The sequence below is a fragment of the Anabrus simplex genome, chromosome 1 (assembly GCF_040414725.1).
Source record: "Anabrus simplex isolate iqAnaSimp1 chromosome 1, ASM4041472v1, whole genome shotgun sequence".
In the NCBI taxonomy this organism is placed as follows: Eukaryota; Metazoa; Arthropoda; class Insecta; order Orthoptera; family Tettigoniidae; genus Anabrus; species Anabrus simplex.
In genome coordinates, this window is record NC_090265.1 from 311,692,358 (window position 1) to 311,799,001 (window position 106,644).

Here is a 106,644-nt window from a genome sequence, read left to right on the forward strand (position 1 = left end):
CCATCGACTATCACACTCATCGCCTACTTCTGTCCATTATCTTCACTGACTCTCTTCTCATCTTTCCTTTTGCTTGCCGTAAAATCTAATTTCCATGGCAGTGATCTAACTCAGATGTTAGTCGCGTAGTGCTAGACTCTTCGTACCATATAGAGTAATCGGGACCACGACTGTGCTGTTTTCATGTTTATCTCAGTCTTTCCTTCTATAGTATTATTCATTAAGCTGATACTGCTTTCTTAGTTACATTTATAACTTCTTGCTAAATATTTTATATATCAAGGTGTACTTCGTGTATGCTCTATTTGGAGACAGCAATTTGCATTTATTTTATCAATCAATCAATCAATCAATCAATTAATCAATCAATCAATCAATAAATCAATCAATCAATCAATCAATCAATCAATCAATCAATCAATCAATCAATCAATCAATCAATCAATCAATCAATCAATCAATCAATCAATCAATCAATCAATCAATCAATCAATCAATCAATCAATCAATCAATCAATCAATCAATCAATCAATCAATCAATCAATCAATCAATCAATCAATCAATCAATCAATCAATCAATCAATCAATCAATCAATCAATCAATCAATCAATCAATATTATTATTATTATTATTATTATTATTATTATTATTATTATTATTACCGCTGTCCTCGTATTCTTCGATGCGCTGTAATATTTTTAACTATACTAGCCCTCCTGCCAATCCTAAATATCTAGCACCGAGCTCGATAGCTGCAGTCGCTTAAGTGCGGCCAGTATCCAGTATTCGGGAGATAGTAGGTTCGAACCCCACTGTCGGCAGCCCTGAAAATGGTTTTCCGTGGTTTCCCATTTTCACACCAGGCAAATGCTGGGGCTGTACCTTAATTAAGGCCACGGCCGCTTCCTTCCCACTCCTAGCCCGTCCCTGTCCCATCGTCGCCATGAGACCTATCTGTGTCGGTGCGACGTAAAGCAACTAGCAAAAAAAAAAAAAAAAAACAAACAAAAAAACAAATCTAGCATTACCGGGAATTGAACCCAGATCTCCGAGAACACTAATTGTTGCACTACGGATTATTAATAGTTCCCTCTCTGCATCAGTGGCAGAGTACAAGTTAAAACCCGGAAGAGGTAGTCGGATTTTTGATGGTTGGGGAAAGGTCAATTCGGCACTCCGTATCGTATGATGTCGGTTTGTAAAATACCTCTAGTGACACACTTGATGTTTATTCAATGAAAATAACTTAAAAAAACTCAGACATTGCTCGCTCAACATACATACACTTCTCTGCCGCATGGCAAATTTTAACGGAACGTCGAAATCGGCACACTGATAGATTTATCGAAAGAATGAAAAGGAGAAAAACAAAGCCAACCTTCCTGATACTAACAAAATAAAAGTGGTTCATCTAATAGGTGAAGTCATGGTATTGCGAATGTCTGATATTATTATATCATGAACGTCTTTGAGTTGTACCTGGATATTATGTGGACAGTATAATCCAAAATAATATCCTCACTAAACTTGAATGAAACGTAGAAATCAGACACCCAAATGAATGGAACTAACGTTAGTTGTATCATCAGCTGTAAGTAACATTTCTTGCATATTATGGCAATAGGCACATCATGCTGAATGCAGTGGTCTCTGGTTCATAGGGCACCGGATTCGATCACCGTCTTAGTCAGTGTGTTTTGCGACGCTTGGTTAATTTATCTAACTAGGGGGCTGATTGTGTGTGATCCTTTTAATACGTATATTCGTTTATATACAAAACACAACTCTAAAAACCATCACCCAATAGTGAATACACCCTTTCATATAAAGATGGCGTCAGAAAGGGCAACTGGCCGTAAAACTGGGCATAATCTATATTAGTATCGACCCCAGATAATAAGTAAAAATGCCAGTAAATAGAAGGTAAGATAGGGCAATGTCCTAGTCCACTAAATTGTTATAAACATGGAGGTTATGCTCCGTGCTCTTCCACTATTCAGGAAGTTAATGATTACACCATGTCTTGTCCAGTTTTACTCTCTGAGCAAATTCTAGGGTAGAGGAATTCTGTTTACAACCTTCTATCAGAGCCAGTAGGGTTCACCAAGATCAAATTGATAAATAAATAAATAAATAAATAAATAAATAAATAAATAAATAAATAAATAAATAAATAAATAAATAAATAAATAAATAACAGTACCGCGGAGCTTAGTCGATTATTTTACACGGTAAGCTGTTTTCTGGCATTTGCTACAATTTTTACTGTATTTATCTTCTACATCAGTTTTCCGCTTTAATTCTTTAATTTCGCGCCCCTTCCGTGCCTCTTTAGGACTGAGTAAGAGCACCATAAGTCATCTTCTCATCTCTTTATCTAAAAGTCCTTGCGCCTAAAGTTTTCCTCTGTTACCGCCTTCTTATATCCGTAACTCATATCTTCTCAGTTAATAATAATAATAATTTCGTGTGGCTATTTCTAGCCGAGTGCAGCCCTTGTAAGGCAGACGCTCCGATGAGGGTGGGCGGCATCTGCCTTTTGTAGGTAACTGCGTGTTATTGTGGTGGAGGATAGTGTTATGTGTGGTGTGTGAGTTGCAGGGATGTTGGAGTCAGCACAAACACCCAGCCCGCGGGCCACTGGAATTAACCAATGAAGGTTAAAATCCCCGACCCGGCCGGGAATCGAACCTGGGATCCTCTGAACCGAAGGCCAGTACGCTGACCATTCAGCCAACGAGTCGGACATCTTCTCAATTTAGTGACGGACATTTCATTTTCCAATACAGCCACTTGGTATTTACATATTTGTCCTATCCAGCTGTCCTCAGTCATATTCCCATTTTCTATTATTTTCAAATTTCAATTTTATTTATTGTGCTTTTACGGCCGCATTGGACCACTGTAGTCAATTTGTGTCTGGTCTACTACGGTTTTATGGTTTTTTCTTTTCTGTTCTTCCAGTATTTCTTCATTATATCTGATCTTCGTTGTCGTTCTTCTTCTGAAAATACCCTTTTTGTTGTTTCTCTTTTATCACATTTTGGCAGGAATCTAATTTTACTATTCTTCAATTTATTTACTTCGTTTAATTTATTCTTTAAATCCTCCAGTGTTATGTTTAATTCCTTCATGTCTTCTTTTATTTCTTTTATCCAGACAGGTTGTCGTATTTGTTTTCCAAAGCTTTTTCATAATTCTGCGTATTAATCTGCCTGGAGGTGTTCTCAACAGATGACCAAAAAAATGATATTCTCTTCTTTCTTATGAAATCCGTTATAGGTTCTATTTCCTGATATATTGCTACATTTCGAATGATACGCCATTCTCCTTCGTTTTTGGTACTTCTTTACTGTATTACTTTCTTCCCTAGTTACTTGGTATGCATGCGAGTGCTAATCCCGCAACCTGGGTACTCTTTCCTGTGAGGAATAATTCCATGCTGTTCAAATGTAGGCTATAACGTTTTGGCCCCAGAAAATATCGAGATGTGGAGGCAATTTTAATGACTTTTGCAGACCTGCGTTTCAGGGCAATTGCTGGATAAACAGTAGGTCGTATCACAGGACAGGATACACAATCGCCGTTCAATTTTTGGAGATCTTCAATTTGGGCTTATGGCCTTTTGTCGTATCTTGATTCTTTATACGTTAGATGGCGCTGCATTTCTCGATTATAATCAAATCTCTCCAACTGGACTGTGAATGTCATTAGGAAAATGGGCCTTTTTTACAATGAAAACTCTCCATTTCTATTTTGAATGACAGTTAGCAAGTTGGCCTGCCTTTATAGTAGGAACTCCCGAAGTCGATTGTGAATGGCAGTAGGTAATGTGGCCTGCCACTGTCATCAAAACTTCTCCAGTATCTCCTTTACGTCGAAAACAACGTATGGCGTCCTCCCTGCTTTGTGTCTCGGACAGCCTTTAGAGACATGCCATTTAATATATCTTACTCACTGCGCGTACAGTAATTTACGAACAAATCCGTATACATGGTAGAATACCGTAGCGAAGCACGGGTACATCTGCTAATTAGTAGTAAATTGCATTGAACAGTGGTTAATTAGGTGCGAAGTAACAGACTGAATAAATTACAATGCCATTTGTTTTGTCGTATGTTGACTACATTGTTTTGAAAAGAAGCGCAACTGGGATACCACCCTATCGCAACACTAACTGGAGAGAAAATGGGATGGTGGTGGTGGTGATTATTGTTTTAAGAGGAAGTACAACTTGGCAACCATCCTCTATATAACACTAATCAGAGGGAAATATGTAAGGGATCCGACACTTCAAAAAATGAAGATATCGGCCAAAGAAAGACAAGGGCCACGAAGGGCGTGAAAATGAAAGACTCCCTAGCCCTCGCAAACCTAATAGCGTCGGGGTCGGAAAAGAACAAGAGTTGACCAAGAGAGGTCGGATAGGAGAGATCAAAGTGAGGAGCCTGGCACAAGTAAGTGGAAACAATGCTAGGACTCAGCTAAGGGCCACGTGGTCGCCAACCCGCGCTCCAAAGTTCAGAGCCCCTGGGGCCTCCTTTAGTCGCCTCTTACGACAGGCAGAGGATACCGTGGGTGTTATTCTACCGCCCCCACCCACAGGGGGAGGAAAATAGGAGAGGTTCGATTCTGTCGAGGAATGAAGGCCTCAACAAAAGAAGGGAAAGGCCACAAAGGCGTGAAGGGCTCCTTAGATCTTACAAACCTAACATTGCCGGGGTTGGAAGTGAGCAAGAGTTGATAAAGGGAGATTGGCTAAGAAATAAGAAGGTGAGAAGACTGGCACAAGTAAGTAGAAGCAAAGGCAGAACGTGAGTACAGCTGATATCTGCAATGGTGAAAGGTGAAAGAAAAAGCCCGGTTTCCTTAACACGTTATGAAAACCAATAACGTGTGTCACATTATAGACACGTGCTCATATTTATTTCGATTGCTAACTTTATCTCATTACTCCAGTTTTATTTGTGGAACGATGTTCATAAAAATGTTAACAAGCATTGTTCCCAACGAACGATAACTTACAGTTGATTAAAAAGTGGTGAAGGTCCACGTGCCTGCCCCCGTAGTGTAGGGGTAGCGTGCCTGCCCCTCGCCCGGAGGCCGCGGGTTCGAATCCAGGCCAGATCAGGGACTTTTCTCTCGACTTGAGGGCTGGTTCGAGGTTCACTCAGCCTACGTGATTAGAACTGAGGAGCTATCTGACGATGAGATGGCGGCCCCGGTCTCGAAAGCCCAAAATAACGGCCGAGAAGATGCGTCGTGCTGACCACACGGCCCCTCGTAATCTGCAGGCCTTCGGGCTGAGCAGCGGTCGCTGGGCAGGCCAGAGCCCTTTCAAGGGCGTTGAGTGCCGTGGGGTTTTGGGGTTTGGAAGGTCCACGTGCTCTACTGGTAAACGAGTTTTGTTCAGTTCTGATGTATTTCAATTCAAGGCTTACTTTTTACACTTGTGGATGAAATGTTTCAATTTGAAAGATTATTCATCATCATCATCATCTGTTTACCCTCCAGGGTCGGCTTTTCCCTCGGACACAGCGAGGGATCCCACCTCTACCGCCTCAAGGGCAGTGTCCTGGAGCTGCAGACTCTTGGTCGGGGATACAAATGGGGAGAAAGACCAGTACCTCGCCCAGGCGGCCTCACCTGCTATGCTGAACAGGGGTCTTGTGGAGGGATGGGACGATTGGAAGGGATAGGCAAGGAAGAGGGAAGGAAGCGGCCGTGGCCTTATGTTAGGTACCATCCCGGCATTCGCCTGGAGGAGAAGTGGGAAACCACGGAAAACCACTTCCAGGATGGCTGAGGTGGGAATCGATCCCACCTCTACTCAGTTGACCTCCCGAGGCTGAGTAGACCCCGTTCCAGCCCTCATACCACTTTTCAAATTTCGTGGCAGAGCCCGGAATAGAACCCGGGCCTCCGGAGGTGGCAGCTATGAAAGATTATTAATTTGTTAATATCACTCCCTTGGAAACAGAACAGTCAGCAACTTGAGTCTTTTGTCTCTTACATAATTTGTTTAATAGCAGTTTGATGTATGCAGTGCAGTCGAGTGAACAGAATCTCACCCATGTGGTAACAGTGTTTTATTTTTGTAATGGAACGTTACAACTCCTCTTCCCAGACCAATAAAAAAGAGCACTTATCTGGTTCTATAGGTCATTCCATGTTAAGAAAACAGTATTGCTCCTTGACAAGGTTGTCACATCGAACGGCTCGGATCAACAGTATCACGGGAAAACGGTGGCACATATATTGGTGAAACTCAGTATTTAATTTCAAGATAAAAGGGAAAGAAACTAAGCTCAAAATTTTTTTAGGAATTCAATTTGCTTTAAGTCGCACCGACACAGGTAGGTCTTATGGTGACGATCAGATAGGAAAGGCCCAGGAGTCGGAAGGAGGCAGCCGTGGCCTTAATTAAGGTACAGCCCCAGCATTTGCCTGGTGTGAAAATGAGAAACCACCAAAAAATATCTTCTGGGCTGCCGACAGTGGGGTTCGAACCAAATATCTCCCGGATGCAAGCTCACAGCTGCGCGCCCGTAATCGCACAGCCAACTCGCCCGGTTTAGGAATTCAAGGGTACGGGGGTTCAGAGGGAGCTCGCTTTCATTTTCACAGCAGTACGACAAAATTGTGGAACGTAACTTTGTGAATCTCAGCACTTAAGTTCATGATAAAGGAAGGAAGAAATTAAGCTAAAAAAATTAAAATTTCGTGTGGCTATTTCTAGCCGAGTGCAGCCCTTGTAAGGCAGACCCTACGATGAGGGTGGGCGGCATCTGCCATTTGTAGGTAACTGCGTGTTATTGTGGTGGAGGATAGTGTTATGTGTGGTGTGTGAGTTGCAGGGATGTTGGGGACAGCACAAACACCCAGCCCCCGGACCATAGGAATTAACCAATTAAGGTTAAAATCCCCGACCCGGCCGAGAATCGAACCCGGGACGCTCTGAACCGAAGGCCAGTACGCTGACCATTCGGCCAACGAGTCGGACAGCTGAAAATTATACTTATGAAATATAAAGCGTAAACTACTGCACATACAAAAGGTCAGTATTGAAGTTCAAGGAAAAGAGGGGTGGGGGTGGGGGGAAATTGTTATAGCCTCGGGGGACGTGGGATGCAGTTAATTGCATTTAACAAATTTGTCCAAGTAAAGCCAGGTACTACCGTCACGTCGTATCGTCTCACGAAAAGAATGGCAACAATGAAATGCGCTTAAGAAACGACGGGTAAATAACAAAACCAAACTTAAGTGCGGCCGGTATCCAGTATTCGGGAGATAGTGGGTTCGAACCCCACTGTCGGCATCCCTGAAGATGGTTTTCCGTGGTTTCCCATTTTCACACCAGACAAATGTTGGGGCTGGACCTTAATTAAGGCCACGGACGCTTCCTCCCCATTCCTAGGCCTTTCCTGTCCCATCGTCGCCATAAGATATATCTGTGTCGGTGCGACGTAAAGCAAATAGCAAAAGAAAAAAAAAGCACTGAAAAAAAACATAGCGAATTTCATTATTAGTACCAGTCATGCCGTGATGTACCGCTACACACTTCTTCTTCTTCTTAATCTGCTTACCCTCCAGGGTTGGTTTATCCCTCGGACTCAGTGAGGGATCCCACGTCTACCGCCTCAAGAGCAATGTGCTGGAGCTTCAGACTCTGGGTCGGGGGATACAACTGGTGAGGATGACCAATACCTCGCCCAGGCGGCCTCACCTGCTATGCTGAACATGGGCCTTGGTAGGGGAGGGATGTTTGGAAGGGATAGGCAAGGAATAGGGAAGGAAGCGGCCGCGGCCTTAAGTTAGGTACTGCCCCCTTCTTACCGGGCTTGCTCAGCCGGAGAACGAGAGTTGTCTGGCTTTGCTTATTTTTGAAGGCAGGGAAGGAGACAAGGACTAGCGACAATAATACCAAAATTATCAAACAACAGGTTTTTGACATTTATTATAAACTAGCACTTAACAATAACAAATTAAATTAAACAAATCTGGATGGTTAATTATTTTCTCTTCTCCGTCAGTTCATTGAATACAGCATTTAATTTCTCCAATATCCTTGACGTCATTAATTCTGCAAATATACAGATGGTTATTAGCCTACTTCTGGGTCAACGAAACACACAAAAAAATTTTCATGGGGGGACCTCCTCTCAATAATGTCGTTATTATTTGCAAGTTGAAAGAAAATAAAACAGACTGTCTGATTCATATTTGTCTTGAACGTCTAAATATCAGATCTATTTATGTCAACATTCTTTATCTCAAAGGAAAACTTTACTCCTCTAACGTACTGAATTAAACATTATCTCAATTAAATTAAAAAAAAAGTAAAGAAACCAAAATTCTATCGGAAATGTTACTCAAAAATGTCTCCATCGGACTTAATTTCACAAAACGTGCTTGTACAATAATTATTACTCTGAAACTTTCTCTAATATTCGATCAAACAAACGTGATGTCAATCTTTAGTATCTGACACTTTTAGGAAAATATTTAGCATCGTAGGCTTTACAAAAAAGAAATGGTGAACCTCGTCCACTGAAATAATTCTTTCTTATTCATTACTGTATGATACTCTGAACCTTTCTCTACTTCAATTCAAAATAAAATTCACTAAAGGTTTAACTCTCAAAAAGTTAGATCAACTCAAACAACGATGCTGATAACCAGGATCCAACGTAACGAACACGTGGCCGGGTCAAAACTATAGTCAAAGCAAAATATCACAATTCACTGAAATAATTATCAATCACACACACAGCATTCACACTAAGGCACACGGGAATTATTTACATTATTTACAACGAATTCTAGTCTTTGAATATTATATTTGATTTTTATTCTAGATATTTGAAATTTCTCGATGACGGTATCGGGTAGAGAAAAATTCATTTACGTCCCTCAGAAATGTGATGAAGTCTGGATGATCACTTAGTTAAAGAAGATGAAATTTACAACCTTGGTCATGATAATATCGGCGGTTGATATCTGGAAAAATTGTCGTCTACAGAAACACACATATTACAGGTCAAATATTAGCATTCGCTTTCATGGTTCATGAGTCACGACGTTATTATTACTGAACTTCACGTCTATCAATTAACACGTGCCCCACTTGAAGAAATTACGTCCAACAACACGTATTCTTCAAATAAAAACTCAATAAATGGATTCACAAGTCAATAACACACAGTAAATGATCCATTCTCAAGACAATAAAATACAATAAATGATCCGTCGAGATTCTGCCATATTCCAGGCTCATATTCATCCCAATTGAGCACACATTAACATCTTACACACAAGATCAAGCAATATTTAAACTCATGACCCTTATTCATTTATTTAACCCGAGATGAAAATTTATTATTATTATTATTATTATTATTATTATTATTATTATTATTATTACTATTAGGTGTGCTAGATCTCAAATTCGCGTAAACTAGGGTTCGACAATATGCCAGATGACACTAACACGCCTTAAATCATACAGGAAGAAAATTTTATATAGAAATCCGGCGTGACAAAACATGCCGTATACTGTCCCACACGACTTCCAAAAAAATTATCAAAATTGAATTATAAATTATCGGTGAGGACACTGATTTTTAAATCACACTGGACTATTAAATGGGACAGCTAGAATAATCGTAGAAGACACACGCACGTTCTAGCTATTCTAATAGAGACCAATAATCACTCACACACAAATGACAATACTACAATATCCCATGTGAAAGAAGGGTGAAAATATTCAAAACTACTTCAAGACTAGAAGAAATATTACCGCTAATGAATAAGTAAGCATTATTTCTACAAAGATGAACAGATAAACATTAGAAAAGAGTACTTAAATGAATGATGAAACTGGATCTCTGCCGATGATCTGGAACATGTGATGGGTTATCTGCCTCCGGTCGCTATCTCCCCGTGTCAGAGATCGCCTACATTTTAGCACACCATTGTAGCCGTGATGCTCAAAGTAGGGTTGTGGTAGGCTTCCTCTTCACAGTGTAGCCACATCTTGAATTACTCGATCCAACATGTGGCGATTCTATTCCTTCTTCTCGTACAGTAGAAGCTGAAACTGACAAGCAATTCTAGGATGAATTTTAAAGATGAATAACACGTAACTTTGCCCGTAAAAATCTGCCAGACTCGTCGATCCAAATATTAATGAAGGGTAATTGATTTGTACCGCCGAATAATTAATCCAAGGAGCGTCTGCGTAGTGAATGTAAGAGTATCGGAGTATAAAATATAAAGAGAGCGTTTCTTCTGGAAACTGGGGTATTAAAGCGCATTCAGAACGAGGGTGTGTCTTCATAATGGTCCGTAATTGGCCGACGTCTAGCGTCTGATAGGCTATTACAATTCTCGAAAGTACTTCCATTTGAGACTTGGACATGCGTGATTCAAATCGAGGCGACCTTGGCTCCTCTCAGTGGGTCACGTGGGGACAGCTGACTGCTCGATAAAAATTAGTACTTCGCTCCCCTCGCCAGCATGACCGGTTCCGTACAGACGAGAACGTCTCTGTAATACAGGGTCGGAAAATATCGCCCGTGCTAATGGAATAATAATCTTGCACTCGCAGACACAAGAAATACTTATTGTAGGCCAAATTTGAAGGGGACAGTACCATGCATGAATTTGACTGGAGAAGAAGTGGGAACTCACGTAAACCACTTCGAGGATGGCTGAGGTGGGAATCGAACCCACCTCCACTCAGTTGACCCCCCGAGGCTGAGTGGACCCCGTTCCAGCCCTCGTACCACTTTTCAAATTTCGTGTCAGAGCCGGGAATCGAACCTGGGCCTCCGGGGGTGGCAGCTAATCGCACTAACCACTACACTACAGAGGCGCACTACCGCTGCACACTACAGTATCAATATCTCCAGTAACAACGGCTGTACAGTACGAGAATGTATTTTTATTGCTAATTGCTTTACGTCGCACCGACAGAAATAGGTCTTATGGCGATGATGGGATAGGAAAGGCCTAGGAATGGGAAGGAAGCGGCCGTGGCATTAATTAAGGTACATCCTCAGCATTTGTCTGGTGTGAAAACGGGAAACCACGGAAAACCATCTTCAGGGCTGCCGACAGTGGGGTTCGAACCCAGTACCACCCGGATGCGAGCTCACAGCTGCGCGCCCCTAACCGCACGGCCAACTTGCCTGGTACGAGAATGTTAGAACACACAAATAAATAGATGACATCTCTTCAACAGTGATAATCTGCCGGTGGTTACGCGTTAGTAGGCCTACCAGAGCAACTCAGAAGGAAAATGAAGGAAGGCAACAAAGCTATGGCTGTTTCTGCCTTTGGTCTTTCTCTCTGCGAATGCATTTATGAAATAGAAAATGCTAAGCATTTATTTTAATAACTCACGGGTAAAAAGTGCCTCATCCACTTTCTTTCTTTCATAATACAATATAAAATACATTATAATATTCCCTTTAATGACCAGGAACTATGTGTGTCTAAGAGGGGGTGTGTTCAATCCTTGTAGGTCCATTAAGAGCAATGCTGTTTTCTTAACATGGAATAATCTATAGCAGTTCCCTTGCACTGATTGGCTGCCTACATTTACCCTTTGTTCGTATCAAGTGCATAGAAGTTGCAGTCTAACGAGCTGAAGGATCAAGTAATAAAAATCTTATGTATCTTTGTTTAGTTATTTGAGCAGTGGTTTGCTAGAAAATGAGTTGAAAGTGAATATTTCAATCCCTTCCACGTAGTGCGAAATTATTATTGCTGCGTTTGCTTTTCGTTAGGATGATACCGGTTGAACATTAAAGTATAACATGAAATAATTTGGACACGTTATATTCTTTTATACGACTGAAAATTCAAGTAATTTCAATGTATTTTCACTGAATGTATTTATATCGAAATTATTACAGTACCTTAGAAACGGATTGCTCAGATTTCCTCATTCCTCAAAAGTGGGTAACTTTTCCTACCTCAACACACAGTTGATACACGGCGTAGCATTGTCATTTCCACTACAGCATTCCTGTATACCACCCATTACTTAAATGGATGCGTAGAATTTGTTTGCTGACTCCCTGTTTTTTATGTACGAGAATTTAATTTATTATCGTTCTTAAAAATAAAATTGATGAACACTGACAAATAAATTACGTTTAACAAGAAATGTCTAGAACTGAAGCTCATTCGCAAGTACATACCCATAAAAGCTAAACCCACAATGACTTCGGCTAGAATACCAACATCCCAATCGCACTTGTTATAGATTAGAAAGGAAATTAAATTCGCATTTAGATATAAAGAAACAGGAAATCAACAAACAAATATTACGCATCCATTCAAAACTAAGCACCTTTCGGCATCCCACTCAATGGACAATCTAAACTAATTTTTTAAACGATTCTTTATAAAGGAACAATCAGGAAGCACGATCATTGACAAGGATGCCGTATCGAGCGGCTCTGATCAACAGTATCACGGGAAATCGGCGGCACATATTTTGGTAAACCTTAGTATTTAATTTCAAGATAAAAGGCGAAGAAACTAAGCTCAAAATTATTTTTCGGAATTCAAAGTGACAGGGGTTTTAGAGGGGTAAAATTGATTTTCACAGCAATACAGGAAAACGGTGGAACATACATTTGTAAAACTCAGCATTTAAGTTCATTATAAAGGAAGAAAGAAATTAATCTGAAAATTATATTTATGAAATGTGACACTGGTGTAAAATATATTGGAAGTGGAAAGTGCTTATACTGTAGAAGATATTATTTGTAAACCTTGTAAGTAGTACTTACTGTATGATCTAGAGCATTGTGCTAAAATATTTTATTTGTATTCCATATAATGACCTAACGTGTACAGTGTAAATATTTTGGTAACATATGGTATTTGTAACAACTAGATTTCATTTCAATATATACGGGAACTGTCCAGAAAGTTGTGACATGAATTTTGGAACAGGGTGTGTTGGCCTTCGTTAGTTATGTATTCTAGAAAGTATGTTCTGACTGTTCTGGAAATGGAAGATTCGCGATCGTTGTATTCGAGAAAGTTAACATCGCGACTGAAGTAAGTGTTGTGATTGGTGAAGCTATGTGGCGATAGGCGGGCTCCTGTATTCTGATTGGCTACTCCAAGGCCAGGGTTCCCTTTTTAAGGAGAGCGAGGCAGCATTTCGCGGTCTGTCTGTCCACACATTCTGGTCTGCCTGTCGATCTTCTATATCTTGACTGTCCTATGTTTTGACGTCGTCAGCGATGCCTCGCTACCGAGATGGGCCATTTTGGGGTAAGCACTCTTGATTTCTGTTCCACCTTAAATTTCATTTAATGTTCGCTTGCTTTTCATATAGGAGTTTGCCTTAACCTCACCCAGACTCGCCACTCAATTATTTCTGATGCCTTAGCTTTTCAGCTGGGCCTGCCTGTTTGCTTTCGAGGCGTTCCCCTTTCCTTGTTTCGCTAAACATGTAAATTGTTCAAAAAATTGTTTTATGTATTTACCTTGGGGTTTTGCCTCTAGTAGTTCCGGGTCACTTGACGCACGCTAGTTTTCCATTGCCCCGCATCAGAAGTGTTTTTGGTGTGTTACCAAGTTGAACTGGCCTCTGTGCCAAGTTTAGATATTTCTGATTTTACCCTTTTTCAATTATGTTGTTCAGAGATTTTGAAAGGTATGTTTTAACTTCACTCTAAATTGTAAAACATATTACGACTTGGGCTGTAACTAGATGTATGGTATTTGCTTGACTCTTTGAACTTGTAGGAAGCTATTGTCAAGGAACGTCCAATTTGTGTGTCTCAAGGAGCATTTAATTTGTACTTTACAACCTGTGTATCGGTACTTTTCTTGTGGCTGAATTTGTTCGGAATTCTTTTGTAAAATCCGTTTGTAAATAATATTTTTGAAAATCAAGGATCACAGTTGATTTTTTCCGGAAACTGCAACCTAAGCCATCTCCAAGCCCTTGGTAGGTTCCCAGCCACTTTCCACGTTCCTGGTTTATCATCATCAAGTTGGCCTACTGATATTTACCAGTGTTGTTATCGGCGGAGTTCCGCGTGTTTCATCAGATGTTTTATTGTGTGTGCAGTGTCGTAGGTACTGTGTAATTGCACTTACTTTCCTCCCTTTACTGTGTTTGGTGTAGCCGCTGAAGTAACGGTTACAAAATGAAAAGAAAAAATGAAAACCTACAACCTGTTTTCCAGTCATTCACCGGGTCAGGGATGTAATGAATTGAGCAGATATAGGCTGTTAGTACGATGGGGTCACCACTCCCAAAGTGATTTATTAATGAATGATAGATGCTATGAAATGAGAATGGAGAATGTTGCTGGAATGAAAGATGCCAGGAAAAATCGGAGTACCCGGAGAAAAACCTGTCCCGCCTCCGCTTTGTCCAGCACAAATCTCACATGGAGTGACCGGGGTTTGAACCACGGTATCCAGCGGTGAGAGGCCGACTCGCTGCCGTCTGAGCCACGGAAGATACAAGTATGAAATATAAAGCGTAAACTACTGCACATACAAAACTTCAGCATTGAAGTTCAAGGGAAATTCTGGAAGAAAATACACAACAGATAATCGTTATAGCCTCGGGGGATGGGGATGCAGTTAATTGTATTTCATAAATTTCTCCGGGTAACGCCAGGTACTACTGTGACGTCGTATCGCCCCTCTAAAATAACGGTAACAATGAAATGATCTTGAGGAACAACAGATAAATAAGAAAACCAAGCACAGATAAAAATCATAGCGAATTTCAGTATCAGTACGAGTCATGCTGTGATGTACCGCTGCACGAAACAGTATCAAAATCTTCAGTAACAACTGTTGTACACTACGAGAATGTTAGAACACACACAAATACACTGACTGACAGAGCAAATGCAACACCAAGAAGGAGTGGTCAGAACTTTATGCCAATTGCAGGGTAGACTGACGTCACTGAGGTATGCTCATGATGTGAAATGCGCCGCTGTGCTGCGCACGTAGCGAACGATAAATGGGACACGGCGTTGGCGAATGGCCCACTTCGTACCGTGATTTCTCAGCCGACAGTCATTGTGAAACGTGTTGTCGTGTGCCACAGGACACGTGTATAGCTAGGAATGCCAGGCCGTCGTCAACGGAGGCATTTCCAGCAGACAGACGACTTTACGAGGGGTATGGTGATCGGGCTGAGAAGGGCAGGTTGGTCGCTTCGTCAAATCGCAGCCGATACCCATAGGGATGTGTCCACGGTGCAGCGCCTGTGGCGAAGATGGTTGGCGCAGGGACATGTGGCACGTGCGAGGGGTCCAGGCGCAGCCCGAGTGACGTCAGCACGCGAGGATCGGCGCATCCGCCGCCAAGCGGTGGCAGCCCAGCTGTTGTCATCTTGAAAAACTACGGTAACAATAGCATAGGCCTATTCATCATGCAGATTTCGACTGAAAGGCAACACCTGATCATCCAGAATGTTTAAATAAAAATATTGGTTCATGTTAGTGGTCACCTGAGTGAGTAGTCCCAATCAATGATACGAAAAACGTCCTCAAAACTTCACAGACCCACCTCCGGCTTGAACCTGACTTTGCACACATCCAGGATGAAATGCTTCACTTGGCCTTCGGTGCACTGGACGACGTGCGTTATTGGAATACAGGCAAAAAGTGATTATTCAGACCACATTACGTTCCGCCAGTCAGCTACTGTCCACCTTCGATGATTTCTAGCCCGTTGAATACGCGCAGCTTTGTAAACCTGTGTGAGCAATGGCCTCGACTCAAAATGTTCATTTCATGCAGTTCCCGTCGCAATATTCTGTCGATAACAGGTTGGAATGGACCTTCATTCACTGACTGCGGCAATTCCTGTCGAGTTTGGAAGCGATTTTGATTCACAAGCCGTGAAACGCGTCTCCGGTCCCTCTCAGTCAGGATCGTGTTCTGACCAAAATTCTGACCTCGTGTTTCTTAGCAGCGTGTAGTACACCACTGCATGTAGACCGCTGCGCAACACCAACAAATCCAGCAACTTCACGCACCGTATTGCTATGGACACGGCCGAATATGATTGTCCCTTTTGCCACTCTGTCAGATCCTTACACCTACCCGTGTTGACGAGCCCTGTCCCCTTGAAACACCAGTATCTCACAGATCGCTACTGCCTTATGCGCACGAAGCGTCATTGCGCGTGGGAAGGGTTCACTCCGCCATCTGTACTGGTTTAACCCTTAAAGCAGGGCCTCTCAAACGCTCAAAATCTCACGCGTGCATATTGAGGCGCAGAGACTCCGTGCACTGTGCATCGTTCCGACTCGACTCAACTCGGCTTGACTCGGATAGCGTAGTGCGCTGAAAGCGACGAAGCGTTCGGTGATATACGGCTTGTTTATCAGTGAAATAGATAAGCGCAAGACAACAACATAATAATGGAGCAACCTGTTTCAAAGAAAGCAAAAACTTCCGAAAGTCCATTTCAATCGAACTGGGAACTTTCGTATTTCTTTGTCAGTCGTGACGATAAAGCCAAATGCTTAATCCGTGGGACAATAATTATGTGATACGTTAATCAAAAAGATCTATTTTCCAATACAAAGGCTTTGCTCAAATTCTACGAGAATTTTTCGAAGGAAGATTTTCCTAAGCTGCATCGAGAAGTAGCTAAGATTATTTCTATGTTTGGTTCCACATGCATATATGAAAGGTATTTTTTCCTCCTTTTACTTGTACGAAAATTAAATTGCGTGCGAGTAGGCCTATTTCTGATTGGAATTTAAAACTCTCAAATTGCTCTCAGCCGGTCCCTTGTTGCAGGCATAACTGGTATCATTGCAAAGATAAATTGTCTGCTCAAACCAAATTGAAAGAAGAGTGTTTTAACACCGGTAATGTTGTCCCATACAACATTGTCACCGCTCACCGCACATAAACATTTCCCAGTGAGGGGAGGATCAGCGGGGAAGGTGGAGAAGGCGAAGACAGGCAGAACGGGTGAGACAGGTGTACGGGAAGTGGAGTGGGAGTTTGCACTCTTGTCAACCTAGTGAAGTCGTCTCCTGCACCTTGCGCCCGTGCACTGCACGGCGCATGCACCCTGAGAGGCCCTGCCTTAAAGAGTCGCGCGCGGGGTGTTGGCAACACCCCCACGTTCATTTTTTAGGCTAAATTTTGCGATCGAGTTCATTTAGCTTGCTATAATCACTTATACCTCTCTAAGTGACCTTAACCATGAAGTGTTGAGCGAGTGCTTATAATTAGAATTGCTATGATAGGCGTTAGAGCTCTTTCTTCACACGTGGGGTGTCGTTATACCCCCGCGCGACCACTATCGTACATTTCCGGCTAAGTACTCAGTTCTCGCTTGAGTGGTGAAAGTCTCATTTTCAGTGAAAATTTGTTGCTATAAACGGCAGGAGGCTAGAATACGCGAACTTTTAGAAGAAGATGAAAGTTTTAAAAAAAGATTCCGATTAGTCAGATCCACAAGAAAGCGACAATTGTGAAGAACTTATCCAAGACAGTGATACAGAGATTGATATTGAAGAAGATAATGGCGGACAGCGATAATGATTCAGTTCACATGAAGGAGGAAATCGGTACTTGTTTAAAGGTAAATAGACTAAGTGGTAGAAAGATCCCCCTCCAAGGAACGTTAGTGCGCGTCAATAAAACATAGTGTTACATCTCTCTGTTGTCAAGGTCCATACTAAAAGTGCTAAGTCAGTGCTTGACTGCTTTTCGCTATTTGTGGATGATGTGTTTATCAGAACTATTACTAATTGTGCAAACATTTACTTAGACACTATTGACGGAAATTATTCCGGAGATCACGATGTTAAGCATACCGATGAATCCGAAATAAAGTGTGTGATTGGTATTCTGACACTAGCAGGTGTTTATCATCCTGGGCATCAAGTAAGACGACAAACGTCCGAGAACGAGCTCCGAAACAATCACGGTGCAAATTATGCCCTAGAAACAAAGGTTTAAAGACTAACTCGTACTGTGATCGCTGTTGTAACAGTGATGTGTCTGAAACGTATGAGGGATGTGTGGAAAATTTTACCAACGTTCAGGTGAACCACAAAGTGATACAGACTAACTTTCTGACCCGTCTTTACTTCAATCTGGTAACAGAAGCATTGAATGTAATTCAAAAATATTCTTGTATCAATTTGTTTTGTACTGAAATGCAGAAATTGAGTAATAATTTCAATATTTTCGTATGCTTGGATTTTTGTAGGAGAATATTTCGCATTTTATGATTTTCATATGATAGTCTCGTTTGTAGATCTATATTGCACATGATAAAATATATTTTTGGAAAAATGTCTTTATGTAGGTTGTACTGTGAAATGATATTTGGGGTGTTGTCAACACCCTGCGCGACTACTAACGTTTCAAATGAGTGAGCAACTCCGTGAGGGTTAACCATCCATCTGCGCGTACACAATGGGGTAACTAATCTTTTTTCCGGTGAATTTAGATTGCATTAAAGGATCTTCTGCAGTTAAATTGATGATAGGTTTTATTGAGGGAGCCCAATTTTGTTTCCAGCAGATGGGCCCGTATCATATTAGGTACGCCTCTGGAGATAAAATGAAATGTCCTATGGCTTTTAGTGCCGGGATATCCCAGGACGGGTTCGGCTCACCAGGTGCAGGTCTTTCTATTTGACACCCGTAGGTGGCCTGCGCGTCGTGATGAGGATGAAATGATGATGAAGACAACACATACAACCCTGCCCCCGTGTCATTGGAATTAACAAAATTAAGGTTAAAATCTCAGACCCGACCGGGAATCGAACCCGGGATCCTCTGGACCGAAGGCCAGTACGCAGATCGTTCAGCCAACGAGTCAGACGCCTCTGGAAATGATTCTGCTCTATACAAAAATAGCAATCAAGTTCTTAGGGATATATACTGTTTGGGACACATGGCCCTTCTTTTAATGTCTAATGTCGAGCTCCATGTTTAAATGGTTAGCGTGCTGGCCATTGGTCATAGGGGTCCCGGATTCGATTCCCAACAGGGTCGTGAATAATAACCATAATTGGTTAATTTCGCTGGCACGGGGCCTGTGGGTATGTGACGTCTTCATCATCATGTCATCCTCATCACGACGCGCAGGTCGCCTACGGGAGTCAAATCAAAAGGCCTACGTTTGGCGAGCCTAACTTGTCCTCGTACACTCACGGCACTAAAGGCCATACGCCATTCATTTTCATTTACTGTCTAATAATACTTGAATTATAAAGGTTTTATTGCTCTTATAGTTAGATGACACATTTCACTTTATGAATAATTACACAGATAAATGTCAGTCTAATTTACATTTATTATCTCTTTACTTGTACAATATGTCATAGAAGCAGAATTCAATTATAGACCCAGTTATGTTTGAAGTAATGGAGGTATAGCAAATCCAAATCTTCTTCGCTCTGTAGATTAGTCATCTGCATGGCCTAAAAAAATACATAGTTACTATCTTAATATTTATTTTTCACTTTTCTTCTGTTCGTTAAAAGTAATATAATGAGAAAAGCCATACCGCACATATAACTAAGGGTTTATAATATTGTCTCACAAGCAGCATAATTAATGGTAGTGAAACATGGACATCCAGAAAACGAGGAATGAAATGAACACACTGTTTAGAAATGAGGCCTTTAACATAACATTTCTGAGTGAGGGTGATATATGGGATAATACTTTCCCACCTTATAAAAATTAACGATATAGGAAGTCGATAATTTATTAACGATACTTAATGTATGCTTCAATGTGTACTTTTAATCAGTGGTATCCGTGAAGAAGTGCTTAAGGTACATGTAAGCGCATTTCTGCACAAAAAAAAATATGCTCCTATATCATTCCCCATTCCTTCCTGAATTCAGTCATATGTAAGAAGTACATATTATTGTTTTCGACCCTTTACAGCCCTATTCTTAAGTGCTTGCAGAACACTGCCACACCCCTTCAAATGTCAGATGTAATCAACCTTCATAACCTTCACAATATTTCCTAACTAAGATATTTTGGTGCAGTAAAGGTAATTGCCTAAGCAGAAATGGTAAATGGTATTTGTAGAGGAGGTTAGGCACTGGACTGGGGAAGCTGAAAAAAGACCTAGAAAGTCAGAAGTTCTGTGATGGGAAGTACCTGAGTGCAAGGGACAAATGTCCCACTACAGAAATATTATGGACTGGTCATTTGGAGGAAGGAGGGAAACCTAGTAGCTATGAGAAAATCTGTATGGGCTAGTCTTATACACAAATCATCAACTCATGAACATCCCTGCCATGTTCTTTCCCCAACAGGTCTTGATTAATGGTGCAAGTTCCAGAAAGCAAAGGCAAGTGGTGCTGAATATGAGCATAAGCATTCCTTGCCTTATTCTGTTGAGGAAATAAAGCCTTTTTTCAGGGATCTAAGCAATCCAAAATTACTGGAGAATTGCCTTCATGGAAGGACTCAAAATACCAACGAGTGATTCAATCATTGTATCTGGGGAAGTGTTCCTAAAACAGTTTTTTTGGGTGTACAGACACTAAAAAGAGGAGATTTAGATGCTGTGATATGCTTTAAGGAAGGGGCGTCATACAGATGTATGGTTTTGGAGCTGCGAGGCATGGAATCAGGGTACAACATGAAGCATGCACTCTATTGACAGAAGAAGAGTTTTCGCGGCAGAAATAATGTACAAGGAGAGTTCCAAGGAGGCAAGAACCATAAAAAGAAATTAAAAACAGGAAGAATGAGGATGAAGAGCTTCTGAACCAAGATTATTATGGGGATGGAATGCATTAAACACATCAGGTTATGCCACAACCTTAGGTAAAAGCAATGTCCAAATTCAAGTCCATTTCCCTGCCATTTTAGTTTTCAGATAACTTACATTTAATTTAATAGATAAATAACTAATTGAGATACATAGCTGAAATTTTGTACATCCATTCAATATGGTGATTGAAGGAAAGTAGGCTACAAACAAATAAGCACATGACTTTAGTTACGCCCATCAAAAATTTCGTATAATTTAAAGCAAAGTTTTTAATTAATGCTGTTAATACATTTATTTCTAGATGTTCTCCATAATAGTCTACTTAATGCGCACACAAATTCTCTGTATACTTTTAGAATTTTAATGGATTAAGTTTACAAGATATGGGTGCCTAAAAAACCCTTTGCACTTCTAAAAAGTAAATTCCTAATGAATGGAAAAGTAGGCTAAATATTGAAATATTTGACACACTAATTTTTCATTGTTATTTTATTTTTATTTTTTATTTTTTTTGCTAGGGGCTTTACGTCGCACCGACACAGATAGGTCTTATGGCGACGATGGGATAGGAAAGACCTAGGAGTTGGAAGGAAGCGGCCGTGGCCTTAATTAAGGTACAGCCCCAGCATTTGCCTGGTGTGAAAATGGGAAACAACAGAAAACCATCTTCAGGGCTGCCGATAGTGGGATTCGAACCTACTATCTCCCGGATGCAAGCTCACAGTCGCGCGCCTCTACGCGCACGGCCAACTCGCCCGGTCCACAGTTTCTCAAGTCTACTGCGGCACATTTAGTATAATTTCAAGATTCTATGAATGCGCAGGAAAACAAGTTCCACTTGCAGGTAAAAATCTAGTTATTCATAAACACGCAAGTGCACTGTGCAGGATTACCATACAAATTAGACTGCTCTACTTGATAATAGTACTAACACACAATTAATTTATATCAACATAATGTACATTTTATTGAAAAACAATAAACTGACTCAACAAAAGAGGATCACTGTATAATCTAACTTACCAATAGCCATTACCAAATTTTGACCTCCTTCTAACAAGTCCAAGAGTCAAGAAACCACCTACTCGATGAAAGATTTACAAGATCTCTAGTTGCTCACGCATAAACATCTGCAGGAGACTGCTATAAATGATAATACTACGAGATGATAGACATAGCTCTTTTGGGATTAGAGAGTAGATTTCATAACCCAGACCGCCTATCGACGGAAAATGTGTTACTAACGGGCAGAAACTTCGATGGTCTCAGGCTGTATTCGAAGACTGACACATCGTCTTTAGATTTAGAGTTGAACTTGTTCCTGAAAAACTATGTTCATCTTCATAATTTCAACAACTTCCAGGCGAGGAATACTTATCTTCCTCACAATCCTTACAAATTCTGAATCCCTGGCATCTTTATTATTGCAAGTAGATAGCCTAACACCGAGCGAGTTGGGCGTGCGGTTAGGGGCGCGCAGCTGTGAGCTTGCATTAGGGGAGATAGCGGGTTCGAACCCCACCGTCGGCAGCCCTGAATATGGTATCCGTGATTTCCCATTTTCACACCAAGGAAATTCTCGGGCTGTACCTTAGTTAAGGTCACGGCCACTTCCTTCCTATTCCTAGCCCTTTGCTATTCCATCGTCGCCATAATACCTATCTGCGTTGGTGCGATGTAAAAGAAATAAAAGAAAGTCTAACTTTCCACTAAACTCTTCGGCTTCTGATAGTTACTGAAATTTTAGTGACTGCTCTTCACTCCATTTGATTCTTTGCACATACTTCAAGATTTTAGCCCTTTAAAATGTTTACTCGCACAACACTTTTAAGTAGAAATCGGGCGCGGTCCGTATGTACTCGCTTTGCACAACCAGAGGTAACTGGACTCGTATCACCTGTTGCGAGAAGCGAGCGGGCAATGCGAGTTCTCTATCTACGAGTACGCTCGACCTGCCTTGAGGTTCTGTGGCCACAGCTTTTTTTCATCTAATGCAATTCTCCTGAGCTCTCCACCATGTTCTAAATAGATGAGTTGCCTCATACTGGCTCATAACTTGGGGCCGGAAGTTGGAGACATATACCTTGCCTAAAAAGACCTGTAGAAATACCTAAAAGTATCCAAAAAAAAACGGACCTAAAACTGGCAAGGACATAAAATTGCGATCCAAATTCATTCATAATTTTTGCTTTAATTACATATTTAATGAAGGAATATGATATTTTAAAGTGAAAAATTCTGGTGGTGTGTAACAAGGTAAGGGTATATTCTACCCGAAGGCAAGCCCGAACCTCGGCAGAGGTGTGCCTGAGCCGGAGTTTACGTACGGTAGGGTGGCCAGTTCTTTTCCGCTCCTCCAATGCCATACCCCCCACCAACAGCGCGTGGTAACCCACCCAAATTTTGACCACGCCCAATGTTGCTTAACTTCGGGGATCTCATGGGATCCGGTGTTTCAATACGGCTGCGGCGGTTGGCGGTGTGCAACATTCAGTGCAAAACTAAATGAGCAAAATACTTCTTCTTTCAGACATATTTTTTAGATTAACATAATTAAAAATAATTCCGCGTTTGTTAAAAAGATACTTGCAGAATTTAGAATGATGTTTTTCACCTAGGATGAATTCAGTGAACCGGTAATGAACATTCTGGGAAAAGAAATTGAAATTGGTATAACTGGGATCATATTTGGCTCAAGCACACTAGGGTTACATAGTAGTCATCTCCATATTCTTACGTGTAAAGGATCGTCAGGTTTCAGACAGCACGTTCGAAAACATTGAGGAACTTTTCTCCACATCGACGGATGTTAAAGGCTCATACTTGAAGCAAGATAGATCTTCCTCTTCATAAATACTCGCGTCGAAATGTTCTCCTTTCAATATTTCACTTGTCTTGGACATAATTTGATACCCCTGGTTTCTTTCAAGCATTGCTTCCTTATTTTCATTTCATTATATTTTCCCTCCTACTACAGAAAATATGTTTAAGAGCTGATGGATGAAGTAATCATGATTCGAATTGAGAATGGCCAGTACATATGCAAGTCGAAAGTAAGTGAAGTTGTACAAAAAAGCCGTTAAGACATAAAATAAGGCCAAGAAGGGCCCTATAAACCAAAAAAGGCGGAAATGAGGAATAAAACCCACCATTTTTGGCCTATAGACCCAGAATGAAGAAATATTATGTTGGGCCTCGTCTTCGGACACTCAAGAGAAAAGAACTTCCCGAGTCCTACTCATAACACACTGTGATATGGAAGTCATCTGTAGTATACTTCTGTGTATAAAGCTCCAAATATAAGCAGCATATCCACAAACTCGACATTCATTGCTTAGCACTTCACTAGGCCACATGTTTACGTCGCAGAGCTGTTTTAACCCTGCACAATGCAAGGAGCCTTCATGCGGTGTTTCAGCAAACGAAGTTCCCCATCAGTCTGTAGCTCCTACAACATTTGGCATCTTCTGGGACTTTGTGTGTTGTCGTTTCGTGCACCACTGTGAAAGGTCTTACAGAGGTCCAAGTAAACCAAACATTCTACTGCGGAGCGTGTATCTGAACTATCTGGTTCATCAATTGTCTTCAACAATGTCCTTCAAATGATGTTGATGATGATGCTTGTTGTTTTAAGGGGCCTAACATCGAAGGTCATCGGCTCCCAATGGAACGAGATGAACGACATGAGATATGAAGTTAAAATTATAGAAAAATATCCACTGACTAGAGTTTAAAAAATGGTGATGAAGAAAAATGAGGGTGAGATTAAAACAATCAGTGGATCTAATACGCAATGTCTTATTTTATAATAAAATAAGAGAAAATACAGGAAAACTAAGGAATAAGGCATTGTCTGGTAGTACAGATATATACACATAATTCACGTTAGACGTTAACACATTAAAATACGCAACACAAACTAAAATGAAGTCAATGGGATAAAAGCGCAAGTAACACAAAAAACACTAGGACAAAGGGCATTATGACACACGATAAAACAGACCGCTATCCCTCATAAAGCGGATGACGATGTCTGCTGACTGCTCGTCATCTCAAAAGATAAGGGAGATTGTACTTGGAAGATTAAGACTACGGCGCAGATCGACCAGGTCCACACACTCCGTAAGGATGTGTACCACGGTAAGATGGTCACCGCAGGTACACACCGGAGGGGGGTCTCCTTTCAGTAGATGGGAGTTCGTCAAGATACCGTGGCTGATCCGAAGGCGACATAATACCACGGTTTACCTCCGCGAAGCCCGAAGGGAAGTCCTCCATACCTTCGTTGTTCATTTTATCGCTCTCAGCTTATTGGGAAGTGGAATGGCCTGCCACTCCATCTCCCAATGGGACATAACCAGATGTCTCAGCTGAGAGCGAATATCACTTGCTGGAACCTTGAAAGGCAATGGGGGCAGTGTAACTACCTCCTACAATGTCCTTCAGAACGCCACATATTTGCTTATTTGCCATTTAACTTCTCTCATTATTGATAATTCATATTTGTTCTTTATTTGTTTATTTATTTCACTGTAAAGTGATTCATTAGTGATTAGTTGATTAAGCAGAAAATTCACTCTTTTTTATAGACCATCCGAGAATATGAATTCGCACTGTGTGTAGCATATTCACGAATTCTCATAGATATTCTCTTTCTTATAAACATCTCAGTTCTTTAAGGGAATTAGTGCGAATGTGGCAGTGTAACAGATCGTGCACATATGTTCATATTTTATCTTTTGCATCTATATCCTTCACAGATTTTGAGCAGATTGCCAGTTTCCCTTAATTTAACTTCGATTCGTGTCATATCAAGAAGAAAGTACATATGATAATGACTACTGAATTATCTCAAATACGTCAACCTTATTAGTTTCAAGTGAGAAGATGACAAGATGTGTTTAATTCCCTACGGTCTCAAAGAGTGTGAAAATGGAGGAACCTTTTATTCTATACTAACTGAAGACAACCCGCTTCACTGGTTTTTTTGTACATCCGTGCGGTTTTCTTGATATAGCACAGAAGACGTGCATTAAAAGACCACTCTTATTCGGTTTATTCTTTTTTCCGGGGTGCGTAACTATCTTACATACTAAGTTACTTCATAAAACTACATTCTTCATCAACATCGTCATCGATTTTCCCCTCCAGCAAGCCGAGCGCGGGTGTTTACGAGCCGCGTCCAGTTCGTCCTGTCCATCCACAGCTGATGTTCTATCTTTTGCTGCGAATTTACATCACGTTTGGCAAGGACTTTGAAAATTTGCTTTCTTCCAACTCTCAAGAGGCCTCCCTCTGAGCCTCTTGCCAAACACATTCCTTTCCTGTCCTAATTGGAGTCGCCCTTCTCATATATCCATACCATCGTAATATGCTTAATTCTAAGGTTTCCAACAGGCTCCTGTCCAATCCAAGTTGTTGCCGAATACTTTCATCCTTATTTTGTCTCTCCTTGTCTTTTGGAGGCATGACCGAAGGAACTTCATGTCAGTGGCCTGTAGGCGACTTTGTGCAGATCTATTCAACGTTGCTCCTTCTAGTCCGTATTTTAGATTTTGTACAAGATATGTTCTGTACAGCATGAGATTGCAAGCTTGGGGGAATGAGTCATCCAAAAGTAATTGACGAATGGAGTGGTAGAATTTTGATGCAGCTTGTATTCTATTGCCTATTTCTTGGTTTATGGTATTGTCAGAAGAAACGAAACTCCTTAAATATTTTAAGGTATTGATAATGTCTACTTCATCATTTTGTACTCGCAGGTGGACTGCTTCAGGATTTCGACTCATCACTAAACCAACGGTTTTAGTTCAGCTGATGATCATTCCCATTCTTTCAAATTCTTTTTGCCGAACATGTAGTTCAGCCTGAACTTCTGCTTCTGTCTCACCCCATAACATAACATCATCAGCAAATACAAGTGCATTTGTTGCCTGATCCTTCATTTTCACTGCTTTTATAACGTCATTCATTATAGTTGAAGAGAAGTGGTGCTAGACAACTTCCTTTTTGGACACCGCTCTTGTTTTCGAAACGGTTTGACCTGCTTCCTTGGATTTGCACATAGCTCTTTGTCTCTCGGTATAGTTGTTTTACTCGAGCTACAATCTCATCTGGCACTTCTTTACATCTCAGACATTCCCATATGTGCTCACATGGTACATGATCATACGCCTTCTCAGTATGCAAGAGTACAACTATAACCGTTCTATTGTTATCCCAGTATTTTTCTAAGAGCATTCATGTCGAAAAAATGAGGTCTAGCGTTGATCTGTTCGCTCGAAATCCATGTTGTTCTTCCTCAAGTTCAACATCTTTCTAATTTTTCTCTCCAGGATGGTCTCATAATTTAACCCATGAGATAGAAGGGTTATACCTCTATCGTTGTTACACTTCTTTCGGTCACCTTTCTTAAATAGTGGAATAATCACTCCTTGCCTCCAATCAGTGGGTATTTCATTTTCTTCCCAAATTTTATTTAGTACTATGTACAACCATTGTATCCCAGGTCCTCCAAGCGCTTTGATCATGTCCACACTGAACTCATCCAATCCTGCAGACTTGCTGTTTTTCATTTTACATATTGCTGTTTCCACTTCCAGCCAGGTCAAAATTTCTACATTATAATTTATAAGTGTTAGAGGGTCATCTCGTGTGTCCGACTCGTTGGCTGAATGGTCAGCGTACTAGCCTTCGGTTAAAGGGTCCCGGGTTCGATTCCCGGCCGGGTCGGGGATTGCAATCGCTTATGATTAATTCTTCTGGCTCGGGGACTGGACGTTTGTGTCCCTCCCAACACTCTAATCTTCATATGCACACAACACACTACACTACCAATCATCACAGAAACGTGCAATAGGGTTGGTGTCAGGAAGGACATCCGGCCGTAAAACAGGACCAAATCCACATGCGCGACGCAGTTCGCACCCGCGACCCCACAGGTGTGGGGAAAGCGGTAGGAAAAGAAGAAGAGGATCATCTTGTATGTCGTCAGTTGTATTAGAGTTCAGTAAGAGATTGAAATATCTACCGAACTCCTGTAATATTTCATTTTCATTTCTAGTTACCTTTCCGTTTGGAAGCTCTACTGTGTTGATAGTAATATTATCATTTCTTTTACTTTTAACAGTGCTATACAGGAGCTTCTTGTGCTTGTCTTGCCCTGTTCTATTGGAAAAATCTTCTTTGCATTTCCGTTTCTCAGTGTCAACTATTCTTTTGACCTGTAATTTTTTTTCTCTGTAAAATGATAGTTTATCCTCGATTTAACTTGGATTTCCTCGCATTCTGACACGGTACAAAGCTCTTCTTGCGCCAGTTATAGCTTTGACAGCAGTTTTTATATCATCATTCCACCATGCGGTTTCTTTGGATTTACTTATTTGGTTCTGCCTTCCACATACTCTCTCAGCTGTCTATCCTCAGGTTATCCCATTCCTGATTTGCATATCCCAGATCTTCTTTTGGTAACATCTTCCCAACATATTCTGAAACATTTCTTTCAGACTTTGTTCAGAAAGTCTCCATTTTTTATTTTTGGTGCTCTTTTGTTTTAGACCTTATGGGATCTTCTCTTTGTGATATCCAGCAGGCTGTGGTCCATTCAAATTTTCACTAGGAATTATCTTGACATCATTTAGAATCTTCCAAACTTCTTGTTTGGCAAGTATATAATCAATCACAGTTCCATATTGATCGTCCCAAATATTTCTTGTTATCTTGTGCCCCTTTTCTTGAACCAAGTGTAACTTACAACCATATTGACCCTCATACAAAGATCTAGAAGATGTTTGCCCTCTGGCAACCTATTCTCCATTCCATGAGGTCTCAGGGAGGATTTAAAGTGAACTCTGTTTGATCCAACCTCAGCATTAAAATCACCCATTACTACCAAATTATCACAATCCATATGTTGTTCCAAGTTGAACAGGATGGCTTCCTTTCCTTCATTTGAACATCCTGATTATGGAGTATAGACCTGATTATACCGATGTTATTTGTCTCCTTTCCAGTTTTTTGACACTTTAATTATTCTATCACTGACAAATTCAATCTGGCTACAAACATCAATATCTTTATAAAGTATAAAGCCCACTCCATTTCTTGACTCCAAGTTATTTCCAGACCAGTATAGTGTATAGCCTCAACGGAGGTGTCTTATTCCTGTTGCCTTCCATTTGGTTTCACTCATCTCCATGGTAAGAATTTTCCTTCGTTTCCATCATATCAACAATTTCTTCAGTTTTATCTGTCAGTGTTAGAATATTCAAGGTTCCAATTCGGCAACTGGACCTTGATTTAGGTTTCGTAGCTTGTGAAGCTTCAGGCTGAAAGCCGTCATACGCGCATCCAGCTGTTGTCGTTGTCTTGAGACTTTCGATCCGAGGCACGTATTTTTCTAGAAAGCGATTTAAATTATTCTCCAACTAACTTGTTGGGCCTAATGTTAGAGAAGATTTTCTGTCAGCGTTATCTCCCTTAGCCATTAGCAGTCCCCTGCCACATCTGAAATGCAGCAGCTTCCTGTTGAATTCATGTGTCATTTCCTACACAAAGGCTTCTAAAAGCCACCTAAGTGTGAACTCCTCTGCCCATAGCCATTGGTTCTCCCTTAGTTTGTCAAGTTTGGTAACGGCCGCCCAACCCTCGGCCAGACAGTCGCAGGCAGTACCGTCCATTGTCGCATACGGTAGCAGAATATACCTGATCTGACTTGTTAAAAAAATACATTCTTATAAACTACATTAGATGTCTTGTTTTCTGGCGTATACACAAACAGATTTATCTCCTCTATATTCAGGAATTGCATAAAATACTCACAGATGTACCCAAACAGCAAACTGTTATTGCTCTGAAATGGGTGGCATACAGGAATGCTATAGTTACGACACCAAGGGAATGCATAAAGATGTGAAAAAGCGAACATCTTGGTGGAATGATGAAGTGAGAGAAGCTTGTAGACGTAAAAAGGAGGCTTATCAGAAATGGCTCCAAACAAGGGTTGATGCAGACAGGGAACTATACATAGATGAAATAAACAGAGCGAAACAAATAGTTGCCAAATCCAAATATAAGTCGTGGGAAGATTTTGGTAATAACCCGGAAAGGCTAGGTCAAGCAGCAGGGAAACCTTTCTGGACAGTAATAAAGAATCTTAGGATTAAATGAAGAAGGGAAATGAATAATCGTTTGTGTAATTCAGGTGAACTCGTAATATATCCCAGGGAATATTTTGAAAATCTTCTGAACGTAAAAATTAATCTTCATGGTGGTGTTGCGAAAAACGGAGCTCATGAGGAAAAGTAAAACGATGTTGGCAAAATTACGCTTGAGGAATTGGAAAGAATGGTAAATAAACTCCATTATCATAAAGCAGCAGAATAGATGAAATTAAACCTGAAATGGTGAAGTACAGTGGGAAGGCAGGGATGAAATAGCTTCATAGAGTAGTAAAATTAGCATGGAGTGTTGGTAAGGTGCCTTCAGATTGGACAAAAGCAGTAATTGCACCTATCTATAAGCAAGGTAGCAGGAAGGATTGCAACAACTATCGAGGTATCTCACTGTTTAGTATACCAGGCAAGGTATTCACCGGCATCTTGGAAGGGAGTGTGCGATCAGTCGTTGAGAGGAAGTTGGATGAAAACCAGTGTGGTTTCAGACCACAGAGGGGCTGTCATGATCTAATTTTCAGTATGCGCCAGGTAATTGAAAATCCCAAGAGAGGAATAGACACTTGTGTTTATGTTTCGTAGATCTAGAGAAAGCATATGCCAGGCTACCGGGGGTAAACATGTTCACCATACTGGGGGACTATGGAATTAAGGGTAGATTATTAAAATCAATCAAAGGCATTTATGTTGACAATTGGGCTGCAGTGAGAATCGATGGTAGAATGATTTCTTGATTCAGGGTACTTACAGGGAGTAGGCAAGGCTGTAATCTTTCACCTTTTTGTTCGCAGTTTACTTGAATCATCTGCTGAAAGGTATAAAGTGGCAGGGAGGGATTCAGTATGGTGGAAATGTAGTAAGCAGTCTGGCCTATGCTGACGACTTGGCCTTAATGGCAGATTGTGGCGAAAGCCTGCAATCTAATATCTTGGAATTTGAAAATAGGTGCAATGAGTATTGTATGAAAATTATCTTTCGAAGACTAAGCTGATATCAGTAGGTAAGGAGTTCAACAGAAATGAATGTCATATTGGTGATACAAACCAGGAACACGTAGGTAATTTCAAGTATTTAGGAAGTGTGTTCTCCCAAGGTGGTAATATAGGCAGTGAGATCGAATCAAGGTGCAGGAAAGATAATGCAGTGAGCTCGCAGCTGCGATCAACAGTATTCTGTAAGAAGGAAATCAGCTCCCGAACAAAAATATCTTTACACCAGTCTGTTTTCAGACCAAGTTTGCTTTACGGGAGTGAAATCTGGGTGGGCTCAGGATATCGTATTCATAAGTTAGAAGTAACAGACATGAAAGTAGCGAGAATGATTGATGGTACAAACAGGTGGGAACAATGGTAGGAGTGTGCTCGGAATGAGGAGATAAAGGCTGTTAGGAATGAGCTCGATGGATGAAGCTGTACGCATAAACCGACTTCGGTGGTGGGGTCATGTGAGGTGAATGGAGGAGGATAGGCTACCTAGGAGGATACCGGACTATGTTATGGAGGGTAAGAGAAGTAGAGAGTGACCAAGGCGACGATGGTTAGACTCAGTTTCTAACGATTTAAAGCTAAGAGGTATAGAACCAAATGAGGCCACAGCACTAGTTGCAAATAGAAGGGTGTGGCGACATTTAGTAAATTCACAGAGGCTTGCAGACTGAACACTGAAAGGCTTAATGGCTTATAATGATGTATGCCTCTACGCATGTAAACGGATAGCTGTACGAAACTTTCGCCAAAATTGTCATGGTACAAACACACGGCGGTTACGATTTTCTTTATATGAATACAAAGAATCTGCTCCACGTACAACACCGTTTGGGCTATGTCCGCTGGACTTCGCCTCCAAAAATAGCCCGTTCATTATACCACCCTTATTAATCCTCCTGTCGATAAATTCACATGAGAAAAAGGTTTTAGAACTGAATTTACATCAAGGTTGGTTGATTTCCATCCAGGTTGGTCTGGCATATTTTGTCGGAGAGTAAAATCACTGTTTCGTTCGCTATAAACCCCCACTTCATTCCAGTATTTTGAAATGATATGGACCTTAAAACATATGTTTGGACAGGTGGATGCTAAGTATGTAGTTTGGTTGAAATATTTCCAGTAGTTTTGCAGTCATAAGAATTATGCTTTACACATATCCACTTTTAGGCTAAGTCCGCTCGAACTTAGAGCAGAAAACGATCCGTTAATGATATCTCTCTTATTAATCCTCGTATCGAATTGATGCACATGAGAAAAAAGTTTTAGAAATTGACTTCCATTAAGTTTGGTTGTGTATATTTTGTGGGAGTTCAAAATCAATGTTTCGGTTTCGTACAAAACCCGCAGTCAATTCAGGGATTTAGAAACAATATTGGTCCTAAAACCTTCCCAAGGACAGGTGGAATCCAGGTATGAATTTTGGTAGAAATATATCCAGTAGTTTTCTAGTTTTAACTCAGACAAGCACACAGACGAACAGACACCAAAGCTAAGAAATATGTAGATTATATATATATTTCAAACTTAATCAAATCGTACAGATTCCGCGTCTTACCTGGAAGAGAGTCACATTTCTCACGAGGGCAAGATAACCCACGGCCAAATAGAGTATCCACACAGGTGCAAGTAACACAGCCCCGCTTGTATGTTTGTCCTTTTTCACAATCTTCTGGCACAAACTCTGAAACATAATGGCAGTGTTTTATTAAATTATAGCGTAGCGTAAGAATATTGCGAAGAATGGAAGATTTCTTCAACAACATTGTAATCTTCCATGCAATTGCGAAGTGCCACTTGAATTTCTCTTTACTTAGTAACTAATTTCTTACGAAAATCAATGATTCTTCCCTTCATTGATTGTACAGATCAGGAGTATTCATAGCATTTGCTTGCATAAACTTGAACTGTCCATCTTCCAACATTCAAAGATTACAAGCTATTTACTACAGTAATTCGTCCCGCAGGCAACAAGTATTTCCATTACATTACTGGGGGCGGAGAGTTAGAATGCAAATTTAAGGTGAGGAAAAGGAAACAACCCACCCTTAACAAGTATCATAGGAAAATATAAAGAGGCCTGAAACTTTGAAGAACGAACGCATCATCAAATTAAAGGAATGGACTACGAAAAATGTTAAAAATAAGAGGAATCCTTAGGTCTGGTGAACCTAATAGCATTAGATTCAGAACAGAACTATTGCTCATCAAGTGAAATAGGATATAAAATACAAAAAGAGACAGCGTAAAAAGTAAGCAGAAATCGTGAGAAACACGTACTGTCCCCACTCCCACGATATAGTCATTCAACACACTTGCAAGTTACGGGCATGCGGATGATAAAGACGTAAAATTCCTAACGCTTACCACAGGCAGAAAGTTCAATATATTCTGCATTGCATCGGAGGGGAAGTATTTCTTAATTGATCATATTTGTTTGAAGTAATCTGCATCCTACATTATGAAGGAGGAAATGCAGTATATATGAGAGACTGTATTTCTTAACTGAAGCATACAGATTTAAAATATGCTACATCCGATACTATGTATGAGAGAAATTATTTCTTAATTTATATATGTTTATAGTACCATATTTTCTCATGAGTAGTATAGGATAGAACGTATTTCTTAACTGATATCATAGGTTTAAAATACGTTACATTCTACATTGTATAAAAATAAATGATTACATTATTGATCGCATAGATTTCAGAGATGTATAACATCCCACATTATACAGGATATAAAGTAATTCGTAATTGATCATGTTAGTCTAAAATATGTAGTTTACCATTATTGGGAGAGAGAGGTACTTGTTTTGATTTCTTCATGTGCACGAATTCAGTTCATTAATGAACTAATTCATTCATTCATTCATTCATTCATTCATTCATTCATTCATTCATTCATTCATCCATATTGGAATGTTCTCTCCTTAGCCTCTGGGGTTCCACAGATGTAGGCTGAGAGCATTAAATTCATTCAAGCATTCAATAATGAATTATCGCTCCCCAGTCGGTGGTTATGTTTGACGGGGAGGGAGGAGTGTTTAGTCATTCATGTATGCATGAATACAATTCAATCATGCAATAATTAATTCAGGCAGCCATTCGGTTCATTCATAATATCTATTGCAAGTCGATAACTCTGTACAGACTTGTGACATAAATTAATACTTACATTAATACATTTTAATAAGGGTAAGATACAGTGTTAACTTCTAAAAATAAATGTAATTATGAAAACTGCAATTTTTGAGGCTGGGTGTAAATAGCGATTAGGCTTAACGGTAATGTTATGTAATAACAGATAAACTAATTGCAACAACGAAAATCATGCACGTAACAAAAAAGCAATTTGGAATACTCTAAATTATTACTGTCTCCCCAGTTCCACGAGATCCGAAACTAGGGCATGGTAGTATTCTATTCTAAAGTATATTTAATTCTGTATTGAAAAAGCTAGAAAGTATTTCTCAATTGATCACGTAGGTTTAAAATATACCACGTCCTGCATTACACAGGACAGGAAGTATATTAATTGATCACACAGGTATAAAGTACTGTATATTACATCCTACATTGCACAGGATAGAAATATTTCCTTAATTTATCACATAAGCTTAAAACAAGCATTTCATTGATGGAAACTATTTCGTAATCCATTACGTCGGGAGAAAGCTTTTTATATATCACTGCTGATCGCCTCCAAGATCTACAAGAAATCATTCCTAATAAATCACAACATCTACATTCTTAAATGTGTAACCTGAAAAGTAAATTTAGCAGTTCCTCTGTCGAAAGGATGGACTACATCGTTCATGACTTAAATTAAAATGGTATTTCATAATTCCCTCAAGAGTTAAAAGTCACGGACACTTTCGTCGTATTTCCTAATTAAAGGTTTACTTTATGGAGTATAGAAGGTATATTACAACGAAAAACGCCCAGTAAGAAGTATCCTAGATTTTAATAGTATACGTGCGAAGGTTCAGCCCAGTTAATCACTTAAGCAAAACCTGCATTCTCCATCTTTTACATTAGAAGGCATATTCTAAAAGAAAATTTACAACAGGGAAATGTAACTTAAATTCTTTTGTATATAGTACTGTTCAGGAGGTATTTCCCGTTGCTAAAATAGGCTGAAACAAACCTAATTTTCTTAATATATGCGTTGGAAGGCATTTTCCAAGTCTTTACATATACCTTCCAAATCGTATTGATTAGCTCAATATTTGGAATAAAAGTATCCTACGTTCACTGTCGTGTAAGTTATGTGTTTCGAATTATGACGAAGTTTGAACTTACGTCTCCTTCACTGTACATGTTGGAAAACATCTTCTACCACAAGTAACTTCAATTCAACCATGTAGATTGGAAGATATTTTTAAATTGTATACTTCGGCACAAGTATCCTATATTCACAATCATGGATTAGAATGTATTTCATTATTCGTATTCAACCCTTTGGTCCACACTGAAGGATACCTACCTTCCTTACCTATCAGCAAAAGTTCATGAGATCTGTCTCTTGCGTTGTATCGGGTTCTTCGTCACTTGCTGAGGTAAAGGTAGGGTTCAGTAATTCTAATCTATCTACTCAAACGAAAGGTCTGTTAAAAAATATTCCTATTTATTCAAGTAATCTCTGAAGAGTTAATCATTTATCATCGGTAAGGTTGGGACCCAATCGTGTCCACTGGACACCACCATCATTTTTACACTGAAGGTCAGAACACTGGTGTGAGCCTTTGAAATAACTGCCTGATGGGCATCCTTATTAGAAACCATTGTCTCAATTATTAATTAATAAGAAAGTCTGGAAATCCTTAGATTCGGCTTCCATGTGAGACTACATGTACCATCATAGTGATTCTTTATGGTCCAGTCCTCGTAACACGAACTCTGGACTCTGGGGATAATTAAGGCAGTCCAATCGGTGTGTGCCACACAGTGGTTATACGGCATGGACCCTTAATTGAATCGGTGTGACCTTCGACTATGTCATGGACCGACATCTGAACTTCTAAGTTACTTTAAAGTCATTGTGGATGATGACCGCAAGGAAAATGATGCTACGGTGGCATATGGCCCTACTCTAAGTCACTGAGGTTGATGACCCCATGACCATCCAAGTTTCTAAGCTGAAAGCTAAACACAATAAAGTTACATCGGTTGATGACCAAAGTTTCCACTTTACTAACCCCAGCACATTTACGGCTCAATCAATCAAAGTTAAATAATGCAACAACAACAACAATGCTCACAATATTTTGTGGCAGTAAAATCTATTACCTTCGGATATGTCCCCTAAATCGTTACGTTAACATTTACATATTCCCCAGAAAACAAACTAAGATTTCCAGAATGCATCTCCAAGTTATTCGCTTGATTTAAAGTTGTTTCAAAATACGTTTCCACTGAATTTAATAATTAAATAAATTTAAATGATTTAATGAAATCTTAATGAACAACAAATTCTATCTCCGCGGACGAATGGTTTCTTTCACATGTCCCTACCTAATATCTTGACGTAATTCATTTTTAATCATGTTGGATGGATATCGTCGGTAACTGGAAAAATTTACATCACTTATTTCCAGTATTCATCTTGTTTCGTAACATCACACTTTAATTTAATCTAATACTAACCATTATTACTACTTGGATAACCCTGATAATTAAGTGCAAAACCATAAGTAACTCGCCGTACAAGGTAAACCGATTACGATGCCATATCTTGTCGTAAAATTTCCGTGAAGCTTTGTGCGCCCCTTCACAAACAAAACAATCATCATTACCATCACTCTATACTTTGGACAACCCTGAAATTGGCTAACCTTACTCATTGTTCTCTAAGTTCGTGGTCTCAAATGTACATTACCATCTCAACTAAACAAATTTACAGTATCTAATAACACATACGTTATTTCCGGATGAAAATTTCAACTAGATCCAACATTTAACGTTATCCCCTGCAAAGAAATGCAATCTCTTGTCAATGCGTAACACACTCTGCACTGTCCGTTATTCGAGCTGCGAACTCCTATCAGCTGACGGCATTAAGCCCTGACTTCCGCTCTGCAGTACTATGAGACATCTGTTCGTCTTGCCTGACTGGCCTCTCTGAATCAAACCTTTAGCTTCGCCGACAATTAAACAAATTCGGTATTTCTGACCAGCAAAGTGCACATACATTATACTTCAAAATTTCCTACAATAATTGTACACGTCGCAAATTAATACCGGCATGGATTCTCGCATTCCACTTTCCGACCCAAACATTACACAAAATCTTCCTCGGGCTTATACATATCCCGGAACATTTATAGGCTTCCAGTCACCTGATTCACAAATCCCATCTCAACTCATACGACACTCTGAACTCTCGTCTCCACTGGACGGCTCTCACTGACAACAAGACTGGAATAAAAATATTTGGAATCCACATTCCCATAATGATCTCGTATTTTCCAAAACTGGATTTCACAAAATGACTGTCAAAATTCGACTATTTTTTATTGTCAGTCATACACAGTTTAAATGGACATAGAATAACGTTTCACTCCGTGACAAAATTCACCACTGTATATTCTCAACCCGACAGCGCGCTTCCACTCGATTGAAAATGGGTAACCATGGATTTCTTACATTATTTACGTCAAAATTCAAACAGAAAAAAATTACGTCTGATAAAATTATCTCAATTAACATCACAAAAGTATAGGCAATAAATTCACGGAAATTGACGATCTACTCTGGACATTATATCACTTCGAAGCCCTCACTAATAACTTTTACATGTCACACGGCACTCACAATATTTTAAATTAATCCAAGCAGAAAATAAAACAAATGACCTTTCGTCATATTTTGACATTCGAAAAAAAGAAAAACATAGGGGTGACCAACCGCGTCATAAAAACCCATTTCAAATGCACATAAGTTTGACATCACAAAACAAGATATAGTAGGTGGTAAGATGGCAAGGCACCTACCTTAAATCGACGCCGGATTCCATCCTTCGGATCACCAGTGACCTTCCGTCACTTTATCTAGCCATTTTACATTTCTGTCTGTACATCATAATATTTATTTCCTGAAAATAAGCATTTAAAAAGAAATACCCTTCACACGTGTCTCCGTTGATCGCACTGGACTGATGGTAGTTACTGCCCGCACACGAATTACTTTTTACAACACAAAAATATTTTACAGCTTTATACTTCTTCTGCAATATCTTGACCGTCCTGTTTATAAGACTACCTTTGCTCAACCAAAATCCATTTGGATTCAAGACCCCAGCCCCATCGGCCAAAATCTGTTCGTCGGACTTAGTGTACTTTAGTCGCTTGATTTACAGAACAGTCTAACTCTCTCGCGCAAGATTCAATAACACAACGCAGGGGTTTCATCATGGTGTCCCTTCTATATTTATAGCCATTACCCCCTCTCTCCAGGCATTTTCCCTTTGCCGCCAAGAAAATTTGCGTAATCTTTCTGACTTAAATGAACCGTATTTAAAAGAGTTTTGGATGTAACCATATATTTGTTAACTCACTAGCAGTAGTGATCCTGAACATTTAAAATTTATATTTATTAATTTGACTGGTTAGATGACCTCATTTGATAGGCACTACTTTTCTGTCGACTTCGCGTGGGGACGCTATACACGCGCGCCCTTCTGAAATAATCCACCGAAATGGCTTAGCAGTCTCAAACTTTCTTCTGTATCCTTCCACGTACGACACGTGCGGATGACGTCACGTGTCCCAGAGCGTGGGACCGAAAGTAGCTACTCCCTTGCCACGTGTCACTCCCGTGATATCAAGACATATTCAGAAATGTAGTAACTTTTCATACTTAAAATTCTTAGGGCACAAAGGTAATGGGTTCAGTATACGGGCTGAAAGTGGAAAGTTTACAATATACAGTGAATGATATCACTTGAGTTTTCAAGACAGTTTTCAATTCATAAATTGAAATTTGTGGGACAAGAATAATTTAAATACTTCTTTTGCTAGCTCGAATAACTGAGAATCTTCTCGTTTTTGCTTGGTTCCTAATTCGTGCATGTCCCGATCCTTCTTTGATCAGTAAGACCATTGCTCATACAAGCAGTTCTGGTGGTACTGGAGTGAGGAATGCTGTTAAGGTAATTCTATGTATATATTTCAGTGTTCCAGTCAGGCTGTGATGTTAATAACACTTTCTGATCAGTGACAAAATGAACTTAAATCACGTTTCCCCCGATTTCTCTAGTGCTTCCTTTTCACAGGTGATTTTATATACACGAGTCTGTTTGAATTATCTGGAGTATTGACAGGATGTGGTAGAACCGAACCAAGATTGTTTTTGGTTGAGAAGCTGATGCTTATATTTCTCTTTTTGAGGTCTCTGACTGTTCGGTATGATGTTATTCCAATGAATGGTATCCTGTGATACTACATGCCCTGTTTTAGGTGTTTAATTTCTTGCATTGGTTTTTCCGCTGTTTTTATCGATGTTTCTATGCTTTCATCTATTATATGTGGATTGTATCAATTTTTTGTGGAAATTTGCTTTATCAATGGAGTAACGTTGGTTCTAGATTCTATATGTGTGGTTGTAGTGATCCCTGTTGCTTTTCTGTCAGTTATGAATTTGAACAAACCAAGCTGCTCTTCTTTGGATATTTTTTCTATTTCTTGAATCAAGTAATCCTGGTGAGAGTCCCATACATTGGAACCATATTCTAGCTGGGGTTTTACCAGAGACTTACATTCCCTCTCATGCACATCCTTACTACAACCTTTAAATACCATCATAACCCCCCACCCTAATTTTAGGAATGACCATTTTGAAAAGCTGAAATGAACTAAAATTCCTTCCATCGAAGGAGTAAATTAGGCATAAACAAACATTCTATATCACTCCTCGAGATACACGAGGTCTTTACGCAAATATGAACGTGTAAATTTACGGGTAAAGTTGCTTTGCCTGAACATATTTGAAATGATAAAAAGACATTATTACTGATATAAAATATATTTGCCATGAAAATTAACAAGTAGGCCTATGTATTTCATTAATCTGAATTTGCAATAGGCTCGATTCCCTGTAGATCGAAAGACTCGTTGTCTCATGCATCACTAGAATCCTCTCCTCAATTACTTAGAAATTCGTCACACTCCACGTCTAACACACTTTTCACACGTGGTCCCTTTTTACTCGGATGTTAACAAGGCCGGTGGTGGAAAATTTATTTTCGTGAATTGTAAACACTTGAAACATACACACCGGCGAACACTGATTTTAGTTTTGCGATACAGTAAAATCGCGTTAATTCGAACTCATTGGGACGCAAAAATATGACTTCGAATGGCGTGATTTAGAATTAACTGCCAACTCGTGCTTCAGAAATGCCAACCCTTGCCGCATCACAAAATATTCAAGGCTAGTTACTGCATGCAACTAATATTGATTCACAGTTTAAACCTTTAAAATTCCATGGAAAAATATTTCCAAAAAGTATCCAACAAGATATATTTACAATATTCAAATAATGCACTTGGATAACTTGGATATCACTCCTTGGATAACCTCACGCAACGAAATAAAATACACGATTGAAAGACGGGGACAAATTATGCTGGCTCCTCTGTGCAAGTGCTTTATTGTTTGGATTACTGTACTGTTTGCATTTTGAGATACCTTGTGCTTGCACGGAAGGTACCCGTCGCTCTTAAAATATCGTGGCTTATCGAGCTTTCCTATGACGAGGGTAGGATTTCTTTCGGTTCCGTCTGCATTGCAACACAGTACGGTGATTCCATCTCCTTTAAAAACGTCCGTTTTGGCTAGGCATAAAAGAACAATGCAGATTCATTGGCATCGACAGTACTGTTCGGTGCGTACGAACTGGTTGTAATTATGAGGCACGATTTTTCGTCAACTATCTGAATCGGCAGTGTTCGCGGATTCTGTTTCTCCGCACACTGCCTGTTACGTTATATTGTGGCGTACCTTAAGACGCTGAATACAAGAGAATTACGATTTCGCTCGAACACAGCAAGTATGAAACACACTGTCGACAAACCGAACTGAAAGAAAGTGCGGAAAGCTACCCCTGCACGTTCAGGAAGACGGAGAAATTTTGAATTAAAATTACTCTGTAAATTACCATTTAAAATTGTAGATGCAGTTTTAAATGAAAAGTCTAAATGGTTTTCCTTTTAAATATGACATCTGGGGGCAGTTTTCTTCCATCTGCTGTTACACAAAGCGTAACTGTACATCCAACATCGAAAACTTGCCAACCTTGACGCAAATAAAACCCGTACCCTAATTTCGTTCTTCAATTCTTTTAAATATGCGGGAATTATTCGAGTAAATATGGTATTTACAGTCCCATTTATGTGATTACTCCAATGAAGATCTTTCTTTTTTTTAACACCTAGGTATTTACAATGATCTCCGAAAAGAACTTTCACCCCATCAACGCAGTAATCAAAACTGAGAGGACTTTCCCTATTTGTGAAACTCACAACCTGACTTTTAACCCTGTTTATCATCATAACATTACCTACTGTCCATCTCACAACATTATCGAGGTCATTTTGCAGTTTCTGACAATTTTGTAACTTATTTATAACTCTATACAGAATGACATCATCCGAAAAAAGCCTTATCTCTGATTCTACTTCTTTACTCATATCATTTACGTTGTTGTTTGAGTCATCAGTCCGTAGACTGGTTTGATGCATGCCATCCTATCCTGTGCTAACGTTTTCATTTCTATTTAACTATACATTCTACATCTCTTCTAATCTGCCTGCCATATTCATACCTTGGTCTACCCCTACATTTCTTACCGCCTACACTTCTCTCAAAAAGCAACTGCACAAGTCCTGGGTGTCTTAAGATGTGTCCTATCATTCTATCTCTTCTTCACGTCAAATTTAGCCATATCGATTGCCTCTCACCAGTTCGATCCAGTATCTCCTCATTCGTGATTCAATCTGGCAACCTCGCCTTCAACATTCTTCTCTACCACCACATTTCAAAAGCTTTTATCCCCATTCTTCCGTGCTAGTTATCGTCCATGTTTCACTTCCATACAGTGCCACCCTCCAGACGAAAGTCTTCAAAAACATCCTTCAAATTCCATTTATCAATCTACTTCCTTTAACACTTTCAACCAAAGACCAAACTCCAAGGCACTTAACGCCCTTGAGAGGCCTTGGCCTGCCCAGCGACCGCTGTTCATCCCGAAGGTCTGCAGATTACGAGGGCTCGTGCGGGCAGCACGACGCATCCTTACTACAACCCCTAAACACCCTCATATCCATGTACAGATATTTATACCCTTTATTTACATTCTCCAATGAATATCTTTCCTTATATTAACACATAGGTACTTACAGTGATCCCCATAAGTAATTTTCACCCCATCGTCGCAGTAATTAAAACTGAGAGGACTTTTCCTATTCGAGAAACTCATACTTTTAACCCCGTTTATCATCATACTATTGCCTGCTGTCCATATCACAACATTATCGAGGTCATTTTGCAGTTTCTCACAATCTTGTAACATATCCACGTAACGTCATCCCAAGGAGCCTTATCTCTGATTCCACTTATATTCTCATATCATTTATATAAATATAAAAGAAAAGGTCCAATACATAATACTGCCTTGAGGAATTCCCTGCTTAATTATTACAGGGTCAGATAAAGCTTCGCCTGCTCTAATTCTCTGGAAATATAGCAACCCATTCAGTCACTCTTTTGTCTAGTCCGACTGCACTCATTTTTGCCAGTAGTCTCCCATGGTCCACCCTATCAAATGCTTTCGACAGGTCAATCGTGATACAGTCCATTTGACCTCCTGAATCCAAGATATCTGCTGTATCGCGCTGGAATCCTACAAGTTGAGCTTCAGTGGAATCAATTTTCCTAAACCCGAACTGCCTTCTATCGAAACAGTTATTTATTTCGCAAACATGTCCAGTATAATCAGAAAGAATGCTTTCTATAAACTTATCCATCCCAGAGTCTGTTTACATTTTTATTTATCGTTTTCCACCGATCATAGTTACTTTTTAATAACTCCCTCGTGCCTAATTTACCAGATATATGGCACTGCCTAATAGTTCTACTTTTACGACCTTCTTTTCTATCAAATTTATTTTTAACTACGACCAAATCAGCTTCATGATCACTAAAACCATCTATGTTATTACTTCGGTTTCTCATCAGGTTTTACCAGCACTACATCTGGGATAATCATCCGTCTTGTTGGTTCCATCACTTTCTGTATCAACTGTCCTTCCCATATTAACTTATTTGCCATTTGTTGGTGATGCCTCCTGTCATTTGCATTACCTTCCGAATTGACGTTTGTTAAATTCAGATCTCCCGGTACAATCACATTCCTTTCCATATCACTTCGCGCATAGCTGATTATCTTATTAAATAATTCTGAATCACCGCCAGCGCTTCCCTTTCCCGTTCTGTACACTCCAAAGACCTCAAGTTGCCTATTATCTTTAGAAATGAGCCTTACACCTATAATTTCATGTTTGTCATATTTCAATTTTTCATTGCTTACAAATTCTTCTTTCACCAGAATGAATACTCCCCCTTCGATCTTTCTTATCCTTTCTCTACGATACACACTCCAGTTCCGTGAGAAAACGTCTGCGTCCATTGTATCATTTCTGAGCCGTATTTTAACTCCTACTACAATATCTGGTAAGTATACGTCTATTAAATTAATTATATTCCTTTCTTTACAAGTCTTCCTCTTCCTCTGCTTCTGACTTACATTCCTCCCTCCATCAGGCTGGTGCACCAGTTACAAGATCTCAGTAAGTGATCTACGAATCTATTCATTCTACTTTCTAACCTTTTTGTAGGCTGATATTTTTATTTGAACTTTTTTGCACATCTTCATTACTTACCTTACGGGTCCACGGTATTTTTAGAACGCGGCGCCAGCTCTACATTTCAAAGGCCTGGATTTTCTTTTTATCCCTGACTGTAAGAGTCTAGCTTTCTGACCCATGTAGTCAAACACTCTATACAAATGTTTTTATGTGTAAGGGACAGCCAAATGTAAACCGAACACCCACCATAACACACATTCCGCACGAAAGGTGCCAGCACTGTTCTTACGTATCGATACTGCCATCGCTGTGGTTGAAGAATTGCGTAGTGACAACGTCGCTGAGGTGAGTCACTCTAGCGTGAAGATTAGCACCCTATGTCCTTGTGTGTTTCCTATATATCCCGCGCGTTACATGAGTAATTCTATTACAAACGGTTGTACACGTGCTACGTTTACTAGTGAACTATTTCGTGTGCTTTGGAACAATTTTTTATATCAATTCACTCTCTGCGTACCTCAATTTGCAAGTCCTTGTCCATCAAACAATTTTAAGAATATTATTTGTATACAAATTTATAGCAGTTTGATGTGATCGTAGCAATCGTACGATTCTTTATAAGTGTTGTACCTGGGTGACGTAACAAGCCCACAACCATTTCAAGGAGAAGAAGAAGAAGACAATTTTCAGGTGCACGCAGTTGTTGGTTATAGCTGTGCGGAGCGGAGCAGTTGTTGTGACGTCATCACCCGGTTGTACCGAGTGAATGTAATGGGGCGGCACGTTTAAATAAGTTATTGGTATGGCAACGTAAATTCAGTGCCCTTTTCTCACAACATAGGCCCTAACTGTTTTGCTTAATACAGCAAAGTTGTTTTCTGCTGCAGAAGCCGACCTGCTCATTTCATCCTTGTGATGCCTCTTGATATGATCCCACAAATTTGATACGTCACCACCCGTCGCGTAAATGCGGCCGCAAAATTTGCATTTTGCTGATTTTTATCATCAGTAATTTCAAATAACTGCCATGCATCAGACGGTTTTCGTGGCATTTGTGGTACAAATTTCTGTAAATATTTATTCAGTTCCTTATATGTTCTAGAACGGTAATCGTATCGTAATATGTTTACCCTCCAGGGTCGGTTTTTCCCTCGGACTCAGCGAGGGATCCCACCTCTACCGCCTCAAGAGCAGTGTCCTGGAGTTTCAGACTCTGGGTCGGGGGCTACAACTGGGGAGGATGACCAGTACCTCGCCCAGGCAGCCTCACCTGCAATGCCGAACAGGGGCCTTGCGGGGGGGGGGGGAATGGGAAGATTGGAAGGGATATACAAGGAAGAGGGAAGGAATCGGCCGTGGCCTTAAGTTAGGTACTATCCCGGCATTTGCCTGGAGGAGAAGTGGGGAAACCACGGAAAATCACTTCCAGGTTGGCTGAGGTGGGGATCGATCTCACCTCTACTCAGTTGACTTCCCGAGGGTGAGTTGACCCCGTTCCAGCCCTCGTACCACTTTTCAAATTTCGTGGCAGAGCCGGGAATCGAACCCTGGCCTCCGGGGGTGGCAGCTAATCACACTAACCACTACACAATAGAGGCGGACTCTAGAACATTAATACAATGTAAAAATGGGATTAAATAGCAAACTATTACCACAATTATTTTCTAATATACTTTGCATTATCTACAAAACACAACAAGAGGAGGAAATATAGACGCAAATTAAGAAGCACAGACTGAATACAAGTACAATGCTCTTACAAGGGGAGTATCGTCAAACATTGTACACATTTAGTAGTCCGTTAGGACAAAATAAGTGCAAGTAGTAAGGAGTACTACTAAAGCGTTCTCGAGAAAATCGCAGATAAGTTTTCGCGTCGAATACAGTATGTACCGGTGCGTTGCGATCATGAGCACGAAACGGCAGTGGTCGAGTGGTTAGCGTTCAAGCTGTGTAATCGCTGGTTCTCTGGATAGAATCTCACTTGTCGTTTTGCTTTTGATTTTCAAGGTGTATTTGCATGAACTTTTATTTGGCTCTTTCTTTCTTTCTTTCTTTTTAAATCTGTTTATCCTCCAGGGTTGGTTTTTCCCTCGGACTCAGCGAGGGATTCCACTTCTACTGCTACCAGGGCAGTGTCCTGGAGTATGAGACTTTGGGTCGGGGATACAACTGCGGAGGATGACCAGTACCTCGTCCAGGCGGCCTCACCTACTGTGCTGAACAGATGCCTTGTCGGGGGATGGGAATATTGGAAGGGATAGACAAGGAAGAGGGAAGGATGTGGCCGTGGCCTTAAGTTAGCCACCATCCCGGCATTTGGCTGGATGAGAAGTGGGAAACCACGGAAAACCATTTCCAGGATGGCTGAGGAGGGAATCGAACCCCTCTCTACTCAGTTGACCTCCCTAGGCTGTGTGTACCCCGTTTCAGCCCACGTACCACTTTTCAAATTTCGTGCCAGAGCCGGGAATCGAACCCGGGCCTACTGGGGTGGCAGCTAATCACACTAACCACTACACCACAGAGGCGGGCTAATGTTTATCATTACAAAAAAATTCTTCTTTCTTAATGTCGGGTTCGACCCTCCAGGGTCGGTTTTCCCTCGGACTCAGCGAGGGATCCCACCTCTACCGCCATAAGGGCAGTGTCCTGGAGCGCGGGACCTTGTGTTGGGGATACAACTGGCAAGGATGACTAGTACCTCGCCCAGGCGGCCTCACCTGCTATGCTGAACAGGGGCCTTGTGGAGGGATGGTGAGATTGGAAGGGATAGACAAGGAAGGGGGAAGGAAGAGGAAAGGAAGCGGCCGTGGTCTTACGTTAGGTAGGGGTCTACATTCCGGCATTGCTCGGAGGAGAAATGGAAAACCGCGGAAAACAACTTCGAGGATGGCTGAGGAGGGAATCGATCCCCCCTCCCCCATCTACTAAGTTGACCTTCCGAGGCTAAGTGGACCCCGTTTCAGCGCTCTACCGGTACAACTGGATTACTCATCGGTATAACTCGCTCCGCTCCCAGCTCTATTTGGTTATGCCTATGCTGGTGTACGGACTAGTCTGTTCTGTTCTGTTCTGTTCGTGAAGTTGATTTGGGCTCGTTATTTCACCCAGACACAATACTGTATTATATTTGTACTAGTACGGACTAGTCTAGTGTGTTCGTCCCGCTGTAGAAACTGAGGCAAGCAAAGGAGAGCGGAGAAGTGTGGTTCATTTTCTGACGGCTGAGGGCACTGGAGTACGCGAAACTCATGTCGCATGTCTGCTGTGTATGACGAACACTACATGTCCGTGACGAGTGCGCCCGAGTGGCATAGGAGATTCACAGAAGGGCGCACATAACTGCAAGACGATGCAGGAAGGCTACACTTAAGCTGTTTAGTTGGGAAACACTTCACCACCCTCCGTACAGCCCGGATCTTTTACCTTATGATTTTCACATTTTTGGCGACCTGAAGAAACACATTCGTGGACGAGGAATTGCAACAGTGAGTGCGGTTGTGGATACGTCAGCAAACTATCTCTTTCTAAAAACTGGAATTGATCGTATCTTTTCTCAGTGGTATTTACTTTTGAATAAAACCACTTCATGGTGAAGTTGTAGTGGGTGTTCGGTTTTCATTCGACTGCCCCTTATATTTGATGCGAAAGTCGATGCCAGTTTCCTTAGATGTCAGCAACGATCTTTTCATATAGAAGGCTTCCTTGCTTGTGTTATTCTCCTTCTTATCTTCTTTTCGCTCCTTCAGTCAGATGAAATTAAGCTCGGCTAAAAATATAGCTATATTCTTAGGTTTAGGTGAACATCTGAGAATTTACTAAAATCAGTGATAGTGTCACAATAGAAAAACCTTGTATTCTATATTTTAAATTTGAAAAAAATCTAACCCTAAATTTAAGTTCAGAGACTTACCTGGATAAGAATCGCATTTCTCTTTAGGGCAGGATAACATATGGCCGAATCCTGTCTCAACACAGTCGCAAGTTACGCAGCCATGCTGATATGTTTGTCCTACTTCGCATTCTCTAGGCTGTCGATCTGAAACGTAATGTCAGTGTTTTAGTCAATTATTGAGCAGCATAAGAATATTGTGGAAGATTCCCACAACAAATCTGGCTCCTTGGCAGAATGGCCAGTCACTAGTGTTCAGTTATTACGGTCCCGGGTTATATTCCCGGAATTTGGTTAATTCCTCTGACTAGGAGACTGTGTGTTTGGGTTTGTGCCAATACATTCCTCTTCAAATACACACAACATACCATACTACCAGCCACCGTAGCGTGGACAACACCAATTTCCACGCTAACTGCAGCACAATTTGAACTGGCCATTAAAATTTATGAGCCAGGTCTAGTAAAAATAGAGAAGGAAGTATAAAACAAGACACCCTTCAAACGCCACATAAAATAACAAGGACTTACCTTTAAGGAGCCGGAGGAGTGTCACCATTAACCCGTGGATAAAATTTAAAAAACCTTAATATGGTATCAAAGTGCTTTGAGTTAAAGAAAGAAGAACACTTAATACTTCACGAAAAATAAGATCACTTTAATTCCGGAAAACAACAGAAAGATTAGAAAATAGGGAAATTCTTCCTCCTAACAAAACAAATGAAACAAATCAAGTGACAAATCAGAAAGGTATAATACACTGACTGACAGAGCAAATGCAACACCAAGGAGTGGTCAGAACTTTATACCAATTGCAGGGTAGACTGACGTCACTGAGGTATGCTCATGATGTGAAATGCGCCGCTGTGCTGCGCACGTAGCTAACGATAAATGGGACACGGCGTTGGTGAATGGACCACTTCGTACCGTGATTTCTCAGCCGACAGTCATTGTAGAACGTGTTGTCGTGTGCCACAGGACACGTGTATAGCTAAGAATGCCAGGCCGCCGTCAACGGAGGCATTTCCAGCAGACAGACGACTTTGCGAGGGGTATGGTGATCGGGCTGAGAAGGGCAGGTTGGTCGCTTCGTCAAATCGCAGCCGATACCCATAGGGATGTGTCCACGGTGTAGCGCCTGTGGCGAAGATGGTTGGCGCAGGGACATGTGGCACGTGCGAGGGGTCCAGGCGCAGCCCGAGTGACGTCAGCACGCGAGGATCGGCGCATCCGCCGCCAAGCGGTGGCAGCCCCGCACGCCACGTCAACCGCCATTCTTCAGCATGTGCAAGACACCCTGGCTGTTCCAATATCGACCAGAACAATTTCCCGTCGATTGGTTGAAGGAGGCCTGCACTCTACCATTGACTCCACAGCATAGACGTGCACGCCTGGCATGGTGCCGGGCTAGAGCGACTTGGATGAGGGAATGGCGGAACGTCGTGTTCTCCGATGAGTCACGCTTCTGTTCTGTCAGTGATAGTCACCGCAGACGAGTGTGGCGTCGGCGTGGAGAAAGGTCAAATCCGGCAGTAACTGTGGAGCGCCCTACCGCTAGACAACGCGGCATCATGGTTTGGGGCGCTATTGCGTATGATTCCACGTCACCTCTAGTGCGTATTCAAGGCACGTTAAATGCCCACCGCTACGTGCAGCATGTGCTGCGGCCGGTGGCACTCCCGTACCTTCAGGGGCTGCCCAATGCTCTGTTTCAGCAGGATAATGCCCGCCCACACACTGCTCGCATCTCCCAACAGGCTCTACGAGGTGTACAGATGCTTCCGTGGCCAGCGTACTCTCCGGATCTCTCACCAATCGAACACGTGTGGGATCTCATTGGAAGCCGTTTGCAAACTCTGCCCCAGCCTCGTACGGACGACCAACTGTGGCAAATGGTTGACAGAGAATGGAGAACCATCCCTCAGGACACCATCCGCACTCTTATTGACTCTGTACCTCGACGTGTTTCTGCGTGCATCGCCGCTCGCGGTGGTCCTACATCCTACTGAGTCGATGCCGTGCGCATTGTGTAACCTGCATATCGGTTTGAAATAAACATCAATTATTCGTCCGTGCCGTCTCTGTTTTTTCCCCAACTTTCATCCCTTTCGAACCACTCCTCCTTGGTGTTGCATTGTCACTGTCAGTCAGTGTATTAATTTCGTGTGGCTATTTCTAGCCGAGTGCAGCCGTTGTAAGGCAGACCCTCCGATGAGGGTGGGTGGCATCTGCCATATGTAGGTAACTGCGTGTTATTGTGGTGGAGGATAGTGTTATGTGTGGTGTGTGAGTTGCAGGGATGTTGGGGACAGCACAAACACCCAGCCCGCGGGCCATTGAAAGTAACCAATGAAGGTTAAAGTCCCCGACCAGGCCGGGAATCGAACCCGGGACCCTCTGAACCGGAGGCCAGTACGCTGAACATTCAGACAACGAGTCGGACATCAGAAAGGTGGAATAACCCTAAAGACGGCCGTCCATCTTAAGAAGAAAAGATAAATAAGGAATCCACTTTTATAATTACGATAACCAAACGGTCTTTGTTATATCAGAGTAACTTAACATATTTCTTAATTCAACTTGGAAGGTACCTTCAAGGTCCAAGATTTCTCCCCTTATACTTTTAAAATATTAATTGTTACACTTCGTCAGGATAGTATTATCCACGGAGTTTCCCCAAGAGAAACAGATTCGAAACACACACGTCACCATAAATCGAAATGCATAACCTGTCACGAAGAGAGATAAATCAAACTCAAAAGAAAATTCCGTAAGTTAACGTAAAAGGTAGGTTAAAATGACAAAACTTCACAAGAAGCAAGATCATAACCGCAAAAGCCAAACAAAAACCAACACCAAACCAGATCAACAAAGTTAACAATCATCACCATCGCTACCAAATCCCCATGGCAACGAACATACGCCATAAACGCAAGCAAACGACCAATCTGAAACTAATTGTTTTCAAAAATGGAATGTGTCCTCCTATGGCTATTGCACAGGAAAGAAGTACCTCTCTCTCTCTCTCCCCCCTTGTCAAGGCGTAGGGATATGCCATAATAGTTGGAGAGTCCTCGCCATGTTGATAGCTGGGAATCCTCGAACAATGACTTTCAAACAAGTGTCTTTATCGGATCTACCGATCTCGCCGGTGGTCGCCCTCACGGTCTCCCTTCTCGTACCTTCCCTTATACCACCATCTCCCCCATGGCTTCATTCCTCCTTGTGTTATGACCGAAGTGCTCTGTCGGCCTTCTCCACGAGCCTTTACTTGACCGCAACCTCCTCAAGAACTGAAGCGCAGGTCCGGTATTCCGTCCATTAGATGCGCAGGACTTCACAGTAGACCCAAATTTACAGCGCTTCTACCTTCTTTCTGTGTAATTGTTCTTGTCTCAGTGCCCTACGTGGCGTTGGGAAATATCAGTACCCCAATTTAGTGGTCTTAGTGATGGTCCTGTACCCCCTCATGTTTCTGAGTTTGGCATTCGCCACTCGGGCCGGGGTATGACGTCACTTTACCTCATGCGAACAACTTCCGTTGTTCATGATTAGAATCCCCAGGTATGAGTAGATGAAACTCCCCACCACCTCAATTCCTACTCTTCTGCTCATGTGTGGTAGGTTATTATTGTTCGCCCTGTCCACGATAATGACTTTCGCATTATTCTTATTGATTTCGAGGCCCAAATCACTGTTCGTTCTTGACAGTCGATCCATAATTAAATATCGCCAGCTCCCTGGCAGTTGTCGTTTTAATAAGAGTGCCAGTGTCACTGTATAGTGGTTGCTATAATTTGCAGGAGCACTTTTCTTGGTATACGGATGAATATCGAATCACACCACTCATACGGTTATTTCGCAGTAACGTTTGGTGAACTTTTATTTGAAAATTATCTATTTCAGGGAAGCACCTAGTCTGGAAAGAACTCACACAGATGCAACAACTTATTTAGCTGTTGACCAAGGTGTTCTGGTTATGAGACCTACTGATTATATGTAAGCAAATCAGAAATGTGGCTACATAACCTACATATCTCATAGAAAGGTTACATAACTGGCGTATTATCCCGCTCACACCAGTTATTGCGAGAAATGTTAGGGCTGTTGTCAGGAATGAACATGACGGTATAAGAAGAATCTTGCTGCTCTGACTGCACGTGCTGCCTTGTAAATATGCTATTCTCGGCAGCACATTCATTCAAACGCACTGAATTGGCTCTTGAATAATACCAAATACCTTGTTATCACTTTCGTTGCATTCACTGTGAATATGTGACAAGTCATCAGCTATAATTCGTTAATGATACCATACAATTTCAGCTCAAAACATTGCTTGGTTTAGCTGCTATGTTCCTTTACGCACATTGGTGAAATGTTTCGACAGATGTTCGAGAACAAAAATCATACCAATAAAGCATAAAGAAGCGTGAATCTAGTGCTAGACCAAGAATATATACTTTACGACAAATCAACGACGTTAGAACTATTTCGATGGCAAGCGGTAGGTGGCAGAGGAAAAAATACCTGCGAGACTACGATGTTATACGTAAGATGTCAGAAAACACGTACAAGTGTTCTATATTAAGTATTGTGCTAGTTGTTTTACGTCCCACCGACACAGATAGGTCTTATGGCGACGATTTATATAAAGTGTTAAGAGCACAAGGGCAGTAGAGGGGCTAAAAGTGGCAGAGCCTAGGATCCTGGACAAATGACCACACAGAAATTTTACATTTTGAATGTATTTTATAAATATATTTTTGTTCGTTTATATTCACCAAGAAACCAACAAAAACAACAGCGATAAACAAGGAGAATAAATATTTGAAAATGTATTAAAACGGATTTAAACAATTTAAGCTTTAGTGCGTCGTAATTATCCGGGATGATAAACTTCCATTTCACAAGACCTATTCGTCTTAACCATGGTGAGACAAATGTTTTTATCTAAGAAGCCTGAGATTCCAACATTTATTCCCTCCAAGGGATATCGATCTCCCGACCTTCAAGACCGCAAAAGCATAGTATCCACATCAAGTTTTACTTTTAGTACTCTTAAAAGCACTTTGCCACTTCTGCCCTTATTCAACAGCGAAGTAATAACACATATTTGGATCAGGAGGATCCAGAGGAAACAGGAGAAGTAGCTCATACTACACGGCCAATAATCACTAAAGTAGGGGGTTAAATAGAGAAAACCAAAAAATAAAACTAGAACTGGAGACTGAATCCACTTAAGCAATAAAACTTAATGGGGAAGAAGGCCGGATGACGCAGAGGATAAGCCATACTACATTGTGACTGAGGAAGTAGGTTGGCGCATTTTCAGAGGCTTGCTAGTGCTATTAGACGCAAACTAGGTGGGTTTAGAAGAGTGGTAGTAGTGTTTAGTGTGGTTCTGTAAATTAATGTCTTTAAAGCGGAGTGTAAGGGTGAGGTACTAATGAAAAACACGTCCCTCATTCTTAAAGCACAACTACAACAAAACGAATATCCGACAAACAACAAGAAGGAAATATTCTACGCGAATGTCAGCTTCACAAAACCTACAACTAACATACAAGACCAACCGCAACACAGAGACCCAAAAACGCGTGCGGCCAGATCTTCGGTTATTCAAGGAGTAACAAATAAAGAATTTGGGCGGGTACAATGTACAGAAGACAGCCCCTAAACAGAGAGTACAAATCCGTGTCATATGACAGAAGAAACGAGGAAGACACAGAGCGTCGACAATCGAAGGTAAGAAGACACGGCACAGGAACGAAAACAGAAGCTGGAAGATTATGTTTGTCAGAACGCCTTGCATGGTTTTATATTCGAAGACTGAATACTTCTGTAACGAAAGAGGACATACCAACCTACTTAGAAGAAAACGGAATAATAGACAGGGAATTTACACTCCTTACCTCTAGATCCACATCGACAAAACTTTTAGAAGAGGCATTCCATATTCAGACAGGGAAAAAGTTGACAAAAAGACTTCTCGCTAGAAGGCGTGACTTTTCGCCCCTGTAGATCTAACTAGGGACAATGAACATGACGAAATCCTAAGAAAGGACTCCGCAATCAAAAAGGTATAACGACGTAGGGACTGATATTAAATGCTTAATATGGAACATAGAAGGTTAGGAACTGTGCTTGGCTCATTACCTTATGATAAATTCTCCGAAAATGATATTGTGGCTCTTACGGAAACATTTGCAATGAACGAACTACACATACATAAGAAATACGCAATCAATGTGTTAGCAACTCAAGGTGAATCTGGGAGACCAAAGGGAGGACTGGCATGTCAGTTATCAGCCAGAGTGTCCCATTTCAGTTTGGTGTATAAGACAGATAATATGCTAATGATTAAAACAACATTCATAACCATGTATGGGTTTATTTTCAGCCTGAATGGAAAGACTATGACATCATAAACGAACTGATGACAAGAATCTCTGGAGTAGAAAAGGCAGATCATCCTATGATTGCTGGTGATCTAAACTGTCGGATAGATGTTGCAAACAAAAAAGCGGAAGTGGTAGTAAACTACCTAGAGATGGAGGGATTCTCATTACTTAACGAGGGAAATGAGAAGTCATACATAGGCCCAAACGGAAGAAGCACTATTGATCTTGTATTCAGTAATAGGATAAATCCAAAAGAAGTGAAACTATCGATACTAAAAGAAATAGAAATATCTATCAGTAGAAATTATTCTAATAGGAAAATTAGATCTAATACCAATATAAATGGTCCGTTATTAGGCATTATAAACTTTCCAGCTAACTCATTCCTGGTTGCCAGCGTTTCGCCCCCGTGTGCTAGGTTGGGCTCATCAGTTGGTACCTAGCACACCTACCAAGACGCATGGCTAGTGCATACCGTGGAGGCCACTGCGTAGGCTAATTGTAGCCACCGGCAGTGCCAATGCACTGTGAGAGACTTTGTCTCACTACCAAAAATTGATGCCTGCTTGGCCATCAGATGATATAGATGTTGATTGCGATGGGGAATCAGAAATGTTTGTTCCGAATGAGTAAATTTATAATACCAATATAAATGGTCCGTTATTGGACCTAGCACACGGGGGCGAAACGCTAGCAACCAGGAATGAGTTAGCTGGAAAATTTATAATGTCCAATAACGGACCATTTATATTGGTATCATAAATTTACTCATTCGGAGCAAATATTTCTGATTCCCCATCGGAATCAACATCTATATCAAACTTAGATCTGTCGACCAAGACCAATCTCAAGGAACCACCATCGTGAAAAATAGCCATGGATAAATTGGAGGCCTATTCTGTAACAGTGCCAATAATTCTGAACGAAATACACCGTGGTAACTTAAGCGGATCCCTTTAGTACCTAGAAGACGTAATCAAGCAAACATCAGTACCATGTTAAACCATGGTTCGACCATATCTGTTACAAAACAAGGAAAGAAACATTAAATTCCCTTTATCAATCCAAGGAATGCTATACAGAGGAAACACTTGCAGAATACTCCAAAAGAAGGAAACATTATAAAGCAATAATTAAGGAAGCAACGAAAAAGTCCAGAGAGCCTCAGAAGAAAATATGATAAAGAAAGCAGAAGAGGAAACTTTCTCAATCCTGAAGCAGAAACAGCAAAAGTACACAAGGAAGTCTCCACTAGAAACCTCAGAAGATAATTTCACTAAACAAACAAAAGAAACTCGAGACTAGACTGAAGATGGCGACTGGATACAATACCAACTGAATCCTTCACAACAGACTACTTAGAAGAAGTCGTCCGTGAGAGTAGAGCCAGAAAAGCAGGGGGACCAGATGACGTATTTTACGAACATATTAAAGACAGCTGGGCAACACTGAAGGAACCCATCACAGAGTCCATGAACCAATGCCTCATGCAAGGAAAATATCAGACAAATGGCGGGAATTAACTTTAAAAATGATGTACAAGGGCAAAAAAGATGTGAGTGACTCGAACGCCTACCGTGGCATTGCTTTAGAGTGCACATTATTGAAGCTTATAACAAAAATGTTAACAAACCAACCAAGGAATACAGTAGATCTCGAAATACCAGAAGAACAATTCCGATTTAGAAGAGGCAGATCAACAACCCAGGCGATGAATTGTCTAATTGAAGATATACAAGGGGCAATTAGGCCACAGAAAGGAAACTTATATGCAGTGTTTGTCGACATTGGCAAAGCCTTTGAATTCACAAGCAGCAGCCTAATCCTTCAGAAACTGGAAGAGATAACCGGGATTTTTTTTTTTTTTTGCAAAACTGATGAAAATTATATTTTCAGAGAACTATGTGAGAATATGCAATGTAGGGGTTCTTCTAGGGGATCCTTTGAGTTCAATTCTTTTCAATGTAGTAATATGTGATGTAAGAGAATCAGTCGCTGAGAATCAAGTTAGAATTTACCTGTACGCGTACGATATAGCAATTAAGTTGGCACACCGAGATGGACTTCAAGAAGCAATCATCATCCTGTCAAAATGGTCCAAAAAAAAAAAAACAATTTAGAAATTAATGAACAGAAAAGGGTAGTCATGGTTTTTAGAAGGGGAGGAAGGCGAGCGGCAACAGACACACTCAGTTACGAAGGCTCACCTTCAAGAATAGTCCGACTCGTTGGCTGAATGGTCAGCGTACTGGCCTTCAGTTCAGAGGGTCGCAGGTTCGATTCCCGGCCGGGTCGGGGATTTTAACCTTACTTGGTTAATTCCAATGGCCCGGGGGCTGGGTGTTTGTGCTGTCCCCAACATCCCTGCAACTCACACACTGCACATAACACTATCCTCCACCACAATAACACGCAGTTACCTACACATGGCAGATGCCACCCACCCTCAACGGGGGGTCTGTTTTACAAGGGCTGCACTCGTCTAGAAATAGCCACACGAAATTAAATTAAATTAACCTTCAAGAATTGTAAATACGTTCAAATACCTCGAAATTACTTTCGAGACAACTGGGTCTACATTTACAAGTCACATAAAAGAAAGGACTCTGGCAGCAATAATAGCAATAAAGGACATAGATCATCTTTTCACCTATCAATCAAGACAGTCTTGAAACTTTTCCGTCTACACCAATCGTGACCTACGGCATTGAAATCATATGGACCCACCTGAAAAAAGAAAGACCTAAGAGAGATAGAAAGGGTGAAAGCAATTTTCCTTAAAAGAGCGCTATGTGTATCTAAACACACCCCCGCAAGACTTGTATAGGAAATGACTCGAGAACTTTTCTCCATTGAGGACCTACGTCGTATTATGAATCTACAATCTACAAAAGAATATCAAGAGCTTTTACATGAATTAAAATTGAAAAAAGATAGAAATTTGGAGTGACTTTTATTTAACGGAAGCAATGACGACAGATAATTGGTGCCAAAGCCGCTTCGATCTCAGGCATACAGTGACTCGTGCAGCGTCCATGGTTTCCATCATAAGGCGTGTGTTGTATTTAGTTTTCAAGAACCAAACCATGATTGTGTGTGCCGTTGGTGAGAAAATTTTTATGGTCATTACCACGCCTTGGAGTGCCTGAAGAGGCATTGATCTCTGACAAAGCTCTGTAGCGAGTAAGTTTGTATTCTTACACCACTGTGTTCTTTTCCATTTAATAAAAATAATTGTGAGTAAGTGAGGAAGTTAATGTTCGAAACCAGGGAAAAGTGAAGTATATTCTGAAATAAATCATCACAATATCACAAAATGAAGAAGGAAAACGAGGGTATACACTCGTGCATCCTTACTACATAGCGCCCGCCCGGGTGGTTAAACTCGTGTCTAGAAATTCTAGTATGCCACATTTTACAAAATTAAGTTAAATTAAGGGAAACCTACATTAAAATGAGGTAACCGCGTCTCAACACTAACCATTATGCTAGAGGTAAACGCTGATATCTTCCCATCGTCACACGCAAGTTTTTTCTTCGTCAAACGCAAGTCTTCTGTTTCTAAATTGTCAATACTGCAGTGTGAAATTTTGTCAACCAATCATCGACCAACTCGCCCCTATAAATATGAGCAAATTTATGTATCTATCTTGATCAGCACGATGACCAGTCTTGTTATTCACACATACGGTTACAAGCGAGCTGGGACAACTTCTAAGGTAGGCGGCTAAACTTTACTCCATCGTGTGAACTAATCTGTAATACCTACACAACTACGTACTTACATGTGAGCGATGTGACGACACAAATGCGTTGTTTTAAGAGTCATTAATATCTTATTGTTTCATTTTCTTCAAATTGGATAAAAAATTAATTGTTTTGTCACTTGCACCGATGTTGGTATTATGTATTGGAATCAACGATCTTATAAGTCCATGACAGTATTTACCTGACATGTAAACTGGGTATTCTTTAACATGAAGCAGATTTTTGTTGGTTTAGGAAAGTAGTGTGATGGATAAAAAGTCTGTACTGTGACATTTTGGTCTACTGTGATCGGCCGTGAATTTTATAAGACCGGACTGTACCCCAGGTGTCTCGCGCGGTGTGCCGACAGGGAAATACAAAGGGATGATTTTTTTTGGTTTATCTTTGGTGTAACCTGCTGAGGAGTGAAAGACCATGTTATTACCACGAGAGAAGACGAGAAAATTTTTAATACAGCCGAACCTTTCACCCACGACAAGTATTACATTTAAAATCTTTCGTCAGATCCGACATCCCAATAGTCACTCTCCAACAAGTATGCATAAAACCGTGATACCATACTTCAGGAAGGCACGAATAGTAATAATTGAAAATTAAGTTAATTAGGGAATTAATTATATAATTATTTTACAAGAAATTAACGGACATCTCAATTACAACGCCGAGGAATTCAGGATGTCAATTGAACCACGAGGTGTGACGTCAGAGCTCGGAACATCGGTGGCGAGCTAGTACTGGAATATTCTCATTCATTCTCTCAAGTCTGTTTCGCTGCTGTTCTCTGCTGACTGCGTGATCGCTCGGGAAGTTACTACAGAAGGTCTCGTACAAGCCTGGACAGCTGTCATTCGCTCTACGAGGGGAGCAGTGTTGTTTCAGTGCGGCTTTAGCAGATCATTTCAACATCTTAACAGACGTCAATAGTGTTAGGAAAGAAGGCATGTATCATCCTTTGCTAATTGTGAAACCACGAGTTCGATGCATTTGTGTTAATATTTTTGTGAAAGTTTCAGCGTACTGCGAGTAATACGAGTTCGATACCGGCCAAGGAAATGGAAGCCTGCAGTGTGAAGTTCGTGTGCCTTGGAGACATCGCTTGGATCATGATGCAGCACTAAAAACCCAGAACCGACGCCAACGGCGTCCTAATGCCTTGAATCCTTCCTAGAAGAACACCATGGTCATCAAGACATCCAAGTTAAGTCGACATTTCATTTATACTGGGTATTATCTGTTCTATGTAGCTGTAATATGTAGTTAACTTTCTTCTTGAAGGGCTTATTAATTGTACAGTAGTTTGAGTAGCTTTTAGTATCTTTACCATGTTAGTTTCTTGCATTATTCGATGTTGGATTTGCAGTTTCACTTACTACGTGGTTGTAAGGTGGTTGATGACAGGGTGTCAACATCATCGGCCATGCGGGTTTCAAATAGTAATGTCATCGGACATGTATCTGATTTAAATATCAGCCATCTACTAACCTTTAAGGAATTTTACATTTCTATTCGATTACTATGATATTGAGGATTGTGTAAGCGTGATATTTTCATTCTTCGAAATATATTTCTCTTATATTTTGCCCAAAAGTGTTTGCTATATTTTACACGAGGCAACAGGCTCATCTGACATATTAACGCTGTGCTAACGATACGGATAGCTTTCTTTGAATCCAATTTCATACTTTTTTTAAGGAAGGATAGTATCTTATTATTATATTTATATGTGGTTCAAGTCATTTATGTAAATGTTCCCGTAATATTTTGAACGGATGTTGCGAGTTATTTTCGCTATTTTATTTTACCTCTCACCTTGTGCCATGTGGAGAATAATGGCATGAATTATGCTGATTTTATGTGCTTTTCGAAGGCGACTCTTCACGTCTCTATGGATAGAGGCACATTTAATATATATTTTTGCGATGTTGAATGCATTGATGAACGGAGATTTTGGAATAATTTATCGTCATTTGACGTATGTGCGAGTTGTTATTTGTGAGCGGTAGGCGATAGCGTCTTCATTCAATATTGAATCACGAAGTAAACCACATGTCTTCCTTCAAAATAAAATTGAGTGTATGAGATAATTATTTGTCATACTGGATGAGCGTCATCACCAATAATATTAAATCGAAGTTGTATAATATTATTCGCTTCCTCAATACGCTAAATGTTGGTAACGTCGAGTTCGATACAGATTGGCGATATTTTTTTTCTTTCAGTCATCATTACCTAGATTGTTTGTACCAGGTGGATTTTGTACAGGTGCAGATCATTATTTACAGGAGTCTGCTATTCCCAGGAGATGATTGGTCAACGTGCGGACAGATGTATACTTGTAAATATACTCTTAGTTGTAGTGGGTTGTAATTGTTTTTCCTTGGTGGATGATGGTAATGGGAGATCATTTCGTGTATTTTTATGTTGTTATTCCACAGGTTGTGTGACTTAATTTTGTTGTGCAATATCGATTTATATGTGTAACCATCGTTGGTCCGAATTTCGGCGTTGTCAGGATTATGACACATGGTTAAGGATTTAAATTAAATTAATTTTTTTGTTTGTTCTTTCTCTCATTTTCTTGCCTACTTTGCCACGTAATATCACGTGTGTTATGTTACAACGAGCAGATAATTATTGAAAAGTCGATTTAAATTGGAAAGTAATTAAATTAAAAAGTGAAATTAAGCGATAGAAGTAATTCGTTAAAATTCTTTTGTATTTTCATTTTTATTTTTATTTTTTGCTCAGTCATAACTTCAATATTTAAAATCTTGTTCCAGATTTTCCGGCATGAATTGACATGCGTGCAAGCATCATTCTCTAGAAAATCAAAGATAACTTTCAATGCAATATTCACAAAACAATGTGACATGGACGAAACAATTTTGTCAGAATTAATATAGAATTCATTAACTTGTACCATCTCATTTGTTTAAATTTTGGATGTACAGCAAGAGTTGATATAAAATTAAATTTTAGCGATCATTTCACATAATCATCATCTTTAAGGAAGGAATTATTACTTTTGGAATAAATCATCCACCATTTATTTGGATTTGATGGTTCATTATTTACGAATATCTGCCCATCTCCTTGATCCACACCATTTTATCATGGAACATGTCAATCCCTTACTGAGCACCCCTGAGAGGGTCGCGTGCCTCCAAATGCTAGTCGTGGCTTAAACGGGCAGAGTACCTACGAAGTATCCGTTCTAGAAAGCCAAGAAAACTACCGAGATGAGTCGTCGTGCCGACCACACGACACCTTGTAATCTGCAGGCCTTCGAGCTGAACAACGGTTGCTTGTTAGGGCACGGACCTGTGGAACAGTTACACCGTGGGATCTGGTTTCCAATGAATTACGTATAATCAGAGTATAATATCATTATATCCCTTCATATTTTGGGTTTTCAAATAATTCAAATATTATTTATTTACTTTATCTATAAGATTCTTGCAGGGCTATCTACAAGTCGTATCTTCGTTGATCTCACCAACTCTTGACTATGAAGAATTTGTTCAACTACTAACAACATGCCCCGTAAGAAAAAAATAAATGTATGTTAGGCAGAATATCGATGGATGCTAAGCGCATGGGGGCATCCAGGTCTGCTGAGGTTGTTGTAAGTACTGGATCGGACGAAAATGTTGAAATGGGGAAGATTGATCCTTCAAGGAAAACTGCGCTACCTTCGGTAACTACTTCAGGCTTGATACCATCCTGTGTGTTTGACTGCAAGCAACGACTTCCCACGAGCCGGGAGCGCATTGTTTGCTAAAGAGCCCGGCAGTCTGCTGCCGAAGGAGATGAGCGATTGGCCACGGGCAGAGAGCGGTACGTAGCCTTCCGCCAGTTTTAGTCTCATGAAGAGATAAAGAGAGAGAGGGGGGCAAGACAGACTAGCAGTAAATTGGATGCGGCACGTCGAAAAATCATATGACAGTGGATAGGCTAGAACAATTGTGTGTTTCATTACGACCTGCTGATTAACAAACTACTTTCAGACAGCCAACATCGGAGCCACAGACAAAGTCTGTTGTTCTGTCGTGCACTCACACGGGTGCAGAAACTTAAGGTCAATTGCTGTGCTTCAGGAAAATTAACCAATCCTCTCATGCAGGAGGCCCCACAGCCTCTTCGGTCCTGGTTGCTTGAAGGCTAGCCACAATCCCACAGTTTCCTAAATACAATCCGGGCATACGACAGATGACGTCACTTGGAACCAATGATGTTCGCGAGGGGGGTATATGCCCCAGTGTAAGTTCCAAGGTCAAGTGTACCACCTCATCGTCTCTCTTTTATCAAAAGCAGGAGACCTCGCCTCCTTCTTCCAAATCCATTTTGTCGGTGACGGGCGGGTACACTTAGTGACGATGGGCTTTATTTTACAGGATCTAGAACATGAAATATTGAATTGTCTGCAGACTATGATTCACGAAAATATTACAGATCTTCATTGCTTCAAGACGATCTTAGAGACATTGCCCCCAGATCAGCCTGACTATCCGATATTAATCAGAGCAGATTGGCGTCCAACAGGAGCACACCCAGGCAGGTAAAACGAGCTCACAGTCAAGGAGGTTTCTCTCTTGATGGTTGGAAAACCCAGTGACCGAAGATAAATTGTTTTGCATTCAAGGGCAGAGGAGTTGAATTGGATCTACGAAACTCACCTATCATACGATGCCATTCAGTGTCTACTTATGTTCTGTAGGGACGAGGACAGTCACCACTTCAACTTACACTATATGAACCAGACAACATATCAGCCGACCAGTAAGACGACCAGCTCCCTAAATTTTTATTCTTTTCGCATTGTGATAAGACAGAACAACTCAAACCATATTAACCATTTCAAACAAATTTTAAACAGTTTCTGGTGGACGTGTACGCAAAAGCTAAAAGCAAACGGTTGCTGTCCCTGCGGACACACCGGGGAGAGCTTAGGGTGGAGAACTACGTTCATCTTCAGGATGCTCTGAGGCGGGGAGATAGCATGGGGATGCATGCGCTCCTGTACCCAAGGTTCTTTCTGCTACGTACGTCATTTGTCGCCCTGACCTGTTCACTACCAATCCTAAGTGGCCTGATATAATATGAGCGATTGGAGCCCGTACCATGTGAATGAGTCGATCAGGTTATAAATGCAGAGCTGCCAGACCCTCAGATCAATCCCAAATTTGTAATGATCGTCAGAACCCAATGCTCCATGGCTCTTGTGATGCCATCAGCGTGGATCGCTGCCAACTCCCCTGCATGAAAGAGGGGCACTGAAGTAAAAGGCACCATCGGTAGTTCGTGAGGGATATAATGACAGGAGGGACGGATACCCAGTATACAGAATTCAAGTTCCAGAAGACGGTGGTAACCACGTGCTTATCAAGGTTTTCAGTGAGAACGTTCCTCTGGAGTAACTTTGATTGGTTCCCTACACGCCTGTCCTTAATCGGACGTTCAAGAAACACTATAAGGTCGAGTACTGCAGCAGTGTCAAATTCTTCAAATGTATTTCACATGTTTACAAGGGAAGCAGCCAGCCAATTTTGGTTCGAGTAAAGATATAGATGTGGTCCAGAGGTACCGGAGTGGGCCCTCAGAGGAAGCGTAGTGGATTCTGATTTTTCCTGTACTCTGCCGTCACCACCTTCTAAATGAACAGCGTGTATACTTTCAACTAGATAATGTAAAGGAACAAATGGAACGCAGCACGAATCTGATGGCCTGTTTATACCTTTGCCATACCGACGACTTTTCAGGACACTTTTTTATTGAGAAGTACCTTTACTTCAAAAACCTTCCAAACTGATTGCTGGACTCTCGGACTCCTGGAGGATGACACCTGTTGGGATGAAACCCTCAGAAAATCTGCATCTCTAAGAATCCTCAAAAGCTGAGAGTTCTCTCCCGTTTATTGGTGGTATTCTGTAATGTCATGGATCTCTGGATGGGGGTTGAGGCCTCCCTATCTGAGGTCTACCTAAGGGCAGATCAACGTTTATGGTAATTTTATTTCCACAATTCAAAATTCAGCACATCGAGTGATCTTTACATTGGTGTTCCTGGAGGAACTGGAACGACAATTGTCATATACATGATTCTAGCTCAGGTGAGAAGTGAGAACAAAATAACTCTGACTGTGGCTCCATCACGGATCGCAGCACTCTTACTCCCTGACGAAAGAAACAGCTCATTCCATGTTTAAGATCCCGATGAATTTCAATCAAAGGGGGTTGCCTGTATGTTTCGTATCTAGGAACGCACCAACGGCTCAAGTGATCACAGAGTGTTCACTCATCGTGTGGAACGAGTGCAGCATTGCCCACAATTTGTGTATTGAGGCACTGTACCGTGCTTTGAGAAAACCTAAGGAACATCTGTCGGACTTTGGGAGATGCCACTGTGCTGTTCTCAGGGGAATTCCGGCAAACTCTGCCTGTTGTTATGAGTAGGACACAAGTGGACGAGTTTACATTTAGAAAGCTCCTGGCACTGCAAACACGCCATTCTCACGCCAAAAACTGACCAACGATTACATCCGTGGATGGTCAAATCTTCTCCATGTATGGTCCTGAAGTGGCTTATGAGGGGTAGCCCCAGGAACCAAGATCCGTAAGTGCTAAAATTGCAATACTCTCAAGTAGAAAGGCGAAGCCCATGAATGTGGTGTAGTGGCGGCAAGGTGCATATCTCATCTTTTGAACCTTTGCTGAAGTATCCCCACAGATTGGTAATGGGCAGCCAGTTAACCACATTCATTTCCTGAACCGTTTCCGAAAGTACAACGGCTGTTTTTAAATTACTTCATTTGGAACGAAGCCAAGTTTAAAGTCCAGGAGCAAATACATCACTTGAAGATAAGTCTGTTGTCTACTCGTCAACAGGAGCCTCAGTTTATGCAAAGTTCAGGTGCAATAACTTTCGTAATATCAGAAATGGATTAATAATTCAGCTGCAAAGAATATTACACAACGTTAACAACTGTATGAAGGATCTAGAAACTGCTATGGACAAGGGTCGTTCAAGCTGCAAAGCGTTTAGTGTCGTCATCGACGCAAATAGGAAGCCCACAACTGCACATGGAGGTCGTTTAATTGTATCAGAAGTAAATGTGGTAGCTCTCGTGATGTCTGGCCAGCAGTTTGATCAGTGCGACATAGGGATGCAGTGCCATGACAATATACCACTTCAGATCAGCGAGCTACACGACGCTCTAGAGCACCCACTCCCGTTCTGTCGTGGAGAAGAGGCATGATCTATCGCTGTATCTTAGCATGATCCACACTGAGAGAGAGCTTCTGTTCTTGTGATATCTGATCAGGGGACGTCAACCACCTGGTGTATTTCCACTCTCTGTTTAGTCAACGTTCGGCCGAAATGATCGGCAAAATAGAAAGTGATAGGCTGATTTACACCTCGACCAGCCAGGACCAGCTATGGGATGACTGCTACATTATTCTAAGGGACGTCGTAAGAAGGCAGAATAACGACGCTGATCAGGTGGGTCGGAGGATAATTCTCTCATCATTCTTCAAAGGGAGACCTTACTACGTGCATGAATGGACTCAAACTATCGAGACGTATATCCGTTACTGCGGCCATACTGACGTATTTTTCACTTCAAAATTCAACGCGAGGTTCTTACCTGCTAAAAGCCCCATTGTCATTAAGATATCATAGAGAATGTATTTCATTCTAAGGTGACTTTTCATCAAGGGCAGTTTCCTTTTCTTGGCGATGGGAAGCGTTCTGTGTTTCATATACTCTGTAGAGTGGCAAGAGCTGGGTCTGTCATACATCTACATCTCAATTTGATTAGAAAAGCACAACCATCCTGACATGATTAACGAAGTCATCCGTGCAGAAATCCCTGATCCTGAATAAAACCTGCTCCTCTAAAACATTGTCAAGGCTAATATGATACATTGACCCTGAGAAAGCCTTTAACTCCAATTCGTCGTGTAAGATTGGGGACAGCTGTAGCAAAAGGCAGTACGGGAAATTTTCCAGTGACACACAGGCAGGAGATGATTGATAGCCGCAGTATTGGAGAAGGTCTGCTGTTAACAATGGATTCGCGGTCGATTTTAATGGGATGAAATTAGATAACCACTCGGTGGTGCCCTATTATCTTTCCTGTCCATTACATTCACTGCTCAAATTAGTGAGAGAATTGAGTACTGCTATTCTGTTACGTGTTTAAAACATGTTTTTAAGTATGTGACTAAGAGCAGTTACCAAGCGAAGTTTACCATTGAGAATGAGAGAGACGAAGTTAAAATGTAAGACAATAAACCGTACATAAACAGCTCCGAGGTGGTTTGGAGGATCTTAAGATTCTATATCGATGAGGTATATCCCACGTTTTACCAACTTAAAAACTTTTAACCTTGATAAAGGTCACTGCGTATAATTTAATTCCAACAACATGGCTGAAGAGTTCACAAATCCTCCTTAGGCAATACTCTTGGCAATTTTAGAACAGTACAGATTTGACATTTTAAAAAAGCTCTCCTGTACAGTGAGATTCTTTCTTAATTTTGTTTAACAAGATAAAGTTCGCAAGAAGGAAGTGGGGGAAGAATATCGAAGGAATTCCCGGAGTGAAAAGAATACTATGTGCTGGCTAGTGTGTACACTATCCATCTAACTAATACCAATTGCTACCTTCTCTGCGTTCTATTACATGAAGTCCACCATACCAAGTCACTCTCAGACCTCGAATCAGTAAATAGTATCGTTCACCCAACATTCCGAACTGCATTCAAGCACTCGGTTTTCTGGAGGATGACAAGAACTAGACACAACTTACGAAGATTTTGATTCACTTGTGAACCTACGTAGCTTTTCACTGTAATGGCAACTTTCTGCCAACTCTTTGTGCTTTTGAGTCCTTTGCAAAGTTCAGAAACAGTCCTTTGGTGGATGTAACACATCAAGTGGCTAGGAAACTGGAATTTAGTGCACGTAAGGTGGTAAATAATGTACATAATATGTATATAATAGACGTCTAAAGCTCGTTGAGAACTCAGTGTTGGATTTGGAACATCACAGCTTGCCACATTCAGTAAGGACAGCTGGAATCTTGAAAAATACTGATTATTTGAAAGAGACCAGGTACGACACGAAAATCATGGTAAAAGAAGGAGAAGTTACATACTCATGAGCAGTTATTTATGTATCGGAAGATCCTCGACAGCATTGGGACGGGGAATGGGCAGCTCTTCTCCCTGGATGATCAAGGAGGGACTGGAAAAACATTCCTTACCAATTTGCTCCTGGCGAAGGTGAAGAGTGATCGTGGTATTCCCTTGGTGGTTGCATTCTGGTATTACTGCTACGCTATAGGAGGGACGCAAGACAGGCTGCTTTCAAGCTGCCCCTGCACCTCATCCACACAGAATCCCTTCCATACGATATGTCTAAACAAAGTAACATGGCCGAAGATCTTCGAGACTGCACGCTCATTGTCTGGGACGAATTCACTATGGCGCACAAGAGGGTTTGGAGGCAGTGAGCAGAACTTTTAAAGTTATTAGTAGTACCATGGGGTGCTGAGAGTGTCAACATTTTCCTAGCTAGAATATTCCGCCAGGCTCTTCCAACGTGCGTGAGAATGGCTGTTCGAGGTTTCTTAGTCTTTCCTCGTTTACTAGGCAACTGGCAATGCGGAGTGAGAACAATGACATTTACAGTAAGATACATAAGTTGAAAACTAGAAAAGCAGCTGGAATTTATAAGATTTCTGGGGATATACTAAAGGCAATGGGTTGGGATATAGTATCATATCTGAAATACATATTTGATTATTGTTTGGTTGAAGGAGCTATAACAAATGAATGGAGAGTTGTTATAGTAGCCCCTGACAGGTTGATAGACATAAAGCTGAAAATTACAGGCCAGTCAGTTTGACATGCATTGTATGTAAGCTTTGTGAAAGCATTCTTTCTGATTATATGAGACATGTTTGCGAAATTAATAACTGGTTTGACAGAAGGCAGTTTGGGTTTAGGAAAGGTTATTCGACTGAAGCTCAGCTTGTAGGATTTCAGCAAGGTATAGCAAATATCCTGGATTCAGGAGGCCAAATGGACTCTATCGCGACTGACCTATCTAAGGCATTTGATAGGGTAGATCATGGAAGACTACTGGAAAAAATGAATGCAATTGGAATTGACAAAAGAGTGACTGAATAGGTGGCTATATTTCTAGAAAATAGAACTCAGAGAATTAGAGTAGTCGAAGCTTTATCTGACCCTGTAATAATTAAGAGGGGAATTGTTCAAGGCAGTATTATTGAACCTTTATGTTTTCTTATATATATCAATGATATGTGTAAAGAAGTGGAATCAGAGATAAGACTATTTGCAGATGGTGTTATTCTGTATAGAGTAATAAATAAGTTACAAGATTGTAAGCGGCTGCAGGGTGACCTCGATAGTGTTGTGAGATGGACAGAGGCAATGGTATGATGATAAACAGGGTTAAATGTCAGGTTGTGAGTTTCACGAATAGGAAAAGTCCTCTCAATTTTAATTACTGCGTTGATGGGGAAAAGTTCTTTTTGGGGATCATTGTAAGTACCTAGGTGTTAATATAAGAAAAGACCTTCATTGGGGTAATCACATAAATATGATTGTTAATAAAGGGTACAGGTCTCTGCACATGGTTTTGAGGGTATATAGGGGTTGTAGTAAGGATATAAAGGAGAGGGCATATAAGTCCCTGGTAAGACCCCAACTAGAGTATGGTTCCAGTGCATGGGACCCTCACCAGGATTACTTGATTCAAGAACTGGAAAAATCCAAAGAAAACAGTTCTATTTGTTCTGGGTGATTTCCGACAAAAGAGTAGCGTTACAAAAATGTTGCAAAGTTTGGGCTGGGGAGATTTGGGAGAAAGGAGACGAGCTGCTTGATTAAGTGGTATGTTCCGAGCTGTCAGTGGAGAGATGGCGTGGTAGGACATCAGTAGACGAATAAGTTTGAGTAGTGTCTTTAAAAGTAGGAAAGATCACAATATGAAGATAAAGTTGGAATTCAAAAGGACAAATTGGGGCAAATATTCGTTTATAGGAAGGGGAGTTAGGGATTGGAATAACTTACCAAGGGAAATGTTCAATAATTTTCCAATTTCTTTGCGATCATTTAAGGAAAGGCTGTTAAAACAACAGATAGGGAATCTGCCACCTGGGCGACTGCCCTAAATGCAGATCAGTAGTGATTGATTGAGAAGTCAGTTCTTCGTTTCCTGTGCATGTGGATCAAGGATCCCGAGCTTGCATGAATCGACGGGCCAATTCAACCCACTACCTGCACTGTATGAATCTCAAGCTCATAAATCAGAAATTCTTAACGTAGCAGGTGTACCAAATAAACTTTTATTTGTTCCAGACACAAGTACACCCAGCGAAAGCACATTCAGTATAGCAGGATTTGTATTCAGTGGGAAATATTCGAGGCTGTACCCTGATCATGTGAATGATCGGTTTTCCTCACAGCGAGCTTTCTGTTCCTTCGGATTTAACGATGTACTTCTTGTGTTGATATCCAGTGTTCCAAGGTTAAGATACTTATTGTTACAGACGTAGCGAAAAGATTGCAGTCAGTTCTTACTGAAGTTTAATAGGAAAGTCATAATTTTGTTAAAGTAGTTTGAATTTTCGTTCCATTTAGGAAAGTGAGAACATTTATTGAGTGAAACTTAAAATCATTTTCACAAAAATGCTTAGCTGAGGGAAAAATAATCTTTTAGTGCATTAGTTATACTGTGCAAAGTGATTTATGTTCACATTCTAGAAGTAAATTAGCTACTGTACATAACTTTTGTATTAGAACAGTTTTAAATTTTACTTCGAAATTTGCATCGACTTAAACGCTACGAAATATTTTAGGAAATAAATCAATCTAAATACGAGATAAGCTTACACTAAATCTGTACATAAATTAAATACCCACTTTATAAACCAAAAGTTTCCTTTTTCTATTTCTTTGTTTCTCTGCCATGTTAGGTTTAGTGTGACGGAAATTGTTCTCAACAGTAACGCTTGTTGCAAGTATTCCTGCTAAACTTAAAGCTCGAGAATAGGCGGGCCTCTGAAGAGAGCTCGTCTCGATTCGGCTTCCGCCTAGTCAGGGATGAAAATAGGAGCCGGGCCAAGAGTTTTGTTTCCTCATCTCTACCTGTTAGCAGTGTCGAAATTCGGGCCGATGACCTAGATGTTAGGCCCATTTAAACAACAAGCATCTTCATCAGTAGTGTCGAGTTATTTCAAGGAAATGAAATAAAATGTCGTATGGCTTTTAGTGCCGGGATATCCCAGAACGGGTTCGGCTCGCCAGGTGCAGGTCTTTCTATTTGACACCTGCGCGTCGTGATGAGGATGAAATTATGATGAAGACAGCACATACACCCAGCCCCCGTGTCATTGGAATTAACCAATTAAGGTTAAAATCACCGACCCTGCCGCGAATCGAACCCGGGACCCTCTGAACCGAAAGCCAGTACGCTGACCATTCAGCCAACGAGTCGGACATTTCAAGGAAGAAACATGTCATCTATTTTTAATTAAATTTCTTTTTCAGGTATACTTTCGTTACCGTATGTTTTCTTTTTGAGGTCGTTTCTACTTGTATTTATTTATATATTAGTTTCGACAGACCGACAGACCTAACATTTATAAATTAACTGAGTAAAAAATGAAGAGAAATTCCTTCAAATACAACAGTCAATAAGTGCCACACTGTGTTTTATATTTCAAACTTAAATATAAAGTGTACACCTATGTCTAAATTCTTGGGCTTACCTTTAAAAAGACATAACAAATTAGGGCAGCCTATCATAGTTCCACTGGTAACATTTCTACAAGAGCATGTATAGCAGGCGTTCCGTAATACTCGTCCTTCTTTGCAGACGTAAGAAGCGTGACCTGTAACACAATGCCAATATTGTGGTAAATTACGGCGTAGCATAAGAAAAATATTGAGTAAAGTAGAAGATTTCTACAACATTTGTACCACCAATAATGGATTCCCTCGTAGTTCTTGCGGCGAGTCTACCGGTAGTCATGGCAACGCCTTAGCCTCCTTAACAACAAGGAAATAACTTAATACCATGTTTGTCATCATTGGTGAAAAATCGTGGATCAACGTTGGGTAGTGGGCAATGAGCAAGAAAGCAGAGTGGCTAACATGACTGCTACAGCGCTCCGGGTGCTGCCAAGGCGAAATGGCGACACCATAGATTAAGCGCCATCCATACAGGTTCGTTCGTTTGTACTGCGTTACTTTGGATTAGATGGAATAAATTAAGTGCCTAAATTATGCCGTCTTTATGTCGGTATACAATATCACAAACGGTAGAGAAAAACACTAAGGATGTATCATATCTATATAAATAAAGTTGTAGGGGGTCCGCTGTCTGTAATTTCTTTGTTTTGCCAATTTTTCAGATATTTGTCCGCTTTAGGTTGTAATTTCTTTGATGATGATAATAATAAATAAAATCATGAATAAAAATATGTAAATAAAATTACTCAAAACTTAATAAAATTAATAAGCATAATTAACCGAAATGTCCGTAGTATGGGCGCCACAGTTCACCAGAATGGATCCCTCGAATTTAGATAAGAGCATGATAAACTGTATATCCCAGGGCGTGTACATAATGCTGCGTACTGGTACATCTGCTGCAGGCCTTACCTAACCTCCTGAAAACGACTAATTAGGTAGGAACTGCACCTAGGTTCATCAATAACACTGATTCTAAAATAGCTAACTATATTCTGAACAAATTCCGTGCATAAGCACCTCATCAACATACAACATTATACATATAATACACACATAAAATATTGCTGGAAGACTCCATATTTACAACAACAACAATAATGAAAATCGTGGGAAAACGAAAGCGAGAACTAAGCTACCATTTGTAGATGGTCCGATGAACAATGTACATGTATGAAGATAAATACCCTTCACTGTCTCTATATCAATTCGACTTACCGATTCTCATAATCGGCAGTTATCACATCACACAGATACTGTACCTTGTACTACTGTGTTCACATATTTTAACACTTGTAAAGATATATACACACGTCTGTCGATCCTCAACATAAATTATGGAAAGTCTGAGATGGCTTTCACCAACATATAATGCTAGGCCGCCACAAGTGCTACAATACTTAATGCGCAAGCACTCTCCACAATCATCCACTTTCCACGAACATAACAAGACTACACTCCACGAACGTTTGAAGTCCAGTCCATTGCAGCCGTGTCACTCCAGTACCGTGTATCAGCACCACTTCCTTCCCGTACAGTGTGTCAGTTGTCGTTCCTTTATACAGTGTTACTGCTTGTAGTTATCTTCCTTCTCGTTCCTTTACAATCATCTCTACAATCACCCTTACAATGTTCCAGGTTGCCGCCGTATGATATCTTTATAGACATAAACATCCCCCTCCTCTCAGATGATACGTCTGGATTGGTGCTTGCCAGCCTATCATGAGTGAACCTCTTGTCAAGACAAGCCCTGAACTACTTCTTCCTCCCAAGACAATAACAAACTTTGGGGTATATTCCATGAGATACCAAATTTTCCTAATACAACAACAAGCTCATCTCATCAGGATGGGATATATACATGACTCATGAATTTCCCGACACAAGTACATCACAACAAACACTGGGGTAGCCATATGACTCATTCAAATTACCAGAGTTATTAAAGCAATGTTTTCCCACTCGTGCAAAACAGATTACTCATACCTACATATGTGGATATCTTCCAGCTTACCAATATAAATGGCAAAATATACAAATGAAATACTGATAATAATAATAATAATAATAATAATAATAATAATAATAATAATAATAATAATAATAATAATAATAATAATAATAATAATAATAAATCGAATACTGACAATAATACCTCTAACTTCTACATATAATTCTCGGGTGTGATATATGTACTATCACAAGGTTAACTGAAGACCGAATCGCTTGCTTTTATTTTTCGTGTCTATTTGTTTGTTTGTTTGTCTGTTGTTCCACCATCACGGCAAAATGGCTGGATAGATCTCAACCAAACTTCATATTTAGAGTATACTAATCTCGAGGAAGGTTTCGATATGCATATCATATTAAAATCTTTGAATAGACGGGGGGTTTATAAGAAAACCAGAACGGTTTTCCTCCATTTTATCTTATACTATTGATTTTCTGTAAACTCCGTGGACTGTATGTGAAACGCATCTTCATTATAAACAACTTTCGTTATGTTCATAATTTACCTTACTCTTCAAATGACGGAGAAATTTACTATTTTCTGCGGGTATCATGCTCTGCATTGCGTGATCGACAGGCGGACAACGAACCTACAGGTTACCATGGCAACGTCTCTGACTGCATGCCAGCAGGGAAGTAACGTATTGCCATTTTCCTCATCATGCCTTTAAATTCGTGGTTGTTTCTTGGGTAGAAGGCAAGAGAGGCGTCAATCGGCCTATCTGCGGGATATTGGCGGAATATCGTTGGAGGTTATAGCCGCCCCCGAATTGATTAAGTATTAACACCATTACTCATCTTCTTATCTGTTTACCTGGGAGTCCCTGCGACTAAATTTCTCCTCTGTTACCGCTTTCTTATATCCATAACTCACACCAGCATAATTTATTGAGGGGCATTTGATTTTCCAATACATTCACTTGATATTTACATATTTGTCGTCATTGGGCAATCCTCAGTTATAATCCGTTTTCTATTAACGTCAGCTTTCTTAGAAGTATTATTTTGCTTCCTTAATTACTCCGTATGTATGCGAGTGCTAATCCCGAAAGCTGGACACTGTTTTCTTTGAGGAAATATTCTAAGCTATGCAAATGTATAACTTTTGGCTCCAGAAAATATCGAAAAATGAATGCAATTTTAACGACGGTGCAGACCTTCGTTTCGGGATAATTGGTGGCTAATCGGTAAGTCGTATCACAAATCAGAAAGCACAATCGCCTTTCATTTTGGAGAGATCTACAACTTCGGCCCTATGACTTTTTGTCGTATTTCTATCCCTTATACGTTAAATAGAGCTGTATTTCTCGATTTCAAGTTAATTTTTTACTTTTACAGGTACCGTATATGTTATCATTTGGCACACTTATAGGAAAGATAGAATCATGACATTCGGCTCGCACATTAACATGACCAGTGGCCATGTGATAGCCGAATTTCATGATTCTATCTGTCACATGAGTATCAAAAATATAAAGTAGTATGTGAAAACTGTACAAAATATCACCCAATTCAATGACTCTAACTCAATCAAACCATAAATATAGGAGATACGAGAAGACGTCATGGGACCAGCCATGTAAAAAACTGTACGAGGCGTCTGATTGTGAAGTCCGTTTGTAGATATGTCGTACAATTTCAAAGCAGTAACTCTCGAAATAAAGGTCTGCACTGCTAGCGTTTCCATGCTTATCTATATAATTATTTAGGGGGTCCGCTGTCTGTAATTTCGTTTGTTTTGCCAATTTTTTACAGATATTTATCCGTTTTAGGCCAATTCAAGACCGAATCGGTGGTTTTTATTTTTCGTGTCTGTCCGTTTGTCTGTTTTTCTGTTTGTTCCACCATCACAGCGAAACGGCTGGATAGAACTCGACCAAACGTCATATTTAGTTTATACTCATCCCGGCGACGGTTTTGATATGCATATCGTTTTAAAATCTTTGAATATACGGGAGGATTATAGGAAAACCAGAACGGTTTTCCTCCATTTTCTCTTATACGATTGATTTTCTGTAAACTCCGTGAACTTTATGTAAAGCGCACCTGCATTATAAACAGCTTTTGTCATGTTCAATATTTACCTTACTCTTCAAATAAAGGAGAAATTTACTATTATCTGCGGGTATCATGCTCTACATTGAGTGACCGACAGATCGAAAACGAACCTACAGGTTACCATGGCAAAGTCTCTGAAACATGCCACCAGGGAAGTAACGTATTGCCATTTTCGTCATAATTCCTGTAAATTCGTGGTTGTTCTTTGAGTTGAAAGCAAGAGAGTGGTCAATCGGACATTCTGCGGGATATTGGCGGAATATCGTTGGAGGTTATAACCGTCCTTGAATAGCTCAAGTAATAACACCAATACTCATCTTCTTATCTGTTTACCTAAAAATCTCTGCGCCTAAATTTCTCCTCTGTTATCGCTTTCTTATATCCATAACTCACACCAGCATAATTTATTGAAAGGCATTTGATTTTCCAATACATTCACTTAGAATTTAGATATTTGTTCTCATTCCGCTGTCCTCAGTTATAATCCTATTTTCTGTTAATTTCAACTTTCTCAACTGTATATTACTTTCTTCCTTAATCACTCTATATATATGCGAGTGCTAATCCCAAAACCTGGACAATCTGTTCTTTGAGGAAATACATCTTCCATTCCAAAACTTTTGGCCCCGGAAAATATCGAAATATGGATGCAATTTTAACGACGGTGCAGACCTTCCTTTCGGAACAATTGGTGGCTAAACCGTAAGTCGTATCACAAAACATCGCCGTACAATTTGGAGAGATCTACAACTTTGGGCCTATGCCATTTTGTCGTATCTCTATCCCCTATTCGTTAAATATTACCGCATTTCTTGAGTTCAAGTTGATGTTGTACATTTTACACGTGTATGTTATTGTTTGGCACACATATAGGAAAGATGCAATCATGACATTGGGCAGGCACATTGACATGACCAGTGGCCGTATGTTCGCAAAATTTTATGATTCCAGGGTCACATGTGTAAAAAAAGTAGTATGTGAAAACTGTACCAAATTTCACCCCATTCAATGAATAACTGAATCTAACCCATAAATATAGGAGATAGGGAAAATGTCACAGGACCAACAATGTAGAACACTGAACGAGTCGTCTGATGGTGAAGTCCGTTTGTAGGTGCAATTTAATATAGTCTTACTCACTGCATTTACAGTAATTTATGGAGAAATCCGTATACAATGTAGAATACCATAGCGAGGCAGGGTACATTCGCTTGTTTAAAATAAGTGTTTTAGCAAAGCACATCGTTTTTTGGCGATTAGCAGAATTATGTTGCTCTTGCTTGTAACACAATCCAGCATGTTGACAGTAGGCTTACGTTTCTGTTCTTGTAGGAAATACCGAAACAGTGAAACGCAGTATACGGTATTCTTCTTGACTGAGTAAATTTCCTAGTCACCTCATCCCCTCTGCAGATGAGTAGAACCTCGTTACCACTGTGAAGCACAGTGGGGTTGGGGTTATGGTGTGTGGCTCAATGGCGGCTTCATGTGTTGGGGAGTTGGTATTTATCGAGGAGATCATGGACAGATTTCAATATCTGAATATCCTGAAAGAAAGCTTTCGCAAAAGCGCCGAAAATCTTGGGATTTCCAGTGATTTTTACATCCAACACGACAATGACCCCAAACATACGGCGGAAATTGTTCGTTTGTGGGTACTCTACAACACGCCGCACACATTAAAAACACCTCCCCAATCACCGGATACCAACCCCATTGAACATCTATGGAGAGAATTGCAGTCCAGACTAAGAAAACACCACATAACAAGTAAAGCACAATTGAAACAGTTACTACAACAAGAATGAGGGAACATTTCATCTGAACTAACACGGACACCGGTGTTCTCAATGCCCAACAGGTTAAAAGAAAAAATATAGAGGAAAGGCAAAAGAAAAAAAAAGGAAAAAAAACGTGCTACTGATCGAGTTGATAATATCCGTTTCTTCATTGAGTTGTGAACTCTTCTTGGATACGGTATGAATACTTATATCCAAGTATGAAGGATGAGTTCTCCATCTAACAAATACTTCATTTTACATAGTGTCAATAATTTACATAAAAACAGTACCGGTTTCGATCCGTAAATAGGTCATCTTCAGCTGTTTGCCATTACATAAACATGATACCTCTACTCTAAAATTAGTTAATATTAGCTATAACCATATGGTACAGTTTTGGGGCTAAGGGTGTTATATTCAAATATTACATATATTGAGGCTGGAATAGGATACAGTTCTTGGAGTTGATCAAGAATCACTGGTATTCAGATGACAGGTTGTCTGTGTTAAAGCCACTATTATGTCCAATGGTTTATGAGATCTTTGAAGTGCATTGTTGTGCCGAAAATGTTCGGGGGTGTCGTGTTCCTTAGAATAAGAGGTTCAGGGACCAGTTCACGGACACATAGCTTATACCCAGTCTATATCACTGCTGAAAAATACGTTAGTGAGTGCCACTATTCTAAAAAATACTTAAAATATATACATATGGTACAGTTATAGGGTTGAAGGGTTTTACACTGGCCCCATGATTCCACATACTACAAAAGTTCCGTTTGCTGAGGTTGAAATTGGACACAATTCCTAGGGTTTATGGAGAATCATTGGCATACTGGTGCCAGGCTCAGATATCCAATGTTAAATGCCCGTACCATGTCCAACGGTTATTCAAGGTGCATTGTTGGGCCGCAAATATGCGGGGACGTCGTATTCATTAGAATGAGAGGTTGAATAACCTGTTTATGGCTACATAGCTCTTACTCAGTCTATATCAATGATAAAAAACAAGCTAGTTTATATTAGACTTCCTTATTGAGGTTTACGTTGCTGTGCGTGACATATTGAAATCAGTGAAAGCTACTTGCGGGTGCTCCTCACTTCATACTTCCGTTCCCTCATGTAATTTTAGAAAATCTGAGAAAGAAGAAAAGTTAGGTAGGTATTAGAATAACTGATAGAGAGTGCCTGTTAAATAAGGTGTATATACGGTATGTGTGTGTGTGTGATACTTACGTGTGAGCTGGATATGTCCTTGAGCATGGTTAGGAGCGTGTTGCACATTGTTGCGTGTACGTCGTGTGGCTATCGTAGCGTTGAGAAAGAGAGGTGGTGGGGAGGGGGACGGCATGTGGAGGGGGTGGTGTGGAGTGAGGCGTGTATTATGGGGCGTGTATGGGCCCTTGTTTGCTGATTCTTTTTAAATATGTGTCTTTTAGAAAGGGTATGGCTGTGTTGAAAAAGATGTTTGTTTTATCTGCGACTTCATTTAAGTTGTAGTTGGGATTAGCGTTTTGGTCCATGTTGATGTATAAATCTTCCGTTATATTTAGCAATGGGCCTGAGGGGTTTATATTTAAAATATCCATGTCATTCTCGATGTTGGTGAATTTATGCTTGTGTTCCTCAACATGTTGCCCTATGGATGAAAAGTTATTATGTTTAGTAGCTTTGATGTGTTCATTGTATCGGATAGAAAAACATCTACCTGTGCGCCCAATGTAGCTAGCTTCGCAGTCGTTGCATTTTATGCGGTATACTCCTGAGTGTCTCTATTTGTTTTTTTCCCATTGGCCGATTTAGTGTTGTGTAAGATAGAAGCATTGTTACGTGAGGTTCTGTAAGCTATTCTTAGATTGTGTTTTTTTTGAAAATATTGGTAATGGGGTGGATGTGGGTGTTGTTAAATGTAAAAAGTGCATAGTCGTTCTTAGTTTCACTGTTTATGCTTAATTTAGATTTTGGATGATGTTTTATTTTGTGAATGATTTTGTTAATCATGTTTCTGTTGTATCCATTATGTATATTTCGTGAATTACGTTCAGTTCTTTTTTCAATTCTTCTTGAGAGAGAGTTATGTTGAAAGCTCTGTAAACCCTGCTGTAGTATGCCGCTTTTTTGTGTGCGTTTGGGTGAGTGGAATCAATTTTTATTGTGTTGGAGGTTTGTGTAGGTTTCCTGTAGATTTTGCATGTTAAGTGGTCTTCAGTTTTAGTGACAGATAAGTCAAGATAGTTCAAAGTGTTATCTTTCTCAGTTTCCATAGTAAATTTTATATGTGGATTTATTTTGTTTAGCTGTTCAAGTATGTTGTTCTCGTTTGTGGACCTGAGGTCTATAACGACGAAGATGTCGTCTAAAAATCTGCACCAGAATGATATATAGTTAATTTTGCTAATTTCAGAGTGTTCTAAGTGGTCTATGTAGATCTCAGCTAGTATTCATGAGGCTGGTGAACCCATGGGAAGGCCTTGCTGTTTGTAAATAGTGTGGTGGAATCTAAAGTAATTATTGTTTAGGGCAAATTCTAGTAAGTTAATGAATTTTCCGATTTGTGTTCTTGCAATTAATGCATTCAGTTTCACTTTTAGGACAGTCTTTTGTTTCATGTAAGTCAGAACATTGAGAACAGATTAAAGGACTTTCACACACTTTCGCAAAATGATTGAAGCCGTGGCACTTGTAACAGCGTATCACACGTGTATACTCGTTGACTGGACAACTACAATAGCCGATGTATAACCTCTCTGATCGCAATATGATGTTATAAACACTCGGTGACACTTCGAACACAGAGTATTGAGATCTTCCATTCCTTGACTTCCTTAAAAGTATTTCTTCAGGAACGCACTCGTATCTAGCAAGCTGTGCTTCACGAGAGGATTTTGTTCCAATATGGCTTCCGTTAGCTCCTCCTCCGGAAGATCCACCTCATCCCATGTATCATAATTCGAGGATTTAATTTCTTCGGAATTCGTGCAGACAAGCTAGATTGCGTCTCTTGGAGATGGTTTACAAAGTTCTTACACTCATCATTATTCCTTAATTCCAATATAACACTCTTATTTGAAGTTTTCTTGATGTTTTTAACTCCTACCTGCAATGAAGCCAATTTTGTCTCAGATTGCAATATATTAAGGGTTTGCTGCGAATCTTTAACTTTAGTAGCGTCTTTTGGAGTAACCAGTACAGTATTAACTGTTTTCTGTGAAACTGATTGTGTGGACTGTGTAGTGACCTGAAGAACATCCGAGTAGCTCTGTTGTTTGCTTTCAGCTGTAGTTCGTTCTTCCCGTAACTTGAGTATTTCTTCTTTAAACGAGTCAAGAGTTTTCTTGATATGATCTACTGAATCAAGTACTTTTCTGTTCCAATGTTTGTTGGTCCTTTTGTCAGAATTAAGCACCTTCTTAATGAAATTTATGTGATTTTCAGCACTACGATATAATTCATGCACATCTGTACACTCCGCCATCTTGATCGTACCATAGGACGCCGGATTTAGTGGCCAAAATGGCTGGTCTTATCTCATCTATTCTTGGGTCAGACTGAGTTAGAAATGTTGAACAGGGTAAAGTTTTTGTAGGATTATCCCACATTGCATTACATTTCGGATAATTATGTGACAGTTACATACATAGCATTTGGCTCACATATGGCTACTGGGTGGGCCAATATTCGTGAAGAGTTTGATAATTCTATATTCCATATAAGTGATTGAAAGTATGAATTATGCATGTGAAAAGTCCAAATTTACTTAACATCGATTAATAGAGAAAAATCAAACGTAAAACAGATACAGATACGACAAAAAGTCATAAGACCAAGGTTGTAGATCATTCCAGATTGAACGGAGACTGTCCAATCCGTTATGTGATAGGACTTCCCGGAGGTCTGTACCATCATTAAAATTGCCTCCATACTTCGATATTCTTCGGGGGTAAATAGTGAAAAATTTAAAGATCTTGGAAGTTTTCCGTCCGTTACAGACTAAAACGTACAATTTTGTCAAATTTCAATTTTCTTTTTCGTCTGGCAGATTATGCCGCAATCTGGATTTTGGGCGAGGAGGGTAAAAATTAGGACTTTCTGGAAACTAAACCAAAAAAATATGCAGATGGTCATTATTACCCCTTAAACGCGTAGCTGTGCGAAAATTTCGCCAAAATAGTCAATGTAGAGGCACACAGTCGTTACGATTTTATTTCTATAGATAGGATAGATAAGGAATATGCCTTTGCTGGCAGAACCTAGAGTTTACAGTGCACTATGTCTTCTGGTATGGGTTAGAGCAATTTTGTTACTTTCACTGATCTGTCTCTGTCTTATCCATGGCTTTGACAATGTGAAAGTGACTGAGGTATGAGTGATGCTAGTAATGCCATTCCTTATGCAGCCAGTCCCTGCTATGAATCGTGTGAAAATGTTGCTCATAGGGTCGGTTGGTGCATGCATTTCAGTGGGCTTGGCAGACTGATTGCAATAGCAACTTCTGGCTCGGCGAGGAAAGCAACGGGAAACTACCTCACTCCTCATTTCCCTAGTACGCCTCTTCAGTGATGCCTATGCCATCTATGAGAGCTGATGGCAGAGCTGTTGAGGATCCAACCAGCCTTAGGGCTGAAGACTGAAAATACACATACAGATAATGAATATGCTCCACGTACAAGATCTTTTAGGCTATGTCCGCTGCATTTAACCGGCAAAACTGACCATTCATGATATCTCCCTAATTAATCCTCCTGACGAAAAAATGCACATGAAAGAAAAGTTTTAGAGATGGAATTCCATCACGTTTGGTGGACTTCCAGTCGGGTTGGTCTTGTACTGTATATATTGTGGAAGAGTAAAATCACCATTTCGGTTCCCTATAAACCACCAGCCCATTCCGGGAACATGAAATGTTATCGACCTTTAAAACTTACATTTGTACAGGTGGATGTTAAATATAAAGTTTGGTTCGAATATCTTCAGTAGTTTTCAAGTTGTAAGAAATACGCTTTACACGCACCCGCTCTTGAGGTGAGTCCGATGGGACTTGTACCGAAAAACGGTCCCTGAATGATATCTCCCCTATTAATCCTCGCATCGAAATGATGCACATGAGGAAAAAGGTTTAGATAATTTCCATTAAGGCAGGTAGATTTAAATTAAGTTTGGTTGTGTACATTTTGTGGGAGTGCAAAACCACGGTTATGGTTTCGTATAAACCCCCAGTCATTTCAGGGATTTAACAACAATATTTGCCCTAAAACCTACACAAGGACAGGTGGATTCTAAATATGAAGTTTGATGGATATATATCCAGTAGGTTCTAGCACTCGCGTACATACGGAGTAATTAAGGAAGAAAATAACACGTTTAAGAAAACTGAAATTAATAGAAAATGGATTATAACTGAGAACAGCCGGATAACGACAAATATGTAAATGCCAAGTGAATGTATTTGAAAATCAACTGCCTCTCAATAAATTATGCTAGTGTGAGTTATGGATATAATAAAGCGGTAGGAGAGGAGAAATTCAGGCACAGTGATTCTTAAGTAAACAGATAAGAAGATGACTAAAGGTGTTATTACTTAATCTATTCGAGGGCAGTTATAACCTCCAACGATATTCCGCCAATATCCCGCAGATAGGCCGATTGACGCCTCTCTTGCCTTCCACCCAAGGAAAAACCTCGAATTTAAAAACATGATGAGGAAAATGGCAATACGTTACTTCCCTTCTGGCAAGCAGTCAGAGACGTTGCCATGGTAACCTGTAGGTTCGTTGTCGGTCTGTCGGTCACTCAATGCAGAGCATGATACCCAGAGAAAGTAAATTTTTCCGTCATTTGAAGAGTAAGGTAAATTATGAACATAACGAAAGTTGTTTGTAATGAAGAGACGTTTCACGTACGGTCCACGGAGTTTACATAAAATCAATAGTATAATAGAAAATGGAGGAAAACCAGTCAAAGACTTTAAAATGATATGCATATCGGAACCTTCCCCGGGATGGGTATACTCTAAATACGAAGTTTTGTTGAGATCCTTCCAGCCGTTTCGACGTGTTGATGGAGCAGACAAACAGACAAACAAACAAACAAACAGACAGACAAACAGACACGAAAAGTAAAAACCACCGATTCGGTCTTGAGTTGACCTAAAACGGATAAATATCTGAAAAATTGGCTAAACAAAAGAAATTACAGACAGCGGATCCCCTACAACTTTATTTATATAGATAATGGGCTATTTCATAACATTATTTCATTACAATAATTCCAAGTGTTATGAATAATTTCTCCATGTTGTTATATTTTTCTTCAAGGTTGTACCTTCTATATTTTCAATCATTGTAATTTATTGTGATTTCTTTTATAATTACTGGGGATGTATTAATTTTTCTTCTCTGTGCGACATGTAAGTATGTATCCTGTATCTTGTAATTTTAATGCCCCTTTAAAAGGAAATTATGCACTTTCGAGTACTTTCCCAATTAGGAAACCTACGAAATTATCTTTATTTCTGAAACCTGTGTAATTGTTTCATCACCACGCCCACTAGTTTTGATCGCTTAAAATATGGCATACGCGGCGTTCAAGTGAATTTAAATATGGCGGTGCAATAGCCACTATATAGTCCTTAGTAGGTATTAAGCCATCTTTCTGGGGAATACTTCAGAAACACCTTTGGAATTTACAATCGTATTTGATTTTTACTATGTGTAGTGTTTATTATTCGAATAGTATTGCAGAATACACACAAAGGCCAAAAGTCACGAGAAAGAATGTACCATTAGATAATGTGCCGTGTATGATACCTGAGCGTTGCGGCTAGCTGCGGCGTAGCTGAGCAGTCTGTCACAGACACCAGTGTCGTGAAGATGGCAACACGTCGCGAGTTAACCGACTCTGAATGTGCGATGAACGATCGTCGGGGAACGGAGCATAGATCATAGCATTGTGGAAATTATACGCGAACAGCTCAACAGTGTCGGGGGTGGGTCATCAATATGTAAGAGAGAATGTTACCACCCGCGTAAACCGCCGCAAGGAATAACCACAGGTGTTCAACGAACGGACATCACGTCGCCTCCGCAGAACCATATTGGGCACTCGACGGGCTACTGTGTGTCAGATCACCACCCATTTGAATGTTGGGAGTCGGGAACCCATTTCCACCAGGGCTGTAAGTAGGCAACTGCACCGCATAGGCTTCACTATCCGACGACCAACTCGTGTCTCTTTGCTGACACCTCGACACAGAGCTCAACGACGTATATAGGCCCGCTAACATCGGCAATGGACCAGACCATGTGCATGCCGTTCTGGCCCTAGAGTACCCTGATTGTGATGCCATGTTTTAACAGAAAAATGCGCCATGTCATCGTTCTGTGGTAATACGCAGGTAGCACTCCAGTGAAGTTACGACCATTGATTGGCCCTCCAGATCCCTCGATCTTAATCCAAATGGCATTTACGGGATGCTGTGGATGCTGGTGTACGCTCCATGAACACCGCGCCAACTACACAAGGCCAATTGTGGGTAGCAATGCAAGGTGCATGGGTCCATATCCCTCTAGAACGATTCCAACACATTTTCCCCATAATTTTTCTTCACAGTCTATAGTTACGCTAATCAAGTTACATAACGTACCGTAAATAGAACATTTTTTGAAGTCATAGGATGGGTTTTGACGTTTGGGTTGGTGACATTTATTATGGCCGTTACGAAACGAGCTAACCTTTGAAAATTATCGTTCAAAGCAAAATGAAATTCGAAAAGGATATTACCCAAGATACCTAAAACTGCATTTCAGGGTGATCATAGGCTCGGTTCACACAGACACCGTCAGGCCATCTAAATAATTCTGACAATATTACTGAACGTGAGGCCGACTAAAAACAGACAGACGTAGGAAATGAATTCTCCGACTTTTGAGCAGCGATGCTGATAACTGGCCAGGTTCACCTCGCAGGAAGAGCGCCATTCTCGATTTAGGGTATCTGAGAAGACTTTTAATAATATTGTTCCTTTTGTATCCTCCCATTATCTACTTTAAGATTTACGAAGACGCCGATGAGTAGTAAAAGTTATTTTACGTTTCTGTGGATCTATTGAGATGATGTCGGCGCATTTGTGTCTCTTCAAATATCAACGGACTAAGCCAAGATCAAACCCACCACCTTGAACACAGCTATGTAGTTCTCTCGTTTCTAACCTATTCATTCCAGAAATACGTTTTGATCGTGAGGTTAGGCTATCTGCGGACAGCCTTAAGAAGAGTGCTACTCGACATTCAGCGTGTAATGCTGATCGTGAGGCAAGATTCTACTCTCAGAGACTTAGACAGGACCGTTTAAGGGAAATATCGTTGGATGGCTCGTATGGAAAGTGTTGGGCCGCGTTCACACTAAGGCGATATAAGATAAGTGATATATCGTAAGCGATATACGATACGCGACACGCACAGACAGATACTTGAAATCTAAAGGGAGGCGATGAAAAAGGTTCACAGCTGCGCGATTGAACAACATATCGCAAGTGGCATATCTCTCGAAGTGCAGCTTGCTAGTCTCTTCAGCGATTAGTATCGTACGATATTTCGAGCTGTGAACATGACGGGAACAAGAGAAGACAGTTCTGTAATACCTTTCATTAATTTAGTGGAACTAATTGGTACAATTTGTAAAAATATATGTAGAAAATTATCATATTAAAACTGTTAAATTTTATTAATACTGCTTTTTATATTCATATCTACTTACCTTATAGCAATCAGAAGTTTTTATCTGAAGAAATGGCCTTCCTGAAGGGTGTATCTTTTTTTTCAAGGGTTCGCGACACTAGGCTTTCCAGAAAATGAAAGTTTTCAGAATTCATTCGATAAAACTCCCTGAATTTTGATTCATGTTGAGACAGCTTTCGAGAAACAACAGCCGAGCTATGGTGCAGGTTGGTAAGATTGTAGGGATGTACCCAGTACTTCCGTTCTCCCGTTCTCTTCTCATCCTACGCCTGAACCAATAAGCCACTAGAACGTTTGAACTCATATTTGTAACTGATGCAGTGAGAATTGTGTTCCCACCAAATTTGTATCGCCCAGATCGCGCCGATTTATCGCCCAGTGTCATGAACCTTCCTAGCAATATATCGTCGCAATATATTCCTTACCATATATCACTTATCTTATATCGCCTTAGTGTGAACGGCGCCTTAGAAAGTGCCTTTCATTCAGACGCGAAAACCAACCTGCTGGGAATATTTTCAGGCTTCAGAAAAATGAGAAATACGTGTACGTAGTCAAACGAAATGCTGAATGCTCCACAGATTTTGGAGACGAATGACTGAAAAACACAGACTAGAGACCGCTGATGAAGATCAAAGACGCGTAAGTATAAACAGAGCGAGACTTGCAATTGTTGTAAAATTAAACTCAACTTCACCTGAAGCTAGATGACTTATTATAATTACGTGGAGTGGAAGGAGAGAAGTCCATTTGCATTTCTCGTAGAACAAATTCAGCAGCTCAACGTGGATCTATGAAGAACGTGTGTTTGTAATGCAAGACTCTCAAATGGAAGCACGAATAGGAAGGATTGTGCAATTGCTCTGGAAAAATTAAATTGGATCCCATAGTTCATCCGCCAGGATTTCAGAACTCTGAGAATTAGAGTAGGTGAAGCATTACTCAGTAATGATTAAGAGGGGTGTTCCACAACACAAAGTTATTTGAACTTCACGGTTTCTTAAATGTATAAATGACTCAGTAAAGAACTGGGGATCATAGATAAGGCCTTTTGAGGTTGTTTTTGTTATTGTACTGCATAGGGTTATTTGTAAGTTACAGCAAAAATACATGGACACAGCTATGAGATGGAAGGCAGATGATGGTAAACAGGGTAAAAATACATGTTGCAAGATTCACCAAGAAGAAAAGTGCTCTCGATTTTAATTACTGTGTTGATGGAGTGAATGCACCTAACATGGATCACTCTAAGTACGTAGGTGTTAACATAAGGAGAGTTTTTTAACAATATTCTTTACGTCGCACCGACACAGATACGTCTTGTGGCGACGATGGGATAGGAAAGGCCTAGGAGTGAGAAGGAAGCGGTCATGGCCTTAATGAAAGTACAACGTGGTGTGAAATTGGGAAACCATGGAAGACCATCTTCGGGGCTACCGACAGTGGGGTTCGAACACACTACCTCCCGGATGCAAGCTCATAGCTGCGCGCCCCTAACCGCACGACCAAGTCGCCCGGTAGGGGAGATTTTCATTAGGTGCATCACATTTTTGGCCGGCCCCGTGGTGTAGGGGCTAGCGTGTATGGCCCTTACCCGGGGGCCGTGGGTTCGATTCCCGGCCAGGTCAGGGAGTTTTACTTGGATCTGAGGGCTGGTTCGATGTCCACTCACCCTACGTGATTAGAATCGAAGACCTATATGAAAGTGAGATAGAGGCCCCCGTCTAGAAAGCCGAGACTAACGGCCGAGAGGATTCGTGCTGACCACACGATACCTCGTAATCTGAAGGCCTTCGGGCTAAGCAGTTTTAAGGGATGTAGTGCCATCGGGTTAGTTAGAAAATCAGATTTATGAGGTTGCAAATAAGGGTTACAGATCTCTTCATTTTGTTATGAGGGTGTTTGGACGATGTGGTAAGGATGTAAAGAAGAGGGCATATATGTCCATTTTCAGTACGGTTCCAGAGTTTGGGACCCTCGCCAATATTTCTTGATTCGAGATCTGGAAAGGATTCAAAGGTGAGCAGCACATTTTGTTCTGGGAGATTTACGAAAACAGAGTAGAGTTACGAAAATGTTGCAAACTTTGGTTTGTGAACATTTTGGAGTAAGGAGACAGGCTTCTCGATTAAGCGGTATGTTCCGAGTTGTCGGTCGAGAGATGTGAGGAATGTCATGTTATTGGTTTTTACGTCCCACTAAGTACTTTTACGGTTTTCGGAGACGCCGAGGTGTCGGGATTTAGTCTCGTAGAAGTTCTTTTACGTACCAGTAAATCTACCGACACGAGGCTGACGTATTTGAGCACCTTCAATTACCTCCAGACTGAACCAGGATCGAACCTGCCAATTTGGGGTCAGAAAGCCAGCGCCTCAGCCCGATGTGTGTGTGTATGTTTGTGGAATGTCGTTAGACAATGAAGCTTAAACAGAGGTTTTAAAAGTAGGGAGGAACATAATATGAAGAAAAAGTTGGAACTGAAGAGGATAAACTGGGGTAAATATTCGTTCCAGGAAGAGGAATGGGGACTGGAATAATAATTACCAAGAGAGATATTCGATAATTTACGAAAAGGTCAGTTAAACAATAGATATTTTATCTGCCACCTGCGTGACAACTTTAAATACAGATCAGTGGTGATTGATGATGGAGGAAGTGTTCTTTTGGTCGTCTTGATAATGAGCTGACGGGTGACGGGGGTGTTGTCATCGTTGTGACTGTCGTTGTAATGTAAAAACACCGAGCTTGATAGCTGCAGTTGCTTAAGTGCGGCCAGTATCCAGTATTCGGGAGATAGTGGGTTCGAACCCCACTGTCGGCAGCCCTGAAGATGGTTATCCATGGTTACCCATTTTCACACCAGGAAAATGCTGGGTCTGTACCTTAATTAAGGCCACGGCCGCTTCCTTCCCGTTTCTAGGCCATTCCTGTCCCATCGTCGCCACAAGACCTGTGTCGGTGCGACGTAAAGCAACTGGCAAACGTGAGAAAACGAGATCACCATCCCTGTAGATCAAGGTCAACAAGAGTGGTATCTTATTAGCTTCTAACCCTAGAGCAATAAGATGTTTAATACCGCGTCAGCAGCACGTAAAACACCTAATTCTTCCGTGGGGCAACGCTTGCTCGAGTTCTCAAGAAAATAGTAGTTATGTACTATTTCATATCGCGAGTTACTGAATCGGTGAGCAGCGTCACTGGTCCAGTTGTTACAATTCCCTCTTCGAAAGTAAATCCACTAAAGTGATTTGCTAGTCGTAACGTAGCCCAGTGGGAACTTGAGGAAACCTCCCATCAGAATGCCGAAATCACTAAATACAGCATGCAACATGTACTTGCGTGCTTTGAAGATGATCAAAATGCCAGAATTCATTTCTAATAGCAACTATAGCAAGACACAGTGGTATCCTTCCCACGCTAATTCTCAGAAGTCAATATCATGCCATTAGAGATAGTGGTACCGGGCGAGTTGGCCGTGCGCGTAGAGGCACGCGGCTGTGAGCTTGCATCCAGGAGATAGTAGGTTCGAATCCCACTATCGGCAGCCCTGAAAATGGTTTTCCGTGGTTTCCTATTTTCACACCAGGCAAATGCTGAGGCTGTACCTTAATTAAGGCCACGGCCGATTCCTTCCAACTCCTAGGCCTTTCCTATCCCATCGTCGCCATAAGACCTATCTGTGTCGGTGCGACGTAAACCCCTAGCAAAAAAAAAAAAAGAGATAGTGGTTCTTAAGCGGATGAAAAAGAATCAGGAAAGAAATGAAATCCTACCTTCACCAGCCACGAGTGTGAAGAGCAGGCAGATGGTGAGAGCTACCATAGTAATCATCTTCTTCATAGTGATGGTTGCTACTTCTCCTTTAAGGTCAAATCTAGTGTCTAAAGTTATAAAGCAACTCCGTGCCACTTTTAATATTCTCTTTCCCCTCCATAGGGTTCCCCTACCATAATCATGACCTTCACGGAAATATTAAGCTTATCAATACAGTAAGAGTGAATATTTTAAATCGTGGCTGCTTATGAGCATTACCACGGCCTGACCGAGGAGAACGTGATACGCGAACGAGTTGATTCTCTCCTTGACCGAAACTATATAGATATAACTAATTATTACATGGCGAGTAATTTAGGAGATTTGACTACACACGCACGGCACTATTATTGTAAGCTACTAGTTTCTTTCTCCCTAAGATGGTCACAGTTTGAATCACGGAGAATGCATGTGAAATTTTGGAAAGAATGATCACGACCATGTTGTGTGAATTCTTCGAACAATGGTGGTCCGGTGACTATGATAATTATAGCAAAATTCACGTACATTACAAGATTACATTTCCCTGTTCATCGTTTTCACACAGAAGAGGAAATCGCGTAAATAAATAAATAAATAAATAAATAAATAAATAAATAAATAAAATATCAGCATTTACGACAGGTCGTCTCTTTTCTCCCAACTCTTTCCTACCCAAAGTCTGCAATATTTTCGTAACACTAAAATCTTTCTTTGGAAATCACCAGGAACAAATCACATACTACTTTCCTTTGGATCTTTTCCAATTCTCGTATCATGTAGTCCTGGTATGCGTCCCATGCACTGGAACCATACTCTGATTGGTGTCTTAACAGAAACTTATACATCCACTACTTTACATCCACTACTTTACATCCTTCAGTTTACATCCTTGCTACAAGCCCTAAATACCCTCATAACCATGTGAAGATATCTGTAACCTTCCTTCACAACCTCGCTGATGTGATTACCCCAATCATTCCTTATATTAATATCTAGGTACTTAGAGTGAACCCCATGAGGTACAATCTCCCCATCAACATAGAAATTACAAGAAGAATCAACTAACACCAAACCCAACTAAGACGCAAACCTGTGTTTTTCATCTAAACAACAGAGAAGCTTCCCGAACTCTGAAGGTCAATTGGCAAGGCATAGCATTACAACACAATCCTACCCCGAAGTACCTCGGAGTCACTCTGGATCGTGCCTTAACCTACAGAAAACATTGTTTGAACATCAAGCAGAAAGTGGCTGCTAGAAACAATATTGTGCGGAAGCTAACTGGAACATCTTGGGGAGCACAACCAGACACAGTGAGGACATCTGCCCTTTCGCTCTGCTATTCCGCAGCTGAATACGCATGCCCGGTGTGGTACAAATCTTGCCATACCAAAGCAGTTGATGTAGCACTCAACGAAACCTGCCGCATTATTACTGGACGTTTGAGACCTACACCTTTGGAAAAAGTGTATTGCCTTGCAGGGATAGCACCTCCCGATATTCGCCGTGAAGTGGCAGCCAAGAAAGAAAAGAGAAAGGTGTTGACATCGGAAGCCCACCCTTTGTTTGGATATGAGCCACCACGCCAGCGGCTTAAGTCTAGGAAAAGCTTCTTGAGAGTAACCGAAACACTTGCAGGAACAGCGCAGCAAGCAAGAATTCAAGAATGGCGCGTCAGGAGTCAACATACGAGGATCAGTCAATGGATGACCCCAAAAGAGGAACTCCCTCCTGGCCATGTCACAGATTGGGTGAATTGGAGAGCACTGAACAGACTGCGCTCTGGTGTTACGCGGTGCAGGGTAAACCAGAAGAAATGGGGTTTCGAAGTGGACAGTACCTTGTGTGTATGTGGAGAAGAGCAGACCACAGCCCATTTGCTGCAATGCAGTTCATGTCCATTCAGCTGCACAACAGAAGACCTGGTTAAAGCGAAGCCAAATGCACTTGATGTTGCAAGGTTTTGGGCTCACATAGTTTAATGTGGCTCTTCGCCATTGGAGTATTTATATTATGTTTTATGTTCTTCCTTATCTTTAATTTTAAACTTATGTATGCTTCTGACACGATATAAACATAGAAATTAAAACCGAGATGAATTTTCCTCTTGATGAAACTCGCATCCTAACTCTTCATCCCGTTTACCATCACACCATTACCTGCTCTCCATCTCACAACATAATCTAGATCTATTTGTTATCGCTGACAATCCTGTGACTTCTTAACTACTCTATACAGCATAATATCAGTCGCAAATGACCTTATCATGTTTCCAAATCTGTACTCATATTATATGTGTATATGTATAAATGTAAGCAAACATACAAGTCTAATAATACTGACCTGTAGGACACCTGTCTTCAACATTACAGGATTGGATAATAATTCACCTGAGTTCTGAGTTCTTTTATCTAGAAATTTAGCCATCCATTCAACTACACGTTTATGTAATCCACTAGCCCTCGTTTTCATCAGCAATTTCTAATGATCTACCCTATCAAAGTCCTTGGAAAGGTCAATAGCAACACAGTCCATTTGGGTTCCTGAATACAAAGTATCTGCTACTAACAGACACCCGCGGATTCACTTGCTCTTATTTGAATGTAAAATAAAAGATCATATTTATTAAGACACATCATTCTTACATAAAACACATGAATTTCATTATTTTAATTATATTGTTATTTCCAATGTTCTTTATACCACGTTGTTGGATGTAACAAATAATACAAAAGCATGTTTTCCTTATAGAGTTTCCGGATAAAGTGCCTTTCTTCCATTTGGAGCAAAAATTTACGTATATAGGGGTTGCCTTACCAACTATTAAACATTTGACCACTGAAAAATCACGGTTTCCGAAGATCGAGTCCTACAATTTTAAGCGATTGTCCTTGTGTCTTTTCGATGAACATAGCGATACTCAAACGAACGGAGAACTTCAGAAGTCTAAACTGAAATGGTATACCCAAAGGGTTGATTTGAATACCAGGAATGAATACTACTTCGCCCGTGGCATGTCCAGCCATGATGGTGGCTTCAATAATATTTGGCATCAGTTCATATTCCTGAGAAGGATAATCGGTTCCACAATCTTCCGCTCCAAGAAGTTCGAGGGGACTCCAGGGTACTCCATACTGTTCAAAGCTCTATCGTGTAGCTGACACCCTGATTTGCATTACGTTTCGTGTCGATGGACTTGTAAATTAGTAGAACACCGGGTAATTATTATAAAAGTTGCTTGTTGATAACGTTGACAGATTCTTTTCATGGAGCAAGAATGAGTCTTTGACAGAACCACGTGCGATCGATAAAATGCTGTGCCCTCGTATTTTTAAAATTTTCAGATCTCTGCATGCCACAGATTTGACTGAGCATCGCATATAGACGCAGGGAAAAATTCTTCCTGATATCATGGGCTAAATACGGCTCCTTGCGTTGGGGACCGAAAATGGCTTCCTGTGCCACGAACTTACAATGGCACCTTGACTGATATATGTATTATCTATGAAAGAAATTACTTAAAATAGTTTATGTTGGGTCCACCTTGTTAATACACTTTTAATGATTGAAAATATTTCATTATAAAGGAAATGCATATTGTTCCTGAAACATGTATGGTGAAAAAAATAATTCTCAATCATGAAAATTGTAATGACAAGGTGGACCCACATAAACTATTTTAAATAGTTTCTTTAATAGGTTTAGACAAGTCATTACAGGATCAAATAAAATAAGTTAAGTTTATCAACATATGTAATATTATCATGGACGTCGTCCAGTTCAGTTTAAAATATGCATTCCCTTCATCATTACCTGAACCGAAGCCTTAAAAGGTGTGTCAGAAAGATTTTTCCTTGTCGTCGCTCCATAGGGTTTACTGGGAAGAACAAACTTTCAAGTGGAAGAGTAACTGCAACAAACAGGTAGCAGAATGACGAACGACACCGGACAGCAATGAGCAAGGTGGTTGGAGCTGACGTGAGCCCGAGGTGGCAGATAGAATCCTAAAAATGCCTTACTCCCAAAGCCACGTTTTGTTGATTTCTGAGGTAGACTACTTGAGAGCGAATAAAATGCACTGCCAAAATTCGACAGGGTTTGTTACGCACGTGATAACCAAGTATTGGCCAGAGCCATCCTGGTGAAGATAGTCATATTGAGTTTGCTGTAGGGTAACGCTCCAATTCTAGTGATAGGAAGATTTCTCTTAACAAACTTAATTGTGCCTCACACATAATTTTTCTTCATATTTCAATCGTTTATGCACTCTCACCACATTTTAGTGAGAATGGGTACTTCTCATGTCACTGTATTGTACATTAAGAACAGATCAAGTTCTACTGCAACTCGGAAGTCGGTGTTTAGATTCTAGGTTTCAAGACGTAAACTGCTAGGTACGAGATACCGGCTTACGGGGGGACGTGCATGAAATTGCCCGTGGGATAGCAGCATTTTGGAAGTTGCATGTGTTGCAGTCTGGATGATTGATTGAGATGGCCTTGTAATAATATTTAACATGGCTTAGCTGTGTTGATACTGCTACACGGCTGAAAGCAACGGCATACTACTGCCGTAACTAACTGCCGAGGATATGAGGTAATATACAGTAGTCCTCCATTCGAATCTGTGGGTTGGGACTACACAAGAGTGGGGCAATCATTAGGAAGATGGATAGTGATATTCTGCGAGTCCGAACGTGGAATGTTAGAAGTTTGAATCGTTTTGGTTAGATAATCTGAAAAGGGAAGTGAATAAAGTTGGTATAAGTGAAGTACGTTGGAAGGAAAGGCCGGAATTTTGGTAAGACGACTACAAAATTATCAACACAAAAATCAAACAGGGGAAATGCTGGATTTGGTTTGTTATTGAATAAGAAAATAGGGAATCGGGTAGGCTACTACGACCAGCATACTGAAGGGATTATTGTTGTCAATATAGACACCAAAGCAACGCCTACCACAATAGTGGAGGGCTATATGCCATTAGTTCAGCGGATGGTGAAGAAATCGAAAGAATATACTGCACCCTTTCCACAATCCTCTGCGGTGATTTCTTCTTTCTGGATTCTGCCTCGGCTAGCCCTGTAATAAAATATACTCACCGCAGACTTCTCTTCTCTTCAGGGGTGGTGACGTGCATTAAACAGTTGGGGTGCATAGCGATAGGAGGATACGAGGCTACTAGGCTAACTATACTACTGAAATAAAAGAACTACTTGCCCAGACTGAGGTTTCAATAAAACTTATTAAAATGAAAACTGATAAATAATTAAACATGAACCTGAAACCAATAATAACAAACTGATCCAAGCGAGTGAATGTGACAAGTGTAATTGATAGTAAACTCAATGAAAACAGGTAAAATATGATTGATTATCCTCCAGATCAATTAACAAAATAATAATGGAGGTTCAGAGTGAAGTTTCGTAGCTAATTAATACACTGAATGTAATTAATCAAACACAATTATCTCCAAGTAATTACGTCATTCCCAGATCAATGACCCTCAACAAAAGTCCCTGTTAAATCAATTGAATGACTACTCCTTTACGTGAACTTTGAATATAAGTTATTACTGAAATTTGCTACTTAACATCAACATTGTTCGTTACCAATTGTTAAGTATAGGTGGTGTTTACACTTACAATTCTATGACTCAAAACATCCAATAATTCGTGGGACTCAATTCTCCCTTTACCAATTTCTTATACATTAATCCAAATAATCTTTACATAGATTTACTGATCTCTGATGGCTGAATTTCACAAATTTTACTCAGAACATTGATTGTCAATAAATGGTCATGTTAAGTTACAAATTTAATGTTGTCATCACTGCGTAAAATCATAAGGTGAGAGGTCATAATCGACTGAACAGCTATTGCATTCAAAAAACTTTTTACTTTGGCAAGGGTTGATCATATTTGGTTTTACAGAGACCCAAATTAGCGTACCTAGACACTACAAAATACCTCTCACATACTCCTAATTTCTGGATCAATGCTGTCTAATTTAACACATAAACATATTTACAATTATAAGGTGCACTGTTCAGTGATATCTAAAATTATTATGTTTGCCGTTTAATATCTAATCAAGAAGTGAATCTTAGATGCTGTTTAGTTACGTCGACGCGAGCGCTTGTTACCCTATTACGTAATCAAACACAGCGAAAAAATCTTCCGTATTAAGGAAAGAAAATCTATGTACAATTCTAATCACAGTCAGCCACCACCTATGCTAAAATAAAATCAAATTCAAAGGAAAACACACCTGATATAAAAGACATGAATATGCAAATATTCTACACTAATTTATGTACACACCGATTCACGCACGTGGTCGTAACCAAACACAAATATAAGTAAATAGTTAATTTATATATATCTACACCGCGTTGATTTCAATGTCCTTGGATACCTTAGTTGACCATGACCCAAATGTCTGTTATTCATGGCTGACAACTGCCCTACAACAACCCTCCCGGGTGACGTTAATACAACTCAAGTTACAGTGGATCTCGGATATGTTAATCGTAATACAAAATCTGAGTTTATGCTGGCGTAAAAATCTCAACAATTAAAGAAAAGAATAAATTACATCGTGCGTGAATGGTAAACAAAGCTATCTACAAGGTGGCGACTGCGACGTAAATACTACATGACTAACTTTAAGTGAACACTAAGCTACAGATTTATAATTTTAGACAACTCGCTTCTTAAACAGACTGTATTTTACATAATTAAATAAACAACATCTTATATTGTGTTTCACTTACTAATTGTAGATTGGACGGCCGTTTCCTCCATCGTCCAATGGCTAGTTTAGCTTAAGCCATGGCTCTTGAGATGTAGGACGCCGTTATAAACTTGCTGTATCCAGACATGATTGAGATGTAGACTTATTTTACACACACGGCACTGGATCTTGCTGATTATACACTAATTACAAATTTTACATCTTAGATTAACACTCTAACTGATAATACTCGAAGACTCGTCTGAGTGGCCGAAACGATCTCTACTATCTCTTCTTGTGATTTTTCTTCAAGTAGTGATCTAGTTTTCCTTCTATTAGACCGTACACTTAATTCTGCAAATTGTTTACATGAGGTCCTCGAGGGCCAGTACTGGTAGGCTCATCCTGACATTGTTGTGATTCACGTCCATCTGCAAGGCTCACTTTCTGGTCCAAACAACTTTCTTCTACTTCAGGAATGTGTCCAATTTTCTGTTATGTTTTTTCCAGCATGGTCGAATTTTAGCACACAAAATACTGACCGATTACTTGGATATATCCTCGGAACAATCCTCAAGGCCTAAATGTTCAATTATAACATTCGCAATATCATCGTTCTGCTTATATTCACTGCTTGAGAAACAACCTCCGGGTTACAGAGTACATGGCATCTGAAAAAATGAATTACTCTCATGGTCGCGCCTGGTCGCAGCAAAATGTCACATTTTCCATTCATTAAAGTATAAATAACTCCTCCAAAATCTTTCATTACAGAAATCAAAGTCAATCCATTTTGAAAGTTAGCTCAAATTTGTATAATTAGATAGAGCTTGGACTCCCTGTACTTGACTTTTAAGCACACATTCCGGACAATAATATACTAATTTCCAGCAAATACTACAAACTATATAAAATACATACCTTCGTCTAATATAATCACATTGCACGCTAAAGAAATATTTAGTTCTGACGTTCTTACTGAGCCCTCACATAAAAACAACTGTGCGCTCTCCTCGCCAGAATATTATCTCCTAAGTGCCACTGTAGGCCTCCGGTGAGATAAGATAACGAGACACCGCGACATTCAAAACTTAATTACTGTACTCAAGTGTATTATAAACAGGAATAACAGAAAATTCGCACCGAAGACAGGGGTGGAATATATTATATTTGGCCGGCTTGATGCTAGAAATTACCCACTGTGCCTGGGGCTTTCAAAGGGTTTTCCCTACGCTTGGCTTTTAAATGGTTTTCGCACAATGGGGCTCGATCTTGTGCTCTCCAGTGTTTCTGACATTGACAAAATGCTACGAAAATTTTTTCAAAGGGTAATTTTGTGACATTTATTCGCCCAAATTCTTGTGGCTGATATAGCACCAGATTTAAGTTTAATGCTTGTTCTTGTTGACGATGAATTTTGATCCTTGCTGATGAGTAGCAATTTTAGATTTTTTGCGATATTGAAATTTAAATTAATTAGGTAGATATTAGGAAGTGATGTTAAAATTAGGAAACTCGCCATGTTGGGGAACTTGCTTATGCTTACTCGATGGGCTCGATTCCCGAGATCCTTACGTATTATAATCATTATAAAATATCAAAGCCATTTTGACAGTGCTGATATAATTATTTTATTATTATTATTGATATATTATTATATTATATATTATATTATATTATTATTATTGATATATTATTGATATATATTGATATTGATATATACAGTCGTACACTAGAAAATAGTAATTCAATATCGAATTCTTTGGAAGCTATTTCCAAAATACAATCAACAGAAATAAACGAAGAAACTGTAATGGTAAAAAAAAAAGTTTTAAAAACGTGTGTGCTGATACGACTGTATATATCAATAATAATAATAATAATAAAAAAGAGATCCTTACGTCCCGACCGTAATCCCTTTCATGTTAGTACAGCCGCTAATTAATAACCGATAGTTATGGCAGGTCTTCAAAAACTCTTAGCAGACATGGAAAAACGGAGTCAGGAGGCCATGTCCAGCCTACAGGAAAATTTATTTGCGAATCAGGCCAATCTAGAGAAGAAATTTAGTGACACTCTTAGTGCCAATCAGGCCAGTTTAGTGGCGAATCAGGTCAACCTAGAGAAAACTCTTAGTGAGAAGTTTAATGACACTCAAGCAAACTTAGAGAAAACTCTTAGCAAGAAGTTCAGTGACACTCATAGTGCAAACCAGGCTAACTTAGAGAAAACTCTCAGCGAGAGATTTTGTGAAAATCTTCGCACAAGCCAGGCTAATTTAGAAGAGCGACTCATTGAAAACCAAGGATATCTACAGCGGAATCAGGAGCAACTCACTCGCACGCGGGAAGATATACAGAAGCAGACTAGTGAACACATGGGGAAGTTACATTTCCATGTCAAGTTCTTCAATCGGAAACTAGCATTAGTTGAAAGCGAGCTAGTAGTCGTAAAGAACGATTTCGCAACTATGAAGGGAGACGTCCAAAAGAGCATTACCAAATCAATGGCAGAGATGTCCAACGAATTTGGCGAAAGGCTGGCTCATGTCAAAGAAGACATAAAGTGAGGGTTAGACAGGTACAAAGACGAAGTTGAAAAATCGTTCCAAAGCGTGGAAGACAAAATTGATAACAATATTTCTGACCTGGCAGCTCTCAAATCAGCTTTGGGACAAACGATTTATAGGAGTGAGCGAGAATATTAAGCAGGTCGAGAAGGGTATTCTAGAAGAAATTAAGGTAGCTCAGACAAACACTACTGAGAGGTTCGAATACTTCTACGAAGTCTTGGAACGAAATCAAGATGAACTAAAGTAAATAAAGTCTACCTTCAGGAGATTAAGGCGAAATCTTAAACCGAAACTGAAGGTTGTAGAAGAGAATTCACAGCGGGAATGCAAGACTTTTTCAGGAAATGAATATTCTTAAACTCCAGAGTGAGAGCACGAGCCTAATAACTGCCTCGTTGCTTGAGAAGCAGAATCAACTGGAAAAACGGATAACTGTAGAACCTAAAATTTCAACTCCTCGGATAGTTCAGGACCAGAATATAATGAATCACTGCAGCGTGTCTCTAGGAAATAACAATGATACTCAACATCTAAATTCGGCAGGTCAAACTCAGAAAGTTAACATTATCAGACTGCAGGAGGAGCTACCCAAGAAGTTCAATAATGTAAGAGGAATTACTCCTGAGAGCTTCATAAACGAACTGCATGATTATTTCGGAGACGCTAAAATTCCTCCTGAACGACAACTCCGTGTAACAGAACGTTATCCCGAAAACTCTGTTCACACGTGGTTTATCGCCGTCAGATTCTCGTTTGACGATTTCTAGGGTTTTAAGGAAGCATTTCTGGAACAGTGACGTGCAATATAATCTGAAGGCGGAACTGTATGCCAGAAAGTACGCCTCCTCCTTGCCGACTAATTATTCTGATTTTTTCTCAAGGCAGGTAAGGAAAGTTAGCTGGATTCACCACCGGCTGAGTAGGAGCTAGAAGTTATAATACGACAGCTACCAACCAACGTCCAGAGGATTATGATCGCCTCGAATGTTCAAACCGCGATCCAGGTCGAGGCAATGCTTAGACAACTTGACATGACTTCCAAAGTACCTGCCAGGAATGTCAGAAGTCCAGACCATCAAGTTCATCGGATCACGACAGCTAAAGACGAAGAAAAGAGTCCACCACCTGGAAAACCCAGAAAACCAAGGCAGAATATCGAGAAGAAATCAAGAAATAAATGTTCCCAGAGACCGTTCTCCTATCTCCAGAAAAAGGAACCCTATAACCTGGGAATATTCCAGAAGGAATAATCAAAGGTTCCAGAAGGAATTGAATAATCGAAGGAGACCGTACATGAACTATAGACGAGAGTGGAGAAGAGGCCAAGACTTCCACCAACCAAGGTGAGAGAAGCGACCGGCGTGATGAAGAGAAGGAGAGGTACCTAAAAGGTCTTCCGAACGCGGTCCAAGAAAAAGTAGGATGGAAACGCGCCAAACAGAATCAAGACACTAATCCTGACATCGTAGGAGAAAAAGTGTATAGTGCCAAGAGTAGAAAAGACGAGAACGGGACAACAGTAATTCCACCAACGGATATGACCAAGGGGCCATTAAAAAGAACCAGTATGAACTAGTTCTGAAAGACGTCAGAGGAGAGTTCAGAACAAGAAATTTCACAGACCTTTGAAATTAAACGAATTTGTGTTACTTAGGAAACCGACTGTGTTTGAGCCCACCAGCAAAATTTATGCCGAATTTGCACCGTTATTTGTTGGGACGCATAAAATTGTCAAAGTCTTTGGAAACAATTCGTACAAACTTAAAGATTTATCACCAACCTAAACAGAGGGCAGACGTTCAAGTTAACACCATTCACGAGGAAAATCATACACCGAGGGCGAATTATGAGGATCCAACCTACCACCATACAGCGACCCAAGTCAACATGCCCGAGGAAACGTGTAAAGAATGTCAATATCTACTGGCCAAGCTGCTGGGAAATCTACGTTTGTTGTGTGCATCAGTTGAAGCTGCAGACGCCAGAATACGCAAGGAATAAGCCCAACTGTTATAAGAAAGAAACGTTAAGAACAGTCATCAGTAAACTTAAATTTCTGGGAACATAAATGTTGTGAATCCATCTGAATAATGATTTAATCTGCCAAATAAATCATTCACCAACCAAGAGAGAGATGTCCCTACCAATTTTTTTCCTTTTGAGTATTTAACTATGTTCCGGTAATAGCCAGTGTCATTCATTCAATGTGTGCGAAGTTTCGTGTTATTTTTGGCGACAGTCTGCTATCTCATTCAGTCAGCTGTTCGACCGGTTGGAATTCCAAGAGTATTGATTTTTCTCTTCACCCTCATTGATCGATAACATGTGGCGATAACGTGACAAGCTGGCCTGTTTAAAGGTGAAACCGACTGCCTCTGCTTGCTCGCCTGTCTTCGTGTAACTTCTAGAACTATCTGAAAGTATTACGAGGTACAATTACGTGTATACAGGCCAATAACAATTTCTCCGAGAGCCACACCTCTAAATGAAAGACTGTAAAACTCAGTGTTTCCATGATCAACCCCCGCTTGTTCTTCGAGAGTCTACGAACTTGGTTACGTGTCCATTTGAATAATTCAGCCTGGTCTAGCACGAACTTGTTCTAAACTTTTTGTGTCAATTTCAGCTCAGAAATACCTTCTGAAGAAAGAAGAGGACAACCACCAGCATAATATCGACACCAATTGCAGGATGTTTACCTCTCATTCAAGAGGACTAATTCATCCGACGTGGGACTTGAAATCTACAGCAACCATGTGGTGCTGACCATGTAGGCACCGCTAACATCGGAGGGAGAACGTGACGGATTCCATCATCATGTGAGCATAACAGACCACTCCGGCAATCGAATTTCATCGCAAAATTTAAATACATTTTCATAATATTTCACGTCTATCTTTATAGAAAATTCAACGATCTTCTTCTCTTAATTAACATTTCCATTAAATTTGAGTAATTTAGTGTAATTTTTCACTTTTTATCTTACATTGGTAAAGATAGTTTTGAGTATGAGAGAGTATGAATTGGGATCTGTTAGTGTAGATTTAGAGTACTTTTCTACCTGAGTGAAATTATTTAAAATCACGTTTAATGATCAATGACCTCTCGGAAAATAAGAATCAAAAATGATTATTTCAGATTTTTATGAAACACTGTGGGACAGGGTTAGGTTGCGTTCCATCTAGTGCATTGCCATGCGATTGTGCAGGTTGTGTCATGTTATTTAAATATTCAGTTGTTGATGGTATATTTGAAAATCATTGCTAATAATAATAATAATAATAATAATAATAATAATAATAATAATAATAATAATAATAATAATAATAATAATTTAAGATCGGATTAAATGAAATTTTTATGGTCCTGAGTGATAAGTTATGTTAGAAGTTTTCATGTGGAATACGTAATGTAAAGTCTATGAGTATAGGGGCCAAGTTCCAACTATAACACAGTTGTAAAACTCGAGGGATTATATGTGTCTGAAACTTTGGCCTTAAGTAGTTAAGGTCAAGCTGACCGGCTGGAAAAAAAGCGCAGAATACTAAAAAAATCCTAGGTAATAGATGGGTTGATGGACAGTGGCGAATTAGACCAAATGAGGATTTTTACAGCAAGACAGAACCTCTCACAGCGTCAATTAAGAAGAGACGGCTACTATTTTACGGTCATCTCTCGAGGATGACTGGTGATCGACTAACAAAAAAGAATATGGAATTTTATTCAATCTAAGGCAACAAGGTCGAGTTGATTCCAGGAATGCGAAAAAGATCTGAGGGGGATTGTTATTTCAGACCAAGAAATTCCTGGCAGGAACGCATTCAGAAAGTTGGTGGACAGCTATCAAGGTTTCAAAATGGCATCAGCTTCCAGAAGACGGAGATGACCTTTGTCTGAAGAGCATAAACAGGCACTCGTCACTGGACTCAGAAGATACTGGCAGGAAGTCAAAGTCGGAACAAGAACAAGACCTAGACACTAAAATGAAGTTGGTCCTTACCACGTAGTCCATAGAGGCTCAACTCGATGTATTAAAAGAAGTGTGGTCAATTATGGTGCAATTTTGCCTGGAAAATGGTGACCATGTGAAATATTTATTGAATTTTGGAAGCATTTGTCACGGGTTACAATGCATTCCGAGATAAATGTGGAGCACATGTTGAAATATATTTCCATGTTTAAGAAATAATAATAATTTATCGACACTCAATGACAACGTGTTCGATGATAATAAGTGTTAACGTAGGCGGTGTGCATGATTATTGTTCTACCAAATCTTCTGAATAAATTCTGGATTTTTGAAGAGATCGCCGTTGTAATCTCAAGATAATGTTAAATTAAGTGATCATTCTGACTTTATCACGAGCCTTGTTGATCATGTTTGAATTTAAGGGAAGTTTATCTGCCTATTCCATTCAACCTTCCGTTTATGGTAATAATAATAAATCAAAATAAGCCTAGGATCCGAGTGTAAATACATACATATACATACATTATCATTATAGACTCTTATGCCTTTCAGCGTCCAGTCTGCAAGCCTCTGTGAATTTACTAAACGTCGCCACAATCCTCGATTTGCAACTAGTGTTGTGGCCTCATTTAGTTCTATACGTCTTATCTTTAAATCGTTAGAAACCGAGTCTAACCATCGTCGTCTTGGTCTACCTCTACTTCTTTTACCCTCCATAGCAGAGTCCATTATTCTCCAAGGTAACCTATCCTCCTCCATTCGCCACACATGACCCCACCACCGAAGCCGGTTTATGCGTACAGCTTCATCCATCGAGTTCATTCCTAAATTAGCCTTTATCTCCTTATTCCGAGTACCCTCCTTCCATTGTTCCCACCTGTTTGTACCAGCAATCATTCTTGCTACTTTCATGTCTGTTACTTCTAACTTATGAATAAGATATCCTGGGTCCACCCAGCTTTCGCTCCCGTAAATCAAAGTTGGTCTGAAAACAGACCGATTTAAAGATAGTTTCGTCTGGGAACTGACTTCCTTCTTACAAAATACTGTTGATTGCAGCTGCGAGCTCACTGCATTAGCTTTACGACACCTTGATTCAATCTCACTTACTATATTACCATCCTGGGAGAACACACAACCTAAATACTTGAAATTATCGACCTGTTCTAGCTTTGTATCACCGATCTGACATTCAATTCTGTTGAATTTCTTACCTACTGACATCAATTTAGTCTTCAAGGGGCTAATTTTCATACCATACTCATTGCACCTATTTTCTAGTTCCAAGATATTAGACTAGGCTTTCGGCACAATCTGCCATTAAGACCAAATCGTCAGCATAGACCGAACTGCTTACTACATTTCCACCTAACTGAATCCCTCCCTGCCATTTTATACCTTTCAGCAGATGATCCATGTAAACTACGAACAGCAAAGGTGAAAGATTACAGCCTTGTCTAACCCCTGTAAGAACCCTGAACCAGGAACTCATTCTACCATCAATTCTCACTGAAGCCCAATTGTCAACATAAATGCCTTTGATTGATTTTAATAATCTGCCTTTAATTCCATAGTCCCCCAGTATGGCGAACATCTTTTCCCTCGGTACCCTGTCATGTGCTTTCTCTAGATCTACGAAACATAAACACAACTGTCTATTCCTCTCGTAACATTTTTCAATTACCTGGCGCATACTGAAAATCTGATCCTGACAACCTCTCTGTGGTCTGAAACCACACTGGTTTTTATCCAGCTTCCTCTCAACAGAGTAAATTTGTATATAAAATCGAAGTATGCTATGTGTGCATGATGTGTGTGAATTAGTCATTGATAATTTTGAAGTGCTATTTCTTAAGATGTGGTTCTTAATCTGACCACGTGTTCAGCACAGTGGATCAGATTATTCCAGCGTTGTCTGTGTTTTGTGCATCTACCTGAGATTGCTGCTGAATAACTTTTATGCAAAGGTTAGTGACAGGTTCAATTCTAGAATAACGCGATTTTGTAGAAGTGAATAAGATTCGTAAAATTTTCTAAAAAGCATGCATAAGTCAGTTCGTAAAATAAGAGAAAGAATTGTTATGTTAAAGATAACTAGCGATTATTTAGTTTATGTAACGACATGATTATTTTCAATTAATTCATTGTTATGTGCAAATCAAATGAACTTATAATAGATGTCAGGGAATCACTAGATAGGTGGAAGGATTATTTCGACAATCTTCTCACCGTAAAAGGACATATTCCTTGTGACGTCATGAACAACCGAGCTCATGGGGAAGAGGACTCATACGTTGGTGAAATTACGCTTGATTAAGTGGAAGACATGGTAAATAAACTCCATAGTCATAAAGCGGCAGGAATAGATGTAATTAGGCCTTATACGGTGAAATGTAGTGGGAAGGCTGGGATGAAATAGCTTCATAGTGTAATAAGAATAGCATGGGGTGTTACACTGAAGAAAATGGAAATTGCAACACCCAGAAGGAGTGGTGCTACATTGCTGAAATTCAACCTGCAGGACGAGTGTTTGGTTGTGATTGGATGATTACACTTTCAGGTCCCTCTGATCGCAAGTTTGCACAAAAATCAATACAGGATGTGCCCACCACGAGCTGCAATATATTGATGAATTCGTCGAGGCATGGAGTCAATAAGGCCCTGGATCGCTTTCTGAGGAATTGTGGCCCTTGCTTGCTGCACTGCACGGGTCATTTGTTCCAGAATTGTGGGTGACTGAGAACGGTTGGCCAGTTGTCGACCCATCATGTCCCACACATGCTCAATAGGACTGAGGTCCGGGGATCTGGCGGGCCATTATGAGGTTGTGATGTCGTGGAGAGCTTCTCTGGAGATGCGTGCAATGTGAACCCGGGCATTGTCCTGCTGAAACATCCCATTAGCAATGTTCGCCATCATAGGGACAACCACTGGATTGAGTACCCTATCAACGTACTGTCGAGCGGTCATAGTGCCCTCAACAAGTACTAATTGTGATTTCACATTAAAGCCAATAGCTCCCCAGACCATAATGCTTGGTGTTGGCCCTTTGTGCCTCTCGACAATAAGATCTGGGCGGCCCCTCTCCCCGGTACGTCGGCGCACACGATTCCGGCGATCACTGCGGACAAGACAGAAGCGCGATTCATCACTACAGACGACCCTATGTCATTCGTCGACCGACGTCGATCTTTCTCGACACCAGGCCGGCCTTACACGTCGCTGTTGTGGGGACACGGGCTCGTAAGCCAGCTGCACGCAGGCGATTACCAACTGTTTGTTGTGTAACGTGGGGTGCCACAGCTGCTCGAATTTGCCCTGCTGTTGCATGGGGTTCCATCCGGGCCATCCGAATGATGCGGCGAATCTCTCTCACAGTTGTCTGTCGCGCTGGGCCTGTGCCAGGTCTACGAGTGTGGGTAACTTCATTTGACCACTGCTGCCATACACGTTGAACCGTAGATGCCTGTCCTTAGCAGCTACAGTCCTTAGCAATAATCCAGCCTCACACAGCCCAATTATCCAAGCCCTCTCAAACGGCGACAGTTGTTGATAGGGTGCTATTCTCTGTCGTCGAGGCATGTTTGATGGGGAACACTTCACTGCACAGACTGCAAGTCAACTACGCTACACAGAGTCCGTATAGTGGAGTTGATTCCTCCGCGACCAATCACGTGGGGAGACCTGTAGCAACAATCAAATGGGTCTGAAACTTTGATCGTTTACATACCTACATGGCGTCGTTCCATGTCTTGAAAATCAACACAAACGACCAATGCCTTCATGGTGTTGCAATTTCCATTTTCTTAAGTGTAGTAAGGTACCCTGTGATTGGACACAAGCAGTAATTGCACTATCTGAAAGCAATGAAACATAAAGGATTGCAACATCCATCGAGGTTCGTATCTCATTGACCAGTACACCAGGCAAGGTATTCACTGGCAACTTGGAAGGGAGGGTGCAATGAGAAGTTGAGAGGAAGTTGAATGTATACCAGTGTGGTTTCAGACCACAGAGGGTTTGTCAATAAAAGATTTTTCATTATGCGCCATGTAATTGAAAAATGCTACGAGAGAATAAAGAGTTATGTTAATGTTTCGAAATTCTAGGGAAGGCATATGAGAGAGAACCGGGGGAAGAAGTATTCGCCATACCTAGGGGACTATGGAATTAGGGGTAGGTTATTAAAATCAATCAAAGGAATTTATGATGAAAATTGAGCTGCAGTGAGAATTGATGGTACAATGAGTTCCTGGTTCAAGGTACTTACAAGAGTTAGGCAAATCTGTTATCTTTAATGTTGATAGTTTACATGGGTCATCTGAT

At 40.4% G+C, this 106,644-nt stretch overlaps 1 protein-coding gene across 1 annotated transcript; it reads right to left on the reverse strand.

Moving 5' to 3' along the window:
• Window positions 1–19,333: 19,333 nt before the first annotated feature.
• LOC136856728 (pacifastin-like protease inhibitor cvp4) lies at window positions 19,334–96,443 on the reverse strand. The gene is made up of 5 exons (XM_068231093.1): window positions 95,817–96,443; window positions 70,682–70,804; window positions 47,730–47,855; window positions 32,504–32,629; window positions 19,334–19,470 (listed from the first exon to the last, which is right to left on the reverse strand). The coding sequence occupies exons 1-5, from the start codon at window positions 95,845–95,847 to the stop codon at window positions 19,454–19,456; spliced, it is 423 nt and encodes a 140-aa protein (XP_068087194.1). The 5' UTR covers window positions 95,848–96,443; the 3' UTR covers window positions 19,334–19,453.
• Window positions 96,444–106,644: the final 10,201 nt, after the last annotated feature.

Coding starts and splice junctions, on each gene's coding strand:
- LOC136856728 (XM_068231093.1), bottom strand. CDS start 95,847: ATGGAGGAAACGGCCGTCCAATCTACAATTA. Junction 70,805..95,816: donor GGCCGTCCAATCTACAATTA/GTAAGTGAAACA, acceptor ATTGTGTTACAG/GTCACGCTTCTTACGTCTGC. Junction 32,630..47,729: donor GAAATGCGATTCTTATCCAG/GTAAGTCTCTGA, acceptor ATTATGTTTCAG/AGTTTGTGCCAGAAGATTGT.